The sequence below is a fragment of the Hemitrygon akajei genome, chromosome 30, assembly GCF_048418815.1.
Source record: "Hemitrygon akajei chromosome 30, sHemAka1.3, whole genome shotgun sequence".
Taxonomy (NCBI): Eukaryota; Metazoa; Chordata; class Chondrichthyes; order Myliobatiformes; family Dasyatidae; genus Hemitrygon; species Hemitrygon akajei.
The window spans coordinates 39606394-39731232 of NC_133153.1; the positions used below are offsets into that span (position 1 = coordinate 39606394).

General features: G+C 46.2%; 1 pseudogene; it reads left to right on the forward strand.

Annotated features, from left to right (window-relative positions):
• Positions 1-54180: 54180 nt before the first annotated feature.
• On the forward strand, positions 54181-120073 carry LOC140718690 (large ribosomal subunit protein eL31-like; annotated as a pseudogene).
• The last annotated feature ends 4766 nt before the right edge of the window (positions 120074-124839 follow it).

Sequence of the window (124839 nt, forward strand, 5' to 3'; positions counted from 1 at the left end):
ACGCAGTCATAATGAATGAACACCATGAATCTTCCTGACCACCTTGAGAACTTGTGCAGCAGCTTTGAGGGATCTATGGCTGTGACCCCAAGATCCAACTTTTCTCCCTCACTGCTTGAGGTAGATCTTGCTCTGCACACATCGGCTGCTGTAAGGTTCCATGTTACCTCAGTGCCAAGCTTCTCCTCTGAGAGGAATTCAACACATCAAGGACCATCCGTGGCTCAAAAATGTTCACTCACAGCGACTGGTAGTTCTAGGCCCACGCCTCTTTCTCAAATTCCATCTGAGTAGTTTCTAACTGAACATCGATTTCTCGAATTTCTGGTCATTTCTCATCTCTCCCTCTTCTCTCTCTTTCTATTTCCCATTCTGGTTCACCCTCACCCCTTCTCTTCTCACCTGTCCATCTGGTTCCCCTCCTCCAGCAACTTTGTACAGCTTCTTCAGACTCCAGCAGGTAGATCACAAAGACACAACCAAAATATTTCCAGCATAATAAGCTTTCTGGCAATTCCAAAGGGCTTGATCACCACATAACACAAGCCCTGAGAAACAGGTCCCTAGACAGGTTCACCCTCACCTTTTCTCTTCTCTTCTGCTTGGACAGAATCAAAAGGTCCATCAATATCTTCTCCAAGGGAAGTGGACTGATCTGTTATTCAATAATTCTGTTTCATTCCAGGGCAAAGTATTATCCACAGAACCCATTGTAGTCTTTTTATGTTACAACTTTTTAACTGAACTTGTATAGATTTTTTGGTGTTTATTTGAATTTCCCTGCTGACCAAAGAAGAAAAATCAGTGGCTGTTGATGGACTGGGAGTGGAGGTGAATCATTCCCACTTCATCCCCTTCCCCCTCCACCCACCTTCCCCAGAGCCAGGTCAAGAGGCACTCAAAAGTCATGAAAACCATCGTGAAGCCAACTTGAAGTAGAGTGAAGGGTTTTGGAAGAATTGTGTAGTTGGTCCTGAGAACACAGTGAGCAGAGATTGAGATGAAGATCGCGATGGAGGTATAAATAGAGTTAAATAGATAGAGAAACAGAGAAGGGAAGGAGATGGGGGAATGAGGGAGAGAGAAAGAGAGAGATGAGAAGGGTCAAGAACAAGGGATTGAGATTTAAAGAGATTTAGAGACTTCACTTGGCCACTTCAAGCCAACTGGTGAGACTGAGAAGCTGTGTCTAAGGGACTTCATAACCATTAGGTCTGAAATCTGATCACACAATACCATCACGTGTCATTCTTAGTGGCAGAATCAGAAGCATTTATAGTTCCTGGCAGATTTCATAGAGTTACCATTGCTTTAATATTTTAAGATGCAGCTCATAACATTCCTTTACTCATTAGGACTGCAAGGGATATAATATCTGTCAATATCTTACAATTGATGTTTGCCGCTGTTCAGGACAAGAGCCAAATCTCCTTTCCTGTGAGATAAATTCACAACAGTTCAAATCCTCCTGAGAAATTAAAGGACAATTTTAAAGTTTTACTTTATTTAGAGATACAACCCGGTAGCAGGCCCTTCTGATCCGCACTGTCCAATTACATCCATGTGACCAATTAACCTACAAACTTGTGCGTCTTTAGAATGTGGGAGGAAACCAGGGCTCCCGACGGAAACTCAGACGGTCACAGGGAGAACGTACAAACACCTTACAGGCAGCGGTGGGAATTGAATGTGTTACGAAGGATGAACAGCTCTGATGGGCAGAAGGGTGCAAGGTTGCCCATGTCCCCCTCCCCGGGAGAATCACAAACTGTTACTGTTTCCGCGTGTTAATGAGAGAGAAAGAGATGGAACAAAACATACTGGGACTGGAACATTTGCTTCAGACAAGGGTGAGATAACACCGGGGGAGAGAGACCATATTATGACTCCTGTAAGACTCACGGCTCCGGAGAGGGCTGTTTACTTGGTACCATTCTGTTTATTAAAATTCCTCAGTGGACATCCGGAGTGGGCTGGTTTGATGGGCTAAGCCATTCAAAACTGATTGACACCTGAGACCCCGTGAGTAGGGATAAAAGTGAGGTCTGGGGAGACACCCCTCAGACACACCAGGAGACGCACCAGGAGACACACTAGTGAGCACTGTTTAAGTGTTGGAACCCACGAGAAGGTGTGGGGGCATTGGAGACCGAACGAAGGATCGGTCAATTTTAACTCACAGTGTTTATAGCGAGGCCGGTGGGGGCTTGTGTGTGTGTCCACCCTTGCCTGGGTGATGAGCCCACCATAGAAGAACGGTCTAGCTAAAGGACAGAGGGGTCATACCTGAATGGCCACAACAACACATCGATGGATCAGGATCGTAAAGGAAGGTTTGCAAGACAATAGCTGTCACTGTTTGCTTGCTCTCTCTCTCTCTCTCTCTCTCTCCCCAACAATTACAACACATCGACCAACAACTACCTCAGCCTGTATGAACTGAACTGAACTTTATACTTTCCCAGGATAATTCATTATCCCCTAGACAACGATAGAGCTTGTTTATTATTGATTATTATTATACCCACACTTTTAGGTTTAGTATTGCTAACATGTATTATCTGTATATTTGCATTGTTGATATTGATTTGTATATTTTACTAATAAACACTGTTTTGAAAATAGTACCAGACTCCAACGGACACTTCTATCTTTGCTGGTAAGACACCCAGTTACGGGGTACGTAACAAATGCAGTTCACTGGCACTGTAAAGCATTATAGTTAATGCATTACGCTAACCACTATGCTACCACGCCAATGAAAATCAAGAATAAAAGTAGCAGATCCATTGTGAGGGGGTGAATTTGTGAATGGAACAAGTTTTGAGGGTTTTTTTTTGGTTTTTTTGTGTTTGGCTTGTTCTAATTGTGCTCTTGTATAATTTATGTTTTTTTTCTTGTGTATGTATGTATATGCATAACATGTGCATACGACAATGAATTTGACTTTGACTTCAAATGGATGCTGAATGCCAGTGAATCAAAAGGTTTTTTTTATTTGCTTCAGAAGTCCAGACCTGGACCCTGAAATCCTGGGACATGTTGCCAATACAGGATGTAGAACACAGAACAGTACAGAGCCTAACCACAAAGTACACTGAAGATGCTGTGGTCAGATCAAGACGTACAAACAAGCTGGATGAACTCAGCAGGTCGGGCAGCATCCGTTGAAAGGAGCAGTCAACGTTTTGGGCCGAGACCCTTCGTCAGTACAGAGCCTGCGGCCCACGATGTTGTGTCAACTCTTTAACCTATTCCAAGATCAACGTTCTTGGGTTCTGTTGTTTTAGACAAGATAGAACGGGAGGGATTAAAGGGAAGGGGTGAAATGCAAGAGAACACTTAAGAAGGAAATAAGGAGGGACAAGCTCGTCAGGAAGGCTGGTTCTATTCTGGGATGGAATTGGATCCCTGGTGGTTGTGTCCGAGAGGAGGATGCCACAGAAGCTACAGAGCATTATGGACAATCCCTCTCACCCCTCCATGACATCCTGGACAAAGGGAGGAGCACCTTTAGTAACAGACTGATTCCTCCAAGGTACACCGTTGAACGCCACAGGAGATCCTCTCTCCCCGTGGCTATAAGACTCTACAGCTCCTCCTCCCTAAGTATATAGTTTCATTACACATCTGTATTTTGCTTTTTAATACTTTTTAATACACATTTTTACTCTGCTTCATACCTCAATAATTTTTTATTTTAAAGTGTATATATCTCCGACTGAGCAAGGGACAAAATTGTTCCTTTGGAAGATCTGTGTGAGCATCTATGTATGGAATGGAAAGATATGAGGGAGATGTTAAATAGATATTTTGTATTTATTACACAGAGTCTATAGAAGTCAGTCAAGACACCAGTGAGGTCTCGGACCGCATAAGGATTATAGAAGTTTGCTGTCTTGAGGCAAATTAGGGTGGATAAATCCCCAGGGTCTAACAAGGAGTTACCTCAGACCTTGGGGGAAGCTGGTGCAGAAATTTCAGGAGTCCTAGCAGAAATACTTAATCATCCTTCGAAACAGGTGAAGTGCCAGAGACAGACAGACATACTTTATTGATCCCGAGGGAAATTGGGTTTCATTACAGCCGCACCAACCAAGAATAGTGAAGAAATATAGCAATATAAAACCCTAAATAATTAAATAATGATAAGTTAATCATGCCAAGTGGAAATAAGTCCAGGACCAGCCTATTGGTTCAGGGTGTCTGACACTCCGAGGGAGGAGTTGTAGAGTTTGATGGCCACAGGTAGGAATGACTTCCTATGATGCTCAGTGTTGCATCTCGGTGGAATGAGTCTCTGGCTGAATGTACTCCTGTGCCTAACCAGTACATTATGGAGTGGATGGGAGTCATTGTCCAAGATGGCATGCAACTTGGACAGCATCCTCTTTTCAGAGAACTGGATAATAACTGATGTTGTTCCATTGTTTAAGAAAAGCTCTTAGAATAAGCCAGAAAATTATAGGCCGGTTAGCCTGACATCAATAGCGGGAAAGTTATTGGAAGGTGTTCTAGGGACAGGATACGAGTGTATTTGGATAAACATGGACTGATTAGGATAGGTCATGTTTAACCAATCTTATAGAGTTTTCTTGAGGAAGTTACCTGGAAAGTTGATGAAGGCAACAGTGGATGTTGTCTACATGGACTTTAGTAAGGACTTCAAAATGGTCCTGCATGGGAGTTGGGTCAAGAAACTTGGGAATTCAGGATGAGGTAGTAAATTGGATTAGATACTGGATTTCAGGAGAAGCCAGGGAGTGGTAGTAGAGGGTTGCCTCTCTGACTGGAGGCCTGTGACTAGTGGAGAGCCACAGGAATCGGTGCTGGGTCTGTTGTCTGTTATCTAGATCAATGACCTGAATGATAACATAGTAAACTGGATCAGCAGATTTGCGGATGACTCCAGGAACGGGTGTGTAGTGGACAGCCAGGAAGGTTATCAAAGCTTCCAATGGGATCTGGACCAGTTGGAAAAATGTGCTGAAAACTGGCAGATGTAATCTAATGCAGACAAGTGTGAGGTGTTCCACTTCGAGAGGACAAACCAGGGTAGAACTTACACAGTTAGCAGTAGGGCACTGAGGAATGCTGTAGAACAGAGGGAAAAGGGAATTCAGATCAATAATTCCTCAAAAGTGGCATCACAAGTAGATAGGGTCAGATAGAGAGCTTTTGGCACATTGGCCTTCATAACCAAAGTACTGAATACTGTAAGAATTGATGAAGGGTCTCAGACCGAAACATCGACTGTTCACTCTCTTCTGTAGATACTGCCTGACCTGCTGAGTTCCTCCAGCATTTGTGTGGGTTGCTCAAGATTTCCAGCATCTGCAGATTTCCTCGTGTGTATTGAGTACAGGAGTTTGGATTTTGTGTTGAAGTTGTACAAGACGCTGGTGAGACCTAATTTGAAGCATTGTGTCTCTACATACAGGAAAGACATCAATAAGATTGGGAAAAGCACAGAGAAAATTTCCAAGAATATTACTGAGCCTTTAGGACCTGAGTTTTAAGGAAAGGTAGAATAGCTTAGGACGTCATTCCCTAGAGCGTATGAGTACAAGGGGAGATTTGGTAGAGGTATACAAAATTATGAGGGATATAGGATCGGGTAAATGCAAGCAGGATTTTTCCACTGTGGTTGAGTGAGCCTAGAACTAGAGGTCATGGGTTAAGGGTGAAAGATGAGCTGTGAAAGGGGAACCTGAGGAGGAAATTCTTCACTTAGAGGGTGGTGAGAGCGTGGAATGAGCTGCCAAGCACATGTGCTGGATGCAGGTTTGATTGCAACATCTAAGAGAAATTTGGATACGTGTATGGATGGGAGGGGTATGGTGGGCTATGGTCTGAGTGCAGGTCAGTGGGACTAGGCAGATTTATAGCTTGCCATGGATTAGATGGGCTGAAGGGATCGTTTGTGTGCTGTACTGTTCTATGACTCTATCAGTCTCACAGAACATAGAAAAGTACAGAATAATACAGGTTCTTCAGCTCACAAAGCAAGGCTCACTGGGATTTCTGATTTGCCTTAGCCATAACAAAGTGGAAAATCTACAAATCAGGACTGTTTCTGGGGTGAAAAACAAATAAAGGGAATTTTATCAATAGGTTTTACAAAGTTAACCCCAGAACAGGTAATTAGTCCTTCCACAACACACTCAATCAAATAATGAGGGATCTCTGATTGTGTGGGTTTCCTCTAAATTCTCCAGTTTCCTCCCACTGGTCAGGGTTAGTAGGTTGTGAGCATGCTACGTTAGTGTTTGAAACATGGCAACACTTGCGGCCTGGCCCCAGCACACCCTTAATGCAAGCAACACAATTCACTGTATGTTTCGATGTGACAAATAAAATTAATCTTTAACCTTTCATACCTACTGTCACATAACTCTCTCTCTCTTTCCTTCTCTCTCTTCCTCTCCCTCTCCCTCCCTCTCTCTCTACCCCTTCCTCTCTCCTTCCCTCCTTCTCTCCCTCTCTCTCTCCCCTTCCCTCGCTCCCTCTCTGTCTGTTCCTTGCCACTCAGCTACAAGCCAAGGGGCAAACAACCATGTGCAGACATGCCCAGTTAGAAGAAAGTGGACCGTGATGTTCGCACGTCCAGACCCAAAAAAAACCCTTGGCATTGTGCACGTTGGACACAGATGAAAAGCCTGCTGCTCTTTCTTTTCAGGACATTTGGACACGACGGAGGTCGCAATGACTCAGCAGACAATGCAACAATACCATCACTCAGCTGGCCAAGCGTGACAACGCACAATGCTTTTCAGTTTCTCGTCAGTCATTCTTTCCCGGAGGTGTTAGCTCTGTGCCAGGGTGTTGTTCCACTGGAAGAATCAGCCAGCTTGCCACCAACTCCCCCAATGGCTTTCATGCCTGAGTTTCAGCCGTGTCCAGAGGGAGAGGGGGAAGGAAAGGCATGGGCAAGCTGTAAACATCTGTCCTGATGTAACCTACTAACCTGGATGGTTATTTGTTTGTTCATTATGTGTCGTGTCGCATGACCGTGATTGTTCTTAGCAAACTCTCTACAGAAGTGGTTGGCCATTGCCTTCTTCTGGGCAGTGTCTTTACAAGACGGGTGATCCCACCCATTATCAAAACTCTTCAGAGATTGTCTGCCTGGTGTCAGTGGTCGCGTAATCAATTCAAGGTAAAATTTATTATCAGTCTGCACATACAACCCTGAGGTTGTTTTTCTGCAGGCAAACTTAGCAAATCTATAGAACAGTAACTGTAAACTGCGAGCATCAGGAACTGTAAACTTAAACTGTGCAAGTGTGGATATGAATAAATAGCAATAAATAACGAGCATAAAGAAACAAGATAAAAGAGTCCTGAAATGAGTGTAGTTGTACCTTTTGTTCAAGAGCCTGATAGCTGAACTGTTTTTGAACCTGGTGGTGTGAGTCCTGAGGCTTTTGTACCTTCTGCCTGATGGCCCCAGCGAGAAAAGAGCATGGCCTGGGTGGTGAGGATCTTTGATGATGGCTGCCTCGTTTCCACGGCAACGTTTCACGTAGATGTGTTCAGTGGTCCAGAGGGCTTTACCTGAGCTGAATCCACTACCTTCTGTAGGATTTTCAATAGGTAGATCTAACATCAGAGAATGTATACATCCTGAAATTCTTTTTCTTCGCAAACATCCACGAAAACAGAGGAGTGCCCCAAAGAATGAATGACAGTTAAACATTAGAACTCCAAAGCCCCTCCCAGCTACCCCATCCCACACACAAGCAGGAGAAAGGGAATGAGCCCACCCCCACCAGCAAAAAAGCATCGGCAACCTTCAACGAGCACGCAAGCGTACGGCAAAGCATCAATAAAGACACAGACTTGCAGTACCCCAAAGGCTCCTCATTCACCCAGTAATTCGACATACCTCAGCCTATAAGGGAAAATTGAGTTGTCCCCGTTTCACAGCGAGAGGGGAGACACAACAAACAACTCACTGATTTATGATGTTAAAAGTCTGTCGCGTCCCTTTTTCCGAAGTCTGCGCCCAGAGAGGCTTAGGCCTCTGGACACACTGCCCAAGGCAGATAACCCGCTGCTCCCGATGTTCTGTGTTCTCCCACGACGCCTCAGTCAGGGGCACCGGCCTTGAATCAGCCCGTCTCCAGAGCCACGAAAATCCGGCACCCTGTGTGGTGAACTACATTTACCTGTCTGGACACGCCCCCCCCCCCCCCCCGCTGACTGCCCCTGTGGCTCCTCCCACAGACCCCTGCTGACTCCTCCCACAGACCCCTGTATAAAGGCGATTGGAGGCACTGCTCCTCCCTCAGTCTCTAGGATGCTGTGTGGTGGTCTCTTGCTGCTGACAGTGCTTTCTTCCAGCTAATAATGCTTTCTTCCAGTTAATAAAAGCCTATCTCGACTCACGTCTCCGAGAGTTATTGATGGTGCATCACCCTGAAGGCCAAGTCCTTGGGATATCGAAAAGGGGCCGGTCATGAGGCCCTCAGAGCGGGTCCCATTCCCGCAAAGAACTGAAGTCAGAGTGTAACTCCAAGTCAGGGTCTTCAAAAGAACCTTGAAAAGGAATAAAAGAAATATCAAAGATAGAAATAGAGCTGTTTCTGAAGGTGCAAACAAAGGAGTCACCACATGACTTAGCACCATCTTGACTTTGTTTCGCCCTCAAAGGCATTGGTGTTCCCATACCAGGCCGTAATGCAGCCAGTCAGCACCCTTCCCACCACACATCTATAGAAGTTTGCCAAGGTTTTTGATGACATGCCGAATCTCCGCAGCCTCTTGAAGAAGTAGAGGTGCTGTCGTGCTTTCTTCACAATTATATTTATACGACTGGTCCAGGACAGGTCCTCTGAGATAGTCACGCACTTTCTCCACCTCTGGTCCTCTGCCTCATGAGCCTCTAGTTTCCATCTCCTGAAGTCTACCATCAGTTCCTTGGTCTTATTGACATTGAGTGAGAGGTTGTTGCTGTTGGTCGGCACGAGTCTTCAGTACTCGGCCAGGTACTCCGCCCGGACCAGATGCTCTCCTTCAACTCATTCTCTTGAAGGCAGACCGCACGTCATTTTCAGATACTGAGACCAAAGGATCATCGGGAGTCATGGGGGGGTGTGACAGCACCTCCCTGTTCTGAACAAGGGCTTGTGATCTGCACCAGCTGCTCATACAACCATCCACCACCTGCTACCATGGCTTCACGTGAGCCACGTCAGAGGGGCCAAGCAGGTGCTACAAGGGTGACCTGCACGCCAGCGGAGGGAAGGAACACCTTACACCTCCTTTGGTAGAGGAGGTGCCATTCCTCACCACCCAATATTATATAATAATGATAACTTAGTTTATAGAGTACTTTTCATACAGATGATGTAGTTCAAAGTGCTTTCCATTGGGATAAAAGTACGAGCATGAAAATAAAATTAAAATAACCATATAAATAAAAGACAAAAAGGTGTTAGTTAAAAGCAAGATTAAATAAATAGGTTTTGAGCTGATGTTTAAAAGTGTCAACTGAGTCTGCATCCTTTATAGTTTTAGGTATTGAATTCCACAGTTTAGGAGCGTAGCTCAAAAAAGCTGACCTGCCAATTCTCTTTTGAGGAAGATTGTTTAAATTTAAGGGACTGATGAAAGAAGATCTGAGAGTTCGAGCAGGATTATAAAACGAACGTGATTCTGTGATATTCTCCAGTCCCAAACCATTGAGACCTTTAAAAACAAGTAACAGAACTTGAACCTCAATTCTGAAAGATACAGGAAGCCAATGCTGAGTACCTGGTATGGGAGTGAGAAGTTCCCTCATCCTGGTTTTAGTTAAAAGTCTGATTGAGTTGAAGTTGGTCAATAGATTGCCTTGGAATGCCATAGAAAGTGCACTGTATGTTGAGGCTAGGGTTAACTTGACCTGTGACTTGCTACGGCCAGGTACAACTGCCTTAGGGTTGTGGTTAGTTATTTGTATTGTTCCTTCCTTGAATTAACAGCCTGTTTCCCACGTTCTTTTACTACCTTTCCTCACACCCATCACAATGCCTATCAGCACATTTATTTTTAGTTTCAGTTCCTACTGGCCCAACACCCAGTTACACACCTGTGACCAATTAACCCAATAACCTGAACGCCTTCGGAAAGTGGGAGGAAACCAGAGCACCCGGAGGAAACCCAATTGGCCACAAACCTCTTACAGACAGTAGTGGAACTGAACCTGGGTTGCTGGCGCTGTTTTAACTTTACGCTGTTACGCTGCCCCTCTCCTCCGAGTTGATTGTATTCCAACCCCATCCACCCAAACAGCTTGTTGGTGTCTCACTGACCACCCGAAGGAGCTGAAAAGGTAGATAAAGATTAGCTTCATTTGTCACACGTACATCGATACATCAAAGCATTCAGTAAAATGCCTTGTTTGCGTCGGCAACCAATACAGCCAGAGAGGTACCAACATAGCATGCCCACAACTTACTTACATGGCGACACTTACTAACTACAACTCGTACGTCTTTGGACTGTGGGAGGAAACCAGAGCACTTGAAGGAAACCCATGCGGTCACGGGAAGAACGTGCAAACTTCTTACGGACAATGGTGGGGATTGTACCCATATCTTGCTGTTGGTAGTACAAAGCGTCACATAACCTGCTACATTACCGTGCCCCCCAGTGGGAATTGGCAACACTGCTGCTTCTGTCAAGGAGCCGCACCTCCACATTGCCTCGTGTTGTTTACTTTGGAGTGGCAGAGGCTGAGGGATAGAGGTTTCTAAGATTGTGAGAGGCATAGATAGAGTTTCCCAGGATTGAAACATCTAATACCAGGGGGCAAGCATTTAATGTGAGAGGGGGTAATTTCAAAGGAGGTGTGAGTGGCAAGTTTTTTTACACAGAGAGTGATGAGTACCTGGAGTACACTGCCTGGGATGGTGGTGGAGGCAGATATATGAGGGATTTTTAAAAGACGTTTTAAAAGATGGCTGTCGTTATGTCTCCCCCTTGCTGTGAAAATGGGGGACACCTCCCTCTCCTGTGCCAGGGAGAGAGAGAAAACCTGTGGGTTGTCAAATTCATTTGAAATGCAAAGCTTTTGGGGTAACTTTGGTCTGTGTCTTTGCTATTGCTTAGCACACACTTGGGCTCAGTGATGGTACTAAAGCATTTATTTTTGCTGGTGTGGGGTGGGGTGATCATTGCTGTTGCATGGGAGGAGGGGCTGGGGGACTTTGGGGTTCTCACGTTTAATTCTTTGGGGCACTTCTCTGTTTTCATGGATGTTTTGCGAAGAAAAAGCATTTCAGAATGTATATTGTACACATTTCTCTGACATTAAGCATGACCTTTGAACCTTTGACTGGCACGGGAATGTATGGAAGGATAGGGGCATTGTGTAGGCAAAAGAGATTAGTTTAGTTGCTCAGTTGATTAGTAACTTAATTGATTTAGCACAACATTGTGGGCCTGTTCCTATGCTGTATTCTTCTACGTTCTACGTTCTGTGTCTCCAATAAGGGTATTGGGAACCTGCTGCTAAGGATGTCATTAAACTTGAAAAGTTGTCCTACCGCCTGGTAGATGACATTGAAATTTCACTACCTCACCATGGGGCAGCATGGTTGTGTAGAGTACCAGCAACCTGGGTTCAATTCCTGATGCTGTGGGCAAGGTGTTTGTACGTTCGCCCCGTGACTTCATGGGTTTCCTCCAGTTGTTCTGGTTTCCTCCTACGGTCAAAAGATGAACCACTGACAAGTTAATTGGCCATTGAAAATTGTCCTGTGACTAGGCTAGGAATAAATTGGGAGATTGCTGGGCTGCACAGCTTGAAAGCTGGAGGGACCTATTCTGTGCTGTATCTCAATAAGTAAATATAGGTAGATAAATAAATAGATAAGTAAATAAATATGTAGAGCTTTCATACCCATTGGTTATTTCATCAATGATTTAAATGATTTATAACAAAACGGAAAGAAAATATAATGCATGAGTTGCAGAATAATGGAGACTTTTCACTGGAGATTTCAAGGATCATTGTAGACTCCTGTTTAAATATGCAAACTATCTTGACCCCTTCCTGTGGGCACATGGTGAGAAGTCATTGTAGCTGACACTCAGTTGAAAAGGACCATCTTTAGTGTTCAACCCAGATGTTGGGAAATGGATGAAGGGGCCGCAGGCGAGCAGTCATTGTATCTGATAACTAATCAAGAAGGGCCATTCTTCAGGCTTGAACCTAGATACTGGGAAATGGGTGAGTACTAACACTACTGTAGACAAGTGTTAGATGCTGTAGATATGTGAGATCCTCCCTCATCCTTCTAAACTCCATCATTTTCCAGGACATGTGCTCTTCTCATTGCTACCATCAAAGAAGAGATACAGGAGACTGAAGACACACACTCAATGTTTTAAGAACAGCTTCTTCCCCTCAGCCAACAAATTTCTAAATGGACATTGAACCCATAAACAATACCTCACTATAGTTTTTACGTTTTATGCTCTCTTTTTACATTACTTATTCAATTTTATATATAGATTTTGGGCACCACATTGAATGTTTAATGTTGACATTGTTGAAAATGTGCATTGACATTGGGTGTTGACAGTGACGGATGACTGTGAGGGTTAACGTTGACTATAGACAGGGAACGTTGACATTGGGTATTGAGAATGATGGGTGACTGTGAGGGTTAACATTGATTATAGCTAGGGAATGTTGACATTGGGTGTTGACAATGATGGGTGACTGTGAAGGTTAACACTGACTATAGATAGGGAATGTTGACATTGGGTGCTGTCGCTGAACATCGTCCGCTGGCACTGAGCACTGATGTTGGATATTGACAGTGACTGTGGACACTGTGATGATATGCATTGTAGACATTGATATTAATTATTGGCATTGACTATTGACTTTGAGTGGTAGACATTGGGTGTTGACAATGGAGTTTATCTGTGTGCTTTGCCTTGAGTGGAAGACATTGGGTATGAAAGTGGAGGTTCACTGTGAGTGTTGCTGTTGAGTCGAAGAAATTGAGTGTTTTTACTGGTGTTCACATTGACATTGGGACTGAGTGTGGGCATTTTGCATCAACAGTGAACTAAAACATTAGTTGAATGTGTAAAGGTTGGCCATTAACACTGATCGGTGACATTGAATATGGCAATGGAAAGTTGATATTGAGTTGAGTGGACTGCTACTTCAGTGGAAAATCTAGCTGTTGAATAGCTCCAAAAGTGACAAATATTTGCAGTGTTCCAGTGAGATTTGAGGCGACCAGTATTGAACATTAAAAGTGATTCAAAATTCAAAGTAAATTTATCATCAAAGTACATATTACCCTCCCCTTGCTACCCTGAGATGTAGCTTCTTGTGGACATTCATAGTAAATACAAAGAAACATACTAGAATCAACGAAAATTACATATGATAAAGACAGACAAACCAATATACAAAAGACAACAAAATGTGCAAATACATAAAAATAAAATAATAATAATAAAACAATAAATATCCAGAACATGAGTTGTAGAGTCCTTAAAGGTGAGTCCATAATTTGTGGAATCAGTTCAGTGTTCAATCAGATCAGTTCAGCATTATTTTGAATAACCTCAAATTTTCTCAGATGGGAACAAAAGATTTCTATTAAAACATGGGGACTAGAATAGACCAATATGTTTCACGATGTTTAATTAGTGATGTTCCCCATGTTATAGGCACTCCAAGAAGACCAATGCGATAAAGTCTGCGAAGACCAGTATGTTGAAGTCTTCAATTCAACCCACACAACCACTTGGTGAAATTACACTCAGTCGCCACTTTATAGGTCCACCCGTATATCTGCTCGTTAATGCAAATATCTAATCAGCCAATTAAATGGCAGCAACTCAATGTATAAAAGCAAGCAGACATGGTCAAGGGGTTCAGTTCAGACAAAACACTGGAATGGGGAAGAGATATGATCTAAGTGACTTTGACTGTGGAATGGTTGTTGGTGTCAGACGGGGTGGTTTGAGTATCTCAGAAACTGCTGATCTCCTGGGATTTTCATACACAGCAGTCTCTAGAGCTTACCGAGAATGGTACGAGAAACAAAGAGCATCCAGTGAGAGGTAGCTCTGTGGGCAAAAACACCTTGTTAATGGGAGAGATCAGAGGAGAACAGCCAGACTGGTTCAAGCTGACAGGATGTCAACAGTAAATCAAATAACCACGTGTTTCAACTGTGGAGTGCAGAAAGCCTTATCTGAATGCACAACACGTCGAAACTTGAAGTGGATGGGCTACAGCAGCAGAAAACTGCAAACATAGCCACAGTGGCCACTTTATTAGGTACAGGATGCATCTAATAAAGTGGCCACTAAATGGATCTCTTTCTTTCAAATAAGTCTTTTCTGCTTTGTCCCTGACTGTGAAGGTAGTATCTATAGATCTCTGTGTAGCGATGTTTAATTTGATACTCTCTGGCTGTCTTCCATTAATAGCTTGGAATGCTGTCTCTCTCTCCAATCCATTAGCCAGACTCACAACCCCTGTGGCAATGAATTTTTTCCAGATTCCCCTGGTGCCAGAGTCGCTTGTCATCTGGTTATCACAGGTCTAACATTTTTAATCCAGTTGGCGAGCTCCATATCAACATTGTCCTATGGTGACTCCTTGGAGAAGACAGGAAGCAACTCTCACTCCCAGCGGTGTACTGAGAAGGGAAGAAGTGATGGTACTGGACGCGCAGCGGCACGCCTCAAAGAGTAAAATAAGTCAGTGATGCAGAATATATAAATATCTCTTTTTAAGAAATATTTGCGCGCTGTAATCTGTTCCTTACACAAGCACCACTCAAGCACTTTCAGTCCATTGATTCACCCTCCCTCCACCCCCCCTCCACAAAGCTGCCAGAAGCAATTAATATTTCAGTACAAGGTAGTGTTTGCTCAGAGAGGTTTGATAGCGAGACATGCAATATTTCACCGTTGTGTCGTGTTTGCCTGCTCCAGTAATCGTCAGGCTCAATCACTTGTGGGCTGTTTTATGAATTAATAAAAAGCCCTTTGGGAAGCCAACAGAGAAACACTGAAGACGATCCATGGAACTTTAATGAGCACTACAGGGAATTGCTGCTATGGGCTTTTTTTTTCTCTCTCCCTTCCAAAATCCTTTCAGTGTGACACAGTAAATCATTGTCACAGATATTAAGAACTTTACAACCACGTTCCGTTCGCCAGCCTGAATTGCCATCATTATGTAAACAGTGGAGCCTAAGTGTAGAGCTGCATCATGGCGGTTGACAATATTGGCCAGGTTCCTACTTCTCCTCTTTATCCCTCTGGCCCTCTTTTACCTTGCACATGATGGGCTGTAAATGCTGTTCCTCTGACAAATATTCTTGTTAAGTACTCCAAGGAGGGTGGGGGAGGGAGCAGGAGGGGCAACAGCAGAAGGCCACAAGCTCCTATATACCTTTCAAGATTAAAGAGTCAAGTCTTTGTTCAAAGTCTTTTCTATTACTCAAGTGTTGTTGTTGTTCCTCACTGTGCCTTATGGTGCATCGGGTAGCAACCTTTACCATTTCTTTAGTCCTGCCGAGGGGTTTTGGGCCGAAACGTCGACTGTACTTTATTCCATGGATGTTTCCTGGCCTGCTGAGATCCTCCAGCATTTTGCGTGTGTTTCCCATTTCTTCGGCATTTTTTTTTACGAGGCTGAGTTGCTAGCTCGATGCCCAACCCAGCAGGGATGGAAAGTGCGGAAGGAGCCAGCCGGATTCGAAACTGTAGCCACTCGCTTCAAAGTCCAGTGTGGATGCCACTACACCACCAGCCAGCTTACACAAGTGTAAGGAAGATCAAAATAATTGTTACTCCAGGTTCGATGTAGCGCAAAATAAAAAGAACACAGTGAGTATAAATACATAACTTCACTTACTGCATATACATAGATAGATTGTATGTCCATAAAGTGACGCAAAGCAGGGGAGTGTCTGTACATAAGGTGATTTTGATAGGAAATGATAAAGTAGTGGTGATTGGGAATGTGGAGGGCTGGGTTTGTGGGCGGAGGTGTTGGACAGCCTTAACGCTTGGGGAAAATATGTAACTGTATTTTGAGTCTGGTGGTCCTGGCGTGGATGCTACGCGGCCTCCTCCATGATGGGAGATGGACCTGCATGCGTTCTGGTCAATTGGTCAAGGAGATTCCATTGTTGTGCAGAATTGGGTACTGGGCTTCTGGCTCGCACATTTGGCAAGTGGGAAGGTGTGAACAAAGAGAGGGATGTTTTCTGTCCTCATTCTCCATTCCTGTCCTCAGGGAACTCCACTGAATCAGACGCAGTGACGGCTGCTGCGTGAGCGGCCCGGCATCAAGATTACGTGACCGCAGGGGCGTTACAGTCAAGCGGGAAATCTGCAGCCTCCAGCAGGCCAGGCTTTGCACTGCTCAATGGACTGAGAGCCAAACCTGTGATTGTAGTATTCCTGTCAGAACAAACTCACTCAGCCATTCAAATAATGTTTCAGATATTTATCCATGGATGGCTACATCTTTCTCTCTCTATTTACCAATCAATCTATCTGGCTCTCCATCCGCATCGGTTCATTTATCTATCTGGCCGTCTGTGCACCATTCATCAGGTTTTCTTTCTCCATCAGCTTCCTTTCTGTCTTTTTATTTCCTTTCTTTCTTTATATCACTCTCTGTATCTGTAATTTTCTCTGTCCATCCATCTATTTATTGATCTATCTATCAATACTTCCTTCCTGCCCAGGGAAACTGTGGAGGCCATATATACTGGACACAATTAGATAGATTTTTGTATTGCTGGGGAATTAAGGGTTACGGCTAAAATGGCAACTAAGTGGAGATGAATCCCCAGCCGGATCAGCCATGATCTTATTGAATGACAGAACAAATTTGATGGGCCAAATAGCCTTCCCTTTATTTCCCTCTTATTTGTTCTGTTCTTACAGCCTGTCTCTATTTCAATCAGGCTGACCAAGGGAAAGAACAGCATCACACGCCAAGAATCATTTCTTCAAAACAGTGCCGGGGGATCTTTTGCAACTCAGTGGGAGTGCAGATCGAGCTTTGGTCTAACATCTCATTTGAAATACAACAATCTGACAGCGTAGCCCTGCCCTGATTGAATTCCTTTACTGAGGGACTGAATTGGGACTTGAACCATTAACAACTGATTCAGAGGTGGGGTAACACCCACAAAATGTGGCTGATTCATGCTCAAAGTGATAAGGCATCCCAAGCTACTGCCTGTATGTGACTTGTACCTGATTTCACGTGCTGCCACTGTGGAGTTTGCACGTCTCCTCCTTAGCAGTGTCAGTTTCTCCCAGGTGCTTTGCGTTCTTCCCTCAACTAAAGAGGTGTAGCTTGTGGTTAGTGCAACACTTTACAACGCCAGCAATCAGGGTTCAATTCCCACCACTGTTTGTACGGAGTTTTTACATTTTCTCCCTGACCATAAAACATAGGAGCCAAATTAGGCCATTTGGCCCATCGAGTCTGCTCTGCCATTCGATCGTGGCCGATCCTTTTTCTCCCCTCCTCATCCCCACTCCCCGGCCTTCTCCCCGTAACCTTTGATGCCATGTCCAATCAAGAACCTATCAATCTCTGCCTTAAATACACCCAACGACCTGGCCTCCACAGCTGCATGTGATGACAACATCCACCCTCTGGCTAAAGAAATTTCTCTGCATCTCTGCATTTGTTTTAAATGGATGCCTGTCTATCCTGAGGCTATACCCACTTGTCCTTGACTCTCCCACAATGGGAGACATCTTTTCGACATCTACTCTGTCTAGGCCTATCAACATTCAAAAACTTTCAATGAGATACCCCCTCATCCTTCTAAATTCCAGTGAGCACTAACCCAGAGCTATCAAACATTCCTCGTTTGATAACCTTTTCATTCCTGGAATCATTCTTCTGAACTTCATCTGAACACTCTCCAAAGCCAGCACATCTTTTCTTAGATGAGGAGCCCAAAACTGTTCACAATACTCAAGATGAGGCCTCACCAGTGCCTTATAAAGCCTCAGAATCACATCCCTGCTCTTGTATTCTAGACCTCTTGGAATGAATGCTAACATTGCATTTGCCTTCCTCACCACCGACTCAACCTCCAAGTTAACCTTCAGGGAGTTCTGCACAAGGACTCCCAAGTCCCTTTGCATCTCAGATTTCTGGATTTTCTCCCTATTGAAAATAGTCTGCGCATTTATTTCTACTACCAAAGTGCATGACCATACATTTTTCAACACTGAATTTCATTTACCAGTATCTTGCCCTTTCTCCTAATCTGTCTAAGTCCTTCTGCATCCTATCTGTTTCCTCCACACTACCTGCCCCTCCACCAATCTTCATATCATCTGCAAACTTGGCAACGAAGTTATCTATTCCATCATCTAAATCAATGATATACAGCACAAAAAGAAGTGGTCCCAACACCGACCCTACAGAACACCACTAGTCTGGCAGCCAACCAGATCCTCTTATTCTCACTCGCTGCCTCCTACCAATCAGCCAATGCTTTAAGCCAGGCCAATAACATTCCTGTAATACCATGGACTCTTAACTTGGGAAGCAGCCTCATGTGTGGCACCTTGTCAAAGGCCTTCTGAAGGTCCAGATATGCAACTGCATCGCCTTTATCTATCCTACTTGTAATCTCCTCAAAGAATTCCAACAGGCTCATCAGACAAGATTATTCCTTAAGGAAACCATGGTGACTTTGTCCTATCTTGTCCTGTGTCACCAAGTACTCCATAATCTCACCTTAACAATTGACTGCTAGTGTCTTCCACAGTGAAGACTGATGCAAAATACTTATTTAGTTCATCTGCCATCTCCTTGTCCCCCATTATTATTTCTCCTGCCTCTTTTTCTAGCAGTCCGATATCCACTCTCATCTCTCTTTTAACTTTTACATACTTTAAAGAGCTTTTACTATCCTCTTTGATATTGTTTGATAGCTTGCTTCCATATTTCATCTTTTCCCTCCTAATGATTCTTTCAGTTGCTGGTTGTAGGTTTTTAAAAGCCTTCCAAAACTCTATCTTCCCACTAAATTTTGCTTTGTTGTATGCCCTCTCTTTTGCTTTTACATTAGCTTTGACTTCCCTTGTCAGCCATGGCTGTACTATTTTGCCATTTGAGTATTTCATCATTTTTTGGACTACCTCTATCCAGCACCTTCCTCATTTTCCCCAGAAACTCACGCCATTGCAGCTTTGCTGTCATCCTTCCAATTTACTTTGCCCAACTCCTCTCTCATACCACTGTAATTTCCTTTAGTCAAGTGAAATATTGTTACATCACAGTTTACTTTCTCCCTATCAAATTTCAAGTTGAACTCAATCATACTGTGATCATTGCTTCCTAAGTGTTCTTTTACCTTAAGCTCCCTAATTACATCCAGTTCATTACATAACACCCAATCCATTATAGCTGATCCCCAGTCGGCTCAATGACAAACTGTTCTAAAAAACCATCTCATAGGCATTCAACAAACTCACTCCCTTGAGATCCATTACCAACCTAATTGTCCCAAGCAACCTGCTTGTTAAAATCTCCCATGACTACCATAACATTGCCCTTTTCTATTTCCTGGTGTAACCCGTGGTCCACCTCCCAGCCACTGTTGGGAGGCCTGTGTATAACCGCCATCAGGGTCCTTTTACGCTTGCAGTTTCTTAACTCAACCCACAAGGATTCATCATCTTCCGATCCTATGTCACATCTTTCTACTGATTTGATGCCATTCTTTGCCAGCAGAGCCACGCCACTCCCTCTGCCTACCTTCCTATCCCTCTGATACAATGTGCAATCTTGGACATTCAGCTCCCAACTACAACCATCCATCAGCCACGATTTAGTGATGACGTGGGTTTCCTCCCCACCTTCCAAAGGTTTACAGGTTAGTGAAGGCTAGTAGGTTGTGGGCATATTATTTTGGCACCAGACACATGGCAACACTTGTGGGCTGCCCCCAGCACATCTTCAGACACAAAACAATGCATTTTACTGTATGTTTTGATGTACATGGGGCAAATAAAGCTAATCTCTTAATATTGCACTGGCTAATCCAGCAGTCCAAAGGCTGATGTTATGCCCTGCTTGTACCCTTGCTGGGAGCTACAAAAGACACAGATGGGCAACTGAGGTTGTTATTAACTCTCCCTCTTCAGCAGGGATATCAAACAGGAATGAAGCTGGAGAGAGAAAGCTTCCATGTTTTCTCTAGCATTTTGTGTTTAATTTCCAATTATTTTTTGCCTCTCCCTCTTCTCTTTCTTTTTCCATTCCCCATTCTGGCTCCCTTCTTACACCTTCCCTTCTCCTCATCACCTGCCCATCGCCTCCCTCTGATTCCCACCTCCCTCCTTTTCTTCCATGGTCTATTCTCCTGTCTTATTAGATCTCTTCTGCTTCAGCCCTTTGCATATTCCACCAATCACCTCCCAGCTTGTACTCCTCTCCCCCCCCCCTTCACCTTCTAATCCTGGCTTCTGCCCCCTTCCTTTCCAGCCCTGGTGAAGGGTCTCGGCCTGAGTCATCTGCTGTTCATAGATGCTGCCTGACCTACTGAGTTCCTCCAGCATTTTGTGTCCCTTGCTCTGTGTTGCCTGGATAGGCGTTGGAATCTATTAGGAACGCACTGAGGTCGGGTCAAACGTGCTGCAGGGAAACTGTGGCAGAAGCAGGAATAAACTCACTGAACCAGCCATGAAACAGTAATTCATTCATTATAACAGCACCAAAGTGTGAACTCTGACCTTGCCTTGACAATGGAAGCAAGCAACCACAATGGGAGACTTCAAAGGATGGGCAGAGTTGGCAGCTGAGTGAGTAATATCTTTAGCTTCAGATTACATACTTCATTTTTATATTAAAATAACGTATTACATATTTTATATATTTTCAATTGTAACTTAGTTTTTTTTATTTATTGCACTGTACAGTTACTGCAAAACAGATTTCATAACATACATCAGTGATAATAAGCCCTACTTCGATTGGCAGACCGTTTGGATGTGGCCCAAGTGTGGAGAAACTTTGAAGCAGGTCGACAGTTCACAGACTTTAATGCGAACTTTTCAGGGAAAAGAAAACAATAAATGTTAGGCCAACAGGGCCCTTAACTAAAATTCTCAAACTGAAAGTAAAATGCCACCACTGAGGGTATAAGCAACACCTAAATACTACACAGATACCACTTGTTTCCAGTGTCGGTCGAAACAGTTGTCCTCTTTCGCAGACAAAGGAAGCGTAAAGTTGCTATGCTTTGCTCAAGTCTTGACAAGACCACAACGCAAAGAAGGGAGTTAAATACCGCCATACTGAAAAAGTAATTAGCTGGAACGTGCATATTCATGAGTGCAATTGCATGAGACAGGAGAGAACTAGGCCGTTCAGCCCACCAAGTCTGCTCCACCATTTTACCATGGCTGATCCATTTTCCCACTCAGCCCCATTGTCCTGCCTTGTCCCCACACCCTGACCAGTCAAGAACTATCAACCTCTGCTTTAAGTACACCCAATCACTTGGCCTCCACAGCCACCTGTGGCAACAAATTCCACAGATTCACCACTCTCTGGCTAAAGAAACTCCTCATAATCTCCATTCTAAATGGGTGTCCCTCTGTTCTGAGGCTGTGCCCTCTGGTCCTAGACTCCCCCATTATAGGAAACAACCACTCCACATCCACTTTTTCTTTTCCCTTCAGTATCCAATAGGTTTCAATTAGGTCCGCCCTCATTCTTCTAAATTCCAGCTAGAATAGGCCCAAAGCTACCAAATGCTCTTCATACAATAACCCTTTCATTTGTGGAATTATCCTCATGAACTTCCCCCAATCCCCCTCTAATGTCAGCACATCCCTTCTCAGATAACTGACCCAAAACTGCTCACAGTACTCGTAGCGTTACATCCTTGCTTTTATATCCTAATCCTCTCAAAATGAACGTTCCTCACCTCTGACTCAATCTGCAAGTTAACCTTTATGAAATCCTGCACGAGGACTCCATTTGCACCCCTGATTTTTGAATTTTCTGTCGGATTAGATAATAGTCTGTGCTTTTGTTCCTTCTCCCAAAGTGCATGACCATACACTCCCCTGACACTATTCCATTAGTCATTTCTTTGCCTACTCTACTAATCTGCTCAGCAGCCTCCCTGGTTCCTCAACGTTACCTGCTCCTCCACTAATCTTTGCATCATCTGCAAAAGGCTTCCTTTATTCCCACACTTTACCTCCTGCCAATCAGCCAATCCTCGTATCTTTCCTGCATGCCATGGCCTTTTATACTTCGCAGAACCTTCCTCTCCCGGGGATGAGTTCTTGGTGCTTCTGTTGCTCTGGGTTTTTAAGGGGTGGGGTTGCTAGCCCCTCCTCCTTTTGCAGCCGGGCTTGGGACTGCCCATGTCTGATTTACTGATCCTGACATGCTGACTACAGAAAGATCCTCGCTTTCACAGCGGAGCGGCTTGCATGTTAGCTTCAAGGAGTCATGCAGCACGGAAACAGGCCGCTCAGCCCATCTTCTCCATGCTGAACAATTGGCCTGAACTTTGGCCCATATCCCTCTCAATCTTTCGAGTCCACGTACCCGTCCGAATATCCTTTAAATGCCGTAATTGTACCTTCTCTACCGCTCCCTCTGGCAACTCATTCCACATACACTAGTGTGCAAAAGTCTTGGGCACATATATTGTATATGACTAGGGCACATAAGGTGTTTGCACAGTTCTGTATTAATTTTATGTATTGCACTGTACTGCTGCCACAAAAAAAAACAAATTTCATGACATATGTGAGTGATGATAAACCTGATTCTGATATGGATCTCTGCTGTGGACTGAGAGTGGGAAGGGGGCAGGGAGCGGGGAATCATGGTTGGGAAAAGGAGAAGGGAGAGGGGAGGGAGTGGGAAGCACCAGAGAGATATTCTGCAATGATCAATAAACCAATTGTTTAGAATCCAAAGACCTTGCCTGGTGTTTCAAGGCTGGGTGTGTCTGCACCTGCTCCACCCCCCCCCCCCCCCCGCCCCTGGCACTCCTCCTCTGCCACCTGTCCCACATCCCCTCTGCAGTCCTCCGATCTCATCACTCCCAAAATCCTTTACTCCCACCAGATTTATATATATATATATATCTATCTATCTAAGACTTTTGCACAGTACTCTACTTGTATCACTTTCGCCAATCACCTTTCCAGCTCTTAGCTTCATCCCACCCCCTCCGGTCTTCTCCTATCATTTCGCATTTCCCCCTCCCCCCTCTACTTTCAAATCTCTTACTATCTTTCCTTTCGGTTAGTCCTGACGAAGGGTCTCGGCCCGAAACGTCGACAGCGCTTCTCCCTATAGATGCTGCCTGGCCTGCTGTGTTCTACCAGCATTTTGTGTGTGTTGTTGTTTGAATTTCCAGCATCTGCAGATTTCCTCGCGTTTACTCTACTTGCCAGCCTCTATATGAAAAGGTTGCCCCCCAGATCCTTTTAAACATTCCCTCTCACCATAAACCTATGCCTCCACATCTGGACTCCTTGCTGAAAGTACTTTGATGATTCCATCTATCCATGGCCCTCATGATTTTATATACCCTTATAAGGTCACCCATCAGCCTCCAGTGCTCCAGGGAAGGAAAAGGTCCAAGCCTATTCAGTCTCCCCTGGTCCATTGGCCAACGTTTCCCAATCAGGACCCAAAGGATAGTAGACTGACCGTTCTATAACCTAACTGCTGTTTGTGGAGCCTTGCAGATTTGCTCCATTCATCCTGGAGCCACTATCTCAAGTTTCCTAAGGCCAGACATTAAGAAGTTCAAAGTAAATTTATTATCAAAGTACATATATGTCAACATATACAACCCTGAGATCCTTTTACTTGCGGGTATACTCTATAAATCCATAATAGAATAATAACCCTAATAGAATCAATGAAAGACCACACCAACTTGGGTGTTCAACCAATGTGTAAAAGACAACAAATTATGTAAATACAAAAAGAAAGAAATAATAATAATAAATAAATAAGCAATAAATATTGAGAACATGAGGTGAAGTGTCCTTGAGAATGAGTCCATAGGTTGCAGGTTGTGGGAACATTTCAATGATGGTGCAGGTGAAGTTGAGTGAAGTTATTCTCTCTGATTCAAGAGCCCTAATGATCTAGAAAGTGGATCGAGCAGCAGGTCACCTCGTGCACTCTTACAACCAAATGTCAACGGGAAGATAAACTGCTGGTGGGATTGGAATTTGCCTTTTTATTGCCACATGTACTAAGATACAGTGAAAAGCTTGTCTTGCATACCATTCCTACAGATTAGATCATTACACGGTGCATTGAGGTAGAACAAGTTAAAGCAATAACAGAATGCAGAAGAAAGTGTAACAGATTCAGAGGAAGTACAGTGCATGACTCTGTGGCCAGATTCTCATCGAGGGGTCAGCAGTTGAAAAGGTGAGCAATTTCAAGTTACCTGGTGTCAAACATCTTGTTGAAATTACAAAGATATGCCAGCGGCTAATCTTTATGAGGAGATTTGGAATATCACCAAAGAGGCTGGAAAATTTCTGCATAGAGAGCATTCTGACGGGTATGGAGCCATCAATGCTCAGGATCGAAAAGAGGAGCAGAGGGTTGTAAACTCAGTCAGCTTCATCATGGGCACCAGCCTCCCTACCATCGAGGACGTCTTCAACTGCATCCATCATTAAGGAGCCTCACCATCCAGGATATGCCCTCTTCTCATTGCTATCATCAGGGAAGAGGTACAGGAACCTAAAGACGCACACTCAGTGTTTAAAGAACAGCTCGGTCCCCTCTGCCATCAGAATTCTGAACTACCTCACCCTTTTTGTGTTACTTATTCATTTTTTACATTCACTCTGTGGCCACTTTATTAGGTACTGTGATGAGTTCTTTGGGCTTGTGTGGGGCGCCAAGGAGTGTTGGGCTCCAAGGTTGTTAGAGCATCTGATGTGGTTGATAGTTGTTTAACGAGAGTCGTTAATCATTTAGACTTCCTTGCGTTTTTCTCAAGTGGCTTGATCTTTGTACTGCAGTCTCCTGGTGCGTTCTGTTTAAGCTTGTCAAGTTTATTTTGATACGCTAAGTGGTTGCCCGATTAGCTCTAAATGGGCGATCCTAGCTTTGGGAATATAACTTCTCACAGTGTTGCTCAATGGAGCCACTGATGTTCTTTTGGAATTATTATGAATATACCCTCATTGCCATCCCTATATCAATGTCTGTCTTTCCTCTGCACTTGGGTTCCAATATTGACAGCATACTTTGTGACAAGTCCACCTGTACACCTGTTCACTAATACAAATATCTAATCAGCCAATCATGTGGCAGTAACTCAATGTATAAAAGCATGCAGACATGGTCAAGAGGTTCAGTTGTTGTTCAAACCAAACATCAGAATGGGGAAGAAATGTGATCTAAGTGACTTTGACTATGAAGTGATTGTTGGTTCCAGATGGAGTGGTTTGAGTAACTCAGAAACTGCCTCTTTCCTAGGATTTCATGCACAACTGTCCCTAGAGTTTAGAGAGAATGGTGTGAAAAACAAAATAAAATCCAGTGAGCGGCAGTTCTGTGGGTGAAAACGTATTGTTAATGCGAGAGGTCAGAGGAGAATGGCCAGATTGGCTCAAGCTGTCAGTAACCAGGCTTCACAAGAGTGGTGTGCAGAAGAGCATCTCTGAATGCACAAACATGTCGAACGTGGAGGTGGCTGAGCTACAGCAGCTGAAGAACACAAACATACACAGTGGTCGCTTTATACCTAATAAAGTGGCCACTGAGAGTAAATTTCTTAATGTAATTTACAGTAAATGTTAATGCATTGTAATGTACCACTGCTGCAAAACAACCAATTTCACAACGTATGTCAGTGATATTAAATCTGATTCTGATTTTCCTCCTCCCCCTTCTACTGGAGAGAGAAAATAAGACTATAACGTCCCCTTCCTTGCAGCGAAAGGATAATTGCCTTGGCTTGACTCCACCATTGATATGAAAATAGGATTTGAATTATTCACTTCAGTTGAAAGGTTAGTTGAAGGTTGTTACACAAAAATTGTTATTCATACATTTTTCCATGCTACTGGATAACCTGACAGATTAAATTCGCTGCCTACATAATGACCCATTATAATGGACAATGGATAGAATAAGCTCCTGGGACTTTAGCTGAAAGAAGTGATATCTTTGAATTATTCATGTTTAACAGCAAGGCTAAACCAGAGTGAAATCGCATTTTGAGGTTTCATTAGGATAGCTATGATTCTAATAGCTTTATAATAACTCATATTTCATCACGACGGATGTAAGACCATCATAAGCACTTTGTGAAGTTCACTCGCGGTTAGACAAGTGGCCCCATTCAACTGACCACACTAACATTGTTCTCTCAGAAACCTTAACCCTCTCCCTGCCTCCCAGCCACGGAATGAGCTACTCTGCTCAAATTATATCTGAACTTTAGTAAGCGACCCAGATTCTGCATTATTGAGTGCCGGCCTGCCCCGTCCAAATCGTTGTCACAATGACACACGCACACGCACACACACAATGTTGAGTGAGTTTAACCACTGCCTTCTCTCTGGTGGTTTTTCTGAAGGGAAAAATGACGAGAATGAAATTGTTCCAGTTCTCTGACCAGGGACTAAGCAATTAGATTCCTCTGTTTATAATCGTCCCCACAGAACACTTGTTTTCTTGCCGAGTAAATCGATGGATTCTGTTCATTGCATGGTTCATAATAATTTAAATGCAATGCCTCCCTTTCCCTGCAATCTCCTCCAGCCCTATAATCCATCAATTTACCCTCATCTCATCCTACAGTTCTCTCACTTGATTGTCTCTGATTTCCATTGCTCTGCTGTACTAGAATTCAGAAGAATGAGGGGTGACCTATTGAATAGCGAAAGGCCTCGACAGAGTGGATGTGGAGAGGATGTTTCCTATGGTGGGAGAATCTGGGACCAGGGGACTCAGCCTTCTTTAAGAATGGAGATGATGCAGAATTTCTTTAGCCAGAGAGTGATGAATCTGTTGAATTTGTTACTACAAGTGGGGAGCAGGTCTTCATGCAAACTTAAGGCAGAGGTAGATAGGTACTTGATTGGTCAGGGCATGACGGCAGGAGATTGGGGCTGAAAGGAAAAATGGAACAGCCATGATGGAATGGCAGAGCAGACTCAATGGGCCAAATGGCTTAATTTTGCTCCTATACCTCAAGGTCTAAAGGTCTTGTATCCATGAACCTTGTCCCCAGGCTCCGGAATTCCATAAGACATAGGAACAAAATTAGGCCATTTAACTCCGCCACGCCATCATGGCTGACTTACTATCCCTCTCAACTCCATTCTCCTGTCTGTAACTTTTGATGCCCTTATTTATCAACCTCTGCTTTAAATATGCCCCATGACTTGGCCTCCACAGTCATCTGTGGCAATAAATTCCACCGATTCACTCCCCCCCCCCACTTATGTTCTAAATGGATGTCCCTCTATTCGGAGGTTGTGTCCTCTGGTCCCAGACTACCACTCTATAGGAAGCATCCTCTCCACATCTACTGTAGCTAGGCTTTTCTGCATTCGATAGGTTTCAATGAGATCCCCCATTCTTCTAAACTCCAGCGAGTACAGGTCCAGAGTCATCAAACATTCCCCATATGTTCATGCTTCCATTCCTGGGATCATTCTCCTGAACCTCCTGTGGACGCTCTCTAATTACAGTGCATCCTGTCTGAGATAAGGACACAAAACTGCTCACAATATTGTTGCAAGGAGGTGACTGGAACGGACCCAAGTACAGGACACAGACACGGAGACTTGACACAGAGACGGACTCGGACTTGACTTGGACACAGAGACAGACTTGGATGTGACTTGGACACAGAGACAGACTGGGACATGACTTGGACACAGACACGGACTTGGACACAGAGACGGACTTGGACGTGACTTGGACACAGAGACGGACTTGGACACAGAGATGGACTCGGACGTGACTTGGACACAAAGACGGACTCGGACGTGACTTGGACACAGAGACAGACTGGGACGTGACTTGGACACAGAGACGGACTGGGACGTGACTTGGGGAAGTGACTTGGGGATGTGACTTGGACACAGAGATGGACTCGGACGAGACTTGGACACAGAGACGGACTCGGACATGACTTGTACACAGAGACGGACTTGGACTGGGACTTGGACACAGAGATGGACTCGGAAGTGACTTGGACACAGAGACGGACTCGGACGTGACTTGGACGCAGAGATGGACTGGGACGTGACTTGGACACAGAGACAGACTTGGACGTGACTTGGACACAACGACGGACTCGGACGTGACTTGGACACAGAGACGGACTCGGATGTGACTTGGACACAGAGACGGACTTGGACACAGAGACGGACTCGGACGTGACTTGGACACAGAGATGGACTGGGACGTGACTTGGACACAGAGACGGACTTGGATGTGACTTGGACACAGAGATGGACTTGGACACAGAGACGGACTCGGACATGACTTGGACACAGAGACGGACTCGGACGTGACTTGGACGCAGAGACAGACTCGGACGTGACTTGACACAGAGACGGACTGGGACGTGACTTGGACACAGAGACGGACTCGGACGTGACTTGGACGCAGAGACGGACTCGGACATGACTTGGACACAGAAACGGACTGGGACATGACTTGGACACAGAAACGGACTGGGACATGACTTGGACACAGAGACAGACTGGGACGTGACTTGGACACAGAGACGGACTCGGACGTGACTTGACACAGAGACGGACTGGGACGTGACTTGGACACTGAGACGGACTTGGATGTGACTTGGACACAGAGATGGACTTGGACACAGAGACGGACTCGGACATGACTTGGACACAGAGACGGACTGGGACGTGACTTGGACACAGAGACGGACTGGGACGTGACTTGGACACAGAGACGGACTGGGACGTGACTTGGACACAGAGACGGACTGGGACGTGACTTGGACACAGAAACGGACTGGGACATGACTTGGACACAGAAACGGACTCGGACGTGACTTGGACGCAGAGACGGACTCGGACATGACTTGGACACAGAAACGGACTGGGACATGACTTGGACACAGAAACGGACTGGGACATGACTTGGACACAGAGACAGACTGGGACGTGACTTGGACACAGAGACGGACTCGGACGTGACTTGACACAGAGACGGACTGGGACGTGACTTGGACACAGAGACGGACTTGGATGTGACTTGGACACAGAGACGGACTCGGACATGACTTGGACACAGAGACGGACTGGGACGTGACTTGGACACAGAGACGGACTCGGACATGACTTGGACACAGAGACGGACTGGGACGTGACTTGGACACAGAGACGGACTGGGACGTGACTTGGACACAGAAACGGACTGGGACATGACTTGGACACAGAAACGGACTGGGACATGACTTGGACACAGAGACAGACTGGGACGTGACTTGGACACAGAGACGGACTCGGACGTGACTTGACACAGAGACGGACTGGGACGTGACTTGGACACAGAGACGGACTTGGATGTGAATTGGACACAGAGATGGACTTGGACACAGAGACGGACTCGGACATGACTTGGACACAGAGACGGACTCGGACGTGACTTGGACGCAGAGACGGACTCGGACGTGACTTGACACAGAGACGGACTGGGACGTGACTTGGACACAGAGACGGACTCGGACGTGACTTGGACGCAGAGACGGACTCGGACATGACTTGGACACAGAAACGGACTGGGACATGACTTGGACACAGAAACGGACTGGGACATGACTTGGACACAGAGACAGACTGGGACGTGACTTGGACACAGAGACGGACTCGGACGTGACTTGACACAGAGACGGACTGGGACGTGACTTGGACACAGAGACGGACTTGGATGTGACTTGGACACAGAGATGGACTTGGACACAGAGACGGACTCGGACATGACTTGGACACAGAGACGGACTCGGACGTGACTTGGACGCAGAGACGGACTCGGACGTGACTTGACACAGAGACGGACTGGGACGTGACTTGGACACAGAGACGGACTCGGACGTGACTTGGACGCAGAGACGGACTCGGACATGACTTGGACACAGAAACGGACTGGGACATGACTTGGACACAGAAACGGACTGGGACATGACTTGGACACAGAGACAGACTGGGACGTGACTTGGACACAGAGACGGACTCGGACGTGACTTGGACACAGAGACGGACTGGGACGTGACTTGGACACAGAGACGGACTGGGACGTGACTTGGACACAGAGACGGACTTGGATGTGACTTGGACACAGAGATGGACTTGGACACAGAGACGGACTCGGACATGACTTGGACACAGAGACGGACTCGGACGTGACTTGACACAGAGACGGACTGGGACGTGACTTGGACACAGAGACGGACTTGGATGTGAATTGGACACAGAGATGGACTTTGACACAGAGACGGACTCGGACATGACTTGGACACAGAGACGGACTCGGACGTGACTTGGACGCAGAGACGGACTCGGACGTGACTTGACACAGAGACGGACTGGGACGTGACTTGGACACAGAGACGGACTCGGACGTGACTTGGACGCAGAGACGGACTCGGACATGACTTGGACACAGAAACGGACTGGGACATGACTTGGACACAGAAACGGACTGGGACATGACTTGGACACAGAGACAGACTGGGACGTGACTTGGACACAGAGACGGACTCGGACGTGACTTGACACAGAGACGGACTGGGACGTGACTTGGACACAGAGACGGACTTGGATGTGACTTGGACACAGAGACGGACTCGGACATGACTTGGACACAGAGACGGACTCGGACGTGACTTGGACGCAGAGACGGACTCGGACGTGACTTGACACAGAGACGGACTGGGACGTGACTTGGACACAGAGACGGACTCGGACGTGACTTGGACGCAGAGACGGACTCGGACATGACTTGGACACAGAAACGGACTGGGACATGACTTGGACACAGAAACGGACTGGGACATGACTTGGACACAGAGACAGACTGGGACGTGACTTGGACACAGAGACGGACTCGGACGTGACTTGACACAGAGACGGACTGGGACGTGACTTGGACACAGAGACGGACTTGGATGTGACTTGGACACAGAGATGGACTTGGACACAGAGACGGACTCGGACATGACTTGGACACAGAGACGGACTCGGACGTGACTTGGATGCAGAGACGGACTCGGACGTGACTTGACACAGAGACGGACTGGGACGTGACTTGGACACAGAGACGGACTCGGACGTGACTTGGACGCAGAGACGGACTCGGACATGACTTGGACACAGAGACGGACTGGGACGTGACTTGGACACAGAGACGGACTCGGACATGACTTGGACACAGAAACGGACTGGGACATGACTTGGACACAGAAACGGACTGGGACATGACTTGGACACAGAGACAGACTGGGACGTGACTTGGACACAGAGACGGACTCGGACGTGACTTGACACAGAGACGGACTGGGACGTGACTTGGACACAGAGACGGACTTGGATGTGACTTGGACACAGAGATGGACTTGGACACAGAGACGGACTCGGACATGGCTTGGACACAGAGACGGACTCGGACGTGACTTGGACGCAGAGACGGACTGGGACGTGACTTGGATACAGAGACGGACTCGGACGTGACTTGACACAGAGACGGACTGGGACGTGACTTGGACACAGAGACGGACTTGGATGTGACTTGGACACAGAGATGGACTTGGACACAGAGACGGACTCAGACATGACTTGGACACAGAGACAGACTGGGACGTGACTTGGACACAGAGACGGACTGGGACGTGACTTGGACACAGAAACGGACTGGGACATGACTTGGACACAGAAACGGACTGGGACATGACTTGGACACAGAGACAGACTGGGACGTGACTTGGACACAGAGACGGACTCGGACGTGACTTGACACAGAGACGGACTGGGACGTGACTTGGACACAGAGACGGACTTGGATGTGAATTGGACACAGAGATGGACTTGGACACAGAGACGGACTCGGACATGACTTGGACACAGAGACGGACTCGGACGTGACTTGGACGCAGAGACGGACTCGGACGTGACTTGACACAGAGACGGACTGGGACGTGACTTGGACACAGAGACGGACTCGGACGTGACTTGGACGCAGAGACGGACTCGGACATGACTTGGACACAGAAACGGACTGGGACATGACTTGGACACAGAAACGGACTGGGACATGACTTGGACACAGAGACGGACTGGGACGTGACTTGGACACAGAGACGGACTCGGACGTGACTTGACACAGAGACGGACTGGGATGTGACTTGGACACAGAGATGGACTTGGACACAGAGACGGACTCGGACATGACTTGGACACAGAGACGGACTCGGACGTGACTTGGACGCAGAGACGGACTCGGACGTGACTTGACACAGAGACGGACTGGGACGTGACTTGGACACAGAGACGGACTCGGACGTGACTTGGACGCAGAGACGGACTCGGACATGACTTGGACATAGAAACGGACTGGGACATGACTTGGACACAGAAACGGACTGGGACATGACTTGGACACAGAGACAGACTGGGACGTGACTTGGACACAGAGACGGACTCGGACGTGACTTGACACAGAGACGGACTGGGACGTGACTTGGACACAGAGACGGACTTGGATGTGACTTGGACACAGAGATGGACTTGGACACAGAGACGGACTCGGACATGACTTGGACACAGAGACGGACTCGGACGTGACTTGGACGCAGAGACGGACTCGGACGTGACTTGACACAGAGACGGACTGGGACGTGACTTGGACACAGAGACGGACTCGGACGTGACTTGGACGCAGAGACGGACTCGGACATGACTTGGACACAGAAACGGACTGGGACGTGACTTGGACACAGAGACGGACTCGGACGTGACTTGGACGCAGAGACGGACTGGGACGTGACTTGGACACAGAGACGGACTCGGACGTGACTTGACACAGAGACGGACTGGGACGTGACTTGGACACAGAGACGGACTTGGATGTGACTTGACACAGAGACGGACTGGGACGTGACTTGGACACAGAGACGGACTTGGATGTGACTTGGACACAGAGATGGACTTGGACACAGAGACGGACTCGGACATGACTTGGACACAGAGACAGACTGGGACGTGACTTGGACACAGAGACGGACTCGGACGTGACTTGGACACAGAGACGGACTGGGACGTGACTTGGACACAGAGACGGACTGGGACGTGACTTGGACACAGAGACGGACTTGGATGTGACTTGGACACAGAGATGGACTTGGACACAGAGACGGACTCGGACATGACTTGGACACAGAGACGGACTCGGACGTGACTTGACACAGAGACGGACTGGGACGTGACTTGGACACAGAGACGGACTTGGATGTGAATTGGACACAGAGATGGACTTTGACACAGAGACGGACTCGGACATGACTTGGACACAGAGACGGACTCGGACGTGACTTGGACGCAGAGACGGACTCGGACGTGACTTGACACAGAGACGGACTGGGACGTGACTTGGACACAGAGACGGACTCGGACGTGACTTGGACGCAGAGACGGACTCGGACATGACTTGGACACAGAAACGGACTGGGACATGACTTGGACACAGAAACGGACTGGGACATGACTTGGACACAGAGACAGACTGGGACGTGACTTGGACACAGAGACGGACTCGGACGTGACTTGACACAGAGACGGACTGGGACGTGACTTGGACACAGAGACGGACTTGGATGTGACTTGGACACAGAGACGGACTCGGACATGACTTGGACACAGAGACGGACTCGGACGTGACTTGGACGCAGAGACGGACTCGGACGTGACTTGACACAGAGACGGACTGGGACGTGACTTGGACACAGAGACGGACTCGGACGTGACTTGGACGCAGAGACAGACTCGGACATGACTTGGACACAGAAACGGACTGGGACATGACTTGGACACAGAAACGGACTGGGACATGACTTGGACACAGAGACAGACTGGGACGTGACTTGGACACAGAGACGGACTCGGACGTGACTTGACACAGAGACGGACTGGGACGTGACTTGGACACAGAGACGGACTTGGATGTGACTTGGACACAGAGATGGACTTGGACACAGAGACGGACTCGGACATGACTTGGACACAGAGACGGACTCGGACGTGACTTGGACGCAGAGACGGACTCGGACGTGACTTGACACAGAGACGGACTGGGACGTGACTTGGACACAGAGACGGACTCGGACGTGACTTGGACGCAGAGACGGACTCGGACATGACTTGGACACAGAGACGGACTGGGACGTGACTTGGACACAGAGACGGACTCGGACGTGACTTGGACACAGAAACGGACTGGGACATGACTTGGACACAGAAACGGACTGGGACATGACTTGGACACAGAGACAGACTGGGACGTGACTTGGACACAGAGACGGACTCGGACGTGACTTGACACAGAGACGGACTGGGACGTGACTTGGACACAGAGACGGACTTGGATGTGACTTGGACACAGAGATGGACTTGGACACAGAGACGGACTCGGACATGGCTTGGACACAGAGACGGACTCGGACGTGACTTGGACGCAGAGACGGACTGGGACGTGACTTGGACACAGAGACGGACTCGGACGTGACTTGACACAGAGACGGACTGGGACGTGACTTGGACACAGAGACGGACTTGGATGTGACTTGGACACAGAGATGGACTTGGACACAGAGACGGACTCGGACATGACTTGGACACAGAGACAGACTGGGACGTGACTTGGACACAGAGACGGACTGGGACGTGACTTGGACACAGAAACGGACTGGGACATGACTTGGACACAGAAACGGACTGGGACATGACTTGGACACAGAGACAGACTGGGACGTGACTTGGACACAGAGACGGACTCGGACGTGACTTGACACAGAGACGGACTGGGACGTGACTTGGACACAGAGACGGACTTGGATGTGAATTGGACACAGAGATGGACTTGGACACAGAGACGGACTCGGACATGACTTGGACACAGAGACGGACTCGGACGTGACTTGGACGCAGAGACGGACTCGGACGTGACTTGACACAGAGACGGACTGGGACGTGACTTGGACACAGAGACGGACTCGGACGTGACTTGGACGCAGAGACGGACTCGGACATGACTTGGACACAGAAACGGACTGGGACATGACTTGGACACAGAAACGGACTGGGACATGACTTGGACACAGAGACGGACTGGGACGTGACTTGGACACAGAGACGGACTCGGACGTGACTTGACACAGAGACGGACTGGGACGTGACTTGGACACAGAGATGGACTTGGACACAGAGACGGACTCGGACATGACTTGGACACAGAGACGGACTCGGACGTGACTTGGACGCAGAGACGGACTCGGACGTGACTTGACACAGAGACGGACTGGGACGTGACTTGGACACAGAGACGGACTCGGACGTGACTTGGACGCAGAGACGGACTCGGACATGACTTGGACATAGAAACGGACTGGGACATGACTTGGACACAGAAACGGACTGGGACATGACTTGGACACAGAGACAGACTGGGACGTGACTTGGACACAGAGACGGACTCGGACGTGACTTGACACAGAGACGGACTGGGACGTGACTTGGACACAGAGACGGACTTGGATGTGACTTGGACACAGAGATGGACTTGGACACAGAGACGGACTCGGACATGACTTGGACACAGAGACGGACTCGGACGTGACTTGGACGCAGAGACGGACTCGGACGTGACTTGACACAGAGACGGACTGGGACGTGACTTGGACACAGAGACGGACTCGGACGTGACTTGGACGCAGAGACGGACTCGGACATGACTTGGACACAGAAACGGACTGGGACGTGACTTGGACACAGAGACGGACTCGGACGTGACTTGGACGCAGAGACGGACTGGGACGTGACTTGGACACAGAAACGGACTGGGACATGACTTGGACACAGAAACGGACTGGGACATGACTTGGACACAGAGACAGACTGGGACGTGACTTGGACACAGAGACGGACTCGGACGTGACTTGACACAGAGACGGACTGGGACGTGACTTGGACTCAGAGACGGACTTGGATGTGACTTGGACACAGAGATGGACTTGGACACAGAGACGGACTCGGACATGACTTGGACACAGAGACGGACTCGGACGTGACTTGACACAGAGACGGACTGGGACGTGACTTGGACACAGAGACGGACTTGGATGTGAATTGGACACAGAGATGGACTTTGACACAGAGACGGACTCGGACATGACTTGGACACAGAGACGGACTCGGACGTGACTTGGACGCAGAGACGGACTCGGACGTGACTTGACACAGAGACGGACTGGGACGTGACTTGGACACAGAGACGGACTCGGACGTGACTTGGACGCAGAGACGGACTCGGACATGACTTGGACACAGAAACGGACTGGGACATGACTTGGACACAGAAACGGACTGGGACATGACTTGGACACAGAGACAGACTGGGACGTGACTTGGACACAGAGACGGACTCGGACGTGACTTGACACAGAGACGGACTCGGACATGACTTGGACACAGAGACGGACTGGGACGTGACTTGGACACAGAGACGGACTCGGACATGACTTGGACACAGAAACGGACTGGGACATGACTTGGACACAGAAACGGACTGGGACATGACTTGGACACAGAGACAGACTGGGACGTGACTTGGACACAGAGACGGACTCGGACGTGACTTGACACAGAGACGGACTGGGACGTGACTTGGACACAGAGACGGACTTGGATGTGACTTGGACACAGAGATGGACTTGGACACAGAGACGGACTCGGACATGGCTTGGACACAGAGACGGACTCGGACGTGACTTGGACGCAGAGACGGACTGGGACGTGACTTGGACACAGAGACGGACTTGGACGTGACTTGGACGCAGAGACGGACTCGGACATGACTTGGACACAGAAACGGACTGGGACATGACTTGGACACAGAAACGGACTGGGACATGACTTGGACACAGAGACAGACTGGGACGTGACTTGGACACAGAGACGGACTCGGACGTGACTTGACACAGAGACGGACTGGGACGTGACTTGGACACAGAGACGGACTTGGATGTGACTTGGACACAGAGATGGACTTGGACACAGAAACGGACTGGGACATGACTTGGACACAGAGACAGACTGGGACGTGACTTGGACACAGAGACGGACTCGGACGTGACTTGACACAGAGACGGACTGGGACGTGACTTGGACACAGAGACGGACTTGGATGTGAATTGGACACAGAGATGGACTTGGACACAGAGACGGACTCGGACATGACTTGGACACAGAGACGGACTTGGACGTGACTTGGACGCAGAGACGGACTCGGACGTGACTTGACACAGAGACGGACTGGGACGTGACTTGGACACAGAGACGGACTCGGACGTGACTTGGACGCAGAGACGGACTCGGACATGACTTGGACACAGAAACGGACTGGGACATGACTTGGACACAGAAACGGACTGGGACATGACTTGGACACAGAGACAGACTGGGACGTGACTTGGACACAGAGACGGACTCGGACGTGACTTGACACAGAGACGGACTGGGACGTGACTTGGACACAGAGATGGACTTGGACACAGAGACGGACTCGGACATGACTTGGACACAGAGACGGACTCGGACGTGACTTGGACGCAGAGACGGACTCGGACGTGACTTGACACAGAGACGGACTGGGACGTGACTTGGACACAGAGACGGACTCGGACGTGACTTGGACGCAGAGACGGACTCGGACATGACTTGGACACAGAAACGGACTGGGACATGACTTGGACACAGAAACGGACTGGGACATGACTTGGACACAGAGACAGACTGGGACGTGACTTGGACACAGAGACGGACTCGGACGTGACTTGACACAGAGACGGACTGGGACGTGACTTGGACACAGAGACGGACTTGGATGTGACTTGGACACAGAGATGGACTTGGACACAGAGACGGACTCGGACATGACTTGGACACAGAGACGGACTCGGACGTGACTTGGACGCAGAGACGGACTCGGACGTGACTTGACACAGAGACGGACTGGGACGTGACTTGGACACAGAGACGGACTCGGACGTGACTTGGACGCAGAGACGGACTCGGACATGACTTGGACACAGAAACGGACTGGGACGTGACTTGGACACAGAGACGGACTCGGACGTGACTTGGACGCAGAGACGGACTGGGACGTGACTTGGACACAGAAACGGACTGGGACATGACTTGGACACAGAGACAGACTGGGACGTGACTTGGACACAGAGACGGACTCGGACGTGACTTGACACAGAGACGGACTGGGACGTGACTTGGACACAGAGACGGACTTGGATGTGACTTGGACACAGAGATGGACTTGGACACAGAGACGGACTCGGACATGACTTGGACACAGAGACGGATTCGGACGTGACTTGGACGCAGAGACGGACTCGGACGTGACTTGACACAGAGACGGACTGGGACGTGACTTGGACACAGAGACGGACTCGGACGTGACTTGGACGCAGAGACGGACTCGGACATGACTTGGACACAGAAACGGACTGGGACATGACTTGGACACAGAAACGGACTGGGACATGACTTGGACACAGAGACAGACTGGGACGTGACTTGGACACAGAGACGGACTCGGACGTGACTTGACACAGAGACGGACTGGGACGTGACTTGGACACAGAGACAGACTGGGACGTGACTTGGACACAGAGACGGACTCGGACGTGACTTGACACAGAGACGGACTGGGACGTGACTTGGACACAGAGACGGACTTGGATGTGACTTGGACACAGAGATGGACTTGGACACAGAGACGGACTCGGACATGACTTGGACACAGAGACGGACTCGGACGTGACTTGGACGCAGAGACGGACTCGGACGTGACTTGACACAGAGACGGACTGGGACGTGACTTGGACACAGAGACGGACTCGGACGTGACTTGGACGCAGAGACGGACTCGGACATGACTTGGACACAGAAACGGACTGGGACATGACTTGGACACAGAAACGGACTGGGACATGACTTGGACACAGAGACAGACTGGGACGTGACTTGGACACAGAGACGGACTCGGACGTGACTTGACACAGAGACGGACTGGGACGTGACTTGGACACAGAGACGGACTTGGATGTGACTTGGACACAGAGATGGACTTGGACACAGAGACGGACTCGGACATGACTTGGACACAGAGACGGACTCGGACGTGACTTGGACGCAGAGACGGACTCGGACGTGACTTGACACAGAGACGGACTGGGACGTGACTTGGACACAGAGACGGACTCGGACGTGACTTGGACGCAGAGACGGACTCGGACGTGACTTGACACAGAGACGGACTTGGACGTGACTTGGACACAGAGACAGACTTGGACACAGAAACGGACTCGGACGTGACTTGGACACAGAGACGGACTTGGACACAGAGATGGACTCGGACGTGACTTGGATGCAGAGACGGACTGGGACGTGACTTGGACACAGAGACGGATTGAGACGTGACTTGGACACAGAGACGGACTTGGACTGGGACTTGGATGCAGAGACGGACTTGGACTGGGACTTGGATGCAGAGACGGACTTGGACGTGACTTGGACACAGAGACGGACTCGGACGTGACTTGACACAGAGACGGACTCGGACTTGCCTGGAACTCAGAACCTTGACTTGGACTGGGACTCGGAGCCTTAGCTCGGACTGGGACTCGACAAAATAAAACAACGACAGACCACTCGCATCCCGGCTCAGAGCATGGTCCCTTATTCTTGGCAGCTCGGAATGAGCATAGCTGCACTGCTGAGGCCCATCCACTTGAAGGTTGAACATATTGTGCATTCAGAGAAGCTCTTCTGCACACCACTGTTGTAACAAGTGGTTATCTGAGTTACTGTCAACTTGAAATAGCCTGACCATTCTCCTCTGACCTCTCTCATTAACAAGTATGGTAGGTGAACATGCCTTCACCTCCCAAACTGCCTGCCACTGGATGTTGTTTTTTTGTTTATTGCATCAATCTGTGTAAACTCCAGAGACTGATGTGCGTGAAGATCCCCAGAGATACTCAAAACTCCCCATCAGGCACCAAGATCAAAGTCACTTAGATCACATTTCTTCCCCATTCTGATCTTTAGTCTGAACAACAGCTGGATCTCGTGACCATGTCTGCATGCTTTTATAAACTCAGCTGCTGATTAGATATTTACTTTGTTTATATGATGTTTATTTAGTGATAAAGCAGGGAATAGGCCCTTCCAGCTCTTTGATCCATGCTGCCCCCAGCAACTCCTGACAAAGCCAATTAATCCTAACCTGATCACGGGACAATTTACAATGACCAAATCACCAGTCTTTGGTCTGTGGGAGGAATCCCGACCATCTGAGGAAAACACACACATTCCACGGGGAGGACCAACAGACTCCTTACAGATATTGTTGGAATTGAATTCTGAACTGCAGAATGCCCCGAGCTGTAATGGTGTCGCACTAACTGCTATGTTACCCTGGTGCCCATTGATGAGCAGGGGTACAGGGTGTACCTAATAAAGTGGCCAACTGAGTGTGTACAGTCCTGGTACTCCTCAAAGCAAAGTCAAAGTAAAATTTATTATCAAAGTTACCATGTACTACCTTGGGATTCATTTTCTTGCAGGCATTTACAGGAATGCCTGTTTTTCATAATAGAATTTATGAAAAACCAACATGTAAGAGATAAGTTGAGTAAATAAAAAATTTAAAATAATATTGAGAACTTGAGTTGTTGAGTCCTTGGAAGTGAGTCTGTAGGGTGTAGAATCAGTTTAGAGTTATAGAGAGTGAAGTTACCCACACTGGTGCAGGAGGCTGATGATTGTAAGGTAACAATTGTTCCTAAATCTGGATGTGTGGGAGTTAAGGCTCCGGTAGTACTGAGGAGTGGGAAAATGGGTCTAAAATGGCAAAAACAACCTGCTGGAGGGACTCAACATCTGAGGAGGACAGGGACAGTCAAGGTTTTGGGTTAAGACTCTACATCAGGGTCGACAATACCTCCTCCTCCCACCTCCATCAGATGCTGCTCAACCCACTGAGTTCCTCCAGCAGATAGCTGTTCCTCCTGAATCCAGCGTCTGCAGTCTCGTGTGTCTCCATGCTTAACACAGTCGTACGTTTCAGCCTCTTCACAAAAATTCCTATAAACGCCAAATTACAAGTGTATCCTCTGTGTTCCCACCCATCGAGTATTTTGATGGCTTCTGTATAAATGTTGATAATCACTGCAACAACAGCTGAACTGCCAGAAGAAACATCTGTTGTTTCCCTTGGTTCCTCTTCCTAATTAATTACTTTGTTTTTCACTGACACAGAGACAACCACAGTTAACTTGTCAAACTATCCAACTATGTTAGAACTCAGAAAAAAAGCTCATTACTAAACCTTCCATTAAATGACCGGGGGAGACAATTGTTTCCCTTCCCAATCGCACTCTTCACTCACCGAAGAATCGGCCAAATCTTCGCCCCACTCAGCACTGAAATCTGTGGTCTGCTCTCACCTCTCATTCAGAATCAGAAACCGGTTTACAGTCACCGACAAGTGTCGTGAAATTCCGCTGTTTTGTGGCAACAGTGCAGTGAAAATAACTATAAGTTACAAAATGAAACAGTTAGTGCAAAATAGGAATCGTGAGGTAATGTTCATTAGTCCAGGGTCCATTCAGAAATCTGATGATGGAGGAGAAGAATCATTGACTGCTGGTTTTCAGGCTCCTCTACCTCTTCCCCAATCATAGGATGTCCAGGATGGTGAAGGTTATAAAGTTCAAAGTAGATTTATTATCAAAGTACGTATACATTATACAACCTTGAGATTCATCTCCTTACAGACAGCCACAAAACAAAGAAACCCAAAAGAACCCATTAAATAAAGAAGATCATCAAATATCCAATGTGCAAAAAAAAGCAAATCGTGCAAACAATGAAGGTAAGCAAATAAAGAAAAGCTTCAAAATTCTGTTCAATCTGTTCAGTATACATCATCCAGTTATTAGTTGTGCAATTAAGCGCATCTATCTTTCCGATGTAGCCAGCCATTTCTGTTTGTTTTAATTTATGATTATTATCACCCGGTACTCACTGTTTATGAAGCCAGGAATTTCGTCCAGTTTCCGCTTTTTTTAAAATTTGACCCTTTCTCTCCTCTTCTGAAGAAACACTTGCTGTTACTTCTGAACATGAACTTTTCTCTCCCCTTTCAAAGACAAAAACGTGCTGTGCTTCAACAGGTAGGCAGTCATCTTGGGTTCATTATAAAACTTACTCATCAGCACTGTTATGTTTTATAGCTCCAGAAACTAATTGAAAGAAAAAGACAGGACCCTGGGGACCCTAGTTTCTTCTTTAGTGAGGCCTTGCACATGTGACACGCTGGCATAATGGCGTAACCACAACCAAAGGAGTTGAATGACTTCAGACCTGTTGCCTTGACGTCGCACGTGATGAAGACCATGGAGCGGCTGATAATACAGAATCTGAGGCCACAAACCAGGCACGCCCGGGATCCGCTTCAGTTTGCGTATAAGGAGAAGGTGGGAGTGGAGGATGCTATCACGTATTTGCTGCACAAATCACTCTCTCACCTAGATGGGGTCAGTTGTGCTGTGAGGATTACATTCCTTGACTTCTCTAGTGCCTTTAACACCATCCAGCCCAAGATCTTAAAGCACAAACTAACGGAGATCGGAGTAGACTCTCACATGGTGGATTGGATAGTGGACTACTTGACAGATAGACCTCAGTATGTGCGGTTGGGAGACTGTAGGTCTGACACAGTGGTCAGCAGCACAGGAGCGCCACAGGGAACCGTACTCTCTCCGGTCCTGTTCACCCTGTACACATCTGACTTCCAATATAACTCGGAGTCCTGCCATGTGCAGAAGTTCGCTGATGACACGGCCATAGTGGGGTGTGTCAGGAATGGACAGGAGGAGGAGTATAGGAAACTGATACAGGACTTTGTGATATGGTGCAACTCAAACTACCTGCGTCTCAATGTCACCAAGACCAAGGAGATGGTGGTGGACTTTAGGAGATCTAGGCCTCATATGGAGCCAGTGATCATTAATGGAGAATGTGTGGAGCAGGTTAAGACCTACAAGTATCTGGGAGTACAGTTGGACGAGAAGCTAGACTGGACTGCCAACACAGATGCCTTGTGCAGGAAGGCACAGAGTCGACTGTACTTCCTTAGAAGGTTGGCGTCATTCAATATCTGCAGTGAGATGCTGAAGATGTTCTATAGGTCAGTTGTTGAGAGCGCCCTCTTCTTTGTGGTGGCGTGTTGGGGAGGAAGCATTAAGAAGAAGGACGCCTCACGTCTTAATAAGCTGATAAGGAAGGCGGGCTCTGTCGTGGGCAAAGTACTGGAGAGTTTAACATCGGTAGCTGAGCGAAGGGCGCTGAGTAGGCTACGGTCAATTATGGAAAACCCTGAACATCCTCTACATAGCACCATCCAGAGACAGAGAAGCAGTTTCAGCGACAGGTTACTGTCGATGCAATGCTCCTCAGACAGGATGAAGAGGTCAATACTCCCCAATGCCATTAGGCTTTACAATTCAACTGCCAGGACTTAAGAACTTTTTTTAAAGCTATTATTGATGCTTTTTGGGTTAGTGATTTAGATGCATATCATATTATTACTGAGTTAAGTATTGTATGTAATGAGTTTTTGCTACAACAAGTGTATGGGACATTGGAAAAAATGTTGAATTTCCCCATGGGGATGAATAAAGTATCTATCTATCTATCTATCTATCTATGCCATTCACGTACTTTTACATATACCCTGTAATGAATAAAATAATCAAAGAATACGTTTACAGCATTACTCAAGCGTTACTGAAACATTAAATACACAACATCCATGGGAGCATAGCAGCTAGAGCGACATTATCACAGCTCGTTTGGAGTTCAGTTCAAAAGTCCTCTGTATGGAAATTATACTTCCTCCCGATGCTCCGGTTTCCACCCATAGTTCAAAGACTAACCTACAGTTAGTAAGTTAATTGGTCCTTGTAAATGTCCTGTGATTAGGCTAGGATCAAATAGACGGCTTACTGTGCAGTGCAACTCATTGGGTCAGAGGGCTTATTAAAAAATAAAACGGCTTTCCATGGCCTCCTCTACTGTCGCGATGAGCCCACACTCAAGTTGGAAGAGCAACCCCTCATATTACGTCCGGTAGCCTACAACCTGATGGCATGAATATCAATTTCACCAACTTCCAGTAATTTCTCCTCCTCCCTTCTTCTCTCCTTTTCTAATCCCCATTCTAGCTTCTCCCTCATCCCTTCTCTGCTCCTTGCCTTCCTGTGGTGCTCCTCCTCCTTCCGTTTTTCCCATTGGTCCAATCTCCTCTCCTAACAGCTTTCTTCTTCTCCAATCATTTAACTCTTCCACCCACCACCTCCCCCGGTGCCCCTCCTCCTTCCCCTTTTCCCATTGGTCCACTCTCAGCTTTCTTCTTCTCCAATCATTTAACTCTTCCACCCACCACCTCCCCCCGGTGCCTCTCCTCCTTCTCTTTCTCCCATTGGTCCACTCTCCTCACCTATCAGATTCCTTTTTCTTCTGCCCTTCACCTCTTCCACCAATCAGTTTCCAGTTCTCCCAGTTCCTCACTTCATCCCCATCTCCCACTTACCCTCCTTGCCTTCACCTATCATCTGTCAGCTTATATTCCTCCACTCCCCTCATCTCTTATTCTAGCTTCTTCCCCCTTCCATGCCACTCCTGATGAAAGGTCTCAGCTCATGTCGACTGTTCATTTCTCTCCATGGATGCTGCCAGCCCAGTGCTTTGTGTGTGTTGCTTTGGATTTCCAGCATCTGTAGAATCTCTTGTATTTCTCTTTTCAATTTGCCTGTCCATCAAAAGCTGACCACTCTGTTCGTGATTATTCAGGGTCATAGGTCAGCCTCTGAGACAGAAGGTCATAGTTAAAATGCAGGGTCAAGATCGGACGAGTGAATGACCGTAGGAGTTTGAGGCAACATCATTACACAGAGTCACAAATCGATAACTATGAATAGTGGGTCCATCGTCGCAGAAATATAAATTCTGAGGGAAGTCCATCTCCCACCCCCCCATCCTCATCACATTCTACAGGGGTTGTATTGAGAGCATCCTGAGCAGCTGCATCACTGCCTGGTTCGGAAATTGCACCATCTCCGATCACAAGACCCTGCAGCGGATAGTGAGGATCACAGACATTTACACTACATGCTGCATCCGCAAAGCAAACAGCATTATGAAGGACCCCACGCACCCCTCATACAAACTCTTCTTCCTCCTGCCATCTGGGAAAATGCACCAGAGCATTCGGCTCTCACAACCAGACTATGTAACAGTTTCTTCCCCCAAGCTATCAGACTCCTCAATACCCGAATCCTGGACTGACACCTTGCCCTACTGTCCTGTTTATTATTTATTGTAATGCCTGCACTGTTTTGTGCACTTTATGCAGTCCTGGGTAGGTCTGTAGTCTAGTGCAGTTGGCTTTTTTCTCTCTGTGTTGTTTTTTTTATGTAGTTCAGTCTAGTTTTTGTACTGTGTCATGTAACACCATGGTCCTGAAAAACGTTGTCTCATTTTTACTATGTACTGTACCAGCAGTTATGGTTGAAATGACAATAAAAGTTACTTGACTTGAAATTGATTCTTTTCCAAGACTTTGTGTTTTTACTCTTTGCATGGAGGTTCCACAGGGCAAAGCTGAATTTTCTTCTTATTCTGTATACAGAGTTAGGTTTGCAGGATTACTGGACCAAGGTTATTGGATTAGAACACTAGAAAGTCAGAAACAGGGGCAGAAGAGGTCATTTTAGTGGGAGAGCCTAGGACCAGAGGGCACAGCCTCAGAATAGACGGGCGTCCCTTTAGAACAGAGAGGAGGGATTTCTTCAGCCAGAGGGTGGTGAATCTGTGGAATTCATTGCCACAGAAGGCTGTGATGGCCAAGTCATTGGGTATATTTAAAGCGGAGGTTCACGGGTTCTTGATTAGTTAGAGCATCAAAAGGTTACAGTTTGAAAGGGAAAATAAATCAGCTACGATTAATATTGTTTGTTGATAAATTAGATCAGGCGTTTATTTGCTGAGCGGCAGTCTAATGCCATTTAGTTTAGAGATACAGCATGGTAACAAGTCCTTCTGGCCCAATGACACCCATTAACATATTAGCCTGTTCGTCTTTGGGATGTGGGTCTCTAATGTTGTAATAGTGGAACTAATCACGATGCTCCCCCACCTACTGTAATTTAATGCTTTTCTTGTATATGCTCTGAGCCTGTGATGCTGCTGCAAGTAAGATTTTCATTGCACCTGTGCGTCGATAGACTTTTTTTTTGGAATGTGGGAGGAAACCAGAGCACCCGGAGGAAACTCACGCGGTCACGGGGTGAACATACAAACTCCTTACAGACCGCGGCGGGAATCCTACCTAGGTCGCTGGCACTGTAACGCACTACGCTCAATTTAGAATAATGTAGGGATGCCAAGAACAGAGAGACCCCCAGCTTTGTATTTCGTTTCGCCAGATTAACTAGATACCTCATGTGATTCCTTTCCCGTTGGTAGCAATCAAAAACAGTCTGTTTGTGTCATTAGGTGGGCGTTGAGAGCAGACCCAACTGCAAGACACAGACACTGAAGTTCTAGGGACTGGACTAGGTGTGTCAAGAAAGCAAGGGAATTGGGGAAGAAACAACGCTGGACAAGACACAGACCCTGGACGAGACTAGGATACAGGGCCTGGGCCAGGACTAGACTGGGAAATCAGGACAAGGACTCCAAGCCAGAGACTGGACAGGGACCCAGAACCTGGGTCTTGACTCGGGTTTGGACTCCGGATCCAGGTGAGGACAAGACATGGCAAGGCAACAGGACTGGACGTGGGGGGAGGACGCAGGACTCCTGGGCTGGATGAGGGCATGAAGCTCAAACTTGGATGAGGGAGACTGGAACACAGAGCCTTGATCTTGGGAGACAGGAACGCGGAACACAGAGCCTGAGTCCTGGGAGACAGGAACGCAGAACACAGAGCCAGGACCCCTCCTTGGGAACAGGATGTAGGGCTGGGACTCATGCACAGAAAGCTGAACATGACCAGACAGTTCCCAACACTAGATAGTGGCAAATGGCTGGACCTACCTAGCAAAGGCGTGGACACAAAGAGACAGTTCCAAACAACAAAAGAGGGTTCCTCATCTGGACACTCTTGCTCTGGTGGTAGAACGTGACAGCGGGGTAGCAGGCGGGGCTCCAGCCAAGGGCTACAGAAAGAAGGGGAAGGAAGGGAACAGTTCAGCCTCAGGGTAACAGCAAAGACAGCCTGGCTTACCCCACAGAGGCAAGGACAGGGAGGGACAGATCCAACTGCAGGATAACGGCAAGGACAGCCTGACTTACCCCACGGAGGCGAGGACAGGAAACTGACAAGACAAACCAGCACCCACACTCGAACCCAGGGCCAATATGAGAATCAGGTGCCTGTGATTAAGCCCAACTGAAACAAGGGACAGCCAGAAGACCCGGAGTCCGGAGTCCACGGACTGGACCGTGAACCGGAACGTGGACTTCACGGACCGGACCGTGACAGTTTGGTTGAGGGGTGAGCAGCTAAACGAATCGCATTAAATCCAAAAGGTTGATTGGCAATGAACCATGTATTTTATTAACATTCAATTGGCCACTTTATTAGGTACACCGGTACACCCACTTGTTCATGCAAACAGCCAATCAGGCAGTCATGTGACTGTAACTCAACACATAAAAGCATGCAGACATGGTCAAGAGGCACATTTGTTGTTCAGACCAAACATCAGAATGGGGAAGAAATTCGATCAAAATGACTTTGACCGTGGAGCGATTGTTGGTGCCAGACGGGGTGGTTTGAGTATCTCAGAAACTGCTGATCTCCTGGGATTTTCACGCACAACAGTCTCTGGAACAGGTGCTGCCAAACTTTTTTTTCGTTACCATGGAGCCTTACCATTAACTGACAGGTCCGTGGACCCCAGCTTGGGAACCCCTGCTCAGGAGTTTACAGATAATGGTGCAAAAAACAAAAAAAATCCAGTGGGCGGCAGTTCTGTGGGCGAAAATACTTTGTTAACGGGGGGTGGGGGTCTGAGGAGAACGGCCAGACTGATTCACACTGACAGGAAGCTGACAGTAACTTAAATAACCACATGTTACACCAGTGGTGTGCAGAAGAGCATCTCTGAATACACAACACATCAGACCTCGAAGTGGATGGACTACAGCAGCACAAGATCATGACATACACTCAGTGCCACTTTATTAGGTACAGGAGGTATGTGATAAAGTGGCCATTCAGTGTATTTATATGAAGTACTGTAGCCCCGTAACAGGAGGGCCAAGAAGCAATAAAATGTAATAACTGTGCAAATGTTGATCGAACGAGCTGGGTTTTAGAGCCTGTATTCTGTGCTGTAGACCTCCATCACTCTCTGGAAGAACGTTTTCAAGGAAGCAAGGCAGAAGATAGAACGATTTAAATCTCGCTTCTTCTGATGGTGCCCTTCGCTCCTGATCAAAATGCTGGGAGTTGAATTATATCTGTGCTTTCCTTCAGTCACCCCGTGAGACAGATCTTCCCTCTGCGATGAAAACCCTGCCCTCACTGATAACATCCTGCTTCTGAACTTAACAAAGAAACATGTTAACACAGAGTCAAGTGACACTTTGAAGAGAATGAATAGTTTCGTAAAATCTGTAGATTCATCCCTGGAATAATCAAAACCACTGACCTTATATCTTGCTGTTAAATTCAGATTTAAACACAGATCCTCCCTGATGTGATAACTCCTTTGTGACCAGAAACAGCACAAAGAATAACTCTTGTAACTAATAAAGTGGCCACTGAGTGCACGTTCATGATCTTCTGCTGCTGTAGACCGAGGTTTGATGTGTTGTGCGTTCAGGGATGCTCTGCACACCACTGTTCTAACACGTGGCTGTTTGATTTACTGTCGCCTTCCTGTCAGTTTGAACCATTCTGGCCATTCTCTTCTGACCTCTCTCACGAATAAGGCATGTTTGCCCACAGGACTGTCGCTCATTGGGTGTTTCTGTTCTTCGCACCGTTCTCTAAACTCTAGAGATTGTTGTGCACGAAAATCCCAGGAGATCAGCACGTATCTGAGATCTGAGATCAGCAGTTTCTGAGGTACCCTGTCTGGCACCAATAATCAGTTCATAGTCAGAGTCACTTCGATCACATTTCTTCCCCATTCTGATGTTTGGTCTGAACGACAACTGAACCTCTTGACCATGTCTGCATGCTTTTATGCATTGAGTTGCTGCCACGTGATTGGCTGATTAGATATTTGCATTCACAAACAAGGTGTACCTAATAAAATGGCCTCTGAGTGTATTTTAAATCTGTTTTTGAAATTGGACTTTGAATCTTTAGCAGAAGGAAAGTAGACAGCCTATTGGAATTAATGCTCTTCATTTATTTGTTCATCAATAATTTAACAATGTGCATTGCTCACCACGGCCAGGTGGGCAGCTTGGTACAGGGTGCTCCGTTCTGTTCGCCTCATTACAGGAAGCAAGTGGAAGCTTTAGAGAGGGTACAGAGGAGATCTGCCAGGATTAGAGAGCATGTCTTATGAGGAAAGGTTGAGCGAGCTAGGATTTTTCACTTTGGAGTGAAGGAGGATGAGAGGTGTCTTGATAGAGGTGTACAAGATAAGAGGCATAGATTGAGTGGATAGACAAAGACTTTTACCAAGGACAGAAGCTGGTGGTTCTAGAGGGCAGAAGTTTAAGGTGATTAGAGGGAAGTATACAGGAGGAGGTCCGAGGTAGGTTTTTCACTTTTTTACATTCTGTAGGCTTTTTTTTTTCATTTTGTTACTGTTTAAGCTCAGTGCACTGTGTGGTAATTTCAACTGTATAAGAGAAGACAATTAAAAAATCAATACCAAAGCACAGAGTGGAGGGTGCATGGGAAGCACTGTCAGGGGTGGTGCTAGAGGCAAATACATTAAGGACAATTACAAGGCTCTTAGAGAGGCACATGGATGATTGAAAACTGGCAGGCCATGCAGGAGAGAAGAGTTAGCTTAATCTTGGAGTGGTTTAAAAGTGTCATGGTCCTGACTAAACAGTGGCAGGTATCTAAGTTTCAGAGTGTGGCTAGCTGCCATTGTCCCTTTAAGGCTCACGCTGCCAATTATTGCCTGCCGCGTTCCTTCGCGTAGAGTCTGCAGTTAAAGGCCTCGTGCTGAGCGCTCAGTGCTCAACCATAGGAGTTCCTTTTCTAGAGCAACCGTCAGTGATTTCACCTTGGGATTTTGTGCGTGTTGTCTTGTTGGATCTCAGTCTGGGTCTCATGGTCGGGTGAAGGGAAAGGGAGGGGAGAGAGAGGGAAGGGAGTGGGGAGCACCAGAGAGGTATTCAGTAAACCAATAGCTTGGAATCAAATGAACTTGCCAGGTGTCTCAGGGCTGCACCTGTATCAACCCCCTGCCCCTGGTACTCCTTCTCTGCCCCCTGTCCCGCACCCCTCCCACGGCACTTCTCCCCCGCCATTCCCAATATAGGGAGGGCGGCTACGACTTTTGCACAGTTCTGTATTTGTCAACATGGACGAGAGAGAGAGTTTGGTGGGAGCAAAGGATGTTGGGAATGGCGAGGGTGGAGTGCCATGGGAGGGGTGAGGGGCGGGTGGCAGAGGAGTGCCAGGGATGGGGGGTGGCGCGGGCGCAGATACACCCAGCCCTGAGACAACAGTCAAGGTCTTTGATTCCAAATAATTGGTTTATTGATCATTACAGAACGTCTCTCTGGTTCTTCTCACTCCCTCCCCTCTCCCTTCCCCTTTCCCAGCCATGATTCCCCTCTCCCTGCCCCCTTCCCACTCTCAGCCCACAATAGAGACCCACATCAGAATTGGGTTTATCATCACTCACATGTCTTGAAATTTGTTTTTTTGCAGCATCAGTACAGTGCAATACATAAAATTACTACAGGACTGTGCAAAAGTCCTAGCACTCTAGATATATATATGTGCCCAAGACTTTTGCACTGAACTGTACACGTTGGTCCATTGCCGAGGAAGCTCAGAGATACGCAGGTATTGTTTACTAAGATCACATGAACAGAATGCATTAACTTGACACTACAAATGTATTGACTTGATAGCACAGGAACGTACAGACTAGAGGGCAGGAGGAATGTAAAAAGAACTCTGTACAGTATTGTTTTGTACATACTTGAAGGATGAAGTTTATTTTTAGAATAGGTAACATACAAACGAATCTCTGCAAACATCTCAAGCTCCCCCATCATCATTACTCAGCAGCTTCAAGTAGTCAACTTGTTTTCATCCACGTTTGGGTGAGGAGAGGGTAGGGCAGAGAGGAAAGATTTCCTGTCTGCAAGAGAGAACAACATCTTTGACAACTTATCTTATCTTAGCCCGGAGAAGTTCTGAGATACTGTAACGTAATCAGTCTGGCTGACTGCTTCAGGCCTGAAGGGAACAAAATACTTTGTCTGAGAAAAGTTGTTTGTAGATATCTTCCTCAGATCTTAGCCAAACTTTGAAAGAATTTGGAGTTCTGAGCAAAATAATTTGCTGCAGTATGACATTGTGGTGGAGTAATTTCCGAGTCTGTTTACTACTGCTCAGGGAACACTAAGTGAAAAACATAAGATAAAATGCCTTATTGCCTGTCGCCCGATGGCACTGATGTCCACCATCACCAAGTGCTTTGAGAGGTCGGTTGTGGCACGTATCAACTCCAGCCTCTCAGACAACCACAACACAGTGCACATCACCTACAGCTGAAGCAGGTCCACAGTGGACACCATCGCCCTGGTATTATGTTCATCTCTGGACTATCTGGACAGTAAAGGCACTTACATTAGACTGATGTTTATCGACTACAGCTCTGCCTTCACCACTATAATTCCAAGCAAAATCATCTATTCTATTCAGGGATAATCCAATCTGTTCTTTGTTCGTCCATCACTGTCTGGTTTGAATCAGCTACCAAACAAGACAAGAATAGACTCCAAAGACCTGTCAGGGCTGTGGAAAGGATTATTGGTGTGAAGCTGCCCTCGATCCAGGACTTATATGCATCTAGAGTCAGGAAGCAAGCAAGCAGCATTATTGTAGACCCATCACACCCTGGACATCACCTGTTCCAACTCCTTCCTTCTGGTAGGCGCTTTAGATCACTGTGTGCCAGGCCAAATAGGTACAGGAACAGTTTCTTTCCGTATGCCATCGGTCTTATAAACACTTGAAATTTAGTCTATTATAAATCGTTCACCTGTACATTCAATGAGGTGGACCTCATTGTATATAGTTTATGATTATTTGCACTATTGTTTTTGCTTGCTTTTAATTCTGTACAGAGAGAGCTCAGGGAAACCGGCATCAAATTCCCTGTATGTGTCCTCATACTCGGCGATAGTAAAGGATTCTGATTCTGATCTCCTTATTTATTATTATTATTTGTTTTCTTGTTTGTATTTGCACACTTTGTCTTCTTATGCCCATTGCTTACTTGTCCGTCTTTTTTGTGTGTAGTTTTTCATTAATTCCATGGTATTTCTTTGTACTTACTGTGAATGTCCGTAAGAAAATGAATCTCAGGGTTGTATATGGTGACGGCACGTACTTTGATAATAAATCTACTTTGAAATTTAAACCAGCTAATTGGGGCCACAGGTGGGAACCGAGTGTCTGGTGGGGACCAAAGGTGAGTCAGTTGCCCCAGGATGGGGATGGACATGACAAGCCCCTTCACTAGAGCTGCCACCCCTCCCTGGAAATCTCATACACCCCACCACTTCAAATTAAAATACCCTTACGACAAACCCAAGGCCCTGAAACGCCCATGCTACCCTGTGATCCATTTGAACATTCTGTTCCACAAAAGATGCAGGGATCAAGGCCTTTGATCTCAGGGCTGTATGCGGCATGCATACTTTGATAGCAATGGACAACAAAGATTTTGCTTCCTGAATACTGTTGGGTGTATCTCATGGATTTTGGGCTGCTGATCATGAAAATCACCGGGAAAGTTTCCTTATCATGTACCGTTTGTTGAAATCACCTATATTTGTTATTTCAATTTGTAATTCAAGTCAGAGTAACTGATTCCAAGATTAAGGAAGGCATTTTTGTTGGTCCGCAAATCAAACAGGTCATCGATGACAGGCAATTCGAAGAACCTCTAGTGGGACCAGAGAAAATCACATGGAAGGCATTCAAGGAAGTTGTTGAAAATCTTCTTGGCAACTACAGAGCAACTGCGGCTGGATGTCAACATGCTTCAAGCATACAAGGACCACGAAGTGCAACATGTCACTGAAGATTAATTTTTCGCATTCCCATTTAGAATTCTTCGCTACAAATGTTGGCGCTGTTAGTGACGAGCATGGGGAACAGTTTCACCGGGACATTGCGGTCATGGAGAAACAGTATCAGGGAACCGGAATCCATCAATGCTGGCTGATTATTGTTGGACACTTCAGTGAGAAGCTTCGGACACTGAGTTCCAACGAAAATCACCAACCAAACATTGTTAGCTTAATTGAATTATTGCAAAGCGTCAGCACTGTTATGCAATTATATTTAATAAAAGTTTATTTCTTGTTTCTCCAAATTCCTACCTAATGCAAGTGGTCTGGAACTATTTTTGTGTAGAACTTCAAGTAGTCCATCATAAGCAGAAAAAAAATTCTGAGGAAGCAACCATTTTGAAAAATGTTGCTGTCCAGTGTAATATAATTTTGTTAACTTTAAATTGAGGCCCTCCTTTGGTCAGGATCAATCATGGATGTTGCATCCCAGCAGTCGATATGATATGCAAGCCAGAACAGTACGACATGGAGAGCAAGCAGCAGGCTCCACCTCTCCACTCAGCTGATGAATACAAAGAAGCGGCAGAGACCAATAAGGTTTGGCACCAGCGGTGTCGGAGGAGTTGTCAGTCAGTGTTGAACTGAATTTTTCCTCAGGGTTTTCTCCCAAAGCCTCTCATGAGTGGTTATAGGCACAAGGTTGGAGGTTTGAGATCAGAGCTTTCCTTCTCCTAGATGAGCTGCCAAACACGGATGAGGAAGCGACTGGTTTTAAGGTACCAGCAATCCATCTTTTCCTCTTCATAGAAACTGTTCCACCGGGCTTAGTAGCTAAGACACACTTGAAGGCCAAGAGCTGGATTTGGCTGTCAGAGGCTATTTGTGATGCACGCCATTGGGAGTATTTAATAGGTAGTGGGAGCATGTCCCACTTCACCCCCACCCCCACCCCCACTACAACAACCTTAAGGAACCATTTAAATGAAAACTTATGAATGAATGTTTTGGGCAAAGGAGGTGTTCGGGAGTTAACTTACAGCTCAGCAATGATACTGCTGTCTTTATATACCATGGATTAAAGACCACTCCAGGTTAACTCAAACAACACCCCTCCGCGTTTCTGCAGCAGCACTATCCTCTAGTCTCCTCAAAACGTTCAGTCATTTCTGTGTGATAATTGTTTATTCCCGTCTGACACCAGGGAAGCCATTAGGTCCCCAGCATGCTCTAGCAAATGTAGCATGAATGATCGTTTGCATAATTTGCATTCCTGTGGTCTCTTAATGGCGCTCTGATGGATTACATCACTGGAGAAAGGAAAAGGGGACGTCATACATTCAAGGTGGTGACACTAAATGAGATCTGAAAGCGTGGCTGCCTGTAATTGTAGGCTGATTTAATGCCTGCCTTGTCTCTATGGAGCGTGGTTGCACGGTCTTCAGTGAACTGAGCGGCTCCTTCGTGATCATTGTTTCAGTTCGGCTTTCTGAGGAGCCGGTCGGACAATAACGCAGCAGGACACTCTGAGGAAACAGCTCCCAGACCTTCGTCATGGTGATGCATGATGCAGCTACAACTGAGTAGGTGTGTGTGTGTGTGTGTGTGTGTGAGAGAGAGAGAGAAAGAGAGATGTGTGTGTGTGTGTTTGTGATTGTATGAGTGTGAGTGTGTGTTCGTGTGTGTGTGTGTGTGTGAGAGAGAGATGTGTGTGTGTGTTTGTGATTGTATGAGTGTGAGAGTGTGTGTGTGTGTGAGTGTGTGTGTGTGTGAGAGAGAGAGAGATGTGTGTGTGTGTTTGTGATTGTATGAGTGTGAGTGTGTGTTTGTGTGTGGGAGAGAATATGTTTGATTTTGCCTGTAAGTAAATGTTTGTGTGTATGTGAGTGTGAGTGTGTGAATGTACGTGTGTGTGTTTGCGTGAGATAGTGTCTCTGTGTGTTTATATGAGTGTGTGAGTGTGAGTGTATTTGTGTATGTGTGTGAGTGTGTGTGTGAGTGTGTGTGTGTGTGTGTGAGAGTGTGTGTATGTGTGTGTGTGTGTGTGTGTGTGTGTGTGTGTGAATGTGTGTGTGTGAGTGTGTGAGTGTGTGTGTGTGTGAGTGTGTGTGTGAATGTGTGTGTGTATGTGAGTGTGTGTATGTGAGTGTGTGTGTGTGTGTGTGTGTGTGTGAGTGAGTGTCTGTGTATGTGTGTGTGAATGTGTGTGTGTGAGTGTGTGTGTGTTTGTGTGTGTGAGTGTGTGTGTGTATGTGTGTGTGTGTGTGTGAGTGTGTGTATGTGTGTGTGTGAGTGTGAGTGTATTTGTGTGTGTGTGTGAGTGTCTGTGTGTGTGTGTGTGTGTGTGTGTGTACGCGCGCGCACAGTGATGTTGGTACATATACAAATACACAGAGCTGCATTGCTTTGAGGGAAGGAACAGGTGCAGGAGTGTCATCTCACAGACACTTAGAGTCCACTAGCCTACTGAACCGTTCCCTTTATCCATTTTCTCAGTAATTTATAGGTCGTGGCTGCCAATCAGTGGATGCTCGACTTGCACTTAATTTGCATTCAGTGGTCAACATGTTAGCTTGAAAGCTTGAAGAAAAGGCAGGCAATTAGTGCTCTGTTTCCTAGGAAACAATTCTCCTCACATGTGAAAGAACCCTCCACATGACTGGAACCGAGACGGTTCCCTCATGTAAAACAGGAACTAGACCGTTACGTCACAAATTCAATGCCTCATTAAATTAACCAGGTAGCCATCTCACAGGCCGATAGCTTCCTGCTCTAATGATGAATTGGCCTGTTGTGATTCTTCATCAATCCTGATAGCCAAGTGTAAGCTTCCCTGGTTTCTATTAAAGATTGTTGAAGGCCTATTATCTCAGTTACACCTCTGTGGACAGTGTTCCATCCACTGAAATTACATTTTAAGCACAATGGATTCCAGTTTACTGGGACGCATCAGGACCAGTACATTTTGGCCGAATTAAGTGGATGCCCCAATTAGCCAAAATTTAATGAAAATAGTTAAAAAGGTTAAAAAGACAAATTATGACTAACAAGTTATGTATTTAAATGAAATACAGAACAAATTAGAACATTATCAATACAACTATAGTAATATAAAACTATGTTAGTTAACTATTTTCGACGGAGGAATTTGCTGTTGTGTTCTGCTGACTGATTGTAAGTGAACAAGATCAGTGCATACATCGGGTGCAGAGAATGGACGGATGATTGCATCCTCCAAATCTTCATTTTCATTGGAACATTCGAGATAATTGTCGATACCTTCAAATTTCCTGTATTTCCTAACTTGTTGAAATAGTGAAATGGTGGCAGTGGATGGGAGTTCTCCAGAGTTGATGAGGTCAGTGATGATATCAGAGACAGTTTTCTGATGGACTGGAGTGAGGTCCTCATCAAGGGGTAGGTATGAGGAGGTGCCTGAGATTTGATGCCTGTCCTCAGCAAGGCAGATTAATGTTTGTATCAAGTATAGGAACGAGGGTGGTAAATCAGTATCTCTACTAGCTGTACCACATTTCTCATGGTCAGAACATAGAACACAGAACATAAAACCTATAACATAGAGCAGTACGGGGCCCTTTTAACCAACTTCACAATCAATCTAACCTTTCCCTCGTACACAGCCCACAACCCTCCATTTAATGTCATTAGACTCAAGAGATTCTGCTGAAAATCTTGAGCAACACACACAAACTGCTGGAGGAGCTCAGCAAGTCAAGCAGAACCTATGGAGGGAAATGAGCAGTTGATGCTCTGGGCCAAGATTAAGGGCCTTGACCCAAAATGTCAACAGTTGCTTGATATGCAGAGCTCCTCTTAAATGTCCCTAATGTATCAGTCAGAAAAAATGGAGGGAAGGATTAGATTGTTCTTAGAGTTTTGATCATTTAAAACGAACCTGAGATGGCTACCGATTTGTCGGAGTGCAACAAAAAGCAGCTCAGCATGTGCAGAGACGTCGAGCAGTAAACGGGGGGATTGAGGGTTCAAAAAGAGTGAGTTTGGGGTGATAATAATTATAACTAAAAGGCTGGCACAACATTGTGGGCCAAAGGGCGTGTGGAACGAGCTTCCAGTAGAAGTGGTAGAGGCAGATTCGATGCTGTCATTTAAAAAAAAATTGGATAGATATATGGACAGGAAAGGAATGGAGGGTTATGGGTTGAGTGCAGGTCGGTGGGACTAGGTGAGAGTAAGTGTTCGGCACGGACTAGAAGGGCCAAGATGGCCTGTTTCCATGCTGTAATTGTTATATGGTCACTGTGCAGTAATGTTCTATGTTCGATGTTCTACCATCGACCCCCAGAAGTGCATTCCAGGCACGTACCTCTCTGTGTGTAAAACGCCTCCTTCTGCCATCTCTCCTAAACCTTCCTCCACTCTCCTTAAATGGATGTCTTCCCGTGTTAGCCATTTCCTCCCGGGGGAAATGGTGATGGCTGTCCACTCTACCTAGGCCTCTTATATTCCTCTATCAGGTCACCTTCACTCCAAAGAGAAAAGCCTAGCTCACTCAACTTACCCTCGCATTGGCTTTGATATTCTTCCCCAACGAATTAAATGGAGACCAGAGTGAACGAGCACTGCTTCGCATCCCTAACACGTGGGCCCTTCCAGGCTACCGCATTGCCCTGGACCGCGGATGTTATTTACTTGTGGTACCATGTAACTTTAATATCTGCTACAGGCTTCAGACACAAAGCGGATCAGCCTGCGCATTATTTATCAGTGCCACGGTTCAAGGTCAGTTCTCGCTTGGGAATCAGAATGAAGAAACTGGTTTTGACGAAAAGGGCAGAATCTTTAATACACACAAGAGATTCTGCAGATGCTGGAAATCCAGAGCAACACAAAATACTGGAGGAACTCAGCAGGTCAGGCAGCGTCAATGGAAATGAATTAACGGGCGACGTTTTGGGCCAAGACCCTTCTCCAGGACTGCAAAGGAAGGGTTGAAAATGCCAGAGTAAAAAGGTGTGGGTGGAGGGGAAGGAGGGATAGCTAGAGGGTGATAGGTAAAACCAGGTGAGTGGAAAATGTCAAGGGCTGGAGAGGAAGGAATCTGATAGGAGAGGAGAGTGGACCATAGGAGAAAGGGAAGGAGGAGGGACACAAGGGGGAGGTGATAGGTAGGTGAGGAGAAGAGGTAAGAGGCCGGATTGGAGAATGGTGAATGGGGGTGGGGGGGGGGGGGGGGGAGAAATCATAGGAAGAGATCGATGTTAATGCCTTCAGGTTGATGTCTTTAATGCTGGGAGCTGTGCTTTGCAGAGACCCAGTGGGGACTGGGTAGCACAAACGCTGAATACGCTATGATCAGGATATGCAGCAGACAGTAAAGATTAACTGATAAAACTCCTCAGCAACATGTTGGAAAACACCTTTGATTGGCAACAAAATCCTTTTCATTCATCTTAAAAGCACATCCAAGGTATTTTGGCTGACGGTGAAGAGCAACAATTGTGTCTTTATGAAAAGATGCAGGGTCGGCCTGCCAACAGGTATTTGTCTATTCACGTCCTGTGGCCATAGAGAAGAAACGGATTGCTTCATCCATGCACAGTTCCGCAACTAAACAGTTTATGATGTGGGTGCACGGTAGCGTAGCTGTTAGCATAACGCTTTACAGCGCCAGCAATCGGGGTTCAGTTCCCCCCACTGTCGGTAAGGATGACCACCCACCCCCCCCCCCCCCATGACTGCATGAGTTTCCTCTGGGTGCTTCGGTTTCCACTCACGTTCCAAAGACGTATTGGTTAGTAGGCCGTTTGGTTATTGTAAATTGCCCTGTGATTAGGCTAGGTTTAAATATGTGGCTTGCTGGGTGGCACAATTCATTGGAAGGGCCGGAAGGGCCTGTTCTGCTATTGTATTTCTAAATAAATAAGCACACAAAATGCTGGAGTAACTCAGCAGGTCAGGCAGCATCTACGGAGCTGAATAAACAGTCGACGTTTCAGTCCAAGCCCCTTCATCAGGGCTGGAAAGGAAAGGGGGAAGACGCCAAAATAAAAAAGTGGGGGAAGGGAAAGAGATTTGTTGGAGGATGATAGGTGAAGCCAGGTGTGTTGGAAAGATAAAGGGCTGAAGAAGAAGGAATCTGATAGGAGTGGACCATGGGTGATAGGGAAGGAGGGGGAGGTGATAGGCAGGTGAGGAGAGGTGAGAGGCCAGAATGGTGAATAGAAGAAGAAGGGAGGGTAAGGGTATTTTTTTACCAGAAGGAGAAATCAATATTCATGCCATCAGGTTGGAGGCTACCCAGATGGGGTATAAATGTAAGGTTATCCACTTTGGTTGCAAGAACAGGAAAACAGATTATTATCTGAACGGTGGCCGATTAGGAAAAGGGGAGATGCAACGAGACCTGGGTGTCATTGTACACCAGTCATTGAAGGTGGGCATGCAGGTACAGCAGGCGGTGAAAAAGGCAAATGGTATGTTGGCATTCATAGCAAAGGGATTTGAGTACAGGAGCAGGGAGGTTGTACTGCAGTTGTACAAGGCCTTGGTGAGACCGCACCTAGAATATTGTGTGCAGTTTTGGTCCCCTAATCTGAGGAAAGACATTCTTGCCATAGAGGGAGTACAGAGAAGGTTCACCAGATTGATTCCTGGGATGGCAGGACTTTCATATGAAGAAAGACTGGATCGACTAGGCTTATACTCACTGAAATTTAGAAGATTGAGGGGGGATCTTATTGAAACGTATAAAATTCTAAAGGGATTGGACAGGCTAGATGCAGGAAGATTGTTTCCAATGTTGGGTAGTCCAGAACGAGGGGTCACAGTTTAAGGATAAAGGGGAAGCCTTTTAGGACCGAGATGAGGAAAAACTTCTTCACACAGAGAGTGGTGAATCTGTGGAATTCTCTGCCACAGGAAACAGTTGAGGCCGGTTCATTGGCTATATTTAAGAGGAAGTTAGATATGGCCCTTGTGGCTAAAGGGATCAGGGGGTATGGAGAGAAAGCAGGTACAGGGTTCTGAGTTGGATGATCAGCCATGATCATACTGAATGGCGGTGCAGGCTCGAAGGGCCAAATGGCCTACTCCTGCACCTATTTTCTATGTTTCTATAAGGTGTTGCTCCTCCACACTGAGGGTGGCCTCATCTTAAAGGGAGTTCAAACTGCACTGTATGAGTTTGAGTTGTAAGATGCTGAAAGGTATAGAGGAATGATCAAAACCACATTTACAGTCTGAATGATCAAGGGTCAATCATAATAAAAAATGGAGGAGTCAACAATCCTTGTGTTTAAAAGGTAAACATCATTGTAACTTGACTCGCAGACAGAGACCTTTGTGTAAGGAGAAAAGAATTGTATTAACCTGTTCTGTATTAAATCAAGCAAGCAGCACCTTTCACAGAAGTTAGGATTAGTGAGTTGGGGGCACTTTCTGTTGGCCCCCGAGGGATGGAGACCCTTACGGGCTTCTCGATACACTCCAAAGATGCACGGGTTAGGGTTACCAAATCGTGAGCACACTATGTCGATGCCAGCACTGACAACACTGCGATGATCATTGACACAAGAAGCATGGCATTTCACCGTAAGTTTCAATGTAGACGTGACAGATGAAGCTATGAAGATCTGCGCAGAGGAGAATGATGACTAAGTACACCATAGGGTCAGTGGAGCACACAGGTGAAAGGATCCTCTCTTGCTTTTTACTGGCTTCGAACCCAGCAGTGTAGAACTGAGAACAGCACTCAACTATCTGCAACCCTTACAGGTTACTCAGAGGGGATGGAGTGTGATGTGGGTTACAGAGCACTACAGCACAGAAACAGGTCCTTCAGCCCATCTAGTCCATGCTGAATTATTATTCTCCCTAGTCCCATTGACCTGCACCTGGACCACAGCCCTCCATACCCCTCCTATCCATGTACCTACTCAAATTCCTCTTAAATGTTGAAATTTAACCATCCGTCACTTCCACTGGCAGCTCATTCCATGCTCTGTGTGAAGAAGTTCCCACTCATATACCCTTTAAGCAACTCACTTTCACCCTTAACCCATGACCTCCAGTTCTAGTCTTACCCAACCACAGTAGAAAAAACCTGCTTGCAGTTACTCTATCTACACCACTCATAATTTTGTTTATTTCTATCAAATCTCCCCTCATTCTTCTACACTCCAGGGAATAACGTGCTAACCTGTTCATCCTTTCCCTATAACTCAGGTACTCAAGCCCTGGCAACATCTTGTAAATTTTGTCTGTACTCTTTCAATTTTATTGATATCATTTCTGTAGGTGGTTGACTGAAACTGAACATGGTGCCCCAAAGAGCAAACACGAGGAAATCTGCAGATGCTGGAAATTCAAACAACAACACACACAAAACGCTGGTGGAACACAACAGGCCAGGCAGCATCTATAGGGAGAAGCGCTGTCGACGTTACGGGCCGAGACCCTTAGTCAGGACTCCCTATAGATGCTGCCTGGCCTGTTGTGTTCCACCAGCATTTTGTGTGTGACAATGCTCCAAATTTGGTCTCAACAATGTCTTATGCAATTTCAACATAACATCCCAACTCCTGTATTCAGTACTTTGATTTATGAAGGCCAATATGTCAAAAGCTTTCTTTATGACCAAATTGACCAAATTGACCAAATATGGTTGAAGTTCATCAACATTTCTGTAATCCATTGTATCCATTGTACAGGAGATTGACCTCTACAACTTCTCCAGAGCCCTACTGGCTGGCCTTACCTGTTTCCACCTCTTACGACAGGGACATAGTATTGGACTTTGAGTATTATTTACTTATTTACTTTTAAAAATTATTACTTGTTGTTTTTTTATATTTGCACAGTTTGTCTTCTTTTGCACATTGGTTGTTTGTCAGTGCTTGTCTGCAGTTTTTCATTGATTCTAATTGTATTTCTTTGTTCTACTGTGAATGCCTGCGAGAAAATGAATCTCTGGGTAGTATATGGTGACATATATGTACTTTGATAATAAATTCACTTTGAACTTAACCTAACAAGGTCAAGATTAATATTAATTCCCGCTGTGAACGGACTACTACCATAAATTCCCAGTATCTGACTGAACTTGCGTTCAGCCTTTGGAACAGAGTTGTGTCCTGCCACTGCCCTACAGATGGTTCAGTGTAATCCACATAATCACCTCGCTCCTGTTCAGCTTCCTGTGAGTTTGTGCTTCACCCCTGAGACTTGGTCTAACCAATGTGGCAGTACAGTGGATTTTTTTTTTAAATAAATTTTATTTAATTGCATTTTTAAATGATTACAAGTGTAGAGAAAAAAAAATATGTGACCCTTCCCCCCTCCCCTTAATCCCTCCCCCCTAACTTCCCTATATAAAAAAAAATTAAGAAAGAAAGAAAAGAAAGAAAGAAAGAGTGCCTGGTTGTTGGAAGGTCTCCACATGCTCCATGGAGTTCTTAATAACTTTAATATATATATTTATTTCTTTCCCCAAGTAACCATTAATTTTCTCTTCAGAGCACCTATATATTTAATCCTGTCTTTTGTACAGTGGATTTTGATTACATGGGACACTTTGGGACCAGTACACTTTGGCCCAATTTAAGTTGCCGCCCAAGTAGCTGAAGTTTCAAGGAAATAGTTAAAAAGGTATAAAAAAGGCAAACTACTGTTTAACTGAGTAACAAATTATGAATTTAAATGAAATACAGAATAAATTAGAACACTAGCAATACTACTACAGTACTATAAAACTGTATATTAGTTCTTAATAGTTATCAAGGGAGGAATTCATCCATGTTCTTTTGATTGACTGTAACTGAACAAAATTAGCACAGACATCTAGTGCAGATCATGGGCTGCCTTCATGGAATGCTACCGATGATTGCACCCTCCAAATCTTCATTTTCATTGCAACATTCAAGATGATTGTCAACACTTTCAAATTCTTCGCAGTTCCTAACTTTTTGAAGTAGTGAAATCGTTCCATTTTCACCCCTGGCCATTTCTGGCATCCCTAAGCCTGAATGCTTGAAATGACAGTGAATAAAACAATTCTGAATTGTCTTGCTGCTTATTTCTTGGCAACTATCAGTGACAAAAATCACTGCTTTTTGTACACAAGCACACACAACTTTTACTATTTGAAAGCTGTCTACTCTAAGAACATTTGTAGTGTCTAACAGCCAAGCAAGCACACACAACTGACGCTAGTGAGAAACTGTTTGGCAACAGTCCCCTGCCCCAATTAAGTGACATAGTATCCAAATAAACAAAGGGAATCAAGGTTCAAGGCACACTTATTATCAAAGTATGTATACAATATACAACTCTGAGATTTGTCTTCTCCAGACAGCCACAAAGAAAACCATGGAAGCCATACAAAGAAAAACATCAACCCCCCCCCGCACAAAAATAAACAAATTGTACAAACAGCAACAAGAACATCAACCCCCCCCGCACAAAAATAAACAAATTGTACAAACAGCAACAAGAACATCAAACCCCCCCCCCCCCCGCAAAGGAAAAGAAACAAATCGCACAAATGGCAGCAAGAATATCAATGCCCCCAGGACAAAATAACAAATCATGCAAACGGCAACAAGAACATCAAACCCCAAACCCCCTCACTCAAAACTAATACATACAAGTCGTGCAAATGGTAACAAGAAAAAAATGGATGAAAACACAGAATATTTTTTAAAATCCTGGCTATTTTTCATTCTTTAAGACTAGTCCCAAATAGGCAGCTGTCCCAATTAACTGGAATCGATTGTACTCTATTCATTTATTGATCCACAGGAGATGGGCATGACTGGAGAACATCCAGTGTTCATTTTCTTTCCCGAACTGCGCCTAAACAAAATGACTTGTGGAGCTATTTCAGAAGACATCTTCACTGCTGGGTATCAGGACCCGCAGAGGCCATTCAGATTGGTCTTATCTCTCATAGAAACTTACAGCACATTACAGGCCCTTCAGCCCACAGTTTTATTGGTTGTTCTGTTTTGACTAGGCCATTCAGATTGGTCTCATCTCTCACATGTACATCGAAACGTGAGATGGGTCATTTGCGTCAATGAACAGCACACTCTGAGGATGTGCTGGGGGCAGCCTGCAAGTGTCACCAACAAAGCATGCCCACAACTAATTAAACCTAACCTGTGCATTTTTGGAAGGTGGGAGGAAACTGGAGCTCCCAAAGTCATGGGGAGGACGTACAAACTCCTTATAGACACCAGCGGGAATTTAACCCCAATTTCTGGCACTACACTATCATGAACACCAATTGCTGGCACTATGCCACCGTGCCAAACTGATTTAATGAATTCTCTTTCATACCACCCATCCCTACGCTAGCTCTTCCATCTTCTCCAGCAGGTTAATATCTAAACCAGACCATATGCCCTTTGACCTTCTGAATGTGGTTTTTTGCGCACCTTCTCTGTGCTCGCTCCATTATTGGCAACCGCCCAACCATTTCCACCAGGCACTTCCTCCCTAAAGCTCTCCACTTGTCAGGGTGCCTCCTTCCACCGTAGCAGCCTCTACTTAGACAGTAACATCTTCTCAGTCACTGTGTCCCATGGAAGGGAACACCAGAGTTCAGGCTAAACCAGTTAAATATATGGTTACCGAGGTATTGTAACAAATTGATCACCTAGTCCATCATAGAAGAAGCCCTCCCCAGCATACTTACAAGGTGCAATGCCGCAGGAAAGGACTCCCCACCATCCTGGCCAGGCTCTCTTCTGACTGCTGTCGTCAGAAAGGAGATACAGGAGCCTTATGATTCACGCTACAGTTATTACTCCTCAACCACTAGTACTTAGTATTTCTCACCACTACAGTGAATGCAAAAGAGAGCATGCAGAGGAGATTTACAAGGACGTTGCCTGGATTGGAGGGCGTACCTTGTGAGAATAGGTTGAGTGTACTTGGCCTTTTCTCCCTGAAGCGACAGAGGATGAGAGGTGACCTGACAGAGGTGTATAAAATGATGAGGGGCATTGATCATGTGGACAGCCAGAGGCTTTTCCCCAGGGCTGACACGAGGGGACATAGTTTTAAGGTGCTTAGAAATAGGTACTGAGCGGGTGTCAGGGGTAAGTTTTTCACACAGAGAGTGTGGGTGCGTGGAATGTACTGCCGGTGGCATTGGTGCAAGCGGATACAATAGGGTCTTGGACGTGCATGGAGCTCAGAAAAATAGAGGGCCATGCATGAGGGAAATTCTAGGCAGCCTCTAGAGTAGGTTACATGAGTAGAGTAGAGTAGGCATAAAACTGTGGGCCGAAGGGCCTGTAATGTGCTGTAAGTTTCTATGTTCTAACCATCAGGCTCTTGAACCAGAAGGGATAACTTCACTCACCCCATTACCAAACTGTTTCCACAGCCTCAAGTTTCAAGGACTTCTCTTCATTTATTATTTTTAATAATAAAGAGGAGTGATGCCTCACAAAGGCAGCATCCATCATGAAGGATCCCCATCACCCAGGTCAAGCCTTGTTCTTGTTGCTACCATCAGTGAGGAGAAGGTGCAGGAGCCTGAAGACACACACTCAACAATTCAGGAACAGCTTCTTCCCCTCTGCCATCAGGGAGGAGGTACAGGAGCCTGAAGGTACACACTCAGCGATTCAGGAACAGCTTCTTCCCCTCTGTCATCTAATTTCCGAATGGACACGGAACCCATGAACACCACCTCACTACTTCTTTACTTTTACTTTTGCACTACTTATTTAATTTAACTATTTTCACAGTTCTTTCCCCATTATTATGTAGTTCATCGAACTGCTGCTGCAAAGACAAGAAGTTTCAAAACATATGCCAATAATATTAAACCTGATTCTGATCATTATTATTATTTCTTTTTGTATTTGCAGCCTTTTGCACATTGGTTGTTTTGTAGGTTTTCACAAATAAAACAAAGTGAGGCATTTTATGCTTAATGAAACCCGTAACACATTTTATTGAACTCCAAAACCTAAACACAAAAACATGGTAAAAATCTTTACATAACAATGGCATCACATCAGACCAACTTCTTAAAGTGAAACCCAACTCAATGTTGGTAGTTGTGATCTATAGAAACATAGAAAACCTACAGTACAATTCAGGCCCTTCGGCCCACAAAGTTGTGCCGAACATGTCCCTACCTTAGAAATTACTAGGGTTACCCATAGCCCTCTATTTTACTAAGCTCCATGAACCTCTTAAAAGACCCTATCATATCCGCCTCCACCACCGTTGCCAGCAGCCCATTCCATGCACTCACCACTCTCTGAGTAAAAAAACTTACCCCTGATATCTCCTCTGTACCTACTCCCCAGCACCTTAAACCTGTGGCCTCTTGTGGCAACCATTTCAGCACTGGGGAAAATGCCTCTGACTATCCACATGATCAATGCCTCTCATCATCTTATACACCTCTATCAGGTCACCTCTCATCCTCCTTCGCTCCAAGGAGAAAAGGCCGAGTTCACTCAGCCTATTCTCATAAGGCTTGCTCCCTAATCCAGGCAACATCCTTGTAAATCTCCTCTGCACCCTTTCTATGGCTTCCACATCCTTCCTGTAGTGAGGCGACTAGAACTGAGCTCAGTACTCCAAGTAGGGTCTGACCAGGGTCCTATATAGCTGCAACAAATTATGTACATTTTTCCCAGTTACGTTACCCTACAATTTGTCTATCTTGCTGCATGAGGTCTTTCATTGATTCTATTGTGATTCTTTGTACTTACTGTGAATTCCCACAAGAAAATGAATCTTGGGGTTGTACTTATGTTTGAACTTTTGATGTCAATATTGTGAGAGAAAGCAGGGGCTAAACTATCAATGTTTGGCAGAACTAAATTAAAAACTGTCTTTTGAGCAGGAGCCAGTCAGTAAGAGGCACAAAGAGCAGGGGCCACTCAGGAAAGGCACGGAAGAGGTTTTTGGCAGCTCTGACAGGAGGGACAGGGTGGGACGTTTTGACGATGGAATGGGAGAGTGATGGAGATGACTCGTGATCAGACATTCAGCATGGGAGGCCAAGAAAATGAACCAGCCCCACTGGGGAAGGCGGCTTCCAGCATGGAACCAGCCCTTCAGGAAGGGAGGAGGGAGGATAAGACTCCTTTAAACAGCAAACATTATCTAACTTCTAAAAGTGGGGACTTTGCATAGAATTTGGGTATGGTGCAGAAACCATTGGCTTGAATTCAAACATTTGCATTAATTTGCAATGGTAACTTGTGATGTGGCTGCCATGGATACAGTTGCATGTTTGGACAAAATTAAGCAGGGATTCTGCAGAGCTCTGGAACAGATCTGTGCCCTATTGCAACTCAGGAGGGACGGAGGGAGAAATGGAACATCAAATTGCATTTCACAAGAAGCTTTCCTCAAAGCTCGAGGAAGATTGTATTTATGTGGAACCCAGAAGGCAAAGTTCACACAGAGAGAAATGGAACTCTATAGCTCTCTCCCCTTCTGCGCACCCCCCCCCCCCCCCCCGCCAAACCTACTTTTGCAAATCTCTCCAGTCCTACCACCCTCCTGCAAGTAGAGTTTCTGATCATTTCTGGCTCAAGAGACATTCTTAAGGTCCAAACTAATTTCCAAGTTTAAAGAAGTCATCGCACTCTACATGGCTCCCTTGTCCACACATCCCTCTCCTTCGATCTCCTTTCTGACACTTGCTCCTGGAAGCTAGACGAGTACTACATCTGTCCCTACACCTCCTCCCTCACTACCTTTGAGGCAACGCTTCACCTGGAAGTCTGTCAGGGTCATTTACTGTATCCGGTGCTCCCAGTGCGGACTCCTCTACATTGGTGAGACCCAGTGAAGATTGAGGTCTGCTTATTTGATTACCTTCGCTCTATGCCCATCACAAAACAAAAGTTCTCAGTCATTTCATCCGACTTCCCATTCCCATTCCAACCTGTCAGTCCACGGCCTCCTCTACTGCCATGATGAGGCCGAACTCAGGCTGGAGGAGCAACACCTCATATTCCTCCTCATATTCCTCCTCATATTCCTCCACACTCATGGCTTGAATATCAGATTCTCCAATTTATGAAAATCATTCCATTTTGTTTTCCCTCCACCCCACTTCTCTCGTTTTTCTATTCCCCATTCTGGTCACCTCCCCCACCCTGACAATGTACCCCTGGTGCCACCCTTCCTTGCTTTTTATTCCATGGTAGGCCGTTGTCTCCTATCAGATTCCACAGACTTCATCCCTTTACCTCTTCCACTTATCATCTCCCCCCCCCCTCACCGATTTACCCTTCCTCTCACCTGGTCTCACCTGTCACCTGCCAGCTTGTACACTTCGCCTTCTTATTGAGACTGCTTGTCCCTTCCTTCCCAGTCCCGATGAAGGCAAACGCAAGGATTGTATTCATTTTGAGAGTACCGGAATATTAAAGCAAGGATGTCCTCGTAATGCCAGACCCCATTTAGAGTGTTGCGAACGCAGGAAAATCTGCAGATGCTGGAAATCCAAAGCAACACACACAAAATGCTGGAGGAACTCAGCAGGCAACTACAGAAAAGAGTAAAAAGCCGACATTTCATGCCAAGATCCTTCATCTGGACTGGAAAGAAAGAAAGAGCCTCCAAACTCATGGAATGAAAATCAATTTCTCGAAATTCTGGAAATTGTCCCCCCTACTCCTTCACCTGTTTTTCTCTCTCACCTTATCTCCTTATCTGCCCATCACCTCCCTCTGGTGCCTCCTGCCCTTTCTTTCACAGTCTTCTGTCCTTTCCTATCAGATTCCCCTTTCTCCTGCCCTTTATCTCTTCCACCAATCAACGTCCCAGCTCTTTACTGCACACACTGCTCTCTCCCGGTTTCACCTGACACCTGCTACCTTTTTCTTCTTCCTCCCCTCCACCCACCTTCTCATTCTGACCTCTCTCTTTATCAATCCCGCTGAAGGGTCTCGGCCTGAAACATCAACCGTTTACTCTTTTCCATAGACGCTGAGTTCCCCCAGCATTCTGTGTGTGTTGCCATTGTCTTTAAGCTCAAGTTTAAATGTCATTCGACCATGCACATGTGACAGCTGAAGGAAACAGTGTTTCTCTGGGGCCAAGGTGCAAAGGACAGTCCATACAGTCACACAATACACATCACATATAGTTCAGACTGTACATACAGTCACACAACACACATCACATATAGTTCAGACAGTCCATACAGTCACACAATACACATCACATATAGTTCAGACTGTACATACAGTCACACAACACACATCACATATAGTTCAGACAGTCCATACAGTCACACAATACACATCACATATAGTTCAGACTGTACATAGTCACACAATACACATCACATATAGTTCAGACTGTACATAATCACAAAAATGAAATAATAATAATAATAATAATACTAATATTAGCCGAAGACCCTGTGAAGCATGGCCTGAAGATTGATGTGCATGGGAAGTTGTCCTGGAGCCACGTTTCTAAGGAACAAGTCCGCAGCAGTTCCTCAGCACATGCTGGTGCAGCCGCTGACGAACACAGTCTAAGCTGCCTTCCGCTGAGTGAACACTGGAGGGCAGCCCCATCCCAGCGTGCCAGTGGCACCTCTGCTGTCTCCCACACTGCTTTTGGTGTCTACTCCCTTGGGCAGTTGCAACAGGTGACGCTGCGGCACGGGGGCCCGGTCCGCAGAGCGGCAGAGGCCGCGCAGCCCGTCGCGACCGTGGCCACACCAAAGGACAGGACTTGCAGTATTCTATATTACCAATATCCAGCAGGGTCTTATGATCACAAGAAAAACATCCAGAACAATCATTTGCACAGTTTGTTCACACCACCTCCGATTCCTTCTTCCTTGGGATTTATTCTTCCAACCCCAACCAATAATCGTCTATTAACCTTACAGAATGATTAATTAATGGCAGCAGGCGATGCCGTGGTACTCAACAAGCCCATACCACGAAGCTCCATCACTTGCTGACGAGGTGGACCGGCAGTATTTGGTGTTCTTAATATCTAACGGTGACTTGACGATGAAAAGAAAGATGTAAAGGAGGATCAATCACATTATTGGTTGGACCCAGAGAGGCCACTGCAACCAAGCGTGCTGCCATCTTACCTGATGGCAACATCTCATCAGCTGGGCTTTTAGCCTGAAGATATTGTGCGACGGTGCTGGAAAATGACCTCAGCGTGCCTTGGTGGACCTCTACTGAGCTTCTCTTCATAAAATACAGTTCGATGGCCCAGGTTAAGACCAATTCCTGCACAGTCCAATGCTAATTACAGCAGGATAAGAACATGTCAAAAATATCGATTCAATTATTGGAAGGGACAGATGCAGAGAGAGACAATGGTCTTATTAATTAAAGATGGGGAAACAGCTGACTTTTTGATTATTGTCAGTCCTTGCTGATATGACCTTCCTCCCCTCCCAAGTGTTGGGATGAGAACTTCACCCTCGGTTGAGTACTCAAGGACCACCCATCTTTGATAAATCAAATTCTGTCCACACCATCCAACCTTGTCTCTTTTCCTCCACTCGTCTCTCTCTTCCAGTGTCATAGGTGTCTCTCAGCCACCTTTTCCCAGTCCCTTCATCATGGCCCAATTTTGTTTCTGCCTTATGGTCTTAAGATCATCTACTCACACTCCAGTCCACCTGCTCCCAGCCATCCCTCTCTCCTCCCTCCACCAGGCCCTAGTTGCTCCCTCAATCCCATCACTGTGCCTCACCCTCCTTCCACACCGCCCATCGCATCATTATTCCTTCCCCTGGCCCGTCCCATTCTCCAGATCATCTTCTCATCTCATTATGCCAACTTCCACTATGGTTCACACCTTTCCATTGCCTCTCTCTTGTTTCTCCTTGCCCCCAGGTCACCGGGGTCAGAGGTCCATGCGAGTCCAGAGGTTTGAGGCCTGAAGGTCAAGTTGGCACGACCGGACAACTGCCAAGTCCAGAGGGCAAAGCCAAAGGTCAAAGTCCGGAGCTCAGTGAATCCAGCGATAGAAGCCTGAAGGTACAGTACCAAAGGGCCTGGGTCACAGGGGACACATTTCACTGCGTGTTTAAATGTATCTGCGAAGAATGAGTCTGAATTTCTATCCCCTCCCTCCCTCCCTCCCCTTTCTTTCCCATCAGCCATATCCACTCTTTCCACCACTCGCCCTACCCCTTCTTCTCACGCTACCCCCGTCCCTCCCCTGCCCGCCCCCACATCTGGCAACCCTCAAACATCTGGACCAGCCACACGCGGCCTGCTGCAGCCTGCCATTTGGAGAATGCATGGCGCCAGATGTGCCTCGGCAACTTGGAGCTAAACGGAGTTAATTATTCATGACAAGGGTGTTTGTTGTGTGTAGATCTCCATCAGTGACACTGATTAAAAGCTCAACAAGTTATTAAATATGCAGGAACACTGGCAGGAAGGAGAGTGATTTGTAAAATAGTCCAGAGGTAGGACGTTCAGTGGGGATGGGGCAAGAGGAGCACAGCTGAAGAGCTCCGATACAGATTGTGGAACCTTCTTAATTATTTACTAGTTCTTTGCTTAATTAACACTGCATGAGGATTTAAATCGGCAGAATAAAAAAGGTAAAGCATGAAGAAACATCCCAGTGCAGTACACAGGAGGCCAATATGAATGTGCACCATGACACAGTAATGGCATTTCATTGCTTTCAATTAAGTAAAATTAGTTTTTAAGATACAACCTCGCAATGTGGCATTAAATCTTTCGCCCTGAAGCACTTTAGTGCAGGGAGAAGAGATCGAAGAGAGAAAGAGCGAGGGGGAGGATGGCTTTAAGCCAACAGAATAATCGACCGAGAAGTGAGCTAGATCTGAAGTTTAAAAAAAACCCAGAAGAACACACACAAAAAGCTGGAGGAACCTTGGCAAGTTGGCATGGTAGTGTGGTGGCTAGCACGACGCTTTATAGTCCAGGCGACCCGAGTTCAATTCCCACTGTTTGCACGTCTCTCCATGACCACGTGGGTTTCTCTCAGGTGCTCCGGTTTCCTCCCATGTTCCAAAGACCTTCCATTTGGCAGGTTAACTGGTCATTGTAAACTGTCCCGCGATTAGGCTCAGATTAATCGCTGGGCCAGGAAGGGCCTATTCTGCGCTGTATCTCAATAACTAAATAATAAATCAGCCAGCATTTACTGAGAGGAATTATCAGACATTGTTTCAGGCCGAGACCCGAATTTGGACACGTCGGGCAGCATTTATGGGGGGGGGGGGGATTAAACAGTCAACCTTTCGAGCCAAGACCCTTCATCTTGAGTCCCGATGGGGCGTCTCGGCCTGAAACACGCGTGTTTATTCCTCTCCATAGATGCTATCTGACCTGCTAAGCTCTTCCAGCATTTTGTATGCGTTGTTACTCGGGATTTCCAAACGCTTGCAGAACCTCGTGTGTTTAGAAACAACAGAATCTGAAGAACGTACTCAGCAAGTCAGGCAGCATCTCAAGGGGAAGGGGAGAGAAGATGGACTGTCACTCAGGGAGTGGCTTCCCCTACCTTTAAACATCAAGAGACAACAGCCAAGATCATCGCTGGAGAGAGACACAGAGTTAATGAAGGGTCACAGCCCGAAGTTTCGACTGCTTATCCTCTCCGTAGGTACCTAATAAAGTGATCACTGAACGTTGTGAATGCCAGTAATAATAAACCTGATTCTAATTCTGAGGTACGAGGACAATTTTTTAAAAACACACCACCTGGTTGGGATCTGGAATGAATGTCAGAGATAGATTCAATTGCAGCCTAAGAAGATGAAATGGGCGGATATCAGATGATTACAGGGCTGTAGGAGAGGCCAGGGGAGCGGGGCTGGCTGGAGCAAATTAGGCCTCTTTCAAAGCTGTAACCTCTCTATGACCTGGTCATGAATGGTCTGGAATGGGCCAAAGTGGCTCAGGCAGAGTCACTGGACCCTGACCAAACAGATTTGATTGTGTCTGTCTCAAATTTCACATCTCACTGATGTCGCAATGGCATCCGATGACAAACTTGAAGGACAAATGAAAGACAGACAGAAAGAGCGAAGGAGGGGGAGGTTAATAAGAATCAGATTTATTGTCATTAATATATGCTGTGAAATTTATTGCTTTTCAAGACATTTTTCCAGTTTAAGATGGCATTGGTGAAGCACAGCGATGACTTGCTGGCAGAAAAACAACTATTAATTATTTTATTAATCACACTTTTTTTGGAAAACGATCACTGTAATCAATAGACTGTAACATCCCTTTCGGAGTCAAGCTTTTGAACCACCTACTCGAGCTGGAATTTTGCGATGTGAACTGTCTCGAAGTCTTGAAAGTGCAGGATGGTTGTAGCGTGTCGTATACAGGCTGAATTACGACAGCGGGGGCCGGGCCCGAGAGCAGGGAATGAACCAATGTCTGGCCGCTGGAGCAGACTTGGAGGTGAACCGAGGCGAGGCAGAGCCGAGGTGGCGAGGCCCAGGACCAAGTTGAGGTTTGACTGATTTAAGTGCTGGGCCAGATCGGAAAGGTTGGGTATGGGCTGAGTAGAGGCCCTGGGTCCCAGGTCCGAGAGTGTATCAAAATGGCACGGCCCAGGTAGAGAGCGAGGAGCGACCCAAGGTTTGGATGATTTAAGCACAGGGCCAGAATAAAAAAGTAAAGGTGTCAGGGCTGGAGGAGAGGGATGGGCCGGTGTTCAGCTGGCTGCTCTGTAAGGTTTACTGAACTGAGGCTGCGGCCTGCGACTAACAGGCTCCTGGATCGGCTGCAGGGATGACTGACTTCGTGGCCGTGGACTCACTTGTGTGAGCTTCAGTGTTGAATGTTAGTTGCTTACTTTTATTGTTTGCACGGTCTGTTTTCTCTCTGTACATTGGGCGTTTAATGGGTTCTACTGGGTTTCCTTGTTTTGTGGCTGCCTGTGAGGAGACCAGTCTCAAGGTTGTAGATAACATACATACGTATTTTGAACTTATAAAATTACTCTAAGTTACAATCATAAATGTATGGTGCGAAAGAGGAATAGTGACGGGGTAATGTTCATAAGCTCATGACTGTTCAGAAATCTGATGATGGAGGGATAGAAACTGTGGAGAGGAGGGGCAGAGATGGGTGGAGACGAGGGGGAGAGATGGGGTAAAGAGGAGGCAAAAGCAGAGCAAGAGAGGGAGGGTGAAAGTTAAGAGGGAGGGGAGAGAGAGATGGGAAGGGAGAAGGAGGCAGGTGAGTGTTAGAAAGGGGGAAGGAGTGAGAGAGAGGGGGAAAGAGGGAGAGAGGGAGTGGGTGTGGGAGAGAGGGGGGTTAGCGAAAGGAAGAGTGGGTGAGAGCATGGGAGAGAGGGGGAGAGAGAATGGGAAAAGAGAGGGAAAAGGAGTGAGAGGGGAAATAGAGACAGGAAGAGAAGGGGAGAGAGAATGGGAAAAGAGAGGGTAAAGGAGTGAGAGGGGAAATAGAGACAGGAAGAGAAGGGGAGAGAGGGGTGAAATGCAGAGAGAAAGAGAGGGAGAGAGTGAGGGAGAAATGATGGCTCAACATCTACTACATTATGCTGAATAACTCTGGTAGAAAACAAATGCTGGCAATTCTCGTTTTGGCCTCTCCAGAACTGGGTAAGTGGATTTTTTATTGGTATAATGATCTGTGTCAACGATAATCGTTAATTTTCTATATAGATCTGCATTACCAACCTCACAACTCTCCAGAGAATCGCTTCATTTCTTCCCCAAACGCTGAAATGACATTGAACAAGCTCTTAGCCAATCAATAATAAAACCTCACGTGGGCCTGTTATGTCCCGGAGACGGTGATGGAGCCTTGGAAATCACCAAGGGCACAGAGCAGCAGGCTCGGTGAGTAAGTACAATCTTCAGACGTAAAAGGCCATTAAGCAGAGCTCTTACCTGGAACCTTATCACATCTGAGAGCTATCTCAAAGTGGCTGGCGTAGGACAGATTATCCTGAAGCACAGGGACAGTGCTGTTGTTGATTAGAGCTGTCACGTTGCACATGGCTAAAAGGAAAATGACCAGTTGATTTATTTTTCCCAAGGAAGGCCATTGTCTTGGATGGTCACATGGACTCTCAAGTATTTATATCCCAGGTAGCTGAATCTACACCAGGTCCACAACAGGCTGAAGTCCTGAACTGGGCTCTGAATGAATCAAAGGTACAATAGATCATACCTGGGTGAGTGTGTCCACAGGGACACATGTTGGTAATTGGTTTAATGAAGCATACGTAGACCATATAAATACACATATCTGTACCTCCTGTCCCTAATAATGTGGCCATTGAGTGCATGTTCATGGTCTTCTGCTGCTGTAGCCCGTCCACTTCAAGGTTCGGTGTGTTAATGCATTCAGAGATGCTCTTCTGCACACCACTGTTGTAACACATGGTTATTTGAGTTGGCTTCCTGTCAGCTTGAACCAGTCTGGCCATTCTCCTCTGACCTCTCTCATTAACAAGATGTTTTCACCCACAGAACTGCTGCTCACTGGATATTTTTTTTGTTTTTCACACCATTCTCCGTAAACTCTAGAGGCTGTTGCATGTGAAAATTGTAGGAGATCAGCAGTTTCTGAGATACTCAAGCCACCCCATCTGGCACCAACAATCCTTCCATGGTCAAAGTCACTTATTTCTTCCCCCATTCTGATGTTTGGTCTGAACAACAACTTCACCTCTTGACCATGCCTGCATGCTTTTATGCATTGAGTTGCTGCCACATGATTGGCTGATTTGATATTTGCATTAACAAGCAGGTGTACCTAATAAAGTGGCCACTCAGTGTAGAACATCAAACTTTACATCACGGTATAGACCCTTCAACCCAAATGCTACACGGATCCTTCAACTGGCTCTAAGGTCAATGTAAACCTTTCCTCCCATAATGTCCTCAAAATGAATGATTAAATATTTTAAAGGTAAAGATCTTTAATCTTTATCTTTAAAATCTTTAATCATTTTTCTTTCATCCCTGTGCCTCTCCAACAGTCTATTAAATGTGCCTAATGTATCTGCATTTACCACCACCCCTGGCAGCACATTCCAGGCACCCATCACTCTCTGTGTAAGAAACTTACCTCTGACATCTCTCATATTCTTTCCTCCAAACACCTGAAAATTAAGTCTCTGACTGTCCACTCAATCTGTGCCTCTTATCATCTTATACACCTCTATCAAGTCACCTCTCGTCCTCCTTTACTCCAGAAAATTGTTACATGTACCGAGATTTCGAGAAGAGCTTTCCTTTTTTGCTTCACCCAGACAAGTCACTCGTACAGTGTCACTGACCTGAGTTCAATTCCCACCACAACCTGGAAGGAACTTGTACATTCTCCCTGTGAACGCACGGGTTTCCTCTGGGTGCTTGGGTTTCCTCCCACATTCCAAAGTTAGTAGGTTAATCGGTCACATGGGTGTAAATAGGCCGCTTGCTCTGTTACCGTGATGTACCTCTAAATTTTGTTTTAAATCCCGAACAATGAGCCTAGTAGAAGGTCAGAATCAGAATCAGGTTTAATATCACTGACATATGCCGTAAAATTTGCTGTTTTGCAGCAGAAGTACATTGCGCTACATAATCAAAAATTATAAAATGCAATAAGGAATATATATCTGTGTAAAATTTTAACTTAAATTAGTAGTGCAAAAAGAGCAAAAGATATAGTGAGATAGTGTTCATACGTTCTTAACCATATAACCATATAACAATTACAGCACGGAAACAGGCCATCTCGGCCCTTCTAGTCCATGCCGACGCTTACACTCACCTAGTCCCACTGGCCCGCACTCAGCCCATAACCCTCCATTCCTTTCCTGCCCATATACCTATCCAACTTTACTTTAAATGACAATACCGAACCTGCCTCTACCACTTCTACTGGAAGCTCATTCCACACAGCTACCACTCTCTGAGTAAAGAAATTCTCCCTCATGTTACCCTTGAACTTTTGCCCCCTCACTGTCAAATCATGTCCTCTTGTTTGAATCTCCCCTACTCTCAATGGAAAAAGCCTATCCAAGTCAACTCGATCTATCCCCCTCATTATTTTAAATATCTCTATCAAGTCCCCCCTCAACCTTCTACGCTCCAAAGAATAAAGACCTAACTTGTTCAGCCTTTCCCTGTAACTTAGGTGCTGAAACCCAGGTAACATTCTAGTAAATCTTCTCTGTACTCTCTCTATTTTGTTGATATCTTTCCTATAATTCAGTGACCAGAACTGTACACAATACTCCAAATTCGGCCTTACCAATGCCTTGTACAATTTTAACATTACATCCCAACTCCTATACTCAATGCTCTGATTTATAAAGGCCAGCATACCAAAAGCTTTCTTCACCACCCTATCCACATCTTTGTCCATTCAGAAATCTGATGGCGGAAGGGAAAAAGCTGTTCCTGAGATGTTAAGTGTGGGTCTTTAGGCTCCTGTACATTTTCAAAGTTCAAAGTAAAATTTATTATCAGAGTGTATGCATGTCACCACTTACAACCCTGAGATTCTTTTTCCTGTGGGCACACTCAGCAAATCTATAGAACAGTAACTGTAAACTGTGAACTAACTGTGCAAATGCAGATATGAATAAATAGCAATAAATAAAGAGCATGAAATAACAATATACCATAGTCCTTAAATGAGTGTAGCTATCCCCTTTTGTTCAACAGCCTGGTGGTTGAGGGGTAGTATCTGTTCCTGACCCTGGTGGTGTGAGTCCTGAGGCTCCTGTACCTTCTGCCTGATGGCAGCAGTGAGAAAAGGGCATGGGCTGGGTGGTGAGGATCTTTGATGATGAATGTTCTTTTTCTACGACAACATTTCATGTAGATTTAGCCTTTTGAAGGTGTCCTGGATGGGTTTACAGCTTTCTGCAGCTTTTTCCGATCCTGTGCAGTGGCCTCTCCATGCCAGATGGTGATGCAACATTACCGTTTAGAATGCGTTCCGTGAGAGGGTGTGCCTTCCAGCTCCTGTACCACCTCCATGATGGTAGATAGTAGCAATGAGAAGAGGGCATGTCCTGGGTGTTGGGGGTCCTTAACGGTGGATGCTGAAAGAACAGTTACTTCCCACAAGCAGGTGTTACCAGGAAAAGATAGCATCAAAGCGAGCCAGTCAGATGAAGGGTCCTAGTCGAATTTCCACTGTGTTCCAGCTTCCACTTCATAACGATGTAGATCAGGTAGCCCTGAAGAGAACAGGGTGATGAGATCCAGTGATCAGACTGTATTTCTCTGGCCAGTATAGGCACCTCTGAGTCAGAGCACGATGGGTCACGTTGTACTCCAGAGACCCAGTGCAAGTCTTTAGTTCAAAGTAAATTTATTATCAAAGTATATATGTATTATTCACCGTGCACAACCCTGCAATTTAAATCACAGTAAGTACAATAGAATCAACGAAAGACCGCACTCAACAGGACGGACAAACAACCAATGTGCAAAACAAAAACAACAAACTGTGCAAATACAAAAAGAAAGAGGAAAAAAAACAGAAATAATAATGATAAACAAGAGAAAATCTACAGGCGCTGGGAATCTGAGCAACGTACACAAAATGCTGGAGGAAATCAGACCAGGCAGCATCTGTGGAAAAAAAGTACAGTTGCTGTTTCAGGCCAAATAATAATGATAGATAGATAGATAGATAGATAGATAAATAGATAGATAAATAAATAAGCAATAAAGATTGAGAATGTGAGATGAAGTGCCCTTGAAAGTGAGACCATAGGTTGTGGGAACAATTCAGCATTAGGGTGAGTGATATTCAGTGAAGTTATCCCCTTTGATTCAAGAGGCTGAAGTTTGAGGGGTAATAATAGTTCCTGAACCTGGTGGTGCGGGTCCTGAGGCTCTTTTGAAGCCCAATGTTCCACTGCTGTCTTGGGTATGTATATAGAACAAACAAACAGAGGAAGAGGCTGAAGGAGGTGCATAAACAATATCTAAAAGCCACTCAGACAGGTAAAGGATGGGAAAGGTTTAAAAGGATATGGGCCAAATGCAGGCAAATGGGACAATTGTAGTCATCACGGTCAGCATAGACTAGATGGACTGAAGGGCCTGATTTGATGCTGTATAACTTTGTGACTCTAACCTGACCTCTTGGCTCTAACAACTCACATTTGACCCTGATTACCGATGCTTTCCCTGCGGAGTTTGCATGTTCACTCTCTGAAACATATCTCTCTCCATTGAGTGTTATGTTTCCATCCACCTCCCAAAGAAGTGCAAATTGGTCAGTTCATTGGCTGCGTTAACTTGCTCCCGGTGCGCAGGTGAGTGATAGAAACTGGGCTTACGCAGAGAATAAAAACGTAGGATTAGTGCATACTCAATGGGCTGAATGGCCATTTTCCATTGTTGTAGAGCATTACGAAGCAGAAACAAGATCTTTGGCTCATTAAGTCCATGACAAACAGTTACTCTGCTTATCAACCACACCTGGACGATAGCCCTCCTTACCCTCCCACCTATGTACTTATCTGAACTTCTCTTCAATGTTGAAACTGAACCCAGATCCACCACTTCCACACTCTCACCACCCTCTGAATGAAGAAGTTCCCCCTCAGGTTCCCCATATATTTCACCTTTAACCCTTAACCTTTCTAGACTCTCCTAACCTCAGTGGAAAAAGCCTCTTGCATTTACCCTAGCATGATTGTGTATGTTCTACCATGTTGTTGGATTCTACAGTCCTCTCATGATATAACGTAGTAGGGGTTGGACTTGGCTGCCAGAGGCTAGTTGAGATGCACGCCATTGGGAGCATTTAATTGGTAGTGGAAGCTTATCCCCACTATCTCCCCTGGCTATGACAACCTCAAATAGCCAATATAATGTAACTCTCCATTAAAATTGTTCAGTGGGACCTCCCTGTTTGTTCTTTCACTGTGGCATTTGCTGACTCCACAATAGAGACCTCATTGACAAAGTAATTCATCGACACAGAAAGCTCTCTGCATTGTCCTTGGGAACTGAAATGCTCTTCAGAATTTGCAAACGGTTATTGGAACCGGCTTGGACGCGGAATGGATAAAGCCAGACTTACTCTGTGAGGGATTCAGAAGCAAGATGAACTATTGAAACCATGGTGATAAGTCTTCAAAGAGAACTAAGTACCAGTGGTATTCCCATGGGAATTAATCCCTGCAGATTATTCTCCATCAAATATGGTATCTACAGTTTGTTATTGACCTGCAACACAATTGGACTTTGCTTTCATGTGGCCTATGAGATCAATAAAAAGCTGACTTAAGATGGATCGAGCCTAATGATTGAACGGACCCCGGTAATACTCTTAGCTCACAGACTGAAACATGCAGGATTTAAGACAGAAACCTTTCATACAGTCAAAAAGCAGGGATGAGATTATGAAGAAAGCTCATTTCCTGCTCTATATTTGGCCTTCAGTTTTCGGAAAGAAAATTGTTTTTTATTCTCTCTCAACATGTGTTTGGGTGATTAAGGAGACTTATTCCACAAAGCGTGTGGAGAATAAATATGGGGGGAGATGTTTAACAACAATGAGAATAAGTCTAATCTGATACTGAAAGTCTTTAATACTTTTTATTGGTTTATCAGGCAGACTGCGTATTGCTGCCAGCGAGATATTAATGTTCTGAGGTATCACGGATGATCTTTGGAGTATAAAATTCAGAATCCTGATTTTAACCGCCTCCTCTCCTCTACTTCCCCCTTTACCAAGAGGGGGACCAGCGACAGGAGAAAGGAAATTAAGAAAAAAAGAGTCATTGGAGACACAAGAAGTGGCAGATGCTGGAATCTGGAACATTGAAGAGTACGGTAGTGTAGTGGTTAGCACAACACTTTACAGTACCATTGACCCAGGTTCAATTCTCGCCTCTGTCTCTAAGGAGTTTGTACGATCTCCCCTTGTCCGAATGGGTTTCCTCCAGGATCTCTGGTTTCCTCCCACATTCTGAAGATATACCGGTTTTTAAGCTAATTGGTCATTGTAAATTGTCTCATGATTAGGCTAGGATTAAGTCAGAGTTTGCTGGGTGGTGTGGCTCGAAGGGTTGCAAGGGTTTATTTTGCGCTGTGTCTCAATAAATAATAAATAAATAAAAGTAAACAAGTTGCTTGAGGAACTCATCAGGTCGAGCAGCATCCGTGGAGGGAAATAGACAGTCAATGTTTTGGGAGGAGGCCCTTCACCTGAGCTGATGAACATCGGAATGATGTCCTCAGTCTGAAACGTCACGGTTTCGCTTGAAACACTCAAAAACTTCTATAGATGTACAGTGGAGAGTATTCTGACAGGCTGCATCACCTTCTGGTATGGGGGGGGGGGGTGCTGGCTACTGCACAGGAGTGAAAGAAATTACAGAAAGTTGTAAAATTAGTCAGGTTCATCTTAGGTACTAGCCTCTGTAGTATCCAAGACATCTTCAAGAAGCGGTGACTTAGAAAGGCAGTGTCCATTATTAAGGACACCCATCAACCAGGACATGCCCTCTTCTCATTGTTAATGTCAGAAAGGAGATACAGAAGTCTGAAGGAACACACTCAGTGATTCAGGAACAGCTCTGCCAACCGATTCCTAAATGGACATTGAACCCTTGAACATTGCCTCACTTATTTTAAAAGATATTTTATTTCTGTTTTTGCTCTATTTTTAATCTATTTAATAAACATATATATTTACTGTAATTAATTTTCTTATTTATCTATTTATTTTTCTTTCTATATCATGTATTGCATTGAACTGCTGCTGCTAACTTAAGTTTCACAACACATGCCGGTGATAATAAACCTGACTTTGATTCTGTCTATTGCCCTTATAAAGGGTCACAGAAAAAATTTACAAGGGTGTTGCCTAGGTTGTGACTTGTATAGAAAGGTTGAATAAGTTAGGACTTTATACCCTACAGAGTAGGAGAATGAGAGGAGATTTGATAGAGATATATAAAATTAAGAGTGTAAATACAAGCAGGATTTTTTTCACTGAGGTTGGGTGGGACTTGAACTCAAGATCATGGGTTAAGGGTAAAAGGTGAAATGTTTAAGGAGAATCTGAGGGGATCTTCTTCACCGAGAGGGTGGTGTGAGTTTAGAATGAGATGCCAGCAGAAATGGTGGAAGCAGATTTCATTGCAACATTGAAGAGATGTCTCGATAGGTATATAGATGGGAGGGGTATGGAAGGCTATCAGTCTGATGGCCTGGTGGAAGAAGCTGTCCCGAAGCCTGTTGGTCCTGGCTTTTATGTTGCGGTACCGTTTCCTGGATGGTAGCAGCTGGAATAGATTGTGGTTGGGATGATTTGGGTCCCCGGTGATCCCATGGGCCCTTTTTACACACCTGTCCTTGTAAATGTCCTGAATCTTGGGAAGTTCACAATTACAGATGTGCTGGGCTGTCCGCACCACTCTCTGCAGAATCCTGCGATTAAGGGAAGTACAGTTCCCATACCAGGCAGTGATGCAGCCAGTCAGGATGCTCTCAGTTGTGCCCCGGTAGAAAGTTCTTAGGATTTGGGGGCCCAATGATCTTCAGACACCCACTATAGATAGATAGATAGATAGATAGATAGATAGATAGATACTTTATTCATCCCCAAGGGGAAATTCAATGTTCCTCCAGTATGATATCACATAAACACAAGACAGACCAAGACTAACTGACCAAAAAAACCACATAATTATAACATACAGTTACAACAGTGCAAAGCAATACCATAATTTGATAAGAGCAGACCATGGGCACGGTAAAAAAAAAGTCTCAAAGTCCCAGATAGCCCATCATCTCACGCAGATGGCAGAAGGAAGAAACCTCCAACGTGGCAAAACTTCCCGATGCAGCCTCTGGAAGCACCCGAGCACAGCCCAACTGTGAGTCCGTCCGAAAACTTCCGACAACTTCGTGCCTCCGACCAGCCCTCCGACACCGAGCACCGAGCACCATCTCTGCCGAGTGCTTCAACCCCGGCTCCGGCCACCAAGCAACAGGCAAAGCCGAGGATTCGGGGCCTTCCTCTCTGGAGATCTCTCCGATCGCTCAGTAGCAGCGTCAGCAGCACAGGCATGTCAGAAGTTTCGCCAGATGTTCCTCCGTGCTTCACACATCCGTCTCAATCAAATCAGGATTGTGCACGGCCCCTACTTACAGATAACGGATATTCCTTACTGGAGTGGCCGCTGCGCCCTGCGTCGTCGCGCCGCCATCTTGATGCTATAGAGATCTATAGATGATCTATAGAGATGGGCATATCCTTTGGTGACCTCCTCAACTGGTGTTGCATGAGTACAGAAAGTGGGCAATCTGAGCTCAGATTACTTCTATACCAGGGTGCCTCTGGAGAAGGAGAAAGTTCAATAGTTCAAAGAAAATTTATTATCAAAGTATGCATACCATATACAACTTCAAGCATCGTCTTCTTGCAGGCAGCCACAAAACAAAGAACACAATAGAATCCATGAAATAACTAAGACTGAAAAGTATCCAATGTGACCGGAGAAATTGCGCAAATAATTTTAAAAAGTAAACAAATAATCCAGAGAACATGAACTGCAGAGTTGCCAAAAGTGAGTCCATAGGATTCAGTTTGTGGCTGAATCGAGTGAAGCCAGGCGAGGAGCCCAATGCCTGTAGGGCAATCACCGCCCCCGAACCTGGAGGCGTGAGACCCAAGACTCCTGCACATCCCACCTCATGATAGTCGTGAGATGCGAGGGAGATAGGTCAAACACACTGTCTGTTAGTCAGGGACGGGCAGGGACTGCAGGGGTCAGTCAGGGTACTCTAAAAAACAGTAATTGTTGTTTTTAATGTTGTAAGTAGATCAACAAAACCGTACAGAAATAAAATGATACCAAACGAGGGCCTAGAAATAAAAAGATGAAAAAGAAACACACTCAGTGGCCATTTTATTAGGCACAGGAGTGGAACCCAGTGTGGCGTTCTGCTGCTGTAGCCCATCCACTTTGACACGTTGTGCATTCAGACATGTTCTTCCACACACCACACACGTCTGTCTGAGTTACTGTTGCCTTCCTGTCAGCTTGTACCCGTCTGGGCATTCTCCTCTGACGAGGTACTTTCACCCGCAGAACTGCCACTCACCCGATTTTTTTTTTTGTTTTTTGCACCATTCTCTGTGAATTCTAGGGACTGTTGTGCAAGGAAGTCCCAGGACATCAGCACCTTTTGAGACACTCAAACCACCCCTTCTGGCACCACCCATCATTCCACGGTCAAACTCACTTAGATCAGATTTCTTCCTCATTCTGCTATTTGGTCTGGACAACACCTGAACCTCGTAAACACAAGAGATTCTGGAGACCTCTTACTACTTCCCCTCACCTGCCCATCAGCTCTCCCTGGTACCCCTCCTCCTTCCATCTATACCACGGGACCATCCTCCCCAATCAGATTCCTTCCTCTTCAGCCCTTTACCATCTTCACCTATCACCTCCTAGCTCCTTACTTCACTCCGCCCTCCTGGCCTCACCTATCACTTTCTAGCTTGTCCTCCTTCCTCTCCCCCCACCCCCCCTCCCCACTCCCACTTTCTTATTCTGGCATCTTCCCCTTTCTTTTCTAATTCTGATGAAGGGCCTCGGCCCAAAACATCGACTTGTTTATTTATTTCCAACCTAACCTCTTGACCTTGCCTGCATGCTTTTATGCGTGGAGTTGCTGCCACGTGATTGGCTGATTAGATATTTGCATCATCAAACAGGTGGACAGGTGTCGCTAAGAAAGTGGCCGCTGAGAGTAGATTTGACAGAATAAAGCTTTGACTACTCTGCCCCATCACAAGGCAGAGACTGCATAGAAAGAAAGAAAATTTGCACATTATAGAATCATGCCCTGAAATAAATCTGAAATTTATTTTATTTCTTTTTATTTAGAGATACAGTGCAGAGTGGGCCCTTCCTGCCCTTTGAGTCTCACCCCCCCAGCAACCTCCATCTAACCCCGATCTAATGATGGGACAATTTACAATGACCAATTAACCTACTAAATGGTACGTCTTTGGACTCTAGGAGGAAACTGAGGGACCCGGGGAAAACCCATGCATTCCATGGGGAGGATATACAGAGACTCCTAACAGAGGATGCCGGGAATGAACTCCAAACTCTGACGCCTTGGGCTGTCGTAGCATCCCGCTAACCAGTACGCTACAATGGTGCCCTAATTAAGGTCATTGTCTTCAAGGGAATGACTTCCGGAGACAGAACTGACCAGACTAATGTTTAGCACAAGTAAAATTCCAGGCATTAGTGTCTTCAAACTGCACGCAGATTAGAGCTCCTCAGAGGAGATTTCCCCGAGTTCCATTAAACGCGATTTGAAAAGCTTATCAGAAGAAGAGTTAATGGCTTTTCGTGGAGGAGACAAGGACTTAATGTATTTTTTGAATGCGGCACACATTGTCTGGTGTAAGTTACACCACACAAATCGCTAAGAGGATTGGACAGATTAGACTGAAGCATAAATCAGGTTAAGTAAATGGAATGGCCAAGTCAGCTTGCTCTCTGATATTCTTTCCATATTGTGCCATAAGACATAGGAGCAGAATTAGGCCATTGGGCCCATTGTGTCTGCTCTACTATTCCATCATGGTGACTTACCATCTCACTCAACTCCATTCTCCTACCTTCTCCCCATACCAATTGACACCCTGACTAATCAAAGACCTATCAACCTTTATTTAAAGATGACTTGACAGCCATCCATCACAATGAATTCCACAGATTCACCACCCTCTGGATGAAGAAATTCCTCCTCATCTCCGTTCTTAAAGGGGTGTCCCTCTATTCTGAGTCTGTGCCCTCTGGTCCTAGCCGCCCCCATATAGGAAACATCCTCTCCACATCCACTCTATTTAGGCCTTTCAATATTCGATAAGTTTCAGTTAGATACCCCCCTCATTCTTCTAAACTCCAGTGAGGATAAGCCCAGAGCCATCAAACACTCCTCGTGGAAGTTTGTCATTCCAAGTATTCTCTGTTTCCAGGACGTCACGCCTAGAGGTTTAGGTGTAAGCTTGTGTGTCTGCTGGCACTGCTCCCTTCTCATGGAAGTTCCTTAGTGAAGTGGTCTCCATGTAGAACCCTGTGCTGCCCTTCACGTGGCAACTGTAACTCTTTACAACAACACTGACCCAGGTTCAACTTCCACCACTGTCTGGAAGGAGTTTGTACGTTCTTCACGTGACCATGTAGGTTTCCTCCAGGTGCTCTGGTTTCCTCCCACATTCTAAAGACGTACAAGTTAGGGTTTATAAGTTACGGGCATGTTCTGCTAGTACCAGAAGCACGGTGACACGTGCGTGCTGTCCCCAGTACATCCTCGGACTGTGTTAGTCCTTTGACACAAGCAATGCATTTCGCTGTGTGTTTCAACGTACATACAAGTAGAGCTAATCTTGTGTCTTTAAAATCTGCCACTAATGTCTTCCTTTGGGGGCCGATAGGTGGGAATGGGGTAAAGAGAGAACTTGAACAGCCTGGATTGAGGGAGGTGACAATCAGACGAGATCAGGCCATTGGAGGAATGAAGAAATGAAGTGTTAGGAACATCCAGCAAGTCAAGCAGGAAAAGATTAAGAAAGTTAATTTCCATATCCAGAGGTGGTGGGAAAAGGATGGGTAGGAAAAGAGAATGGAGAGACCATATAGTTTAGCATCAGAATCAGAATCAGGTTTAATTTTACTGGAAATTTGTTGTTATGGGGCTGCAATACATTGCAGTACACAATAATAACATCTGTAATTTACAGTAAGTATATACATTTTAAAAGTTAGATATGGAGTGATGGCAGAGGGGAAGAAGCTGTTCCTGAATCATTGAGCGTGTGTCTTCAGGCTCCTGTACCTCCACCTTTATGGTTACAATGAGAAGAGAGCGTGTCCTGGGTGAAGAGGGTTCTTAATAATGAATGCCACCTTTTTCAGGCATTGCTCCTGCAAAAAGATTACCACCTGTGATGGGGAGGGAGGGGGTAGCCCAGTGACCTTTTATTGTCCAGTTGTCAGCTAAAAGAAAAGCAATAGAACAACCGGCCGGAATAGTGGCACAATTAGGTCGAGCCTCTGGCTCCATCCTGACCTCCAGTGCTGTCTGCGTGGAGTTTGCACGTTCTCCCTGTGGCCGAGTGCTCCAGTTTACTCCTACATCCAAAGACGTGAAGGGCAGTCAACTAATATGGCCAATATAAATTGTCCCTGGTATGTTGGTGAATGGGAAATATATTCATATTCTGATTCAAATTTGTTTATTGCATGTACGTCAGAACATAGAGCGAAATGCGTCATTGGTGAGTGGGTGGGGCGGGGGGATGAAGTAGGAAGATGGGAGGTGAGAGATGGAGAAGGTAAAGGGATGAGGAAGAAGGAATCTGATTGGAGAGGAGAGTGACACACACATAGTATGCACTAGAGCAGGCTGCTAGTGTTGCTACACATTCTGGCGCCAACATGGCATACCCACAATGTTTAACAGAAGAACATAACAACAATAACAAAATAAAACAAAAGCAAAACAAACCTCTTTCCTGAGATTGTAGCCCCACGCCCCGTCTCTGTTTGTCACCCACACACATAGACAGGCCTCCAACTCAAGGACAGGGCATCACCAGGCCTCCAGTCCTTGGCCCCGGACTCTTAGGCTCACAGACATTGGGCCTCTGACCTACGGACAAGCTGATCTATCGAGGTCGCTACCCGTGCTGGCTGCCTATCTTTGCTCCAAGGATAAGTCTGAGATCGGGAGTCCATGGGGAGAAAGCACACCCTGTCCAATATTCCTCCTGGAGGCTTCCCAGCAGCCGTGGGCACTGCAGAGGCGGGAGATTGTCCCAGACAAGGGAGGTCAAGTTTTCATCTGAGAATTGTGCCAACATTGTGATAAAATACAAATACGACTCAATTTTAAGGAAAAAGACTACCTGGTTAAGTCAAGGTCAGAAAACCCAGTCCTTCAAGCAAAGAGATTTACTGTCCAAGCAGCATCGTTAGAGGCTCGAGTTCAGCGCCAGCTGACCATGAAGTCTGCTTCCTCTCTCAGGGCGTCATTCCATTAGCCTCCGCACTAAACCGGATCAATAGATAGGACTCTGTTAGACACAAAGAAACACAGCGTGTACTCTGATCCCAGTGAACTCAGGACACAGCAGGATCAGTACGGTTTGGCCCAGTTAAGCAGCTGCTCCAAGTTCGCCAAAGTTTCATGGAAATCGTTAAAAAAAAACTAATGTTCACTGAGTAACAAATTATATATTTAAATGAAATACAGAACGAATTAGAACACTACCAATATTATTACAGTACTACAAAACTGTGTGTTAGTTCTTAACAGTTATCGACAAAGAAATTTATAAGTGCACCTTTGATTGACTGTAAATGAACAAAATCAGTGCAGATAATGGACTGCCTTCATTGTCTTCCTGCGTGAAGTAGTGTCAAATATCACTGCCTTTTAATTCAACGTCAGTCGGCTCAAACGAATAACATATCACAAGCATACACCACTGACACCATTGAAAAGCTGTTTGCTGTAAGCACGGCGTAGTGTTAAATGGCCATACAGGTGCACGTGACTGGCGCTAGCTAGAAACTGTTTGGCAACAGGTCTCCTGTCCCAAATAAGTGGCATACTGTCCCAAATAAATGAAGGGAATCTCAGCTATTTTCTCAACTAGTTTTTGCTCTTTAATAGTTGTCCCAAATAAGCAGGAGCCCCGATGATCCAGTGGCCAAATTAACCAGAATCCACTGTATTTATATACTGTCTCATTGTACCTTTTGGAAACAGTGTCTGATGTTTCAAAGCATCAAACTACGAGTTATTTTAGTGCAGACTTCACCGATGCAGGCAAAGACACTGCGTAAAGAGAAACAAACTGGCAGAGGAGCTCAGCAAATCGAGCAGCATCGGTTGGGGGGGTGGGGGGGTGGTGAGGAACTGTCAACTTTTCGGGTTGACATACCGCATCTCCAAACACAGTGCATAGAAAGATCACACACACGGCTGTGTGCTGAGTAACAAGTTAACACTGGCTGGCCGTTGAGCAAAGCTGCCTACCACACCTAGGGAACCACCTCTTCCCTGCACTTTAACAGCCCCGTGGAACCATCCTATTACTGGAAAGGAGATGTGAAGCTGCACACACTCTCTGCCCAAACTGCCCACAGTAAAAAAATTCAGTGGCCACTTGATTACTGATACAAGCCACAAGCTGAAAAATTGGACAAGTTTTGGGCGATACAGTAGCAGAGCAGTTAGCATAACACTATTACAGCGCCAAGAATCCAGGTTCAATTCTGCCCGCAGTCTGTATGTCCTTCCCCTGACTGTGTGGGTTTCCTCCAGATGCTCTGGTTTCCTCCCAAAGATCAGGGTTAGTAGGTTAATAGGTCACCTGGGTTTAATTGGGCTCCTTGGGTCAGAAGGGCTGTATCTCCAAATTAAAAAAATATAAATTTAAGAACTATATCAATAGCAACACACTCAAAATGCAGGAGGAGCTCAGCAGGTCAGGCAGCATCCATGAAAACGAACAAGCAGTCGACATTCGGGCCGAGAAACTTCTTCAGGCTGATTCAATTATATCGATGTCCCAGCAACTTATGAGTCCTCAGGAGCAATAAACACAACATGCTGGGGGAAATCAGCAAGTCAGGCAGCATCTACAGGAATGAATAAACAGTTGATACTTCGGGCCGAGATCCTTCTTAAGATATATCAATTATATTGCAATGTATAAACAACGCAGAGAAAGTGCTGGAGGATCTCAGCAGGGCAGACAGCATCAATGGAGGGTAACAAAGAGGTCAATGTTTTGAGCTTCTTCAGGCCTGGAAACAAAGGGGGGCCGAAGCCAGAATAAGATGGCTGGGGGGGGGGGGGAGGGGAAGGAGTACAAGCTGGCAGGTGACAGGTGAGGCCAGGTGAGGGGGAAGGTGGGTGGGGGAGAGGTTTGAAGTGAGAAGCTGTTAGGAGACAGTGGAAGGGCTTCTTCTCCCTTCCTTTCCAATCCTGATGAAGGGTCTTGGACAGAATAAGGAAGGGTTGGGGCTAGGGGGAGGAGTAAAAACTGGCAGATGATAGGTGAGACCAGGTGAGGGGAAAGGTGGGTGGGGGAGAAGCTGGAAAGATGAAGTAAGAAAGGTGATCGGTGGAAGAGGTAAATGGTGGAATAAGAACCAATCTGATAGGAAAGAGAATGGACCATGGGAGAAAGTGACAAGCTCTACACACACACACACACTCACTCACACACACACACACATGCACGCACACACACACAGACACACAGACACACACTCACTCACACACACACACACACACACACACACACACAGTCTGGTGTGTCACAATGTTATTTGATTTGCATGCTCTGAATGATTGTATTTAATCCAAAAAAAATGGTTTTATTCAAATCCTACACCAACAAGACTCCAAGACAAAGAAGCTTTTAATTATCCTGGCCTTTTATCAGTGTTGTAACCTAGTTCTGTTGGAAACTGAACACAAATTGCATCACAGTTTGGAAATTACCTAAACTGAAAGTTAGTGGCAAGAGCACGACATTTCTCTCACTCGATAAACCCAACATACGTAGCAGTGAATACACAATGGATTACAATATCTCACTCAATAGACCCAATGTACATAATACTGAATACAACCTGACCACAATTGATTACATCCACTCATCAACACTGGGCATTTATAAAGAACCACTAACTCCTCTCAGGGTGCATCACAGGACAAGATTTCACACAAACTACACGAGTGTGTTGAGACAAAAAGTTCAAGGAGATAAAGAGGGGTTAAAAGGAAGGAGAAAGGGGAAGAGAAGCAGAGGTATTTAGGAACGGAATTTCGAAACACATGGCCTGGAGTGTGGAAGGCACAGCTGATGAATCAAAATTCAAATTAGATTTATTACCACTGACAGATGTCATGAAATTTGTTGTTTTGTTGCAGCAGTGCATTGCAACACATTAAATAATTACATTGTTACAACAATAAATACATAAACAAACAAACAGAGAGAGAGAGAGAGAGAGCGAGCGCAAATACTGAGGAGTAAATATTAAGGACGTAGTGTTCGTAAGTTCACATAGCATTGGGAAATCTGAGAGCAGGAAGGGCGAAGGAGAAGAAGCTGTTCCTAAAATATTGTGCGTGGGACTTCAAACTGCTGTACCATAAGACTTGGAGCAGATTTAAGCCATTCGGCCTATTGAATCTGTTTCACTATTTGATCATTTTTCTAATTCATTTTTCCTCTCAGCCCCATTCTCCAGCCACCCCATTACCTCTGGCACCCTTACTGACCAAGAAACTATCAAACTCTGCTTTAAATACACCCAGTGACTTCCACGGCTCTTTGCAGCAATTAATTCCACAGATTCACCACCCTCTGCTCGTCCCTGATGGTAGTAATGAGAAGAGGGCACGTCCCAAATTGGGAGCACCCTTAGCGATGGGTGTGGCCTTCCTCAGGTGGCATCTGCTGAAGATGTCCTCATTGGTGGGGAGGGTTGAGCCTGTAACAAAACACTGCAACCTCTGCTGGAAGGAATGAATGATTAGAACAGTGAGTAGGGAGACTCTGTAGATCTGGGGGGGGAGGGGGGTGTGCGCAGACTGCTTTCTCCTGGGTGGTATCGAATTTCCTGGGAGTTCTTGGTGCTACACTCGTTTTGGAGAGTGTTTCATTAGCCCCAGCTTCTGCCTTGTAGATGGTAGAGAGGCCTCGGGGTAGCTGAAGCTGATTGTCACCACGGAGACCCAGTTGCTGAACTGGCCACATGGTTGAGGCCTTTGGGTGACAGTGGTCAGCAATGGATGAGCAACACCATGAGACATAACATCCTCAAAACTAGAACGCTGCGATTAATGCTAATCGGGCATCAGCTTAAATAATACAAGTCACACAGATCAGAATAAACTTAACAAGCTTAACCAGAAACCACCAAAGGACCACATTACAAAGACCAAGTTGCTCAAGAAAAAACACAGGGAACTCTAAATGATTAATGACTCTCGCTAAACAACAATTAGCCAATTCAGATTCTATAAACCTTGGGGCCCAACACGCTCTGGGTCCCTGCAGAAGCCAGAAGAGCTCATTATAGATACAATCTGGCACCAGCGGTGTCACAGGAGTTGCCAGTCAGCGTTGATCTCAGCGGAAGACTGTCTTAGGGACTCCAGCTCCAGATTTTTCCTCAGGGTTTACTCCTGAAGCCTTCCCCATGAGTGGGTATAGTGGTAAGGCAGTGGACGTTCTCCATCTCCTACATGAGCTGCCAACCACGGCCGACGAGCCCCATATGTCTGATGCAACTGATTTTAAAGCGCCAGTAACCCACCTTTGCCCCTTCTCCTGTCAGTTCCACTGGGCTTAGCAGCAAAGCCACATGTGAAGGCCAAGAGCTGGACTTGTTTATTAAAGGCTTTTTGAGATGCACGCCATTGGGAGCATTTAATAGCTCGTGGGAGTTTGTCCCCACTACCACACCTGAGTATAACCACCACATTATCGTATAACTGATCTGCTTGAGTTACTGGTCAATAGTGATCGTCAAGATGTTGAAAGTTGGGGAGGGGACCTCAGTACACGTAATGCCATTAAATTTCTTGAGTAAACATAACAACATTGAAACCATGAGCAGGGTTAGGAGGTTACCGGTCAGAAACATGTAAGGTATAGCGGGATCCTGCTTTGTAATTCAATGAGGTCACGGCTGGTCTGATCTTGAACTTAGCTCCACACCCATGAACCTTGACTCCCCTTTAGACTAAATATCTTCCCCTCTTGGCCTTAAATATTCTACTTCCTTAGCTCTTTGAAGCAGAGAATTCCTAGAAGTTTAGTCACCATCTGATAAAGGCAATTCCTTCTTAACATACAACAGTACAGCACAGGAACAGGCCATTCAGCCCACAATGCTGTGCTGAGCCGGCTAAAAATCAAATCAAAAACACCCAAACACTAATCCCTCCTATCTACACCATGTCCATATCCCTCCATCTTCCTCACATCCATGTGCCTACTCCAACATCTCTTCAAAGCCTCTACCACCATACCAGGCAGCACATTCCAGGCATCCACAACTCTCTGAGTAAAAAATACCTCCCCCTCTCACCTTCAATGCACGCCCTCTGGAATTAAACATTTCTACCCTGGGAAACAGATGCTCACTGTCCACTCTACCTATGCCTCTCCTCTCATTGGACTGTCCACTTATTGATTTAAAAAACCTTCCTGACACACATAACAAATTCAGCCCCATCTAAACCCCTTATACTAAGAAGGTCCAGTTTATATTAGGGAGATTGAATTTCCCCATGACAATAACCCTATTATTTTTACACATTTCATCGATCTGAATACGTACCTGCCCCTTGATGTCCCTTATTCTTAGACCATGTCCCCTGGTGCTCTTACCATCCAACTTGTGAAGCCCCTTCATAATTTTATGTTTCAATCAGATTCTTTGAAATTCCAGAGTACGTATATGCCTGATACCACACCAGGGTTCAGTCCAGTGAGACTGCTCTGAACTACCTCCAAGGCCAGTAGATACCTCCTTAAGAAAGAAAACCAAAGCTGAATACAGAATTCTAGCTGTGGTCTGTACATACACTTAATTGATAGATAGATAGATAGATAGATAGATAGATAGATAGATAGATAGATAGATAGATAGATAGATAGATACTTTATTCATCCCCATGGGGAAATTCAACCTTTTTTCCAATGTCCCATACACTTGTTGTAGCAAAAACTCATTACATACAATACTTAACTCAGTAAAAAATATGATATGCATCTAAATCACTATCTCAGTAAACTCAGTTAAACTCTCGAGTACTTTGCCCACGACAGAGCCCGCCTTCCTTACCAGCTTATTAAGACGTGAGGCGTCCCTCTTCTTAATGCTTCCTCCCCAACACGCCACCACAAAGAAGAGGGCGCTCTCCACAACTGACCTATAGAACATCTTCAGCATCTCACTACAGACATTGAATGACGCCAACCTTCTTAGGAAGTACAGTCGACTCTGTGCCTTCCTGCACAAGGCATCTGTGTTGGCAGTCCAGTCTAGCTTCTCGTCTAACTGTACTCCCAGATACTTGTAGGTCTTAACCTGCTTCACACATTCTCCATTAATGATTACTGGCTCCATATGAGGCCTAGATCTCCTAAAGTCCACCACCATCTCCTTGGTCTTGGTGATATTGAGACGCAGGTAGTTCGCAGGTAGTTGCCACCCATATCATTCATTATGTGCCGTGTCATGTAATATGGGCGATCTTTCCACGACCATGGCTGTTCTCGGTAAACTCTTCTACAGAAGTATCTTCTGGGCAGTGTCTTTACAAGACGGGTGACCCCAGCCATTATCAACACACTTCGGAGACTGTCAGCTGCTCGTACAACTGTCCATCACCAGCTTCCATGGCTTCATGTGACCCTGATCGTGGGTGGGGGGAGAGGGCCAAGCAGGTGCTACACATTTCCCAAGGGAAACCCTCGGGCTGACAGAGGCAAGGAGCACCTTACAGCTCCTTTGGTAGAGACATATCTCCACCCCGCCACCGATACACCTGCACGTTATTGCAAATATCTAATCAGCCAATCATGTGGCAGCAACTCAATGCATAAAAGCATGCCGACATGGTCAAGAGGTTCAGTTGTTGTTCAGACCAAACATCAGAATGGGGAAGAAATGTGATCTAAGAGACTTTGACTGTGGAATGATTGTTGGTGCCAGATGGGGTGGTTTCAGTATCTCAGAAACTGCTGATCTCCTGGGATTTTCATTGACAACAGTCTCTAAAGTTTACAGAGAATGGTGTGAAAAACAGAAAGGCATCCAGTGAGTGGCAGTTCTGTGGGCAAAAATGCCTTGTTAATGAGAGAGTTCAGAGGAGAATGGCCAGACGGGTTCAAGCTGACAGGAAGGTGACAGTAACTCAAATAGCCTGATGCATAGAGGAGCATCTCTGAATGTTCAACATGCCAAACCTCGAAGTGGATGGGCTACAGTAGCGGCAGACCATGAACACACACTCAGTGGCCACTTTATTAGGTACCGTCCTTGAATATGAGAAAACACGCACATACAGCAAGTGCTGATGAAAGCAAGTGAATTTGGCTTTTACTACTGGGGGAGCGATAAGGGGAGGCAGAAAAAGATGGAAAACTTCGTTACATACACTCAGTGGCCGCTTTATTACCTCCTGCACAAGACTGACAAACAACCAACGTGCAAAAGAAGACAAATTGTGCAATTACAAATAATAAAAAACAAATAATAAAATAATAATAATTAATTTGTTACTTCATTAATTCTGAGAGCATGAGTTGTAGAGTGCTTGAAATTGAGACTGTGTGGTGTGGAATCGGTTCAGTGTTGCAGTGAGTAAAATTAGCCCCGATGGTTGAGGGATAATACTTGTTCCTGAACCTGGCAGTGTGGGACTTAAGGCTCCTGTACCAGTCTCCTGATGACAACAGGGAGAAAAGAGAATGGCCTGGATGGGGGGCGGGGGTGGGGGGGTAGTCCTTGATGATGGAAGCTGCTTTCCTGTGACAACGTTTGTTGGAGGCGTACTCCAAAGTAAGGAGAGCTTTCCCTGTGATGGACCGGGCTGTATCCACCACTCTTTGTAGGCTTCTCTGTTCATGGGCACTGGTGTTTACATACGTAGCATATACTGGCATATCATTGGGCCAGTACAGTAACCTAGCAGTTAGCATAACATTATTATAGTACCAGTGACCTGGGTTCATATCTGCTGATGTCTAAAAGGAGTTACTACTTTCTCCCTGTGACTGCGCGTATTTCTCTTCCGGGTCCTCCCACATCCCAAAGGCAGACGGATTAGAGGGAGTTTTCCGCCACCATCCCGGCCGGCACATTCCACCTCAGGCTAACATTAGGTAGGCGCTGGAGGAGCTGAGCAGTCACAAAGCAGTGCCTCTGGATGGCAGGGAATTTCAATCAGGCCAGCCTGAAGATCTCACTGAACAACTCACCCGCAGAACCAGAGGATTCATCTGTTATACCACCATCAAGAATGCTTCTTTGTGCGTCATATGTCAACGAGTTGGTTAACGGAATCGATGGCATTGTGACCAAGCTTGCAGTTGATACAAGGATAGGTGGAGGGGCAGGCAGTGTTGAGGAAGTAGGAAGTCTGCAGAAGGACTTGGACAACTCCCATTACTCTGACATCATTGTTGGAGGCTTTCTGGAGCTATCTCTGCCTGCCTGGACAGTTTGGGAGAATGGGCAAATAAATGGCAGAGGGACAAGATGGTGTGGTCATGCACTTTGGTAAAAAGGAATAAAGGTGTAGACTATTTTTTAAATGGGGGGAAAAAAATCAGAGATGCAAAGGGATTTGTGAGTTGTTGTTCAGGATTCCCTAAAGGTTAACTTGCTGTCTGAGTCGGTGGTGAGGAAGGCAAATGCAATATTAGCATTGATTTCGAGAGGACTAGAATATAAGAGCAGGGATGTGATGCTGAGAGTTTATAAGGCACAGTCAGACTGCACTTGGAGCATTGTGGGCTGTTTTGGGCCCCTTATCTAAGGAACAATGTGCTGGCATTGGAGAGGGTCCAGAGGAAGTTCCTGAGAGTGATTCCGGGAATGAAAGGGTTAACATATGAGGAGCATTTGAATTCTCTGGGTGTGTATTTGCTGGTGTTTACAAGAATGGGGGAGGGCTCTCATTAAAACCTATCAAATATTGAAAGGCCTAGATGGAGTGGATGTGGAGAGGATGTTTCCTATCGTGGGTGAGTCTCTGACCAAAGAGCACAGCTTCAGCATAGAGAGACGCCCATTTAGAACAGAGATGAGAAGGAATTTCTTCAACCAGAGGATGATGAATCTGTGGAATTGCCACAGATGACTGTGGGGGCCAAGCCACTGAATATATTTAAAATGGAGGTTGATAATTTCTTCCTTAGTCAGAGCGTCAAGAGTTATGACGATAAGATTAGAGAATGGGGTTGAGAGGGATAATAAATCAGCCATGATGGATTGGTGGAACAGACTCGATGGGCCAAGTGGCCTAATTCTATTCCTATGTTTTAAGGGCTTGGTCTTATATTCGGGGATTCATCTTCGAAACTGAATGAATGCACCTCAGACTCATCGATTTCATCTAGATCTGTGTAGATGTGTGTGTGCCTTCAAGAACATGTCAGACAAACCCAAACCAAAAGCCATGGATGCACCAGGAGATTCATAGTCTGCTGAGAGCTAAATCTGTAGCATTCAAGACTAGTGATACAGAATTATACAAAAAGTCCAGATACAACTGACAGAAGGCTATCTTAAGAGCGAAAAAACAATTCCGGTTGAAGTTAGAGATGGAATCGGATGCACTTCAGCTCTGGCAGGGTTTGCAGACCATTATTTCCTACAAAACAAAACCTAATGTCATGAATGGCAGTGATGTTTCTCTCCCAGATTAGGATAACATCTTTTAAGCATGGGAGAATAAAATTACATCTGTGTGAATCCCTGCAGCATCTGGGGACCCTGTGATCTCCATCTCAGAGGCCGACATCGGGACATCTTTCAAGAGGGTGAACCCTCACAAGGCATCAGGCCCTGATAGAGTACCTGGTAGGGCTCTGAAATCCTGGGTCAACCAACTGGTGGGAGTGTTCAAGGACATCTTCAATCTCTCACTGTTGCAGTCGGAGATTCCCAAATGCTTCAAGAGGGTGACAACCAGACCAGTGTCCAAGAAGAGCAGGATGAGCTTCCTCAATGACTATCACCCAGTTGCACTCATGCCTACTGTGATGAAGTGCTTTGAAAGGTTGGTCATGGCCAGTATCAACTCCTGCCAAAGCAAGGACTTGGACCCACGGCAATTTGCTTATCACCACAATAGTTCTACAAAGGATGCATCATCTGGACGGTAACAATACCTACGTCAGACTGCTGCTTATTAAATACAGCTCAGCATTCAACACAATCATACCCTCAATTCTAATCGACAAAATCTCTGCAACTGGGTCTCTGTACCTCCCTCTGCAACTGGGTCTCTGTACCTCCCTCTGCAACTGGGTCCTTGACTTCCTCACAGGGAGACCTCAGTTGGTGTGAATTAGAAACACCAGGTCCTCCTCACTGACAATCCACACTGGTGCATCTCAAAGATGCATGCTTAGCCCATTGCTCTTCTCTCTCTACACCCACGACTGTGTGGCTAGGCACAGCTCAAACACCACTTGAACATTTGCTGATGACACAACTATTGTTTGGCAGGATTTTGGATGGCGATGAAGAGGCTTCCAAGAGTGAGATAGATCAGCTGGTGCAGTGGTGTGGCAACAACAACCTTGCACTTGATGTCAGTAAGACCAAGGAATTGGATTGTGGGCTTCAGGATTCTCGCAAATTTCTACAGGTGTGCCATGGAAAGCACTCTATCTGGTTACATCAATGTCTGGTATTGTGGATCAGAAATAGCTGCAAAGAACTGTAATCTCAGACTCCACCATCATGAGAACTAGCCTCCCCAGCATTGAGGACACCTTCAAAAGGCGAAGTCTCAAAAATGTCCACCCAGGACATGCCCTCTTCTCATTGTTACCATTAAGGAGGAGATACAGGAGCCTGAAGCCTGATTTCAGGTACAACTTCTTCCCTTCCGCCATCAAATTTCTGAATGGACAATGAACCTATGGACACTATCTCACTGGTAGTCATAGACACCCTAGATTTTTTATATGATTTCAGATGGTATGGCCACCACAGAGTCCTGATCTCAACATCATCGAGGCTGTCTGGGATTACCTGGAGAGACAGAAACAAGTGAGACAGCGGAAGTCTGCAGAAGAACTGTGGCAAGTTCTCCAAGATGCTGGGAACAATCTACCAGTTGATTTTCTTATAAAACTGCCCCACAGCATACTTAAGAGAATTAATGTAAAGGCAAAGAGTGGTCACACCAAATATCGATTTGATTTTGTTTTTTACTGTTTACTGCTCCTTATAGCAATTTTTTTGATATTTAGAAACTTTTCATTTCATTGTTTTTGAAAGCAACTTTGCTTTAGAGAATATTTTTGCATGTGCCTGAGACTTTTGCACAGAACTGTACTTCTGATTGTAATTTATAGTTCTTCTTATTATTATGCATTGCAATGTACTGCTACCTTAAAACACCAAATTTCCGAGATATGCCAGTGATTGTGATCACGTACCGGTGTAATTGGGTGGTGTGGGCTTGTTGGATCAGAAAAGCCTGTTACTGTGCTGGACCTCCAAATAAAAAGTAAAATAAGGACAGGCTCATGTAGATGGAGGCCACAGACCTTTATGAAAGGAGATCCAGTGGATGGAGAACTGTTTAGGGTGCTGGGGTTTCCCCAAGGAGGAAGATTCAACATTTTTGAATACAGCAGTTGTTACAAACCACCCTGAACACAACTTTATCTAGCCTCAAACAGACATGGATGTCAACACCATAATAACTCCTCTGTATATATTCAAAGTAAATTTCTGCAGTTTTGCCACATTGGCAGGTCTTTTTCCATAATATTTACATTGAGACCACAGTCGGTAACAGTTCGCTGGGTGACTGAGCTAAGGGAACAAGGGGAGTGTCAGAGACCACAGTAACAAGATACGATTTCAGAGCTGGGACCAGTGTTACTTCCTGCATTTGTGGCGAGGGTCATTTCAATATTCAAAGAGCTTCAACTAAATGTGGCCAGGGGCAACTTTAATCTGCATAACGCAGCCTCACCTGTCTCAGCCAGACTCTGATAATAATAATAATTTGTTTTTGTTGTTCAATTTATAAAGCATCCCAGGCTACATCACAACAGGACCACCCTAATGCATCTCCAAACCACACGAGGAGAGGTTCAGAGAATTCATAATCAGAATTGGTTCAGGTTTATTATCACCAACTTATATGACATGAAATTTGTTGTTTAGCAGCAACAAATTTGTTGTTATATTTGTTGTTATAATGCACCTTTTATGGTGCATTATAAAGTACAATGCACCATGAAAGGAATAACTGCACTGAGTGGCCACTTTGTTAGATATCTCTCGTACTGATCTTCTGCTGCTGTAGCCCATCCACCTCAAGGTTTGACGTGTTGTGTGTTCAGAGACGCTCTTCTGCACGCCGCTATTGTAATGTGTGGTTGGTTGAGTTACTGTCATCCTCCTGTCAGCTTGAACCAGACTGACCCTTCACCTCTGACCTCTCTCATTAACCATGCACCTTCAAAGTCAAAGTACATTCGCTGCTGCCACAAAGTTAACAAATTTCAAGACTGACAACTTGCCCTTGTTGATTTCAATCCGATTTCTCGATTGTTGATGGTTGATTTTGTCGAGAAATCTGATCGTTGATTTCTCGATGAGAAATGGAGTTGGTCGTGGTCTCACGGAACCAAAGCTTTATATGAAGAAGAAAGAAGAAGTTTCTTAACTCTGAGTGGAGTCATCGGGACGCCGTTGTGACGGCGTTTTTTCAGCAGGCTTTCTCGTCTTTACGAGGCCGAGTTGCTAGCTCGACGCTCAACCCAGCATGGATGGAAAGCGTGCAAGGGAGCCGGCTGGATTCGAACTCGGGAGCCTTCGCTCCGAAGTCCGGCACTGATGCCACTACGCCACCAGCTGGCATAAAATTTTGTATAGTTACAACAAAACCTGCCAACTGAGTGCTCCGGCAGATGAAGATAAGTGTGCCAGCTGCCTTCTTTACCACTCGTTGCCACTTTCAGGGAGCTGTAGATTTTCACCCCAAGGTACCTCTGTACATCAGTACTCTTAAGTTTACTGCCAATTACATTACTTGCATTTGACGTCCAAGGTACGACACCTCATGCTTCTCCAGTTTGAACTCCATCTTCCACTGCTCTGCCCACATTTCCAGTTGAATTATAACCCACTGTATCCTTTGGTAACCTTCTTCACAATCCACAGCTCCAACAAATTTTGTACTGTCTGCACAATTACTAATCAGCTGACTCCATTTTTGCCCGGAGTCATAGAAAAGTACAGTACAGAAACAGGTCCTTTGGGCCATCGAGTCCATGCAGAACCATTTAAACTACCTACTCCCATCGACTGGCATCAGGACCAAAGTCCTCCATACCCCTACCAACCATGTACCTATCCAAACTTCTCTTAAAGATTGTAAGTACACCACTTACGCTGGCAGATCGTTCCACACGCTCAAGGTCCCAGCCCTGATCCCCAAAGAACAATGATTCTGAGGAGATCCTATAGGAGACAAGGGATGAGTAGATGTTTTCCGGTGGAGGTTCTGGAGCTTAAGGCCCAGGCAGCCTAAAGCATGGCCAAGAATGGTGGAGCATTGGAGATCACTGTAACTTAGTCTGTAGAGAAACTTGTGAAGATTATAGGGCAGGAACAATGGCAGAGGTGGGGGGGGGGGGAACAATGGATTATTACTCTGACCCTGGCTTCAACCTCCAGACTTGCCAATCCCTGCACCCTGACCTCCTGACTTTGCCAAGTTCTGCGTATCGACCCAAAGACTCACCAATCATAAGACTTTGACCTCCGAGCCTCGACCTCCAGGTTTTCATGGACCTCCAACGCCAGCGCCCCCCGATCTGGGAGGTCTCCAGCTATCATCCACAGGTCCTATCAACCATGGTCCTTGATCGCAGGTATCGTTGGTCTTCATCCTTGGCAAGTGGTGATCTGACTCCCCAGGATGACTGGCCTACAACCACGGATTCTGACCACCAGCACCTGCCCCTGACCTCACCTTTGACCCTAAACCCTGACCTTAGCGCTAACATTGAGCATCTATTTGAAAACGTCCCTTTCTACACACACACACACACACCTACCTCTCTCCCCCCCCCCCCCCCCCCAAATCTAGAACAGACTGCCTTCAGCCTCCAGTTCCTGGCCCAGACTCAAAGACATTGAGCCTCCAACTTCCAGACACCTCTCCTCCATCCCAAGGGCCTCAACCATCAGGCCTCAACTCCTCAACTTCACCTACACACTAGAGGCAACGTACAGTGGCTAATTAACTGGCCAACCAACACATCTTTGGGATATGGGAGGAAACCTGACCTCCTGGGGGGGAGGGGCGAGCCTTCATGGCTACAGTGCAAACCCCTCGTAGTTGGCGGCCGAGGGCAGGACTGAACCGAGATTTCTAGTGCTGTGCAGCAACAGCTTTAAATACTGAACCACTGTGCGTTAAACTGTGTTGGATAATCCCCACAAGGCTTTTCCCACGTTAAAGGTGCAAGTTATTGTTTGAAAATGCGACACAAGGTGGTATTTACAGGCTGGGCCTTGTACAAAAGGATGAAAGGAAATTGATGCCGTGGAGAGTCTCCAGTCCTCACACTGTCCCCGTGATTAGTTGAATGATTGAGACTGATGGCTCCAAACGGTCTTCACCCAGTTTTCCTCCACAGCCTCTAATTTTTATTGATGGGTTGGCATGGCAACTAATATTCTGGTGGCTACATTCCGGGAGAAGCCTATCAATCACCTGCTCTCTGCACTGTCTGCCTTTAATAACACTCTGTAAGCTCAGAGCAGGCTCGGAAAGATGCCTGGACGACTAATCTTCATCCAAATGCGACCGCCGAAGCAATTAAACGCTCTGTAATGAATTACTAAGGCAGGAGGCCTCTTCCAAGTTGACACTAAAGGTTTCTTTTTCCGGTGACCTCGAGCAGATCCCTCCATTTCAACTGGAGCCAGTTCTTGGCGCACAATTATACTTAGAACAGTAGGCCGTCTTTGAGGCTCCTCACCCCTTCCACATTCACTGCCCGTCCTGCCCTGCAGACTAACAGCCTGACCCCTGCTATGATCCCTTTCTAACTGATTTCCAAAGACCCTCCTATCATCAATCCAACACTTGCTGCTGTCCTTTGAGTACAGGGGGCATGTCAGAGGGTTTTAATGACCGTCCCTTTCTGCCCCTGGACCGAGAAGATAGTCAAGGGTTAATGATATTGTTGTGAACGGTATGCAAGACAAGCTTTTCACTGAGTCTGGAGCATGTGACAACTCTAAACCAATTCCAATAACTAACTATCAGTTCAACAAGAGCACCACGGTAGCGTAGCAGTTAGCACGACGTTATTACAGTTCTGGAGGTTGGAGTTCAGTCCTGGGTTCCTCTATAAGGAGTTTCTGCACATCCTCTTCGTGGAATGTGTGGGATTTCTCCTGGCACTCCACAGAGCAAAGTTGCACTGGGTAAGTTTATTGGTCATTGTAAAGTGCCCCGTGATTAGGCTAAATCAGGATCGTCAGGGGTTGCCGTGGTGCATGGCTTGGAGGCCCAGCAGGGCCTATTCCGCAATGTATCCCTGAATAAACTAAAATAAATAAAGTGAAATAACTAGGAGTGGGAGACCATGAGGGAGCTGATGAGAACGTGGGGGTAAATAGGTTGCAGAGCAGATTAGTGGGGAATGAGCAGTCACAGATTGAATGGGCCTATTGGCCTCTGGCTGTGCTGTCAGGAGGTATGGAATTCCCAGGCAGATAAAGGACTGATGATGGTAATCAAGGGTGTGGAAGAGGCCAAAACTGAAGATGAGAGAATTAACATTTACATAGCATCTTATAACCCACTGGGACCTACTGAAGCAGATAATGTATGGTTTGAACAGTACTGGTACTGACAGTCACAGTTTCTGAAAAAATGTCTACTTATTTATTTTTTTATTTACAAATACAGCATGGAAAAGGCCTTTCTGGCCCTTTGAGTCACGGCACCGAGCAACTCCCGATTTATCCCATAAGATATAGGAGCAGAGTTAGGCCATTTGGCCCATTGAGTCTGTTCACCAATTCATCATGGCTGATTCATCTTCCCTCTCAGCCCCAGTCTCCTGCCTTCTCCCCCCATCCCTTCATGCCCTGACCAATCAAGAATCTATCAACCACTGCCCAGTGACTTGGCCTCCACAGATTCACCACCCACTGGCTAAAGAAATTCCTCGTCCCTTCATTCTAAAAGGATGCCCCTCTATTCTGAGTCAGTGACTTCCCCCACCATAGAAAGCATCCTCTCCACAACCACTCTATCGAGGCCTTTCACCATTCGATAGGTTTCAATGAGGTCACCCCTCATTCTTCTGAATTCCAGTGAGTAGAGCACAAAGCCATCAAACCCTAGCCTAATCATGGGACAATTTGCAATGACTGTTTAATCCGCTAACCGTGGGAGGAAACTGGAGCACCCAGAGGAAACCCAAGCATTTCACGGGGAGGACGTACAAACTCCTGACACAAGACATTGGGATGGAGCTCCAAATGATGACGCTTCAAGCTGTAATATCGTCACACTAACTGCTACACTAAGGTGGCATCCCAATTCTGGCTAATACAAGTGGGCATAGTTTTAAGGAAAGTATAACAGGGATGTCAGAGGAAGGTTTTTTACACCGAGAGTGGTGAGCGCATGGAACGCCCGCAGGAAAATAAACCTCAGGGTTGATATGGTGACATATACATACTTTGATAATAAGCTTACTTTAAACATTGAATGCCCTACAAGGGGTGACTGCAGAGGCAGATACATTAGGGGCATTTAAGAAACATTTAAGGGGGCACGTGGATGATAGAAAAATGGAGGGCAATGTGGGAGGGAAGAGTGAGATTGATCCTAGAGAAGGTTATAAGTTTGGCACAACTTTGTGGGCTGAATGGCCTCAGCTGTACTGTGGTGTCCTGTAGCATGGTGGTGAATATCAGTAGCTCGGTTTGAGGCGTTTGATGTTGTGGTGTTCACCGAGCTTGGTGATTAGCTTGCAGATGTTTCATTACCAGTCGAGGTGACATCCTCGGTGCGGAGTTGGTGTTCCTCTCTTGGAGTACTCGTGTTTATATAGGTCCCCGTTCGCATTGCTTGCTTCCTGATTGGCTACCCCTTCTGTTGACCTTTGAATTCGATTGGTTCACGTTTCTTTGGCTCTTAGGTGTTCGTAAATGGCGTCTATTTCCATATGTTTGCTTGCAGAGCTGTCAGAAGAGGACCACGCTTCTGAAAATTCTGCTTCTTGTTTTTTTCAGTCGTGTCCTACGTCTGCGTTCTATTCACAAGGGTAGCGAGGGAATCGTTTACTGCAAAGCGGAACGACCTAGCTCTCCTGGGGAAGAACAAGGCAGAGATTCACATTTCAAAAGTGAGGGATTAAGGCAATGGAAATTCTGCCACCACCCCCACCTTCCCTGTCTACTGCTTGCCAGTTGCTTTTGGAGGCCTGCACACACTGCAGGGTCTGATCTAGTGTTTGCAGAGCCCTTAGTGTAGCCTTGCTTATGAAAGCAAGGTCTATGTTGAGATTAAGGTCTCTAATCCTCCCATGTAATTATTGTTCCCTGTAGGCGCATAGCGGCAAGCGTGCAGCGTCGACAGCATCAGATTAGGCCCCAGAACCTCTCCTCCTCATCAAACAGTCCCCTATCTAACCTTGACAGGGGAAAAAAGCAAATACATACCATGTCTCAGATGGACCACTGATTAGCTGACCGTCACAGGAGGTGAAAGGGGAGCTTGCTGGCGAGTTTCAGTGAAGAGGTATGATGAAGGTGTAATTTCTCAGACAACAGGTACTGAGCTGCACATTCCCTGAATATTGCACCCCTTCCCCATAGGAACAGGGAAGTTTTCTTGTTCCTTTCACGTATAAGTTGGCTTATATAGATTCAGTGGTCTCTTTATTAGGCACACCTGTTCACCTGCTCGTTAATGCAACCATCAGCCAATCATGCGGCAATCAGCCAATCAATGCAGGCATGGTCAAGAGATTCAGTTGTTGTTCAGACCAAACATCAGAATGGGGAAGAAATGTGATCTAAGTGGCTTTGATCATGGAATGATTGTTGGTGCCAGATGGGGTGGTTTGAGTAACTCAGAAACTGCTGATCTCCTGGGATTTTCACGCACAAAGTCTCTAGAGCAGGGGTTACCATGGACTCCTGTGGGTTTCTACCATTAACCGTGGGGTCTGCGGACCCCAAATTGGGAACTCCTGCTCTAGAGTTTACAAAGAATGGTGCGAAAAACAAGAAATATATCCAGTGAGTGGCAGTTCTGCGGGTGAAAACAATTGGAGAATATCCAGACTGGTTCAAGCTGACAGGAAGGCGACAGTAACTCAAATAACCATGTGTTACATCGAGGTGTGAGCACCGAATCCTAACCATTAGACACATCAGGGAGTTCTGATGCCTGATGCTGCAGCACCAGAAAATGAGGCTGCATTATAATTGCCACAGAGAAGTGGGGAAAAATCATTCAAGAGAATGAAGAGTAGGCCACTCGGCCCCTCAAGCCTAGGGCAACGTTCAATATCATCAATTGACTGATGTTCACAGCCATTATGTGCAGATCTTTCAAATCTAGCTTGGCCATCACGGGTAAATTGTACCTCCAGCTACAGTTTAAATGACTTAGTTATTTAAGCAAGCAAACTGAAGGTTTCTGCATTTTCAAATCCCACAAGCAACAATGAGCAACCAAGACATCATACTCAATGACCAAACCTCTGGTTCTGGCTGGATCTGGTCATAGACCCAAAAACTACTGAGACACTTCAACTGATGAAGGGTCTCGGGCCAAAAACGTCGACTGTTTATTCCCATCTGCCTGACCTGCTCCAGCACGTTGTGTGTATCAAATCTCCAGTCACTGCTTCCTTTCTGTCCTTTCTCTCTCCACTCCTGACTCGTCTGGTCCCACTTCCATTCTTCTTTCCCCTCCACCTCCCTCCATCTGCCCATCACTTACTTCCTACTGTTGCCCCTCCCCTTTCCCCATCTCCCTCCCTTTATTCCACGTTCCACCTTCCACTCCTATCAAATTCCACAATCTTCAGCCCTTTGTCACTTCCCTACCACCTCCCAGTTGTTTATGTCAATCCCACCCTCCCCTCCCTCATCTTCCGATCAATGCCCCCAACTCCCCCTCCACTTGGAACCACTTATCACCTGCCAGCTCTATCTCCTCCCCTCCCTTTCGATCCTTCAGTCCAGAGGAAGGGTCTCGACCCGAAACATCATCTGTCCGTTTCTTTCCACAAAGCTGCCCGACTTGCTGAGTTTCTCCAGCAGCTCATGTGTAGAACTAACAACAGGAACTTGGAGCCTTCAGACACTGGAGTAAGATTCAACTTTTCTTAAACTGCATTCCTACAATGCACTTCTTGACCTCCGGTCATCCCAAAGCACTTTACAGCCAACCAGGGCTTTCTAACGGGAAAGGGTTAAACACTTGGGTTATTTGCTGGGCTGTGAGGAGAGAGAGGGACTGACGGAGATTCTGTTATTGGGAGGCAAATACTCATTAAGATAAAGATTAGATTTATTTGTCACATTTACATCGAAACCTCAAAACGTTGTTTGCGTCTAATCAAATCAGTGATGATTGTGCTGGGGGCAGCCCGTAAGTGTCGCCACCTTTCCAGTGGGATGCCCACAACTTACTGACCCTATCCTGTATGTCTTTGGGATGCGGGAGGGAACTGGAGGACCCAAGCAAGCCCATGCAATCGCGGGGAGAACGTACAAGTTCCTTACAGACAGCAACAGGAATTGAACCCCAAACGCTGAGCGCTGGCACTGTAAAGCAATTGCACTAACTCCTATGCTACCGTGCTGCCCAATTCAGCTGATCTGATGGGCTGAATGGCCCCCTCCCACTGAGAGGCCATAACATTTCCACCAGTCTGCTTCCCTGCTTTTCTTGTCAAGTCAACCATGGGATCTTTTGCCTTCACTTGAACGAACAGACATCTCCTCAATGTAACACATCACTGGGAGAAAAAAATCCGTCTATTCAACCTAAAGAGGATTATTCTAATTACTTTGAATAGGATGGATCTGACCAATTTCACTCTCTGCCTCCCCATCACTGTACGCCTATAATCTCTCCAATAAAGGCAAGTGCGCACTGGGGATTGGAAGGACAGTTTAAGTAAACACAGGGAACAAATAAGCTCTGTGAAAGAGCGGCCCGGCCTTAGACTGTGGCCTTAATCAGGAGGCTCTGCCATAGTCAAGCCTATTCTCCCAAGGAGAATGGGATACTAAATGTGCCTTCAAATCCAAATTTGTTGTTTTATGAAGGAATGGGCCTAAAGCCCTCTGGGTTTTTTGAGATGCTAATGCAAATGATTTTCTACCCTTTATCCAAACTCAGTGAAATCACATGTCAGAGTGGGCCTTACTTCAATCAAATGGAGAGTTTCTTGGCTTAATCAGTGCCTGCCAGTCCATTCAGACCCCCTTCACTGCTTATCGGCCTTTTGTCAGAATCAGAATCAGGCTTAAAATCACTGGCATACGTCGTGAAACTTGTTGTTTTGCTGCAACAGTACATGGCAATGCATAATAATAAAAACTATAAATAACAGTAATAAGTGTATGTATATATTTATTTATATTAAATACATAATTTTCTATATATACAAAGAAAATAAGTAGTGCAAAAAGTGATGAAAAATACTGAGGTAGTAGTGTCCATTCAGAAATCTGATGGCAGAGGGCAAGTGGCTGTTCCTAAAACACTGAATGTCTTAAGGCAAGCCCTGGGTGATGGGGGGTCCTTAATGATGGATGCCAACTTTTTGAGGGTCTTTTGAAGGTGTTCTGGATGCTCGAGAGTCTAGTGCCCATGATGGAGCTGGCAGAGTTTAAAACTTTATTTTACTTGCCTTTCTTCTCCCTTTCTTTGGCATCTCCAGAAGCACAGATGGTTTGTTTCTATTCTTGAAGTCGGCCATTTTATTTTTTTCACTTGCCGCCAAAATTCACCTCAGCGCCAGAATATTCAGAGCTGTTCGCTGAAGGACTCTGTTTGTTTCTGTCGATAAGCTTTGCAGAGTCTCACGAGGAGCCAAACCGCCAGCTAATTCTCTTTGTTCTTGTGGAACGGCTGATTACAGAAATGCCACTGGCAGCCACAAAGCCCTGCATTGTGATGACGCCCTCGTGTCCTGTGGCACTCACCGAGACGTTGGTGAAGCTTAATTTGGAGTATTGTGTGCTGTCCTGGCAGCCTACTTACAGGAATGATATCATTAAGATTGAAAGAATACAGAGAAAATTTACAAGAACGTTGCCAGGACTTGAGGACTTTAGGAAAAGATTGAATAGGTTAGATCTTTATACCCTAGAATGGAGAAGATTCAGAGGAGATTTGATAAAGGTATACAAAATTATGAGGGATATAGAGAGAGTCAATGGAAGCAGGCATTTTCTACTGAGGTTCATCGAGAGCCGAAGGGCCTGTACTGTGCTGTAGTATTCTATTCTAGAGGCTAGAATTAGACATCATAAGTTAAGTGTGAAAGGTCAAATATCTAAGGGGAACCTGAGGGGGGACTTCTTCAACCAGAGGGTGGTGAGAGTGTGGAATGAAGTGGTTGATGCAGGTTCAATTTTAACATTTAAGAGAAGTTTGGATAGGTACATGGATGGGAGGGGAATGGAGGGATGGGACTAGGCAGAGTAACAGTTGGATATAGTCGAGATGGGCTGATGGGCTGCTTTCTGTAGTGTAATGATCTATGACTTTATAATGCCTGTCGTGGGTATTGCAGAGGCTCAGATCTCTGGGGCCAGGGTTACGGGTGGGTTGATATGGTGGTTAAATAGGCATGCAGGATGTTGCCTTTCATTAGTCGAGGGACTGAGTTCAAGATCCACGAGGTAATGTTGCAATCCTATGAAACACTGGTTAGACCACACTTGGAGTATTATGTTCCGCTCTGGTCACTCCATTATGGCTTTAGGAGTTTTAGAGAAGATGCAGAGGAGGCTTACCAGCATGCTGACTGGATTAGAGAGCATGTCTTATGAAGCTAGGTTGAGCAAGCTAACACTTTTCTCTCTGGAGCGAAGGACGATGAGGAACAACATGAAGATGATAAGAGGCATAGGTCGAGTGAACAGCCAGAGAATTGTTTTTCCCCAGGATGGAAATGTTCTTTACACAAAGGCATCACTTTAAGGTGATTGGAGGGAAGTATAGATGGGAGGTCAGAGATAAGTTTTTGACAAAGAGTGTAGTGGGTGCATGGTGATAATAGAGGCAGATACATTGGGACATTTAGATGGGCACATAGATGATGGAAAAACGGAGGTTTAAGTGGGAGGGGAGGGTTAGATTGATCTTAGAGTAGGCTAAAAGGTCGTCACAACACCAAGGGCTAAAGGGTCTGCACTGTGCTGTATGTACATGTTCTATTTTCTAGGTAATGCATGGGAGTGGAGTCCTAAGGGAATGAAAGGGCTCACAGAGCACTTTATTAAATACATACAACACACCGGGGAATGAATAATCAGCAAAGGATCAAGAGTTCTTGAGCCCCTTGGCTTGGTATTGCCTGACTCATCATGCACATGAATGGAACAGAGAAGCATTATGGAAACAAAAGGCAGATAGAAAACTACACAGCAATTTTCCGGATCGTTTGACCGTGTTCAAATAAGGCTTTTATCCGCATTCTATTGTACTCAAGTTTGAGGTGGTTTTAGAACTGATTCCTGTGCTTTTACATGGTTTTGTACTTAGAAAGCAGATCTATAATGCTTCCCCTGAGGCTCAGGCATCTGCATTTCTTTCAGATGGGCTAATTTTACATGAAAATCTTGCATCTTGTACAGTAGCCTCCGTAACAAAGTAAGTTGTCCCAATGCACTTCACCTACCACTGTCAAAGAAAAACTGACTCCAAGCCACACAAGGAACTTTTAAAAAATTGTCCCGTTTCCTTTAACCCTTGTATTCCATAACACCTTAAGACAAAGGAGCAGAATGAGGCCATTCAGTCCATCAAGTCTGCTCCTCTATTCCATCATGGCTGATTTATTATCCCTCTCTACACCATTCTCCTGTTTCTCCCCGTAAGTTTTGATACCCTTATTAATCAAGAACTCTGCTTTAAATCTATTCAATGAATTGGACTCCACAGCCGTCTGTGGCAATGAATTCCACAGATTCACCACCACTCTCTGGCTAAGGAAATTCCTCCTCATCTCTGTTCTGAATGAATGTCCCTCTATCCCGATCCTGCACCTTCTGATGTTAGACATCCCACTATAAGAAACATCCTCTCCACATCCACCCTATCCAGGCCTTTCAATATTCAATAGGTTTCAATGCGATTCAATATCCCTCATCTTAAGCCTCTGGATTCACATGAGTCCATTTTAAGGAAATATTTCTCGTTGTCCATGCTTTCTGTGTCCTTCGTATTCTTGTATATAAGTAACAAGCCTTCATGAAATATGTGCAACTTACACACAACATGCTGGCAACATGCTGGAAGAACTCAGCAGGTCAGGCAGCATCTACGGAGGGAAATAAACAATTGATGTTTCAAGCTGAGACCCTTCATCAACATTGGAAAGGAAGAGGGCAGAAGTCAGTGTTATGTTCATGAACAATGCTACCACCATTGGGAAGGAGGTACAGTATCCTTATGTCCCACACCACCAGGTTCAGGAACAGTTAATACCCGTCAACCATCAGGCTCCTGAACCAGTGACGATAACTTCACTCACCTCAACACTGAACTCATTTCACATCCTATGGACTCACTTTCAAGTACTCTACAACTCACGGTCTCAGTAGTTGCACAATTTGTCTTCTTTTGCACATTGGCTGTTTGTCAGGCTTTGTTTTTTTTCATAAATTCAATTATATCTCTTTATTTTCCTGTAAATGACTGCAAGAAAATGAATCTCAAGGTAGTATATGGTAACACATAACATATCATATACTGTACTTTGATAAATTTGACTTTGAGTTTTATGTGACTCCCTTCTCTGTAACTAACCTGAATCGCACAGGTGATCATAAGATCGTAAGACATTGGAGCAGAATTAGACCATTCAGCCCATCGAGTCTTCTCCTCCAATCGATCATGGCAGATTTATTTTCAGCTGTATATGACAATGAATTCCACAGATTCACCACCCTCTGGCTAAAGAAATTCCTCCCCATCTCTGTTCTAAAGGGGCATCCTTGTATTCTAAAGCTGTGCCTTCTGGTCCTAGAGCCCCCACTATTGGAAACATCCTCTCCATGTCAACTCTATCTCGAACTTTCAATATTCAATAGGTTTCAATGTGATTCCTCTTCATTTTTCTGAATTCCAACATGCACAGGCTTAGAGCCATCAAACATTGACCATTTCATTTCTGGGATCATTCTCGCGAACCTCCGCTGAATCCTCTCCAATACCAGCATATCCTTCCTTAAATATGATGCCTAAATCTGCTTACAATATTCCAAAATGTGGTCTGACCAATGCCTTACAAATACCCAGCATTACATCCTTGCGTTTATATTCAAGTCATCTGGAAATGAATGCTAACATTGCATTTGCTACAGATTCAGCCTGCAAGTTAACCTTTAGGGATTCACAATACTGACCCAGCCAGTACTGTGCTGTTTTACATTTTAAAACAGCTTTACATTTTATATGTATCAATTATACAACCTTCAGTCCTGCTTTGTAGCTACCTGTGAGCCAGCAAATCTCAAAGTTGTTTAATTTATACATACTTTGATAATAAATGAATCCTGAATTTTGAATTTAACTTTATGCAACTTGTACATCTACAGAATTTTTTATTATCTATTAATATTATTGTGTTAATATTATTTCATGTGCAGTATGTAATGTATTCGGGTGGCAGGGTAGAGATTTGTCTTCACCAAAGGGGGTGTAGGGTGCCCCTTCCCTCCCCTAGCCTGCAGGTCACCCTTGGGCGAGGTGTAGCACCTGCTTAGCCCCCCGATCAGGGTCATGTGAAGCCATGGGAGCAGGTGATAAATGGTCGTTTGAGCAGCCGGTGCATATCACAAGTCCTGGTTATGCAACCACTGACACCAGGCAGACACTGTAGAAAAACTTGCCGAAAACAATCATGGTCATGAAAAGACCATGATCGCCCACGTCATACAATACAGTACGTAATGATAATGATTATATAATATACAGTGCTTATAATAAGTATTCAGTCCTTATTGCAATCAATTAGTTTCTGTTTTACATTTGTAATGAATTTAGATCACTTTGTAGAGATCTGTTTTCCCTTTGACACAAAGGAGTTTTTTTCTGTTTGGTCATTGTCAAAAAAGCCAAATTAAATCCACTGTGATTCAATGTTGTAAAACAGTAAAACATGAAAACTTCCAAGGAGGGTGAGTACTTTTCTTGGCACTGTATGTGTAGTGTCTGGACTTTGGTCCCAGAGGAACGTTGTTTGGCTTAGCTGTACACAATGTTTGCGGTTAATTGATAATAATCTTGAATTTGAACTTGAACTTGATAATATTATCCCCTGCTTCATCTCTCCACGTTCTCAACACTGGGACAGCTATGCAAAGAGCAGTTAAGCCAAAAGGCCCAATCACCGTATTTCATCGCAAACACAGGAGATTCTGCAGGAGCAGGAAATCCAGAGGAGCAGACACAAAATGCTGGAGGAACTCAGCAGGTCAGGCAGCATCTATGGAGGAAAATAAACTGTCAATGTCCTGGACTGGGACCCTTCATCAGGACCTGATTCCAAGCACATCCCGATGCAGGGTCTCGGCCTGAAACATCACCTCTGTAACACCCTAGGAAAGGTTTCACTGCTAATGTATGGTCGTTCTGCAGAACCAGCGTTTGGGTTATGGTTCCAGATAACAGGTGCTTTGAAATGCGAGACGTCAAATGACAGGAGGGTGTTTTCATGCCGTGTGCCTGACACCAGCATAATCTGGGTTTTTGGTTCAGTGGAGATGAAGAGAGAAGACACCGGAGGGCAGAGATCATAGGACTCGACCCGGAGCAAAGTGATCTGACGAAGGATCACACTAGACTGTTTCATTAAAATGGGCCCTTTTCTTTTTTTGCTTTTTCTTCACTAACCCTGCAGTCAAATTAAGAACTATAAAGCCAAATCGTTTACCTGTATGCGGTGTACTCTCTGTTAATTTGTGGTACTGATTTGTAACGGGAACAAATCACACAGCATGCACACACGCAGGGGGTCTTCCGGTGGATTCCCACCTCAATCTCACCCGTTTGGCGGGGTCAGAGACTGTCTTCCCTAGACTGTCAGCCCACAGAACCTGAGGATTATACCTCCATAGATGCTACCTCTCTACAACTCCTGCTGCTGTCTGTAAGGAGCTTCTTTATTAATTTTTGAGATACAGTGCAGAATAGGCCCTCCTGGCCTTTCGAGCCACGCCCACCAGCAATCCCCCAATTTAACCTTACCTTGATTACAGGACAACTTACAACGACCAATTAACCTATCAACTGGTAGGTCTTTGGACTGTGGGAGGAAACTGCAGCACCCAGCGGAAACCCACGTGGTCATGGGGAGAACATACAAGCTCCTTACAGGCAGCGGTGGGAGTTTTTACGTTCTCCCTGTGAACACATGTGTTTCCTCCGGGTGCTCTGGTTTCCACCCGCATCCCAAATATGCACGTGTTAGGGTTAGTGAGTTGCGGACATGCTATGTTGGCACCAGAAACAGAGCAAAACTTAAACAATGCATCTCCCTGTATGTTTTGATGTACGTGTGACAAGCAAGGCTAACCTTTATCTTTCTTTACCCCTAACTAATTCAACCATTCTGCGATCAGTCCCTGGGTTCATAGAACATAAAACAATACAGCACCAAGAACAGGCCCTTCGGCCCACAATGCCTGTGCCGAGTATGATTAAACTAATCTCTTCTGCCTGCACACAGTCCATGCCCCTCCTTCCCCTGTATATCCCCAAGCCTCACAGCCTCTCTTCAGCTGCACATTGAGCTGACTGATATCTCGCGATGGCAGAGTAGTGGTGAGCACAACACTATTACAGCTCAGGGCGTTCCAGAGTTCAATTCCACCTGTAAGGAGCCTGTACATTCTCCATGTGAACAGCATGGGCTGAGGAATGGCAGATGCAGTTTAAGTTAGATAAATGTAGGTGTTACATTCCAGTAAGACAAACCAGGGCAGTGCTTACACAGTAAATTACACACCTCTGGAGAGTGTTGTAGAACAGAGAGACCTTGATGGCTACAATACTGTGCAAAAGTCTTAGACACATATACATAGCTGGGGAGCCTAAGACTTTTGCACAGTACTGTAGTAATCTTATGAATTGTACTGTATTGCTGCCACAAAAATAACAAATTTCATAACATATATGGTGATGATAAACCTGATTCTGATATGGAGAGTGGGAAGGGGGCAGGGAGAGAGGAATGATGGTTGGGAAAAGGGGAAGAGAGAGGGGAGAGAGCGAGAAGCACATGAGAGACATTCTATAATGATCAATAAACCAATTGTTTTGAATCAAGTGATCTCACATGGAGTCTCAGAGCTAGGTGTGTCTGTACCCGCACTACTCCTTCTCTGCCACCTGTCCTACACCCATCCCGTGGCAATTCACCCTCGCCATTCCCAACATCCTATGCTCCTGCCAGATTTGCCAATGCTCTCTGCTCCACGTTGACAAATACAGTACTGTACAAAAGTCTTAGGCACCCTAGCTATCAAAGATTACAACAAAGTCTTGAACAACTGGCCAGTGGGCCAAGGATTTGCCAATGCAGTTTAACTGAGATAATACAGGTGTTCCATTCTGGTAATGAAAACCAGGGCAGGGCTTACACAGTAAATGGCAGGGTTCTGGGGAGTGCTGTAGAACAGAGATCTTGGGAGATATTTCCCTGAAAGTGGAGACACAGGCGAACAGGGTGGTGAAGGCATATTAGTCGGGATTCAATGTCTTAACCCGAAATGTTGACAATACTAATCCTCCCACAAGTGTTGTTTGATCCGCTGAGCTCATCCAGCAGATCGTGTGTTCCTCCAGACTCTAGCATCTGCAGACTCTTGTGTCTTGTGCGGAGCAGACTCGATGAGCCAAATGGGCTAATTCTGCTCCTAAGTCTTATGGCTGTCTGATGTTACCGGCAATCTCCTGCCTCCATCTGTGAAGCTTGCTGCCCAAGCTCAGAGAAAAAGAACAGCTGAGATTAAGAGTAAGATCTTAATCACACAAAAGTAAGCAGAAGTAAATGCTAAGAAAGGATGTGCTGACATTGGAGGTTCATGAAAATGGTTCCAGGAATGAAAGGCTTATCATATGAAGAATGTTTGATCACTCTGGACCTTTCTTGCTGGAATTCAGAAGAACGGCGGGCGGGCGGTGGGGGGGGACCTCATTGAGACCTACCAAATATGGAAAGGCCTCGATAGAGTGGATGTGGAGGGGGTGTTTCCTGTAGTGAGGGAGTCCTTGATTCTGACCAGAGGGCACAAACTCAGAATTGAGAGACATCCATTTAGAATGGAGATGAAGAGGAATTTCTTTAGCCAGAAGGTGGTGAAACTGTGGAATTCTTCGCTGCCAGCAATTCAGGAGGCCAAGTCACTTGGTGTATTTAAGGCAGAAGTTGATAGATTCTTGATTAGTCAGAGCTTGAAAGGTTACGGGGAGAAGGCATGAGAATAGGAGCATAGAAGGTTGAGGGGGGATTTGATCGAGGTATTTAAAATTTTGAGAGGGATAGATAGAGTTGACGTGAATAGGCTGTTTCCATTGAGAGTAGGGGAGATTCAAATGAGAGGACATGATTTGAGAGTTAGGGGGCAAAAGTTTAAGGGAAACACGAGGGGGTATTTCTTTACTCAGAGAGTGATAGCTGTGTGGAATGAGCTTCCTGTAGAAGTAGTAGAGGCCAGTTCAGTTGTGTCATTTAAGGTAAAATTGGATAGGTATATGGACAGGAAAGGAGTGGAGGGTTATGGGCTGAGTGCGGGTAGGTGAGACTAGGTGAGATTAAGAGTTCGGCACGGACTAGGAGGGCCGGAATGGCCTGTTTCCGTGCTGTGATTGTTATATGGTTAATAGGGTTGAGAAGAAACTGGATCAGCCATGATGAAATGGCGGAGCAGACTCGATGGGCCAAATGGCCTAATTCTGCTCCTACGTCACACCCGACAGCATATCAAAGTTGTATATTCTTCCCATGTGCGCATGAGCTTTCTTCGAGCACTTTGCCTTCCTCCCACAGTCCAAAGACATACCAGTTAGTAGGTTAATTGGTCATTGTAAATTGTCCTGTGATTAAGCTGGTGTTAAATAGGTGTTTTGCTGGGTGGTGCGTCTCATTGGGCTGCAAGTGCCTGTCAGCGCTGTATCTCTAAATAAAAAATTAAAAAATGAAATCAATCACCGAGAGGATTTAGCCCGGATGTTTTTTAGTGTTTCTAAACTGTAATATGCTTGCTTGGGTTTATACTGCAATCAGGGTGATGGTGGTAATTAAACGTGCTCTCTGAGAAGCTCCATCGTAAAGTTAGTCAATCACGGCTGAGCTATAGGCACATTATACAAGACCTCAGTGGCTTGTGTACACAGGGTGGATTATTGCACTGTACGCTTCATTGGCAGTGTGATTAAACTGTTGTGTAAGCACACCTCATCAGTAACTTGGAGAAATGCTCGGGTACATCATCCCATTGTCACTTCAGAGAACAATGCCACCTCGTACCTAATCTGGGGTGAGAAATTAACTAAAACCTAAGCGTTCAGGGAAAGTTGCAGACACATTCACTTTCTGCTGGTGGGTCAGTGTTAACCCTTTCCCTTCCACGTACAGGAATTCATTGGAGAGATTCTTCTATGGACAAATTGACTTGGAATCCTTTCAAAGAACAATGAATTGCTTTCTGACAAATTGAGTTTATTGTCACATGCACACATACAGTGAGGATTGGAATCACTTGGATCTATCGCCAACGTCGTTATGTGTGTGTGAGTGATCGTGGTCTTTCCGTGACCATGATTGTTCTTGGCAAGTTTTTCTACAGAAGTGGTTTGCCATTGCCTTCTTCTGGGCAGTGTCTTTACAAGACGGGTGACCCCAGCCATTATCAATACTCTTCAGAGATTGTCTGCCTGGTGTCAGCGGTCGCATAACTAGGACCTGTGATATGTACCAGCTGCTCATACGACCATCCATCACCTGATCCCATGGCCTCACATGACCCTGATCGGGGAGCTAAGCAGGTGCTACACCTTGTCCAAGGGTGACCTGCAGGCTAATGGAGCGAAGGAAGCCTTACACCATCTTTGGTGGAGACATATCTCCACCCTGCCACCCAACTTTGAACTGTATTCAGTGAGACAAAAGCAGTCCTTGGGCCTGCCATGTAAGTGCTTTCAGGCTTTTGTATCTCCTGCCTGATGGGAGAGGGGAGAAGAGAGAATATCTCTCGATGATGCTGGCTGCTTCACTGAGGCAGCAGGAAGTGTAGACAGAGTGCGTGGGAGGGGAGGCTGGCTTTGTGATGGAGGATGCTGGGCAGATCAAGCCACGTAGGGTTGGGGGTCAGGTGCTGGCAGACAGTCAGGTGGGTGATAGGTGAGGCAGACCAAACAAACAGCAGATGTAGCCAAGTGAGGAGCGGGGAGGATGAAGATGGAGACAGCTGGGAGGTGGAGTTGCAGATAGTTGGTAATAAAGTCCGTGTGGGAGTTGATGTGTATCAATTCCTCCCACACTTCCAACATCACAACAGTAACCACCCTTCAAGAAATATTTTGTTGACTTTCGGATATTCTGGGATGGTGGAAAATGCTAAATAAATGCAACTTAAGTGCCTTGAAAAACTATATCTTAGTGAAATTAAGGAGTAAAGAAGGTCTTTCGGTATCAATCAAAATCAGGTTAATATCAGTGGCATATGTCATGAAATTTTTTGTATTGTGGCAGCAGTACATTGCAAATACAAAATAATTTTAAAAAACTATAAATTACAATACCCCAAATATGCCTAGTAAAAATTTAAAATTAAATAATTAGCCCAAAAAGCCTTTCCGACGTCTCCCCGGCAGGGTGAGAGGAGCGCCTGAGCGCGGCCGGTGTTATCCACGTCCATCGGCTTGAGGAAGCGCCCGCCGACCACGATGGCTCCGGCAAAAAAAAAGGTGGAGAGAAAAGGAAGGGCCGCTCCTCCATTAACGAGGTGGTTACCAGGGAATATACGATAAATGTGCACAAGCGTATCCACGGAATTGGCTTTCAGAGGCGAGCTCCACGAGCCATCAAGGAGATTCGAAAATTTGCTGCGAAGGAGGTGGGCACTCCTGATGTGCGTATTGACACTCGCTGTTTGGGCTAAAGGTGTGAGGAATGTTCCATACCGCATTCGTGTGCGTTTGTCTAGAAAACGTAATGAGGACAAGGATTCCCCTAACAAACTCTACACATTGGTGACCTATGTTCCTGTCACAACATTCAAAGGTTTACAGACAGTCAACATTGATGAAAACTGATCACACGTGATTTAAAAAAATAAACAGTAACTTGAAAAAAAATAAAATAAATAATTAGCCCAAAAAGAGAGCAAAACAAAAATCATGAGGTTGTGTACATGGGTTCATTGTCCATTCAGAAATCTGATGGTGACTGAGGACAGCCTGGTTGCTAAGCAACAATTAATTCCCAGTGGCCTACAATACCCCTGTCAGGGGAGACATTACCTCTCCATCTACCCTGCACAGGAGATCACTTCTCATTCTTCTGAACTCTAGAAAATATGGGCCCACTGAGTTTGAACTGTCCTCGTGGGACAAATCCCCATCTCAAATCTACTTTTTATAATATTTCTTGTATCTCAAACATAACTTTTTATAGCTATAAAACACCAAACCTATACAAAAATGTGGTCTCTAGAGGATCTTAAATAAATGCAACTAGACATATTTATTCGTGCACTCAAATCTTCTTATAATAAAGACCAACGTACCATTTACCTTCCTAATTGCTCTCTGTACCCGCACATTAGTTTTAAAAGATTCATGTACAAGACGCACCAGATCCCTCTTAACACCATCTTTATATCTTACAGCAGTTCTATATTTTTTTCCAGAGCAGATTGGGGAGGGAATCTGTGACTTTGCGAAACATTAGAATCCGATTCGTTAGCACTGGCATATGTTGTGAAACTTCACTGGTCCTGATGAAGGATTTCTGCCCGAAGCGTCAGCTGGTTACCCTCCTCCATAGATACTGCCTGACCTGCCGGGCTCCTCCAGTATTGTGTGCATTTTGTTGTGAAATGAGCTTTGTTGAGTGCAAGACATAGAAAGTACTACAAGTTACAGTAAGAAACATATATGTAAAAATAAGTGATTAGTGCATAAAGAGAACAAGATAGTAAAGTAGTGTTAATGGGTTCATTGACCGTTCAGAAATCTGACGGCGGAGGGGAAGAAGCTCTTCTTAAATCGTTGAGTGTGTGTCTTCAGGCTCCCGTACCTCCCCCCTGATGATAGTAATGAGAAGAGGGCACGTCCCAGGTGGTGAGAGTCCTTAATGCTGGATGCCGCGTATTTGAAGCAGCACCTTTTGAGGATGTTCTCGATGATGGAGGAGTCTAGTGCCCGCGGTCGAGGCTAGTGCCTGCGGTGGAGTCTAGTGCCCGTGGTCGAGGCTAGAGCCTGCGGTCGAGGCTAGTGCCTGCGGTCGAGGCTAGTGCCCGTGGTCGAGGCTAGTGCCTGCGGTCGAGGCTAGTGCCCGTGGTGCATGCTAGTGCCTGTGGTCGAGGCTAGTGCCCGTGGTCGAGGCTAGTGCCCGTGGTGGAGTCTAGTGCCCGTGGTCGAGGCTAGTGCCTGCGGTGGAGTCTAGTGCCCGTGGTCGAGGCTAGTGCCCGTGGTCGAGGCTAGTGCCCGCGGTGGAGTCTAGTGCCCGTGGTCGAGGCTAGTGCCCGTGGTGGATGCTAGTGCCCGCGGTGGAGTCTAGTGCCCGTGGTGGAGTCTAGTGCCCGCGGTCGAGGCTAGTGCCCGCGGTGGAGTCTAGTGCCCGTGGTCGAGGCTAGTGCCCGTGGTCGAGGCTAGTGCCCGTGGTGCATGCTAGTGCCTGTGGAGGAGGCTAGTGCCTGCGGTGGAGTCTAGTGCCCGCGGTCGAGGCTAGTGCCCGCGGTGGAGTCTAGTGCCCGTGGTCGAGGCTAGTGCCCGTGGTCGAGGCTAGTGCCCGTGGTGGAGGCTAGTGCCCGCGGTGGAGTCTAGTGCCCGTGGTCGAGGCTAGTGCCTGTGGAGGAGGCTAGTGCCTGCGGTGGAGGCTAGTGCCCGTGGTGCATGCTAGTGCCTGTGGTCGAGGCTAGTGCCCGCGGTGGAGTCTAGTGCCCGTGGTCGAGGCTAGTGCCCGTGGTCGAGGCTAGTGCCCGTGGTGGAGTCTAGTGCCCGTGGTCGAGGCTAGTGCCCGTGGTGGAGGCTAGTGCCCATGGTGGAGGTTAATGCCCGTGGTGGAGGCTAGTGCCCATGGTGGAGGTTAATGCCCGTGGTGGAGGTTAATGCCCATGGTGGAGGTTAATGCCCATGGTGGAGGCTAGTGCCCATGGTGGAGGTTAATGCCCGTGGTGGAGGCTAGTGCCCATGGTGGAGGTTAATGCCCGTGGTGGAGGCTAGTGCCCGTGGTGGAGGCTAGTGCCCGTGGTGGAGGTTAATGCCCGTGGTCAAGGCTAGTGCCCGTGGTCGAGACTAGTGCCCGCGGTGGAGTCTAGTGCCCGTGGTGGAGGTTAATGCTCGTGGTGGAGTCTAGTGCCCGTGGTGGATGCTAATGCCCGTGGTGGAGGTTAATGCCCGTGGCGGAGGTTAATGCCCGTGGTGGAGGCTAGTGCCCGTGGTGGAGGTTAATGCCCGTGGTGGAGTCTAGTGCCCGTGGTGGAGGTTAATGCCCGTGGTGGAGGCTAGTGCCCGTGGTGGCTAGTGCCCGTGGTGGAGGCTAATGCCCGTGGTGGAGTCTAGTGCCCGTGGTGGAGGTTAATGCCCGTGGTGGAGGTTAATGCCCGTGGTGGAGTCTAGTGCCCGTGGTGGAGGTTAATGCCCGTGGTGGAGGTTAATGCCCGTGGTGGAGTCTAATGCCCGTGGTGGAGGCTAGTGCCCGTGGTGGAGGCTAGTGCCCGTGGTGGAGGCTAATGCCCGTGGTGGAGGTTAATGCCCGTGGTGGAGTCTAGTGCCCGTGGTGGAGGCTAATGCCCGTGGTGGAGGCTAATGCCCGTGGTGGAGGCTAGTGCCCGTGGTCGAGACTAGTGCCCGCGGTGGAGTCTAGTGCCCGTGGTCGAGGCTAATGCCCGTGGTGGAGGCTAGTGCCCATGGTGGAGGTTAATGCTCGTGGTGGAGTCTAGTGCCCGTGGTGGATGCTAATGCCCGTGGTGGAGGTTAATGCCCGTGGTGGAGGTTAATGCCCGTGGTGGAGGCTAGTGCCCGTGGTGGAAGTTAATGCCCGTGGTGGAGTCTAGTGCCCGTGGTGGAGGTTAATGTCCGTGGTGGAGGCTAGTGCCCGTGGTGGCTAGTGCCCGTGGTGGAGTCTAGTGCCCGTGGTGGAGGTTAATGCCCGTGGTGGAGGTTAATGCCCGTGGTGGAGTCTAGTGCCCGTGGTGGAGGTTAATGCCCGTGGTGGAGGTTAATGCCCGTGGTGGAGTCTAATGCCCGTGGTGGAGGCTAGTGCCCGTGGTGGAGGCTAGTGCCCGTGGTGGAGGCTAATGCCCGTGGTGGAGGTTAATGCCCGTGGTGGAGTCTAGTGCCCGTGGTGGAGGCTAATGCCCGTGGTGGAGGCTAATGCCCGTGGTGGAGGCTAGTGCCCGTGGTGGAGGCTAGTGCCCGTGGTGGAGGCTAGTGCCCGTGGTCGAGGCTAGTGCCCGTGGTGGAGGCTAATGCCCGTGGTGGAGGCTAGTGCCCGTGGTGGAGTCTAGTGCCCGTGGTGGAGGCTAATGCCCGTGGTGGAGGCTAATGCCCGTGGTGGAGGCTAGTGCCCGTGGTGGAGGCTAATGCCCGTGGTGGAGGCTAGTGCCCGTGGTCGAGGCTAGTGCCCGTGGTGGAGGCTAGTGCCCGTGGTGGAGGCTAATGCCCGTGGTGGAGGCTAATGCCCGTGGTGGAGGCTAATGCCCGTGGTGGAGGCTAGTGCCCGTGGTGGAGGCTAGTGCCCGTGGTGGAGGCTAATGCCCGTGGTGGAGGCTAGTGCCCGTGGTGGAGGCTAATGCCCGTGGTGGAGGCTAGTGCCCGTGGTGGAGGCTAGTGCCCGTGGTGGAGTCTAGTGCCCGTGGTGGAGGTTAATGCCCATGGTGGATGCTAGTGCCCGTGGTGGAGGCTAATGCCCGTGGTGGAGGCTAATGCCCTTGGTGGAGGCTAGTGCCTGTGGTGGAGGCTAGTGCCCGTGGTGGAGGCTAATGCCCGTGGTGGAGGTTAATGCCAGTGATCGAGGTTAATGCCCATGGTGGAGTCTAGTGCCCGTGGTGGAGGCTAGTGCCCGTGGTGGAGTCTAGTGCCCGTGGTGGAGGTTAATGCCCATGGTGGATGCTAGTGCCCGTGGTGGAGGTTAATGCCCGTGGTGGAGGCTAGTGCCCGTGGTGGAGGTTAATGCCCATGGTGGAGGCTAATGCCCGTGGTGGAGGCTAGTGCCCATGGTGGAGGTTAATGCCCGTGGTGGAGGCTAGTGCCCGTGGTGGAGGCTAATGCCCGTGGTGGAGGTTAATGCCCGTGGTGGAGGCTAGTGCCCGTGGTGGAGGCTAATGCCCATGGTGGAGGTTAATGCCCGTGGTGGAGGTTAATGCCCGTGGTGGAGGTTAATGCCCGTCGTGGAGGTTAATGCCCATGGTGGAGGCTAGTGCCCGTGGTGGAGGTTAATGCCCGTGGTGGAGGTTAATGCCCGTGGTGGAGGCTAATGCCCGTGGTGGAGGTTAATGCCCATGGTGGAGGTTAATGCCCATGGTGGAGGTTATTGCCCATGGTGGAGGCTAATGCCCGTGGTGGAGGCTAATGCCCGTGGTGGAGGTTAATGCCCATGGTGGAGGTTAATGCCCGTGGTGGAGGCTAGTGCCCGTGGTGGAGGTTAATGCCCGTGGTGGAGGTTAATGCCCATGGTGGAGGTTAATGCCCGTGGTGGAGGCTAATGCCCGTGGTGGAGGTTAATGCCCATGGTGGAGGCTAATGCCCGTGGTGGAGGCTAGTGCCCGTGGTGGAGGCTAATGCCCGTGGTGGAGGTTAATGCCCGTGGTGGAGGTTAATGCCCATGGTGAAGGTTAATGCCCGTGGTGGAGGTTAATGCCCGTGGTGGAGGTTAATGCCCGTGGTGGAGTCTAGTGCCCGTGGTGGAG